This window comes from Epinephelus lanceolatus, chromosome 16, assembly GCF_041903045.1.
Source record: "Epinephelus lanceolatus isolate andai-2023 chromosome 16, ASM4190304v1, whole genome shotgun sequence".
NCBI classification, from domain to species: Eukaryota; Metazoa; Chordata; class Actinopteri; order Perciformes; family Serranidae; genus Epinephelus; species Epinephelus lanceolatus.
In genome coordinates, this window is record NC_135749.1 from 35,143,671 (window position 1) to 35,287,849 (window position 144,179).

A 144,179-nucleotide genomic window follows, 5' to 3' on the forward strand; every position below is an offset into this window, starting at 1 on the left:
TGTGGTTCAATTATGGCTGAAGACCTTTGCTGCAAGCCAAAGAAAAACATTTTTTTCCCACTTCCTCTTCTCCATTCACAAAGTGCTTCACAAAGTACAATGAAACAAACTATAAAACATGCAATCAATAAAAACAAAGGAATATATTTTCAAGAAATGCTCACAGCGACTTCTTCTTTTGTCTTCTCAGGAAACTCAGTGGCCGTGTTGTGAGTAAGCAGATTTTAGAATTAGTATACCAAACTCAGGTTGACCAAACTATGGTTGAGAGTGTTTTAACGTTTCACCTTCCTGTCTGGTTTGGTCACCTTAACTGTACATCTAAGAATAAACTCTCTAGGACTGTAACAAAGGGGAGTTTGTCTGCTTTTTACAATGTTGTCTTTTGTGTTTTAGTGAGCCGAAAACAATTTCCACCCACAGTGGACAAAAAAGATATATGTTCCATTCTAACAATTAAAACAAAGCAACGAGAAGAAAGTAAAACATGGAGCAAATACAGGCTATTGAGGCCCCAAAACAGAAACATAAAAGGGAACAAGCACTAGACAATTTAGGGTGGGACAAAAGCCATTTTGAAGAGATGGGTCTTTAGTTGTTGTTTTTTTTTTAAGTTTCCAAGGAGACCACAGACCAGATATCTAAAGGAAGAGAGTTCCATAGTGTTGGAGCCATGACTTCAAACCATGATCCCCTTTTGTTTTGAGTCTGGAGTGAAGGACAGCCAGTAGGTCCTGTTCAGAAGACCTAAGAGACCTACTGATGATATATGATGAAGGAGATCACTGATGTATTCAGGTGCCTGACCGTGGAGGGCTCTATATGTAAAAACAAGTGAATCCTGAACCTGATGAGAAGGCAGTGTAAAGAAAAGGGGGGAAGAAAATCTTACCTTGTACAGCCACTGTTTTGTCCATCACTGATAAGTAATAAAAAGACCATTGAAAGAAAAATAACACCAAGATTCCTTAAATTTGACCGTATAGCTGATGAAAGGGACCCAATGCTCTGTGCAACCTTTGAAGCTATACAATCTGGAGCAGTTATCAGAACCTTCATTTTGTCTGTGTTCAATTGTTAGTAGTTCTTTGACATCTGGTAGTTGTTGACATGTTTCACTCTGGACTAAAGTGTTGGAAGAATAAACAAATTTTGTTCGGTTTGGGTCCCATTTTGGCAACTGGTGATCCGCTCCTCCATAAACACAGAATAAGTCATTAAATATCAGAGACAGACATAAATATCAACAGACTCACTAAGCACAAAAACTGAATCAAGTTTGAATATTTGTTTTAAGTGCTGCATTATGTTATACAGGTGTCCCTGTATGTGTCCACCTGTCTGTAAGAGCGACATGGAGGCTGTTAGTCTCTGGAAACAAAGCTAGGGGGCAGCAGATGACCACAGTTTATACATCCAGTCAGCATTAACTCATGGAACATCATCTTAAACTTTTATTTTGAGCAATGATCATCTTACATGACCGAATCAGGTTAAAGCATTAAAGTCCCTCTTCATTTAAAAATGTGTTTTACTTCCTGTATTGATAACATCACTGTGAAGAATCCCGGTTGTTGATTTGTTTTGTTTGTGACAGGTGTGCAAAAACACTGAGAATGGGCTTTTTCACTGAGGTAGTAGACATCTTGGGATCCAGCTGTTAAACTTTGGCATCTTGATTTTTCAATTAGGAGGTAGAGGAAGTAACTTAAAGAATTCTTAAAGTAATAAAACTGTCTTTTGAAGAAAAACAGAATCAAATTTTTATCCTTTACCCATTCAGAACCCAATGATATTCCAAACACACACACACACCAAAAATGCATAGTTGATTTCTATTCTATCTACACTCATATATCATCAGAAAAAAATTTTTTGGATTGAGATACTTTGTCATGTGTTATTTTTTCAGTCCATTCCAGTGGACAAAGGATCTGAACGCAGGAACCACCTAATAGTAAAAATGACAATAAATAGTCTCAGCCTTTTTCTTAACAACAAAAAATAAAAACAAAACTAAACAGTATACTAAGTTGTTGTTTTTTTCATGAATGGTTTACTCATATCAGTGAATAGAGTGATGCTTTAAAACATACTACATTTACATTTTTGTATTGTATTCATCATCAGGACTCAAAATATCCTCAATTTCTGAAGTATCTCCAGAAAACAGCATGTTGAAAACTTCCTGAGATAAATATTCCATGAACATAATCAGTATGTTGCATTAGAAGCTGATTGTATCATGTGAAAATCAAGTTAGATCAGTGTTTCCCTGTTTGTACAGTATCCATTTTCCAGTGACATTCAGATTCTCGTCCACAGATATGGATAGATATTTTCCTGAGTTGAAGCTTTAATGTTTTCATGATTTTTTTGACATGTATGTAATGTAAGATCTCATGTTTAGTTTAACAACTGCTTTAACACAAATTACTGTATGCACTTAACAATATAATTAGACTGAAACATGCCTTGCGCTTCCTCCTTGCCTCACAGTCAACCATGCTTGTTAAAGCAGGGGGTGTGGCTCTGGCAGTCAACTTTAGGTGATGTGGTACCCTGTGATTGGCTTATAGACATAAAATAAATCTGTGTATTTGGGTGAGTCAGATGACAGCAATCATAGATCTAAACATCCCAGAAAAGTGTCCATTAGAATGGATGAGGGATCTGAACAAGTTAAAACATGTCTGCAGGAACTTTTTAAATCCTTTTATAGTTTATGTAGATTAAGCAAATAAATTTGTTATAGATGCTATTGACTATTTTACAAAAAAAAAAAAATACATGACTTAGGTGGGTTTGCCTTTGTCAAGGACATATGTAGCAAATGGCACCTTTAATTAGAGTTCTTTGAACACAGGCATATTTTGGAGGTGGCAGTCACTCATAAGGGCCAATTCTCTGCCCAACACATTGTTGGAGGGCCTGCTCTCTCTGGAGGCCCCTCAACCTCACAGGTCCCAGTGCAACCACTCTGCCTGCGCTGTCTATATTTACGCTCTTGGCTTCAGTGATTTGTAATGTTTCTTAAATGTGTGTGAAGATTCAAATGTCACATTCAGATTTTTAAATGCTGAATTTGTTATAATAATATTGCTATCAAACATGTGGGTGGTGTTTGACACATTTTGACGTGATATTTGTTGTGAATGTGTGTGAATGTGTGAATGTGACCAGGGTGTTTCTGTAGAGAAAAAGGAGCATTAGTGACACCACCACTTTCTTTTTTTTATTTGCCTTGATTTAATCAATCAATTAAATGCCGTGGCAGCTGCTATGCAAATGTGCAATATTATTTTATGTATGTGCAATATAACATTATATATATATATATATATATATATATGTATATAGTTTATAAAAGCTGTCTTTTTATATACTGATTTTCTTTTTTATTTATCTGTGTTTTTAATGGTACTGTGCTCGTAATTTCGTTCTGCTTTGCATCACTGATGTTTTTGCTGAATGACAGTAAAAGGAACTTGAATCTTGAATTGAATCTTGAACTTCACCCCTGCCTGCTCTAGGGTGTGAATGTGAGAAATTTAAGGTTAAAAAAAAAAAAAACTTGCAAAAAATCTACAATCACATAGAGATTTTCTTCACTCCAGTGAACTTGCTCTCATATTATTTCAGGAACCATTTTCACATCAGTTCGGTGCATAAAGGCCAATGATCCTCCTTTTTTTTCTGACGTCTTGACTTAACAACACAGTGACTCCATGGTTTCCGCCCAGTGTGTGTGTGTGTGTGTGTGTGTGTGTGTGTGTGGGTGGGTGGGTGTGTCAGTCAGCCAGTCTTTTGTCTTTCACACCCTGTTATTCTTTTCAGGTTTGTAACGAGCAGCAGGGCAGCTGAGGACAACAAGGCCACAAAGACTGCACAGGACAGGACTCCTCCCAAAGTCTCATTCTGGAAACTCAGCTTCCTTCTAAAATAGTCAGCCTAGTCACTAGAAGAAAATGTTCCCATTGCATGTTTACGCAAACCACATACGTCACATTTGTACTTTCATATGAACCACAATCTCAGGTGAAATAGGCTTCAGCAGCTGACTTTGTCAGCTTTGATAGATGGGATGGTGAGTGACGTGACACCTAGGTGAAATGCCTTCCAAGCTGCAGATCACTGTTTGAGACCAACAAACAACAAAACCGTTTTTTAGCGAGCGCTCTTGAGATGTTGTATTGATGACGAAGGGATGGATGGATGGATGGATATACAACCCAAAAACAAAATGCCTCAGGCCACAGCTGTCACCAGGACGAAGGCATAAAAAACAAATGCATTTATTGCATGAGCTCATTGTGAAAGTGTGAACAGCTAACCAACAGCAGCTATTTAGTGAATAGTGTGGTTGTGAAAAATAAAAAAAAAAGCACAATATTTAGCCATGACATGTGGTGGCGGAGGAAATGTTAAATCTCATTAAGTCACATGTGACAGCTGTACAAAAACAATCTCTGGAGCAAATCCAAATCTGGAGCAGGAAGAAACACTGAGAACCTTTAAGGCATCAATTAAAGGATTTACTGTATCAAACCACAAGCGGCTCTTTAAAGGCATGAAGTGTTCATGTGAAGGCTGTCACTGAATAAAAGTCACATGAAGCATCTGGGGGGTGGGAGGTTCTTTATTCAACCAGGAACATTAGTTTGGTGTGGTAATGATTTTAAAGTTATTGTTACAAGCAAATTTTTGTGGGTCCCTTCACACTGTAAACCACTGTATAAGACCTACAAACAGCAGAACCAGTTGTTTTTTATTAAGTCATTGCTGCGTTTCAAGTGAGTATTGTGTGACTACTTTAAATTCCAGCAATTTTTATGACAAAATGTGGAGAAGAAAACCCATTTTTATGGATGCACCATTTTTTTTTTCGATATAGAAATAATTCAATTCAGAACCACCTTTTAGAGCCAAAGTCAAAAAAATCCAGCCTTAAATTACGTTATAGAATCCATTCAGGTTAATAAAGGATACATGAGTAAGTGTCTAACTTCCTGACTGCAGAAATGAGACCCAGATAGATAGATAAACTTTATTCCAGACTCAAGTCCATATAAAATACATACAAAAACACAGACAATACAATAAAAACAACACAACAAGTAGGTTTAAAACACATACAGGCATCTATTCCAGTGCTTCCAGAAGTATGACAAATATTCTGTGTCACTTGTGCAGGCACCACTAGGGCCATAATGACTCCATTCTTTGACTGGCTAAGTTGACACATAAAACTGTAAATAAACTTTCTAAGAACAGCATGAAAAGTGGGCACATCACTGCTTACAAAAATATGGCTTGCACTTATCCATCTTGGATGCCTGAGTAAAATCCTAAATGCATCATTATATGCCACCTGGATTTTTTTCATTTTTGCAGCACTGTACCTGCACCACAGGTGTGCAGTATACACTGAAGTACAATATGACCTAAACAAAGCTATCTTGACATCATCAGTACACTTGTTAATTTTCATGCAAGCATGTTGGCTTGTGCATAGAGTTTGCAGCACTGACGCTGGATGTCATCATCGTCACATAAATCATCTGATTATGTGGCCAAGATATCTAAATTTGTTCACAACTCCAAGCACTTGGTCTGCTAGAACAAAGGAAGCAAAGTGTGACTTCTTATCCTCCTTGGTTTTCACAATTAAAATAACACTTGAATTAAACATATCATACTGCACACCGTAGCAGGAACAGATTCTAAGCAATTGCTGCATACCAACACTAGAGGGAGACATAATGACCAGATCGTCAGCATATACCAGGTGATTGATAAGCCTCTCTCCCACCATACATCCAGTTCTACACTGGTTTAGCTGTCTAGACAGATCATCCATATACAGATTGAAGAGTACAGGTGATAAGATTCCTCCTTGTCTCACACCATTGGTCACTAGGAAAGGTGCAGATGTACTTGTACCCCATCGAGCATGCATTGTTTGATGTGTATACCAGTACTGTAATATTCTTATCATATAAAAGGTGGAACCCCTCGCTCCTGAACTTTGGCAAATAGCTTTCCATGATTGACTCTGTTAAACGCTCTGGATGCATCCAAGAAACATTGTACTGTTTTTTCTTCTATACATACTAATAGGGATGCACCGAATATATTCGGCCAAATATTACCAAAAAAAAAAAAAAAAAAAAAAAAAAAAAAAACACATTCGGTATTCGGTGGAATAAGTGAAAAGCAAGGCCGAATAATCGCGGCGTGTTTTGATAACTCAAAACAGCGTGCCGTGATGGGCAGAGTGAAATGTCAGTAGTGTGGCGATCCGCCCGTAACCGCACTCGCATTTGCGACTAAATAGTTTTGAGCGAGCAAAATAGGCTTAAATCATTCAGCACGCTGTGCGAGTACAGATTTCAACCACCAGCAGAAACAAAGGCGAATCCCACCAGTTGTGGGTTGAACCGGGGTCACAGACAGACAGTAATGGATTCCTGTCAAATACGGCGGCCATCGGCTTACCGGCGACAGAAGTCGGCTCCAATAATGTCCTCTTCTTGGCGCAAACACAGGTATGTGACGCGTCAGGAGAAACGAGCCGTTCACGGCCCACAAACCTCACCGCACTTTAGGGACTGTTCTTTACTTGTCAGGGGAGGAGGGTGGCTGGTTGATTCTTATTTATTTTAATCCCCCCTATGTTAATCACTCATTGATGCTGTTTTTGAGGTATGAATAAGTCAATAAGTAATTTATTCCATTGAAATATCATTGATGTAGCCTGTAATAGAAAAGTGATTTATCTTTTTATAAATGACAAAAGGCACATCTGCCTCATTTTCACTGTGGTATCGTGATACTACTCAGAACCATGATACTATCACCGGTATTGTGTTGCGTGGCCTAAAGTTAATTTTTTAAAAAGACTATTAAAACAACTGCCAATTAACAATTTAAAAAATGACTTAAATTAATTTTAAAAATTTAAGTATTTAAAGAAATAGTATAAAAACCGACAACGCCACCTAGAGATTTATAGAGCTCTGGAACTCTTAAAAGGCTTACAGGTTCTTTGTAACCAGGGGTGAGCAGAGTTAAAAGAACAAGCCAAGGGTAAATATTGGCGGGTTTATTACAATAAAAGCAATGTTTTACAAAATAAAATAGATAATCCTAAAACAAGTCCATGCAATAACCCTCTGCCCCAGAGTCACTTGCACGTGGGAACGCTAGCAGCCGCCGCTCAGACGTCAACTCGTTCCCAGCCCAGATCGACTCCCGATGCTCCTCTTCCCGCGGCGCCTCCTCTGCTGCTCCGGTCGTCCTGTGAAAGATGAATAGACCAGAACCAGTATCGGACACACATACACAACAAACCCAGATTACACCCCTTGCCTGGCCCAGCAGCCGGCCTTCCAGTACCCGCCGCAACAAAGTTGAAAGGTACTCACGATCTTCCCGGGCGGCAGTCAAACTACCGACCCAGGCTGGAGTATCCTCGCCAAACGGGTACAGGCTGCTGTGCTTCAGGCTCTGGCGTCTCCGTGGTCCAGGCTGTGTCTCCGTCGGTCGCTGATGGCTGCGCGTGGCCGCTCCGTAACTCGTGTCCCCGTCTCCTGTCCCCGTCTTCTCCTGCTCTACCGAGTGCTTCTGCTTTTATTTCCTTTTCATCCAGCGTGCTGCACCTGTTGCTCATCTGCTGATTGCTTCTCTGGTTTTGGTCAGTGTCTGCTGCGTTCAGGGGCAATCGGACAAAAAACACTGCATGCAAAAATAAGAATCTCCCACTAAAAACACAAGCCAATAAATCTCTACTAAAAACCCAAACACAGCAACTTAAAACAAGTAAAACATGCAGCAAAATATATTAACGCATGCATAAAACCCCCTGTCAACACCGACCCCATCACAATTGTACAGTCTGATCCAATTTTGGTACCGTGACAACACTAATCTGGAGGGGGTTCATCTGCAAAAACTAATGAAAAACTAAACAACGGTATTCGGTATTCGGTACTCGGTATTCAGCCAAGCATTTAATATTATTTGGCCTCGGCTTTGGCCACAAATTTTCATTTCGGTGCATCCCTACATACTAACTATCTCTTTCAGTGCATAAATACAAAAATCTGTGCCGTGCTTACTTTTAAAACCGAACTGGTTGTCAGTGGTGATTATATATTGTTGGGGTCTATCATCAGTCAGCGCTTTGGAAAGTACACTTGCCAAAGCAATGGGTCTGTAATTTTCTGGGCTAGATATCTTTCCAGTTTTGTCTTTGACAACAGGTACTGATACTACAGCAAGCATAGAGTCTGGAAATATTCCATGCATTAATAATCCAGTAAAACATAAAGCAATCAACACTGAGACTCTACTGCTAGCATATTTTAGATGCTCTGCTGCTATTTGATCAAGGCCACATGCTTTATTCAGTGATAATTTCTCTATAGCATACAATACCTCATCCAGTCTAATAACCACACCATCATGGTGAGGAACATCTCCAACAATACATGCATCGCCTCTAACACAATTAAAATATCACAATAATGTTTCCTCCATAGCTCAGCAACATTCTCAGATCCAGTTATACCAGAGATGCTAGATGGTAGAGGCATCTTGTTGTTGTTAATAGCTTTAACTTCCTTCCAAAATTCAAATTCAAATTCAGAGAGATTCCTGAACTAAATTTTAATTCTCACTGTAACTTTTGACACATACATTGGTATGCAAAAGTTTAGGCACTCTTTGTCACCCAAAATGTTGTTTACTGTGTAAACTGAGCAAATAAAAGATGACCTGATTTCCAAAAGGCATTAAGTTAAAGATGAAACATTTCTTTAATATTTTAAGCACAACTTATTTTAAATTGCAACCTTTTACAGTTTCAAAATAACAAAAAAGGAAAAGGGCCTGAAGCAAAAGTTTGGGCATCCTGCATAGTCAGTGCTTAGTAGTGCCCCCTTTGGCAAGTATCACAGCTTCTAAACACTTTTTGTAACGAACTAAGGGCCCTATTTAGATGGTCTAATACGCAAAGCGCCAGGCGTGCGGCGCATGTGCATGTCCCAGTCACTTGCTAGTTAGACAGCGCGTTTTTAGACTGTGCGCCATGGCAGACAGTCTAAAAGGGCTGGACTTACTCTGTGAATTAGTCATGGGTGTGTTTTGGGCGTATCATTCAATAAGCCAATCAGAGTGTCACTTCTCATTCCCTTTAAAAGAGGTGCGATTGGAGCGCATGGTGGAGAGCTAGTTAGATGGCGGACCTACCAACTGGAAAGAGTGAGCGTTTTACAACTGAGGAGACGGATCTCCTCGTGCGGGAGGTGAAGGCCCGTCAGAACCAGATCTACGGGGACAGCAGACAGGCACCCAAGCTCCCTGAGGTAAAGCAGGCGTGGGATCACTAATACAAGAAAGATTTTACTAAATATCTGTGGAATATCATTCAAACCTGTTTTCATCATATAACAGAGCACAGCTGTCAGGACTGCCGCAGAGCTTCCCAAGGTGCTGATCCTGCAGCAAGGACCTGTTCAGCGTTTTCTCCCCCACCCATGTTTGTTAATTGTTTTCACATGTTTCCTAGAGCTGTGTTCTGCCTCTTATTTGCATGTGTGTCCTCTCTACACTCAGATAACAATATAATAATATAATATAATGTAGCCTAGTATATAATGTAGCCTAGTATAACATGTTAAATAAATGCAATGTGTGAGCTTTGGTTTTCAACCAAAAAAATGATTGATCGGTCAGATAATTTCACAATCTCATTTGTCATTATTACAGATTATGATGATCATTATTACTGCGATTAGATCATTCTGATTAATGACTGACCATTAAGATGTGTTTCTGATAAATATTTTAATGTGCACAATAATAACCTTTCACATTGTAATCATATTGTTATTTGTTATCTCTTGCATATATGTGGCTGCTCCGTGTGTCTGAGCAGAGTGCACACGCGTTGTGCACCCGCCTAGAGACGCATATTACTAACTTGTTTAACAGCTAAATACTGCGCCGACCAGGTTTTTGTTGGTCACTGGCACATTTGCTTTTTACGTCATCTAACTAGCAACGCGCCATGACTGCGCCTGACCACTCCTGACCACTCCTCATTTTTAGACCAACACACCCAGAGAAGCGCAAGTTCATTTGCTAGTTAGACGACGAGGGCGCAGGGCGTGAAAATGACAACTGCGCCTGCATCTAAATAGCAATGACACTTGCGACATGGATTATGCGCCCTCCGCCGTCCGCTTTAGACCATCTAAATAGGGCCCTAAGAGTCTTTCAGTTCTTGTTTGGGGGATTTTGTTTCTAAAAAGCATCAATTTGTTTAGATGTTCCTTTGCAAACATCGGAAGCTGAATTTTGTGGCAAGGACACAGGAAAGGTTTTCTTCTGATGACTCTTCCATGAAGGTCATATTTGTACAGGTGTCACTGCACAGTAGAACAGTGCACCATCACTCCAGAGTCTGATAAATCTTCCTGCAGGTCTTTTGCAGTCAAACGGGGCTTTGATATTGCCTTTTGGAGATCAGTTCATCTTCTACTTACTTAACCATTCACAGTAAAATATCTTTTGGCCAGGGGTGCCTAAACGTTTGCATGTCACTGTTCGGATTATCAGTAAGTTCATGAAACAGTATAATGTTTTACAACTGGCATCTCATTTTTAATTATTGCAGGAGTTCACTGAGAAGTAACTCCATTATGGAGACAGATGTTTGTAAATATTCCTGAGGGACTTAATGTTCAGTTATTCTGAGTCAATAATAATAATCCAATAAGAACTCAGTGAGATCCTGCAGGGACATTAAGTATGTTGATTGACTTGTGGAGTTTCTCCAGAGTTTGCAGAATTAATTTTCATTTTAGTGCAACTTAATGAATTTTTATCACTCGAGTTTAGCTAAATGTTCATATGAGCATCAGGGCAGCCAACCGTGAAATGAAATATCCAACTTTCTGTTGATGTGAAAATGCAATTTTGCAGGCACACATCGTGCAACTACAAAACACTGTAAGCTGGTGTTCCTCACAGATATGTTGTACAGCAGCACAACCCTGAATGATGTCTGGAAGTCGCTCCCAGACTCACGGTCAGAACATGTTTTCTTAATGATGACAGTCAGAGTGACTTCCTCTTCCCTCCAGCTGTTGCAGATCAACTGTTCATCTGCCAACAAATACAGACTGTGGTTTTATTGGGCAACACTGCCAGTATGTGGAACTGTGCACTGATAGGCAGATACACAAAAGGACATTGAAATGCACCTCTGACTGTGCTGCCAAACAAATAGCATCCTGGTGCTCGTGAGCTATCTGCATGTATTCTGATTAGGTAATGTGAATACATTTGGCACAAAACTGGACCCTGTCCATGCAAATGAGCCTTACTGCAAAAATCAGCACTAATAATCACATGCAATTGCAGTGAAATTATGAGTGTTGTCAGAAAATTGGTGGTAACTGAAGCAAACTATTAAAGAAAGAATATTAATATAATAAAAGAATATTAAATACTTAATAGAGTGTCCCTCTGTCACATTTAAATCCCTTGCCTGAAATTTTAAGGAACGCCTCTGCACCTCCCCAGAAGAATATGTACATGTGCATTGCACATTTCTGCAAACCAGATACATTACATTTGTACATTTCACATATGTCATATCAATGTTTCCGAAGTAATGTGCACTGCCTCCCACAACAGCAACTGCCTTATTATTATACTGCCAAATTTGCAGATGACACAACCATAGTGGTACTCTTATCAAACAATAATGAAACTGTTAGGATCCTGTGTGTATTCTCTCTGTTCCCCTCCCTGCTTGTTCTCTTTTTTGCTTTTTGTCTTCCCTGTTGGTGACTGGCTGGGTATGGCTGGCCTACTTCTCTAATGCATCTCCTCCTCCACCACCTGAACTGAATCACCGCTGATTGCACTCACCTCTGCTGCAGCTCAAATACCTGGTCTCATTCTCCACTCATTGCTAGTTTGTTGAATATCCTCCAGTTGTAACCAGCTCAGCCTTTTTTGCTGCGTTATTTGAAACCTTGTTCTTTGGATCTTGTAAGTTTAATTTTTTGCTAACCTGTGTCTCTGTTTTCTTGTCCTCAGTGCCCTGCCATACCCACTGTTCTGTTTTTGCCACGCTCTGCCAGCCACCTGTTTTCCTTCCTGGCAGGGCCGTGCCGCCCATAGGGCAGGTTAGGCAAATGCTATAGGTGCCAGCATGCCAGAGGGCGCCAGGGAGTGAGGTGTTTTTTTTGAAGGTGCTATTCAAAAAAATAGACAGAATACACTACAAAACAACAACAGTACATATAGCCATACGTCTTTAAATAATAATGAAATAATATTTATAATTTAAATTTCTGGATGCCTGTCATCCTTCTGCCTCTCTGGCAGGCAGCATCAATTTCGCCAGTTAATTTCGTCAGTTAATGTTGCTCCCATCTTAGAGAAAGTTGGAAAGAAAGAGTCAAAGTGTTTGGGGGAATGAAATCTGGCAATGTGTATTTGCTGAGAACTCTCAGCTCTCTCAGATGCCTGAAGTACAACCACATTCTCATTCCAAGGCGTCATGTATCACTGCTTTGTCAGTGGACTTTCACGTCTACATATTAGGCGCTAGGTATCCTTCTGCGTCTGCTGTTGACGTTCCGGGATGTTGCAACCAACGCTGGTACATCAGTAAAAGCGAAAAAAGCATGTGGCAAACAAAGGCAGCACATCTACAGATGCACATGGTTAGGTTTACGCAACAAAAGCACATGGTAAGGTTTGAAAAAAAAAAACCAAAACATCATGGTTTAGCTCTACATTCATACAGGACGCGAACAGTTGGCTCCTAGGTGAAAGTCTGAAGGTTGTTGGACCCATCCATCTCCCCTTCCAAACTCCTAGTAAGGACTTTCCAGCTCCTTACATTACATTGTTACTGGCAGCAATCAAACTGACGCTGTCCTGTGGTGTATCATACCACTGCGACAGGTGAACGAGAACAGGCTGAACGTTCTACAGGATTCCATTCTCTAACCCTGAACAACACAGCAACTGTGTGCATTGTCCCATACCTCCTAAATAATTAGTTGGCTCTATATATTAGCTGCGTAGTAATATCCGCACACCAATACACCCTGAACTAGTAGTTGCAACATCTGTCTATTCCATGAGAACATTCACACTCCCAGGCACCCTAAACTATTCACTCTGCACTCTGCATGAGATGCCTCAGGCTGCACTGTAACCTGTTATGCTGGTAATCTGATAAGGGCTGGGATCTATGCCAGAGGCTTTTCTATTTGCTCTTAATGAAGACTTTGCTTCAAATGAATAAAACCAAAAATAAAATCAGCCAACCGTGAAATGAAATATCCAACTTTCTGTTGATGTGAAAATGCAATTTTGCAGGCACACATCGTGCAACTACAAAACACTGTAAGCTGGTGTTCCTCACAGATATGTTGTACAGCAGCACAACCCTGAATGATGTCTGGAAGTTGCTCCCAGACTCACGGTAATGAAGACTTTGCTTCAAATGAATAAAACCAAAAATAAAATCTTGATTTGTGTGGGCAGATTAACCGAGCCGGTACGCTCTCTTATCAGGAACACATCCATACACTTAAACTTGGCAGGTGCCCAGAATGAAATAGTGTTTTGCTGAAGGGCTTCTTATTCCATGTTCTTAGTCCTGTGTAAATTAGCAGCATAGTGAAGGATGATGGCTGTAATTTTGGGCTATTCCTTTTATCGGAGGAAATCACATAAACAGCGGGAAATAAAGCTTTCAAATGAGCCTATAAATTCAATAACGAGAGACACTGGATGGCACAGTGAAAGATTTATTGGCTGATTAAGTTATAAATAAGCAGATTGCATTAGATGCATGGTTAAACTACTGAATGGGTGTACCTGGCAGGCCTGGGAATGGGGGGGCAGGTCCTCTGCTTGAAGCATTATGAGGCGAGAGGTATATGGGCTGACTTTGTCACTAAGAGGTGGACAGGATGGTGTGACTTCCAGGCCAAATAACTGCCAAGCTGCAGACCACTGTGTGAGACCAACAAACAACACCAGTTGTTAATTGGCATCACCATCCAGCTTTTCATTGACATTTGTGTCCTCAAACGTGGGTGTTTTTTAGCAACCTGTCACTGCATTTAAAGTAGCATTTCTACCTCAAAACTTGATTATTTCGTGATCTGTCACTGACCTTCCAGTGGTTTTTCTACCCCCAAATGTGGGTGTTTTTTTAGCTACCCATCACTGTGTTTCCAACATCATGTCTACCCCCAAATGTAGGTGACCTGTTCGAGATGTCCTGAGGGGTCGATGTGGTTCATAGCTCACAAGCATGTCAGACACATATTGAGGTGCTAGCCCATGTAGGGCCTTAAAACCCAGTATTAAAATTTTAAAATCAATTCTAAAATTTACCTGGAGCCAGTGTAATGACCTCAACACAGGTGTTATATGGTCGTATTTTCTTTTCCTCGTTAAAACTCTAGCAGCTGCATTCTGGAGTAGCTGCAGTCGATCAAGATGCTTTTTATGTATTCCAGTGAGCAGTGCGTTACAGTAGTCTAGCCGACTGGAGATAGAAGCATGGACCACTCTTTCAGTCATCCTGGGATAAAAAGCTCCTAATCTTATTAATATTTCTTAAATGATAAAAAACAATTTTGACTATACTGCTAATGTGGCTCTGGAAGGTGAGGTCAGAATCAATGATGATGCCAAGGTTTCTGACCTGTGTAACATTTTCCAGAGCCAATTCTGACAATTTAAAAGATATTTCCTGTCTGTGTGCTTTTGCCCCGATAACCATGATTTCGGTTTTATCATTGTTTAATTGTAGAAAATTACACAACATCCAGCTATTTATATCCTTGATACAGTCTGCAAACGTGTCTATAGGGCTCAGGTTATCGAGGGACAGGGAAATATACAGCTGTGTGTCATCAGCATAATTATGGTAGCAGACATTGTGTTTCCTGATAATTTGACCCAGGGGCAACATGTACAGATTAAACAATAATGGACCTAAAATTGACCCCTGGGGAACACCACATGAGAATATAAAACAGCAACCCGTCACTGTGTTTCCAGCTGCATTTCTACCTCCAAACAAGGTTATTTCTTAGTGACCCATCACTGCGTTTGCAGCAGCATATCTGCCCCCAAATGTGTTTTTTTAATATAAGATAGAACTTCAATTAAGATAAGATAGAACTTTAATAATCCTTTACATGAAATTATAAAAATGTCACGGCAGCTTAGTTACAACAACACATAACATTCAAACCACAAAGTTACAAGTTAAAAAAACCCATCAATGAATAAATAAGTTAAAAATTGATAAAAAAAAAAAAAGTCCCTTGTGTGATCTTGTCACCCAGCTGATGATTACGCATTGTACAGTTTAATAGCAGCTGGTAGGAATGATTTCCTGCTGCGCTCAGACTTGCACCTTGGTGCCAGCAGCCTGTTGCTGAAGGTGCTGCAGTTAATCACCTCCAGAGCATGGAGTGGGTGTGCTGGATTGGCCATTATTGACCTCAGTTTGGCGAGCATCCTCTTCTCCGCCACCTGCTGAACTGAATCAAGGACAGAGCCTGCCTTCTTGATAAGTTTGTTTACTCTGTTCACCTATGCTGAACGGGCACCTGCTCCCCAGCAGGCCACAGAAAAGAACAGAGCGCTGGCCACAAGGGTGTGGTAGATGCTGAAGCAGGGGTTTGCAGATGTTAAACGATTTGAGCCTCCTTAGAAAATAAAGCCGGCTCTGCCCTGTCTTGTACACCGCCTCCAGTTGGCACTTCCAGTTCAGCTTACTGTCCAGCTGCACTCCAAGATATTTGTGGTTGAAAACCCTCTCCACCTCAGTGCTCTGGATGGTGATTGGTGCCGGGTGAGTCCTCCTCCCCTTCCTAAAATCAACAACCATTTCTTTTGTTTTGGATGTATTTAGTTGTAGATGATTGTCCTCGCTCCAGACCACAAAGTCGTTGACTGTTCTCCTGTACTCCTGTACTCCTCCTCTATGTCCCCCTTTGGCGATCTGTCACTGTTTCCAGCTTCATCTGCCCCCAAACATGGGTGTTTTTCAGCTAGTCATCACTGCTTTTCCAGCTTTGTTTTTGCCCCCAAACACTGGTGTTTTAAGCCAAAACATGATCTTTTACCAAGTGGTTTTTGTACCTAAATATAACTACACATTAATTACAGGGTTGTTGAAACATAAAGTTTTGCCAACAGCTGCTTAGTGAGGTGATAATGGCATTCTAAACATACTAGTCCATGTAGCAGGAGCCTTCTAACATGTATCTACAAAGCTGATAACAATGACTAATAGAGTTATAATCTTCAAACTGGGTGTCAAACTACTTCAAAGAGATGCAAAATATTTTGCTATTTTTGCATGCTCTGCTGACTTAAATTAACAAATAAAACAGTTTGATCAAGTGGCCTCCAATCTTTATCATTAAAAAAAAGGGGTAGGCCCTGTGAGGAAAAAAAATTGGATGCTTCTCTTGTCCTTTCATTGTCAAGTTGAGAGACTGATTTGATCTCAAGCCCATTGATTTGAAGAAATACTTACCATGAAAATATCTTTTAAAATGTTTTGGATGGTTGCTTTGACATTGTTGTGGCTTAAAATGATGATTTCTTGCATTTCTTCACCAAGTCATAATTTGAAGTGCTTCAGAGTTTAAAATACACATTTCATTTTTCATTACAAACCTACTCTGTCTTGTCTTGGTTGTGCATTACTGTACACAGATTGCATTGGTTTGGGTCATGTATGATCATCATTCCTCCAGCAGAGGATGCTGCTGCTATTCACATTGGAGGTCCCTCTGTTGAAGATTCTGTAGTGCTTTTAATACACTAAAAGTCCACAGTAATGCTGCTGGGTATTTACCATTTGTTTTTATCATTTTTATTGTATGTCTGGGCTCAATCTTAGCAACTTTAAGGAGCTCAGAAATCAGAGCAAAACTGTGGAACCCTAATGGTAAAAAGAGACAGGTAAGGAGGTGAAGTGTCTGATATCTCCTGGACATACTGGCTAGGTTATGGTATTGTATGGGAACACATCAGGTTAACCCACGAGGAGCTGGAGGACATCTGGGTTATGCCACCAACAACCTGGAAAATGAAGCCAACCCGGATGTGCCCAAAACTGCAGTTCCTCTAATGGCCACTTGAGGGTCGATCCCCATAGACCCCCATGTTGAAATGCCCAATAAGAGTGGAAATAAACATGTTTACAGCCGGTTCTGGTCTCTATAACTAATGACTTATGACAAATGTACAGGGGGTGAATTTTTATACAACTCACTCGTTTATATTTTATCAAGGCTTTAAAAGGCCTGCTTTGAGTGACAAGGTGTAGCGTCACCACAGTCTGTAGGTCAGATCTGCCCCTCACTTCTCCACAGCTCCACCCTCTCATCCAAATATGGTCACTTCTGGCTCCAAAAATTCAAGATGGCGATGGCCAAAATGCCAAACTTGAGGCAAAACTTTAATTTTAGTTGTTGCTCATTTATTCGTACATCTTTCATGTTTGCAAGAAATGCTTAAAGTAATGACTGACAGCTTAATAAGTTTACTGTATACTATCTCTCAAGCCAACCAGCCAAAGCAGAAGGCCGAGACCAGGAGTCTGGTTCTGCATTCAATTTCCTCACCACTGTCGCTTTCCTTGCTAAAGAGTGTGGTCTTGACTAGCTCCATATGAACAGTGTCATGAGACAACTTATATTGTGAATTATTATATAAATAAAATTGACTTGACTCTTGAAAATAATATGTGATTACAGACAATATCTCAATATTTAGTTTATTTTAGATTAAGTCAACATTAGATACATTCACTCACTGGCCTCTGAATCACAATATTACAGATTTCTGCCATCACAGATGTCTGGATAGATTATAGACACCTCCGGGAGGGTTCAGTGTGATTTCTGACCAACAGTACAAAAAAACATCATACATCAAACAATATAATAAATGAGGATATTAGCTTATTTACAGCATCTAAAAACTTCACACAAATCTTTTGATTTTTATGACTTCATTCACAGGATAAGAACTGCTCTTAGTACCTTCAACAACATGAGCGAAGCACATGTGTCATCACAGCCACAACAACTGAAATGAGACTGATTTGGTTGATGAGGGAGGAGGAGGTGACAGTAGTTGCTGCTGTAGTTGCTGCCGCCGCCATGTTTGCTGCTGCCGCTGTGGTTGCTGCCATTGTGGTTGTTGCAGCAGCCAGGGTCGTGGCAGCCACAGTTGATGCAGCCTTGGTTGTTGTGGCAGCTGCAGTTGTTGCTGCAGCTGTGGTTGTTGGTGCGGCCGTGGTGGTTGTTGGTGCGGCTGTGGTTGTTGCTGCAGCTGTGGTTGTTGGTGCCACTGCAGTTGTTGCTGCAGCTGTGGTTGCTGCTGCCACTGTGGTTGGTGCTGCAGCCAGGGTCGTGGCAGCCACAGTTGATGCAGCCTTGGTTGTTGTGGCAGCTGTAGTTGGTGCTGCAGCTGTGGTTGTTGGTGCGGCCGTGGTTGTTGGTGCAGCAGTAGTTGTTGCTGCGGCTGTAGTTGTTGCTGCTGCTGCGGTTGTTGCTGCAGCTGGGGTTGTTGGTGCAGCCATGGTTGTTGGTGCAGCAGTAGTTGTTGCTGCGGCCGTAGTTGTTGCTGCTGCTGCGGTTGTTGCTGCAGCTGGGGTTGTTGGTGCAGCCATGGTTGTTGGTGCAGCAGTAGTTGTTGCTGCGGCCGTAGTTGTTGCTGCTGCTGCGGTTGTTGCTGCAGCTGGGGTTGTTGGTGCAGCCATGGTTGTTGGTGCAGCAGTAGTTGTTGCTGCGGCCGTAGTTGTTGCTGCTGCTGCGGTTGTTGCTGCAGCTGGGGTTGTTGGCACGGCTGTGGTTGTTGCTGCAGCCATAGTTGTTGCTGCAGTGGTCTGTGCGTTGCCAGTGGCTGTTTTAAGAGAAATTGTTGGATCAGTTATGCCCATAGTTCCACATTTCAAACTCATTAAACAACTTTATTAGGAATTAAACTTTCTCTCACCAACAAACAGAAGGAGGATGACACAAATCTTTGCAATCATGTTAATGCGGATGTAGTTTCTCCTCTCGGTTCTCTGAAACACAAAATTATGAGTAAATTAAGTGAGCAGGTAACAATTAAATTGCTTGCTGATATTTTCAGTTCATCTATCTATCATTAAAATAACAAAACAAAACAAAACAAAACAAAAAAAACGCCACAAGAAATAACATGCCTCTGGCTACTGCTGGCTCCGCCCTGCTAGATAACAGGTGAGGAATGATTACCAGCTCTGCCAATGTCACAAAGGCTGTTATTGTTTTCATTTTGTAATTAGGTGTGTGTGTGTGTGTGACATCAGAGCAAAATGTGGTACTGCTGACAACTATTGTAGTGGGAACTATAACACAAAGGCCATTTTTAGTGTTTTGCTAGTTTCTATGTCTGTCTGTGGACGAATTGTTTTAACACAATAGCATCACAACAGGGCAAGAAGCGCTCAAGAAACTGTACAGTTGCGTAGTTGAGATCAAAATGACGGCTGAGTCTGAAGATGGGTGTGTTCCAAGGAAGAGGGCCAGATGTAGAGAAGGTCTACTGAGCCCATGCCCACTTTATGCCCCTCGTCCACCTTTGTTTTAAGACTTGAATCAGTGCATCACAACCATGATACAATCCCAAGTTAATTATGAATTACATTTTTTTGATATGTAGACTTTACTCTATTATTGTTATATTCATATTCCTGCCACCTACCAGCACCTGACCCTACAGGCTGTGCACGGATACCCACCTATCTACAACTTTACATGACTTTGATGATCCTGAAGACAAACTGATAATTAATTGTTTACAAGATCATCTCTTATTTTCATAACCCTGAACACTTGTTGTTTTATGACATGTGTGTTCAAACAAGTTCCAGGCTTACATTTTAGAATATTAATAATGAGGCATTTTAATAATAAATCCATATTCAACCAGGGGGCCATACATAAAGTGCACCGTTAGGGTTAGTATATGATATAGTAAAACAATGCAGAATATTTTAAGTCCTTTTTATAAGTAGACTGTATAAAATATGTACTTTATTGACTGTTAAAAACTATATTGAGACAATAGGTTATTGGACCATAAAAAGTTGAAAAATCAGACTTGAGATATTAACAAATATAACAAAGAACTTGCTCATCAGTTAAACATTGACATAATTCAATACATAATTTTAAAAAATGATTGATTGATATTAGAGTAATATAAAAACAATGAAGAAGTACTTACAGGTTTATATTCTCTGTCTGAATGCCGTCCACTGCAGGGAATGAAGTTGTGATGTTCTCTGACTTCAGTTCTTCTTTTATAAGCAACATACATGAGATGACATCAGCATGAAGACAAAGCCATTGAAACGTGCAGGTATGAGTAATGGTAACTCTCGTCATGGTTAAAGGTGTGAGTAAGAACCTTTTGATTACAGTGATAAAATAAACACATCCACTATGTATGTCATAACATTTTTCTGACATGACATTTAACATATTAACTGAGTGACTGTGACTTTGGGTTTGTTAGCTTTGATTACTGCCAGGGGTGTAAATATCGACAATGTTGTACGTGTTTTGGACTTTGTGACATTTCTGATCTACTTCCTTATTGAAATCTGCATTTAATCACTTCATGTACAAGTCAGAAGTACATTGTAAAAATGTGGAACTAAAAGGAGATTGACCTTTTTAAACTTCTCATCATCAAAAAACGGCATCAAAATCGGTTGGAAGTTTAAAAAGTGAGTGAAGACATCAAAAATATATCAGTATAGTAACTTTAACATGTTCAACAGCATCAGAGCACCAGTTAATTTAATTTGTGAGCACATTTTGGTAGTGAATAAAAAAAATTGTTGAAAGATGAACATTAACAACTATAATATGACTCAGTCACTACAATGTGGGTTCATTTCTGTTCCAGGTTTGTAAAGGTACCAATACTAGATACCCTGTTACTTTATAAGAGAAATGTAACTTAATACATTTGAGTCCTTTCTTTTTAACTTTTCTGACTAATGTTTTAAACAGGGTATAAAGCTAAAAGATGTCTGGAAATAGGGCATGTTAAAAAATGACATTCCTGCATTGTGAAAAGATGTCAAGCAACAGAATGTTATATTCTACATATAAACTTTTTACCGAAAAGAATATATTTAGATGTTACCCCTTTGTGATCAGCAACATTTTCATCTGTAACTGTGATTTAATTGCATTTTCTTTTTCAATAATTATTGTACATTTATTTTTGAAATTTAATTACATGTTAATAGTGACTCCCCGAAACTGATTGGGTCAATATTTTCTGCAAAAAGTACATTACAGTACATGATTCACATTTGCAGAAGTATTATTATGGAAAAAGACCTCAGGAGTAAATTTCTAATTTTTTTTTTTTTGGAAAGCCACTGTAAGTGTACATGTATGTTTGTGTACATGTATGTGTGTGTGTGTGTGTGTGTGTGTGTGTGTGTGTGTACATTTACAAGGCAAATAATGTACATGTCTGACTCCCCTTCAATAATTAAATCAAATCTTTTCTGCGTCACTCAGAAAGTCCCACTGTCCCCCGCAGTGCACAAAATGTGTACTCTGAAAGTCTTGAAATGAACATACACTTTCTAAAAACTTAATAGGCTTTAGCTAAGACCCTTATAATTAAAACAACAACTTTATGAAGAACAGAAACTATATCTTTAAACATTTTAATCACTTATTGCCATAAAATGTGTTTGCTGCAGTTCTCCGCGTTTTAAAAAGACAGAGGATGTGGTCTTTTGGTCACACCCATAAAAAGTCCAGGATGTGCTTCTTACAATATATCAGGACTGCATGTACGGTATTTGAAATAAAGGCCTCAGTGTCACGTTACCTTCTGAGGGCAAATATAAATTGTTGGGTCTCAGAAGAATAAATTACACTAAAACTTGCACATAAAAGCTGTAAGAAATTACTTTTAAATAACTAAACAGAAAATCCTTTTTAACCCTATTCTTCTGTATGGCTTTTTTCACAGCTCAAATAATGTTCTTAACTTTTTTTCCCCCCTACTCTTATGAAAATTGCTAATAAACATGGTTTTAAACTGATGCGATGTTTTGAAACTCTTTAACAGAAAATTACAATGACAACATTATATAGTAAAAACAATACTCACTCTCTCTGCAGACCAACCTGTATTAAATCTTGGGGATTTTAGTTCATGTAATTAATCTGAATGCCTGCCTTACCTCGAGTAATATGTGGACTGTCGTGGGGAATATCCTCGATGCTTATAAAGCTGTGTGCAGACCTCCCCTCGGGAAATCTGACCACAATGTAATTCATAACCTGCCCAAATACAAAGCTTTGGTGAAAAGAGTGAAATCACTCACCAAGCAAATACAGGTGTGGTCTGACAGGTGTACAGAGCTCGCAGGGACCTTTTCCAGGAGACAGATTGGAATTTCTTCTTTCAGTGCTGTCAGGATGCTGAAAAAACTCACAGACACTATATTGCATCACACATCTTATTCTTCCGATAGTTTTAGACATAGTTGGCTAACATTGTTTCCCAAATATTAAATCCAGGCCATCAACACAGCTGCAAACCTGTCTTAATGAAAAGAAAGTTGCCTTGTGTACTGGTAATATGGAATTACTGTGTGAGGAAAAAGAAACAACAAGGGAAATCTTCAAAGCAAAAACTGATTTTAAGATAAAGTGGAGGGCAAATTTGTAACTGGTAATAACAGCCAAGCATGAGAGGGAAGAAAACATTAATGGGCAGATCTTAGAGTGATAGTTCTGTAGGTAACAAAACTTTGTCCTGCCATCCACTGAGCATTTTCACCGGCTCGGTGGCTGTTGTTCAAACTACAGATTGTACTTCTTTATTATTATACGCCTGCCGCCACCACAGATGCAAAGAAGCTGATCAAGAGAGAAGCAGATGGAGAGAGAGCCATCCCTGAGGAAATTCTCAGACAGGTGCAAGCATGCCAAATGATGTCTGGCCTATTGCAATAACCTCCATACTGTGTAAAACCATGGAATATGTCTGGCCAGCTAATGCTGTGCTGACACTGCTTTAACACAGTTATGAAACAACTTGCGCATCCTAAAGGGTATGCCAGGTTTCTATTTGTGGATTTTAGCTCAGCTTTTCACTTGATGAAGATACTTATTCTCCTGAAAAGGTTAACGTGTAAAATCTTTTAATGGCCTTGTCTCTTGTTTGTTTTACAAACTGTGCGTCCACTTTCTGTGTTGCTGTTTCATGTGTTTGGTGAGCCAAAGACAAATTTCTATTCTATTCTAATATTAAAGGCGCTGTATGTAAGAATGTGGCCAAAACGGTTACTGCACTCAAATTCAAAATACTGCCGCGAGTCGTGTCCGCCCCCCCTCCCCTACAGATTCGAGGTTGCTGGACAGCAGCACGCTGGAGACTGATTTGTTTGCCCACGGGCAGCTGCTGTGGCAGGGCCGCGTCGCCGCGTCCTTGATCTTCGGTTTTCCAGCGGACCATTCGAGCAAGTCCGGCTTCTCTGCTGCTAACGCTGCTGCCGGGATACAGCTGAGGAGGAGCTGGCTGCTAATGCTATGTACCGGGACACTGCTAACGCTGCTGCTGGGATACAGCTGAGGAGGAGCCGGCTGCTAATGCTATGTACCGGGACACTGCTAATGCTGCTAGCCGTGCTGCTGTAGCTCAGTTGTAACTGTAAGTGATGCTGAGACTCTACTGACTGCGTGACTGGTAGACGGCGGTGGGTGGCGCAACAGGCCAAAACACAAATTCAAAACATAAACATAATTTGCGGACTGTAAAAATGTTTTTGAAATGCGAATATTCTGGCTGTACTATTGTTGTCAGTGAGATCAGTATGTTATATATAACATTATTCCTTAGTCTCTGTGACATATTAGGAGGATTTTACTACTATTTGCTTTAGATTTCTTACATATAGCTCCATTAATTCTAATTCTATTTGGAGACCTGACCTTTAACTTTGGGGAACTTGAAATATACCATTGCTTTTTCACCTGCTTTAGTTCCCTAAACATATGTGTTGAAGTTTGGAACATTTTAAAAGGCACTATTGTTATTGTTACTATGTTACTATTGTTTATTTTTTATCTTTGTACCTCTTGTCTGCTCTTTTGCTATTTTTAATGATGATTTTGTTGTTTTTAATTTTAAATCATTTTGTAATTAATTGTACCTTTTCCATCTCTTTTTCTATTTAGTCTTGTATTGTAAAACTGTATACTTTATTATGTTGTTGTTTTTTAAATTATTATTATTGTTATTATTCTAATTGCTCTGTAAAGCACTTGTCTTGCTTTTAAGTTTTGGGAACTGGTGCAAAATTTGATTTTTAAAGTTTTTTTCACAATTGGTAACATACAGTTCTTTTTACCAACATGCAACTGAGCACAAAAGATCAGATCCAAAATACAACCAAAGCACTTCATACACATCGCAGGATCAACTGTTGTACCACATTTGTCTTCCAACAAGAAAACAGTCACTCGTGACTTAAAAAACACGAACAATGGGTAGCATTACAACACGTATCACTGTCGTCTTTGAAATAGCTTTTTTTCTTGCAAATAAAGGTTGTATTATAAAAAGGTTATTGTTTTCTGACCATGTCCTTAATCTCCTCAAAACTTAGTTCCCTAAACTTAGCTGAGCTTTATGTAATATTAGAACAGTCAATATGGTTCATGTTGCAAGGCACTGACAAACTGAGAATTTGTTATGGTTAAATGTTAGTACCATGGAGATCCAGTAAGATGATTTGTTATAATAATATTCAGGGAGGGATGCTGACTCACTGGAGTCTGTTCATCACAACTCACAGAATAATGGGAGACTGAATAGGAGACAGTGTTTACAGAACATCCATCCATTCTTCCATTATCTATGCCAGTTTATCCTGTTCAGGGTTTGGTTATTGGTCAGATTGGAGTCTATTCAAGCATGAAATGGGAAAGCCACACACTGCGCCTCCCATGTATTATTGTTTTAGGGCGTTTTCATATTAGGTACGATTGATTCGTACCGTGCCCAAGAACAATTACCTACCCCACCCCCCAATCCACCACTGCTCAGCTTTCACATACTAATATTGTTCCATACGCTTGCTTCATCATCTACACAACATTTGTTTACATTGTCAGAAAAGAGCACCAATTGCAAGATCCCAAGCCCATACAATAGTGTTGACCTTTGCATTATGCCTACTACTGTTTATATTTTGGAGACGATGTCAAGAATGACCCTCTTGCCCGCCCTCTTACTTTATCACCCATTGTCAGGTAGTTCAGAGGGTGAGATCAGCATATGCAGATTTTGGAGGAGTCCAGCAGAGCTGAGAAAAGCCTTTGCAACTCCTTTAATAGAAGTCCACTTCTGGGTTTTGGTACAGTTGGTTGTCACACCAAATGCAAGCCATACTCAAATATACCAGGCAGCTCAGGAGGCAGAATGGGTTGTCCTCTACTTGGAGGATCTGTGGTTCAATCCCCAATGCCTGTCCTTAGCAAGATACTCAACATCAAATTTTATGTGAATGTTTAACTGATAGTGCACCCAAAAATGAAAATTCAGCCATTATCTACTCACCCATATGCCGAGGGAGGCTCTGGTGAAGTTTTAGAGTCCTCAAATCCCTTGCGGAGATCCCATGGGGGAGTGGGTAGCAACACAGCCCCACCTAATGCAGGCTTACGGCGCCCCAGATTCAAACGCCCAAAAACACATAATTGAAACCACAAAATATCTCCATACTGCTTGTCTGTATTGATCCAAGTGTCCTGAAGCCCCAACATAAAAAGCTGTTTGGAAAAACATCATTTGAACTCTGTTTTTAGCCTCACTGTAGCCTGTAGCTCTAACTGCCTCTCTGTACACCGCGCTCATGTGTGTGTGCTTGTGCGAGACCGTGAGACATGGGCACCGCGTTCATGTGTGTTCACGTGTTTTCGCTGGTCTCGCACGCAAGCGTGCACACGTGAGCGCAGTGCACAGAAAGGCATTGCAAAAGTTAGGAGGCAGAATCACTGTTCACAAATATTACTCAATACTCATGCACCAGTAATAAAGGCCTATGTCTGTTTCAATGCATATGATCCCTACTCAGATGCCTTCTGTGGTCTGTGCACTAGACAACACTTGTTGATTGAACACAGCAGCAAAATACCAGTAGCAAGCTCTATTGTATGATATATGGCAGTGGTAGAGGGAAGTAACGCACTGTTTTTTATGTGCCATATGTTAGTCTAACAGAGTGGCATTCTGCCAGTGGTATTCTGGCAAACAGTGGTAGATGCCTGTAAAAAAGGATGCAAGTTACTTCCAAAATGTAATAAATGACATATTACTGGTTACCTTCATTTTAAGGTAATAAGTCACTTTACAATATTACTCTCTGTGTTGAGTAATAAATAACTTATTTCACTACTTTTGCATTGCTTTCACCAAAATGACCTCAGAAAAACTAATGTTGATTTTAAATGGATGTGGGTCATGTTGTTTCACAGCAGGTGATCGTAGAAGCTCTAGTTTATTACAGTTCATTTCAAATCCAGTGCTGCAGGTCTGACCCATTCATGCATTCATATACAGTGGTTACCACTTTGTATTAAAATGAAAAAAATAAATAAATAGAATGATTTAATAGCCTAGACCGAATAATAAAACGACGATAATGAATAGTCTTGGACACAGGGAGAGTCAGGCAGAGGATCAAAGTCTGATCAATTATGAGATATAGATCAATATTTGATATGATATGAAACATAATAAACAAATATTGAGGTTTGCACAACGAATGGATTGGTGTGTGAGTCCGTCACTATGACGATCGCAAATTGATACACTGGAGCTGGAAGACCCACCTGCTGCTTCACGGTGTGCTGGTCAGTTACAACAGCACCGGACAGCGTTTTTCATAAGAACAAGACAGTGTGATGGTGTTGCTCTGCAGTTGTAGGGGATGTGAATGGAAACACATCCAACATATACTAACATCACCCAGATGTGCTGATCACCAGGACAAGGAAAAAAACAAACCGGACCAGCTCCTTATCGCCACTGCTTTCTGACAGCCTTAGGATGCAAAAGTAGAACAGGAGACGTTGTACGTCATTATATTAATGGAAACACACTGAACATGATAACGAACAGTACAGCATGACACAGCTGTGCCAGTCACTGGCACACTTCTATAATGTAGTCTGTAGTGACATGACAACGCACAACAACCTTTAGGGGATGTTCTTTTCTGGTGGCACACAGGGGGAAGTGGAGCTGTTTGGATCAGAGTGGATGAATGAAAAATGAAAACAATGAGCAGTTTATTTCAGGTGGTAACACATTACGTGACACTGTAAATGTATTAGTAGCCTACCTGAAATTCTGTTGGTAACATTATATTACTTTGTTACTGCTAAAACATGTTAATATATTACTGTAATGCATTACTCCCAACACTGGAGGTATATTATAATCAGCAGTGCAATATGTCAAGAGGGATCAGTATTGGCTGGTGTGAACATGACATACCATCAACCAATTTTTCAATCTTGGCATCACTCACATTTGTAGACCATGCAGTGAGTGTTTACGTGTGATAATTTGATTGTTTCATAGTTTGATATTTTTAAGAATTGTAAAGAATTTAGAAAAAAGAATTGTAGCTCCACTGAAAATGTTGGATTTCTGCAAACATTTGATCTATATATATCTATATATATTCGCTCATAAACCCAACATGTTTTGTTGTTATAAGCTATTAACACTCCTTAAAATGATTTGTTAGTCAGAAATCTTTTTCTTTTTTATGGCATAGGCCTTATGTGTATTCTTAATATTTATTTTCATTTCATGCAATAGAAACCAAGTCAACATGGTCTTCCATGACACTAGCAGTAAAATAAAATACAAGAGTCATGCTGCATCACGAATAAAAATGAAAGTATACTCAGGGGATTTCCATGGTATGCTTTAATACTTTTAATAGCTTAATATAAACCTGTGCAATAACAGCCATGGTGTTTGCATCCAGTGGAGTTAATAGCAGAGACTCAGTCAAATAAAAATCCCCAAACTATGGCCTCACAATAGTTGAGTCAACATCTCTTTGATTACATTACTAATTACTACACAGCTATTCATGTTGTGGCCACTGCATGGCTGGATAATAGCTGTGAGGAAAACACATATGTAAGCTGGTTTGAATTTGAAGAATATTGTTTGATTCAGTGTAAGTCATGAGTGTGTGATTGAAATATATTTCCTAAAATTCTAAACATAAAAAAAACATAATTTTACTCACAGGTGGAGCATGTTCAGATTAACAATCTCAAAAACATCTAAAGGTACAGATATGATAAATAAGTGGAATAAATTACATCTAGTGGTCCGTCAGTCTTTGTATTAACTCTTTGGTGGTATTTAGTTCGTTGTTCAAGTCCCTTGTCTGGAATTCTTAATGCCAATGAAGTACTGTAACTGTTACGACGAAAAGGAAACTTGTTTTGTTGATGACTGCAGAGCAGGCAGGAGTTGTTGGCTCTGGTCCTGCTGCCGGTGGTGGTGCTGCTGTAGCTGCTGCTACTGTGTCATCCACAACTGGTGCTACTGTTGTAGTTACTGCTGGGACTGCTGAGGTTCCTCCTGGGGCAATCATAGGTGTTGCCCCATGGACAACTGTCGGGGCAGTTGTGATAGTTGTTGCTGGAGCAGGTGTAGTTGTTGATGGGACATCTGGGGTTTTTATTGGTATAGTGTTGGTTCCTGATGGGGCTACAGTGCTTGTCTTTGGAGCAGCGGTTCTTGTTGCAGTTGTGGTTGATGCTGCTGAAACTGTGGGCATTGTTGGAGCAGCTGTGGGCAATATGGCTGTTGATAGGGCAGCAGTGGCTGTTACTGATGCAGCTGTGGGTGTTTTAGCCACAGCTGTCATTGGTGCGACACTTGCTGCCACAGTTCTAGGTGCAGCACTTGCTGGTGCAGCAGTTGTTATTACCACAATTGTTGGTGTGAATGGTGTAGGTGCAACAGTTGTCTGTGCAGCAGTTGCCATAGTTGTAGGTGCAGACATGGTTGCAGCAGCTGTTGTTTTAGCCACAGATGTCATTGGTGTAACAGCTGTAGGTTCAACAGTATTAGTCCCAGCAGTTGTTTTTGCCATAGACACAGGTGCAGCAGTTGTCAGTGTGGTACTTGTAGCTGCAGCAGTAGTTGTGGTTGCTACAGTTGTAGGTAAAGTAGTTTTTGGTGCAGCAGTCGTTCCCACTTTTGTTTGTGCAACAGTGGCAGGTGCAGTTGGTGTAGCTGTGTTTGTGGGTGTGGCAGTTGTTGCAGAAGTTGTTGTTGTAGCCAAAGCTGTTGACGAGACAATTGAAAGTGCAAAAGTTATAGGTGTAGAAGTTGTAGCTGTAGCAGTTGTTGTTGTTGTTGCCACAGCTGGTTGTTCAAAAGTTGTTTGTGCAGTACTTCTAGTTGCAGCAGTTGCTGTTGCTAGAGTTGGAGGTGCAGCAGTTGTTGCTGCGGGTGTTGTTGTAGCCACAGATGTTGTAGTTGTGTCAGTTGGTGTAGGTGTGACAATTGTTGGTGCAGCAGTTGTGGTTGTGGCAGATGTAGCTTCAGCAGTTGTGAGTGTGATAATTGTAGGGGCAGCAGTTTTAGGTATGGCAGTCAAAGGCGCACCAGTTGTTGGTGCGGCAGTTGTAGGGGCAGCAGTTGTTGCCACAGTTATAGATGGGGCAGTTGTTGCAGTAGCTGTTGTTGTAGCCACGCTTGACGTTGATATCACAGTTGTAGGTACAGCAGTAGACGGTGCAGCAGTTGTTGGTGCTATAGTTGTAGTTGCAGCAGTTGCTCTTGCAACAGTTGTAGGTTCAGCAGTTGTTGCTGCAATTGTTGTTGAGGTGGTTCTGGAAGGTGTGGGTGTGGCAGTTGTAGTTGTAGTTGCAGCAGTTGTCCGTATAGCAGTTAAGGGTGTAGCAGTAGTTGCCACAGCTGTGGGTTCAACACTTGTTGTAACTACATCAGTCATTGATGTGACAGTAATAGGTGTGGCAGCTGTAAGTGCAGCTGTCCTGGGTGCCACAGTTGTTGATGGAGTAGTTGTAGGGGCAACAGTTTTAAGAGCAACAGTTATTGCCACAGTTGTTTCTGCAACATTTGTTGGTGCAGCACTTGTAGTTGCAGCAGATGCTGTTGCCATAGTTGTAGGTTTGGCAGTAATTGCTGCAGTTGTTGTTGTAGCCACAGAAGTTGTAGTTGTGACAGTTGTAGGTATGACGGTTGTTGGAGCAGCAGTTGTGGGTGTGGTAGTTGGAGCAGTTCTAGGTGCAGTATTTCTTGGTCTAGTAGTTGTAGGGGCAGCAGGTGTTGTTGTGGGAGTTGTAGGTGTAGCAGTTGTTGTTGCCATAGCTGAAGGTGCAGCAGTTAGAGGTGTTCCTGTTACAGGTGCTGCAGTTGTTAGTGCAATAGTTGTAGGCGCAGCAGTTGTTGGTGCAGTAATTGTTGGGGCAGCGGCTGTACTTGCAGTAGTTGCAATTATTGTAGGTATCACAGTTGTGGGTGTGATAGTTGTTGGTGCTTCATTTGTAGGGGCAGTGGTTGTCAGTGAAATAGTAGTAGGTGTGGCAGTTGTGAATAAGGTAGTTGTGGCTGGTGTGGCAGTTGTAGGTGTGGCAGTTGTGTGTGCAACAATTGTAGGTGCAGCACTTGTAGGTGCAGCAGTCTTAGTTGCGATGTTTGCAGGCACTAAAGTTGTTACTGTGGTACTTGTTGGGGCAGCAGTTGTTGGTATGGCAGTTGTAGGTGCAGAAGTTATGAGTGTGGTAGTTGTAGGTACAGCAGTTGTGGGTGCAATGGTTGCAGGCACAGCAGTTACTGGTGTGGTAGTGATTGGGACAGCAGTTGTTGATGTGGCAGTTGGTGGTGTAGCAGTTGTGAGTGTGGCAGTTGTAGGTGTAGCAGTTGTGGTCATGATAATTGTAACAGTTGTGGGTGCGATAGGTGTAGGTGCACCAGTGGTTGGTGCTGCAGTTGTTGTGGCAGGAGTTGTAAATAAAATATTTGCAAGGGAGGCAGTTGTGGGTGCAACAGTTGTAGGTGCGGCAGTTGTACTTGTAGCTGTTGTAGGTGCGCTATTTGTTAGGGCAGCACCTGTTGTCGCGGCAGTTGTAAGTGGAGTAGTTGTGGGTGTGATTATTGTAGCTGTGGTAGTTGTGAGTGCAGCAGTTGTAGTAGTTGTAAGTGTAGCAGTTGTAGATGCATCAGTGGTGGTCCAGATTGTTTTAGGTGCAGCAGTTGTTGGTGTGGTAGTTGTGGGTGCGGTACTTGTGGGTGTGGTGGTTGTAGGTGCAGCAGTTGTAGGTGCAGCAGGTGTGGGTCTAGCAGTTGTGGTGGCTGTAGGTGCAGCAGTTGTGGTGGCTGTAGGTGCAGCACTTGTGTTTGTGGTAATTGTAGGTGCAGCAGTTGTGGATGGGATTGTTGTAGGAGCAGCAGTTGAAGGAGCAGCAGTTGCTTGTGCAGTAGTTATAGGTGCAGCAGTTGTTGGTGTGGTACTTGTTTGGGCAGCAATTGCTGCAATTGTTGTTGTGGTAGTTGTACGTGCATCAAGTGTGGGTGTGGTACCTGTAGGTGCAATTGTTGTAGGTGCAGTAGTTTTAGGTGCTGTAGTTGTGGTTGTCATCGTTGTGGATGCAGCAGTTGTGATTGCGATTGTTGTAGGTGCAGCAGTTGTAGATGCAGAAGTTGTTGAGGCAGGTGTGGCTGTGGTAGTTGTAGGTGCAGCAGTTGTGGGTGTGATTGTTGTACGTGTACCAGTTGTAGGTGCAGCAGTTGTTGGTGTGGTAGTTGTTGGGACAGCATTTGTTGGTGCAGCAGTTGTAGGTGCGTCGGTTGTGGTAGTCGTAGGTGCAACAGTTGTAGGCGCAGCAGTTGAAGTTGCATCAGGTAGGGGTGTCGTAGTTGAAGGTACAGCAGTCGGAGGTGCATCAGTTGTGGTTATGGTAGTTGTAGGTGCAGCACTTGTAGAAGGGGCAGTTGTGGTTGGGGTAGTTTTAGGTGCAGTAGTTGTGGTCCCAATTGTTGTAAGTGGAGCAGTTCTAGCTGCGGCAGTCGTAGGTGTTAAAGTCCTGGTTGTGGTAGTTGGCGATGCAGCAGTTGTGGGTGCGTCAGTTGTGGTTGTGGTAGTTGTAGGTGCGACAGTTGTGGTTGTGGTAGCTGTCAATGCAGCAGTTGTAGGTGCAGCAGTTGAAGTCGCAGCAGGTGTGGGTGTGGTAGTTGAAGGTGCAGCAGTTGTAAGTGCTGCTGTTGTGGTTGTAGTCGATGAAGGCGCAGCAGCTGTGGATGTAATTGTTGTAGGTGCTGCAGTTGTCGGTGCAACAGTTGTGATTGTGGTAGTTGTAGGTGAAGCAGTTGCGGTCGTGATTGTTTGAGGTGTAGCAGTTGTAATTGCAGCAGTCATATGTGCAGCTGTTGTGGTTGTGGTAGTTGTAGGTGCAGCAGTTGTAGGTGTGTCAGTTGTGGTTGTGGTAGTTCTAGGTGCAGTAATTGTATGTGCAGCAGTTGTTGGTGCAGCAGTTGTGGGTGCGGCAGTTGTGGTTATTGTAGTTGTAGGTGCAACAGTTGTGGTTGTGGCAGAAGTAGTTGTAGCAGTTGTTGGTGTGGCACTCGTGGTTGTGGTAGTGGTAGGTGCAGCAGTTGAAGTCGCAGCAAGTGTGGCTGTGGTAGTTGAAGGTGCAGCAGTTGTAAGTGCTGCTGTTGTGGTTGTGGTCCATGAAGGTGCAGCAGTTGTGAATGCGATTGTTGTATGTGCTATAGTTGTAGGTGCAGCAGTTGTACGTACAGGTGCGTCAATTGTGGTTGTGCTAGTTTTTGGTCCAGCAGTTGTAGGTGCAACAGTTGTGATTGTGGCAGTTGTGGTTATGGCAGTTGTAAGTACTGTAGTTGTGGTTGTGGTTGATGAAGGTGCAGCAGTTGTGGATGCGGTTGTTGTAGGTTCTGCAGTTGTAGGTGCAGTAGTTGTGGTTGTAATTGTCTGAGGTGTAGCAGTTGTAGTTGCAGCAGTTGTAGGTGCAGCTGTTGTGGTTATGGTAGTTGTTGGTCCAGCAGTTGTAGGTGCGACAGTTGTGGTTGTGGCAGTTCTGGTTGTAGCAGTCGTCGGTGTGGTAATCGTGGTTATGGTAGTTGCAGGTGCAGCAGTTGCGGTTGTGGTAGATGTATGTGCGGCAGTTGTGGATGTGATTGTTGTTGGTGCTGCAGTTGTCGGTGCAATAGTTGTGGTTGTGGTAGTTATAGGAGCAGCAGTTGTGGTCGTGATTGTTTGAGGTGTAGCAGTTGCAGTTGTAGTTGCAGCAGTCGTAGGTGTGGCTGTTGTGGTTATGGTAGTTGTAGGTGCAGCAGTTGTTGGTGCAGCATTTGTGAGTGCGGCAGTGGTGGTTATGGTAGTTGTAGGTGCAGCAGTTGTAGGTGCGACAGTTGTGGCTGTGGCAGTCGTGGTTGTGGTAGTTGTAGGTGCAGCAGTTGTGGTGGTGATTGTTTGAGATGTAGCAGTTGTAGTTGCGGCTGTTGTGGTTAGGGTAGTTGTAGGTGCAGCAGTTGTAGGTGTGTCAGTTGTGGTTGTGGAAGTTGTTGGAGCAGCAGTTGTAGGTGCAACAGTTGTGGTTGTGGGTGTTGTAGTTGTAATAGTCGTAGGTGCAGCAGATGTGGTTGCGGCAATTGTGGTAATGGAAGTTGTAGGTGCAGCAGTTGTAGGTGCGAAAGTTGTGGTTGTGGCAGAAGTAGTTGTAGCAGTTGTCGGTGTGGCAGTCGTGGTTGTGGTAGTTGTAGGTGCAGCAGTTGTAGGTGCAGCAGTTGTTGGTGCAGCAGTTGTGGTTATGGTAGTTGTAGATGCAGCAATTGTGATCGGGATTGTTGAAGGTGAAGCAGTTGTAGTTGCAGCAGTTGAAAGTGCAGCAGTTGCGGTTATTGTAGTTGTACTTGTCGGTGCAATAGTTGTGGTTGTGGTAGTTATAGGAGCAGCAGTTGTGGTCGTGATTGTTTGAGGTGTAGCAGTTGCAGTTGCAGTTGCAGCAGTCGTAGGTGTGGCTGTTGTGGTTATGGTAGTTGTAGGTGCAGCAGTTGTTGGTGCAACATTTGTGAGTGCGGCAGTGGTGGTTGTGGCAGTAGTAGTTGCACCAGTTGTCGGTGTGGCAGTCATGGTTGTGGTAGTTGTTGGTGCAGCAGTTGTTGGTGCAGCAGTTGTAGGTGCAGCAGTTGTGGTTACGGTAGTTGTAGATGCAGCAGTTGTTAGTGTGATAGTTGTTTGGGCAGCACTTGTTGGTGCGTCAGTTGTGGTCGTGGTCGCTGTAGGTGCAGCAGTTGTGGTGGTGATTGTTTGAGGTGTAGCAGTTGAAGTTGCGGCTGTTGTGGTTAGGGTAGTTGTAGGTGCAGCAGTTGTAGGTGTGTCAGTTGTGGTTGTGGAAGTTGTAGGTGCAGCAGTTGTAGGTGCGAAAGTTGTTGTTGGGGCAGAAGTAGTTGTAGCAGTTGTCGGTGTGGCAGTCGTGGTTGTGGTAGTTGTAGGTGCAGCAGTTGTAGGTGCAGCAGTTGTTGGTGCAGCAGTTGTGGGTGCGGCAGTTGTGGTTATGGTAGTTGTAGATGCAGCAGTTGTGGTCAGGATTGGTGAAGGTGGAGCAGTTGTAGTTGCAGCAGTCGTAGTTGTAGCAGGTGTGGTTGTGGTAGTTGAAGCTGCAGCAGTTGAAAGTGCAGCAGTTGTGGTTATTGTAGTTGTTGGTGCAGCAGTTGTAGGTGCAGCAGTTGTGGGTGCAGAAGTTGTTAGTGTGATAGTTGTTTGGGCAGCACTCTTTGGTGCCTCAGTTGTGGTCGTGGTAGTTGTAGGTGCAGCAGGTGTGGTTGTTGTAGTTGAAGCTGCAGCAGTTGAAAGTGCAGCAGTTGTAGGTTTGGCAGTTGTGGTTATGGTAGTTGTAGGTGCAGTAGTTGTAGGTGCGGAAGTTGTTAGTGTGATAGTTGTTTGGGCAGCACTTGTTGGTGCGTCAGTTGTGGTCGTGGTCGTTGTAGGTGCAGCAGTTGTGGTGATGATTGTTTGAGGTGTAGCAGTTGTAGTTGCAGCTGTTGTGGTTAGGGTAGTTGTAGGTGCAGCAGTTGTAGGTGTGTCAGTTGTGGTCGTGGTAGTTGTTGGCGCAGCAGTTTTAGGTGCAACAGTTGTGGTTGTGACAGTTGTAGTTGTAGCAGTTGTAGGTGCAGCAGATGTGGGTGCGGCAGTTGTGGTAATGGAAGTTGTAGGTGCAGCAGTTGTAGGTGCGACAGTTGTGGTTGTGGCAAAAGTAGTCGTAGCAGTTGTCGGTGTGTCAGTCATGGTTGTGGTAGTTGTTGGTGCAGCAGTTGTTGGTGCAGCAGTTGTAGGTGCAGCAGTTGTGGTTACGGTAGTTGTAGATGCAGCAGTTGTTAGTGTGATAGTTGTTTGGGCAGCACTTGTTGGTGCGTCAGTTGTGGTCGTGGTCGCTGTAGGTGCAGCAGTTGTGGTGGTGATTGTTTGAGGTGTAGCATTTGAAGTTGCGGCTGTTGTGGTTAGGGTAGTTGTAGGTGCAGCAGTTGTAGGTGTGTCAGTTGTGGTTGTGGAAGTTGTTGGAGCAGCAGTTGTAGGTGCAACAGTTGTGGTTGTGGCAGTTGTAGTTGTAATAGTCGTACGTGCAGCAGATGTGGGTGCGGCAATTGTGGTAATAGAAGTTGTAGGTGCAGCAGTTGTAGGTGCGAAAGTTGTTGTTGGGGCAGAAGTAGTTGTAGCAGTTGTCGGTGTGGCAGTCGTGGTTGTGGTAGTTGTAGGTGCAGCAGTTGTAGGTGCAGCAGTTGTGGGTGCGGCAGTTGTGGTTATGGTAGTTGTAGATGCAGCAGTTGTGGTCGGGATTGGTGAAGGTGAAGCAGTTGTAGTTGCAGCAGTCGTAGTTGTAGCAGGTGTGGTTGTGGTAGTTGAAGCTGCAGCAGTTGAAAGTGCAGCAGTTGTGGTTATTGTAGTTGTTGGTGCAGCAGTTGTAGGTGCAGCAGTTGTGGGTGCAGAAGTTGTTAGTGTGATAGTTGTTTGGGCAGCACTCTTTGGTGCCTCAGTTGTGGTCGTGGTAGTTGTAGGTGCAGCAGGTGTGGTTGTTGTAGTTGAAGCTGCAGCAGTTGAAAGTGCAGCAGTTGTAGGTTTGGCAGTTGTGGTTATGGTAGTTGTAGGTGCAGTAGTTGTAGGTGCGGAAGTTGTTAGTGTGATAGTTGTTTGGGCAGCACTTGTTGGTGCGTCAGTTGTGGTCGTGGTCGTTGTAGGTGCAGCAGTTGTGGTGATGATTGTTTGAGGTGTAGCAGTTGTAGTTGCGGCTGTTGTGGTTAGGGTAGTTGTAGGTGCAGCAGTTGTGTGTGTGTCAGTTGTGGTCGTGGTAGTTGTTGGCGCAGCAGTTTTAGGTGCAACAGTCATGGTTGTGGTAGTTATAGGTGCAGCAGTTGTAGGTGCAGCAGTTGTGAGTGCGGCAGTTGTGGTTATGGTAGTTGTACATGCAGCAGTTGTGGTCGGGATTGATGAAGGTGAAGCAGTTGTAGTTGCAGCAGTCGTAGTTGTAGCAGGTGTGGTTGTGGTAGTTGAAGCTGCAGCAGTTGAAAGTGCAGCAGTTGTGGTTATGGTAGATGTAGGTGCAGCACTTGTAGGTGCGGCAGTTGTGGTTGGGCTAGTTGTAGGTGCAGCAATTGTGCTTGCAGCAGTTGTGGTTGTGGAAGTTGTTGATGCAGCAGTTGTAGGTGTGACAGTTGTTGTTGTGTTAGTTGTAGGTGCAGCAGTTATGGTCGTCATTGTTTTAGGTGAAGCAGTTGTAGTTGCAGTAGTTGTCAGTGGCGCAGGCATGATTGTGGTAGTTGTAGGTGTAGCAGTTGTAGTTGCAGCAGTTGTAGGTGTGGCAGTTGTAGTTCTCGTTGCAACAGTTGCAGGTGCGGCAGTTCTGGTTGTGGTAGTTGTAGGTACAGCAGTTGTAGGTACAGCAGTTGTGGTTGGGGTAGTTGTATGTGCAACAGTTGTAGCTGCGGCTGTTGTAATTATGGTAGATGTAGGTTCAGCAGTTGTAGGTGTGTCAGTTGTGGTTGTGGGAGTTATTGGTGCAACAGTTGTAGGTGCAACAGTTGTGGTTGTGGCAGAAGTAGTTGTAGGAGTCGTGGTTGTGGTAGTTGTAGGTGCAGCAGTTGTAGGTGCAGCAGTTGTTGGTGCAGCAGTTGTGGGTGCCGCAGTTGTGGTTATGGTAGTTGTAGGTGCAGCAGTTGTAGGTGCAGAAGTTGTTAGCGTGATAGTTCTTTGGGCAGCACTCTTTGGTGCGTCAGTTGTGGTCGTGGTAGTTGTAGCTGCAGCAGGTGTGGTTGTGGTAGTTGAAGCTGCAGCAGTTGAAAGTGCAGCAGTTGTAGTTGCAGCAGTTGTTGGTGTGGCAGTCGTGCTTGCGGTAGTTGTAGGTGCGGCAGTTGTGGATGTGGAAGTTGTTGGAGCAGCAGTTGTAAGTGCGACTGTTGTTGTGGTAGTTATAGGTGCAGCAGTTATGGTTGTCATTATTCTAGGTGAAGCAGTTGTAGTTGCAGCAGTTGTCAGTGTGGCAGACATGATTGTGATAGTTGTAGGTGAAGTAGTTGTAGGTGCAGCAGTTGCGGTTATGGTAGTTGCAGGTACAGCAGTTGTAGGTGCAGCAATTGTGGTTGTGGTAGTTGTAGTTGCAGCAGTTGTAGGTGTGGCAGTTGTGGTAATGGTAGTTGTAGGTGTGGCAGTTGTGGTTGCAGTAGTTGTAGGTACAGCAGTTGTAGGTGTGGCAGTTGTAGTTCTCATTGCAGCAGTTGTAGGTGCGGCAGTTGTGGTTATAGTAGTTGTAGGTACAGCAGTTGTAGGTGCGATTGTTGTTGTTGTGGTAGTTGTAGGTGCAGCAGTCGTGGTCCCCATAGTTGTAGGTGCAGCAGTTGTGGTTGGGATAGTCGTAGGTGCAGCAGTTGTGGCCACAATTGTTGTATGTGCAGCAGTTTTAGTTGCAGCAGTAGTAGGTGCGGCAGTTGTGGTTGTGGTAGTTGTAGGTGTAGGCGCAGCAGTTGTGGCCACGATTGTTGTACGTGCAGCAGTTGTAGTTGCAGCAGTTGTCGGTGTGGCAATCATGATTTTGGTAGTTGTAGGTGCAGCAGTTGTAGCTGTGGCAGTTATGGTTGTGGTAGTTGTAGGTGCAACAGTTGTAGGTGTGCCAGTTGTGATTGTGGTAGTTGTTGGTGTACCAGTTGTAAGTGTGATTGTTGTGGTTGTGGTAGTTGTAAGTGCAGCAGTTGTGGTCGCCATGGTTGTAGGTGTAGGAGTTGCAGCAGTTGTCGGTGTGGCAATCGTGATTGTGGTAGTTGTAGGTGCAGCAGTTGTAGGTGTGGCAGTTGTGGTTGTGGTAGTTGTAGGTGCAGCAGTTGTAGGTGTGGCAGTCGTGGTTGTGGTAGTTGTAGGTGCAGCAGTTGTTGGTGCAGCAGTTGTGGGTGCAGAAGTTGTTCGTGTGATAGTTGTTTGGGCAGCACTCTTTGGTGCGTCAGTTGTGGCCGCGATTGTTGTACGTGCAGAAGTTATAGTTGCAGCAGAAGTAGGTGCGTCAGTTCTGGTTGTGGTAGTTGTAGGTGCAGCAGGTGTGGTTGTGGTAGTTGAAGCTGCAGCAGTTGAAAGTGCAGCAGTTGTGGTTGTGGTTGCAGCAGTTGTAGGTGCGACAGTTGTTGTTGTGGTAGTTGCAGGTGCAGCAGTTATGGTCGTCATTGTTGTAGGTGAAGCAGTTGTAGTTGCAGCAGTTATCAGTATGGCAGGTGTGATTGTGGTAGTTGTCGGTGCAGCAGTTTTTGGTGCAGCAGTTGTAGTTGCAGCAGTTGAAGGTGCGGCAGTTGTGGATATGGTAGTTGTAGGTACAGCAGTTGTAGGTGCAACAGTTGTGGTTGTGGTAGTTGTAGTTTTCATTGCAGCAGTTGTAGGTGTGGCAGTTGTGTTTATGGTCATTGTAGATACAGCAGTTGTAGGTATGGCAGTTGTAGTTCTCGTTGCAGCAGTTGTAGGTGCGGCAGTTGTGGTTATAGTAGTTGCAGGTACAGCAGTTGTAGGTGCAGCAGTCATAATCCCCATAGTTGTAGGTGTAGCAGTTGTAGGTGCAGCAGTTGTGGCCGCGAGTGTTGTACGTGCAGCAGTTATAGTTGCAGCAGTAGTAGGTGCGGCAGTTGTGGTTGTGGTAGTTGTAAGTGCAGCAGTTGTGGTTGTCTTTGTTGTAAATGAAGCAGTTGTAGTTGCAGCAGTTGTTGGTCTGGCAATTGTGATTGTGGTAGTTGTAGGTGCAACAGCTGTAGGTGTGGCAGTTGTGGTTGTGCTAGCTGTAGGTGTGTCAATTGTGGTTGTGGTTGTTGTTGGTGTCGCAGTTGTAGGTGCAATTGTTGTGGCAGTTGTAAGTACAGCAGTTGTGGTCACAATAATTGTAGTTGTAGAAGCTGCACTAGTTGTCGGTGTGGCAGTCATGATTGTGGTAGTTGTAGTTGCAGTAGATGTAGGTGCAGAAATTCTGGTTGTGGTAGTTGTAGGTGTATCACTTGTGGTTTTGGTAGTTGTTGGTGCAGCAGTCATGGTCATGATCGTTGTAGGTGTAGCAGTTGAAGATGCAGCAGTTGTCAGTGTGGCAGGTGCAGTAGTCCTTGTTGTAGATGCAGCAGTTGTAGGTGCAGTAGTTGTTGGTGTGGCAATCGTGATTGTGGTAGTTTTAGGTGCAGCAGTTGTAGGTGTGGCAGTCGTGGTTGTGATAGTTGTCTGTGCAGCAGATGTATGTGCAGACGTTCTTGTTGTTGGTGCAGCAGTTATGGTCATGATCATTGTAGGTGTAGCAGTTGTCGGTGTGGCAGTTGCAGCAGTGGTTGTTGTAGATTCAGCAGTTGTACGTGCAGTAGTTGTTGGTGCAGCAGTTGTAGGTGCAGTAGTTGTCAGTGTAGGAGTTGTAGGTATGACAGTTGTGTTTGTGGTAGCTGTAGATGCAGCAGTCGTTGATGCATCATTTGAATGTGTGGTAGTTGTAAGTGCAGCCATTGTGGGTGTGGTACTTGTAGGTGCAGCAGTAGTAGGTGCTGCAGTTGTGGTTATGGTAGTTGTAGGTGCAGCAGTTGTGGCCGCGATTGTTGTAGGTGCAGCAGTAGTAGGTGCTGCATTCGTGGTCGTAGTAGTTGTATGTGCAGCAGTTGTAGGTGTGGCAGTTGTGGTTGTGGCGGTTGTAGCTGCAGCAGTTGTTGTGGCAGCAGTTGTTAATGAAATCATTGTAAGTGAGGCAGTTCTGGGTACAACAGTTGAAGGTGCAGCAGTTGTAGTTGTTGCAGTTGTAGGTGCAAAGGTTGCAGGGGCAGCACTTGTTGGTGTGGCAGTTATGGGTGTTGCAGTTGTTGCTATAGTTGTAGCTGCTGCTGTTGTAAATGCAGCAGTTGTTGCCAGAGTTGTAGATGGAACAGCGGTTGGTCCAGCATTCACAGGTGCAATAGTTGTTGTTGGAGACACAGTGCTTGATTCCACAGTCGTAGCTGTTTTGCATTTAAAATGATGCATCAGTGTCACATTTGTTGCTTTTTCATCCCATTTTTTAGATATATATTGTTTGGGAAATAATTATTTTAACTCACCAACAAACAAAAGTAGAATGACGTAGTCCTTCATCATCATCATCATCATCATCATCAAAACCGTCTCTGTTATTTGAAACAAGAAAAGATTACATGAAGTTCTAACTGAAAATATTTTAGTATTTTAGTTTAACTCTATTCTTGCTTTTGTCCATTCATTTTTATTTTTTTTGCAGCCATTAATGTATAGACCTGTTTAGGGTCAACGTCACAATGATGTCATTTTATTAGTTGGAGGCAAAACACGACTCTCCACCACAGGACTGTCAGCTACATAGTAGTCTTAAAATGCCATCTTGTTGTGTTATTGGGAGCCAGAATAGAAGGAGTCATGGCTCGAAACTTATTTTTTTTAATTTTCAGCCACCACTGCCCATCAACAAAATCAAAGACACCTATGGTTAAATGCGATAAGACCCAAGGACTGGACAGAGGCGATCATCCAAAATGCTCACATGGGCAGCGCACACTTCATATCAGGTTAGGGAAAAAGTATTTCCTGCTGTAGGCGGAATAACGTTGTATAATAATGTGTATTAAGGGTTATCATGTCCACCTAATCAAAAACTGGGGAGCTATTCAGAGGAGTATTGGATTTCTCGCTAACACTAAATTTTTAGCGCTGGATAACTGAAGAGTACACTCAAACAGCGCTTACCAACAGTCTAATTTGTGCCAGACTGTGCTCTGACACTCAGAATAAGTATTTCTGAATGCACCACTCGTATCATCCTTCTTCTTTGTCTAAAAGCCAACAGAACATGCTAGCTAGTGTTAGCTAATGTCTGTGAAGAAGTGTTTTGCCTTCCTGTTGGAATGTTTAGCAGGATATGTGAATGACATCAGCTGACAGGAAGTTCACATTGATCCTAACTGTTGCATAGCAATGTCCAGTGGAATGTCTATATTACTTTATTTTCCTTGAAAAGAGATCCACGCTTGGGTAACTATATAAAACTGTTAAAGAAGACACAAGCCTGACTGCTTCTGTTCACTGGTCAAAAAAAATAGGACTACAATGTTTCTTATATGATTTGTCATGAATGTTTTGTCTTCCCAACAAAAAGTTTTTGTCCTCCCACATTCATAGGCTATCTTTCATAAACATTTTCTACTTTAGCTTTGAGACGAGCCTAAACAGTGTTGGGGAGTGGTCAACTACATGTAATTAAACCTGTATTTTAATGACAAATTTTGAGTAGCCTGCTGGTAGCTCAACTTCATATTTGCAAAGTGATTGAAGTGGTTAAAAGTTATTTTATTTAAAAAATTTTGTAGTTGGGTGTTGGTGGCTTAGTGGTAGAGCAGGCCCCCCATGTCCAAGGCTGTTGCTGCAGCGGCCCGGGTTCGAATCCAGCCTCTGGCCCTTTGCTGCATGTCACTCCCTCTCTCTCTTTCCCCCTTTCACGCTTACCTGTCCTGTCCATTAAAGGCAAAATGGCCCAAAAAATATCTTAAAAAAAAAAAAAATTTTTGTAGTTGACTACTGAAACTACAGCCAGTTTTGGTCAATGTCAAAAAGAGAAGAGTTATACAAATGGGTGAATTGAACAGGCCTGCTGTGTAGCCTGGTAAGATCATCCTGATGACATGAGCTCAACATTAGCCCAGTTTCCACCAAGCACTTTCGGTATAGTACCTTTGGAACCAAAAGTAACCCTAGTGTTTCCACCACAAACACTACCCTTAAATGTGGGCGGGGCTGTTGTCACTCACTGCTCCATCCAGCACTCACTGTATTTCCTCCCTACTGGTATCACAGCTCGAAGTGTACACCTTGTTTATCGTCCACAGAACGAGGCTGCACGCCGACATTTTCAGAACAAAATAGAACAGGCTGCAGTGAGAGTCTCTCTCCATGGGATATTTAAAAATAGTAGGCTTGTGCATTTAGTCCTTTCAAGGTAAGCTCGGGGGTTTAGTGTTGCCGGAGCCCACAGAAACAATGCTCCACAATGCTTTCTTTTTTTCTTAGAGTGAGGATTGGGATATATGCCATTCACATAACTTGGTCAAAATTTATACATATACATATATATATATATATATATATGTATATGTATATATATATAAAATTACACATTACAAGTTAACGTTCTACCTTAAAAGTTGCTGGCAGTGGGCCAGTAAATTGAGTTTTTTTCTGCATGTAGGCAGCAAAACATCCTTAATTCTTCTATTGTTGTTAAATTCCTAAACTTTCCCATTTATAATCTGTGAACAAGTTGCCACTTTTTGGAATAAACTAATTTAAGTGCTTGCATTTCTTGTTGTTGTAGGTGTTTTTGTTTGTTTGTTTGTTTGTTTGTTTGTTTTGTTGTTGTTGTTGTTTTATGACCTGTGAACAAGTTGGCACTTTTTGTAATAAACTTGATCGAGTTTTTTTACAACATAGTCTGAACCACTTTTTCTAAGTAAGTAGTTAAACTACATTCCTCCCGAGCTTAGCTTTACTGTGGTTCAGCTTCTCCCAGTGAAGCCAATGGTGGCATGTAAAGCTATGCCTCGCCAACACTGGCTTTTAGACAAATAATGCTTTGTCATTATATTATTAAAGCAAACTACTAAAATTAGTTCAAAGAAAAGTCATCAGGAATTTGGATTACTTTAGGTGCAAAAACATTATAGCCCTATTTTTGACTGTGGACACACAATCATCTCTTTTCTTTTTTTCTGGAAAGGATCCATAGAATGCATCTTAAATGAAATAAAATAACTATGTACTTTAAGAATAAATGACAAACACTTACGTTAAGACTTACAGATTTGGTTTCGGCTTGAATCGCATCCACTGTAGTGATGAAGGTAAATGACTGACTCCACCTGCTCTGCGTCCTCTGCTGTTTGCCTAATGCTGTCCTCCTGTGAGAATACAGCAGCTTTTATCATAGCACAAAGCAGGTAATGACATAAGTGTCTTTTATAAAGACATAAATGAAGTATATGAATATGTTTTTCAGTTTGGGTTGAAGGAGTGGCCAACCACATAATGTTTTGTTCAGCCGCCTTTTATTCGGGCAATACTTTCACTGTTAAAGAAACTTGTTGAGTAACGTTTTTGTAGATGTGACAATGGATTTAATATTTTTCTGAGCGATATTTATCATATAAAACTTGTACACCCTCCCAAATTGTTTGTATTATGTCACATAATGATATCTTACATATGAAGTCATATACTTATTGGAAGGAACTGAATAATTCTTGTCTGAGGGACCTGGGTTTTAAGGGGTGATTACCTTTACAGTCTATTTTGTTTTGCCTGAATTACACCAGAACTTACGTAGTTTTGGCTGTGTGTTCTTAAATAGGACAATACACACAGAACAATTAATAGCCGTAAATACACTGCAAGGTATTTCATTTAATGTTCATGAGTCTCTTTTTGTCTCTTTGCAGCTGTTTTGCAGCTCTTTGTACTCATTTTAAGTCTCTTCCTGGTCATTTTGTCTCTCTTTGTTGTTATTTAATGTTTCTTTGTGGTCATTTTAGGACTCTTACAGGTCTGCATGTGTCTCTTTGAGTGACATTTTGCAGGTGAAGGCCAGAGGGGGCTCGTGGGCCTGTGCCTGGTAGGCCCTTTCAGTAATCCATCCAACAACTGTCATTATTATTACTGGTTTAAGTATTATGGTGTGGTTTGTACAAGAGGTGTTGCTGTATTCCAGCAGGAGCCATAGCTCAACTGATGTGGGTACAAACAATCAGAAACACAGTAGGATATCTGCATGTAGTTACTTTAATACAAAGTTAAAAAAAAAAAAAAGGAATGTAATATGAGCGTTACGCTATATAACTGTCAGTTGTGACAGTCTTTATAAAGTGTTAGAAAAATGATGATTTTTATGAATGGTTATCTTCTTGCAATGTCGTGCAGATGCCTGTCAGTACGTTAGCTAGCCAGCACACATTCCAAACATCGGAACGGGACCTCAGACCCCAGCTGTGTGTGTGTGTGTGTGTGTGTGTGTGAGAGGGAGAGAGAGAGAGAGAGAGAGAGAGAGAGAGAGAGAGAAGGAGAGAGAGTTTTAATGTCAAAAATGCTGCATTCAAAATCTTACATAAGTAAAAGTACAGAAGTACTTAATGTACTAAAAATAAAAGAACTCATTCTCATGTAGACTGGCCCTTTAAAAAAAACTATAGTCCTATATTGTATTGCAACACATTCTCACTCCAAGCTTGTCGCATATTGTCATTTATTCATGGACTTCTCAGGTCAACGTATGGCGCTCGAGGTACCCTGGGTGTGTTGGTTGTTGATGTTCTGGGGCGCCGTGTCAACTTCAGCCTGTTAAATGCAGTGTCTGTTTTCAAAATACACCTCTGTTTTCACAGGAAATGTACAGTTTGCATTCAGTCTGTCTCTTTCAAAATAAACACACAATGTTGATGAAACACTACAAATTGATGTTGTTTTCCACCAACAACAAAAGCACATGGTAAGGTTTAGGAAAAGAGAACGGGGTTTAGCTTTACCATCTTACAGGAAGAGAACACTGGCCTCCCAGGTGAAGTCAGTGGTTAGCCATTAAACAATAACACCGACCAGCTGCGTATCATGTCCAAATGACAGGACAGCTTTTTTCGTCAGTGTCTGACACCGGAAGTCAATGACCAAGCACCAGTACTCAACAATATAGCCATGGCGGAAGGCATTATGTTTTTTCAGGTTGTTCGTCCACCCCATCCTTGTGAACGCCATATCTCAGAACGCCTTGAGGGAATTTCTTCAAATTTGGCACAAACGTCTGCTTGGATTGAAGAACTGACTGATTAGATTTTGGTGGTCAAAGGTTTAAGGTTAAGTTCACTCTGACACTCACAAAACATGTTTTTGACCATAACTCAAGAATTCATATGCTAATTATGACAAAATTTTCACAAATGTCAAAAAGAATAAAATAATGAAGTGATCACATTGTATATCCAAAAGGTCAACTTCACTGTGACATCATAATGCTCTGGAAAAACCCTTTTCTGGCCGTTATTTAATGCCATAACTCAGAAACAGAGGTGGAGACATTCGGTCAGATACTAAATTGATGGCACTAATCTTGGGTGCCCATCTTGAAACTGTGCTGATTGTTTAGATCTTCTTTGCTGTTGGGGGAAAGATGTATGTGTGAAGCTGTAAAATGGAATGCAACTTGAGGGGTTCAGAGAGGCATATAACTGCGAGTCTGTAACCTTAGCTAAGTCTCGCCCCCGGACACAGACTGGCCAATCATAACATAGCATCGTGGCAGCTCAGACCAGGGTCTGATAACAACACAGCTGTGCTCCATTGACTCTAATGCAATCGTTTCAGATCTCCTTCATTTTCAGGCTGGTTTTGTGGATTTGGAGCTAAATGTTGTGCCTGTAGCATGCTGTGTATTCATGATACTTATTATTTTTTTTAAATTAGCATTAGATATCATAGCTGGCCCATTGTGTCATATTTTAAATCTTACCTTATCATCAAATTAAATGCCCATGGATTGGAAATCTGCTTTTGTTGCCCCTCTACTAAAAGGGGGTGACCCAACCATTTTAAATAACTATAGGCCTATCTCGAAACTTTCTGTTCTGGCAAACATGCAGGAATCCCTGGTCAGCGAACAAGTAAAAGATTATATCGATACCAACTCTATTCTGTCACCATCTCAGTCCGGTTTTCATAAAAATCATAGCACAACCACTGCCACCTTGAAGTTTATGAATGATGTTATTGAAGCTCGATAGCAAGCAATGCTGTTTTTATTTGTTCATCAATCTCTCAAAAGCTTTTGATGCTGTTGACCACTCCAACTTAATTGAGCATCTTATTTCTATTGGTTTTTCAAATCAAGCAGTTGGGTTGGTTTGAAGATAATCTTACAGACAGAACCTAGGCTGTTCACATGGAGGGTTCTCAGTCAAATTTTTTGCAAGTGTATAAATGGGTTCAACAAGGTTCAATCCAGGGCCCTTTGTTGTTTATCATATATATATATATAAACAATATCGGAAAAATATTAAAGATGCAACTTTTCCTTTTTATGCTGATGACACTGTCATCTACTGCTCTGCTCCCACCCCAACAAAAGCTTTTGAAAAGATTCAGCATGCTTTTGACACAGTACAGGAACAATTTGATCACCTGCAACTTGTTCTAAACGCAAACAAAACAAAACACATGTTCTTTACTACCTGTTGGACAGTGTGTATCAGAGATTCATTACGAACTGTGCTTCTCTCACTCATCACTGTGTTGTCTTCATTAAAGTAAACTGGTCATCGTTGTCTGCTTGTCGCCTCAGTCAGTGGTATATCTTAATTTACAAAGCAATTTTGGGCAGACTTCCTTCTTATCCTATTCCTTCTTAATTTCTCTATTAACCTGGCAACAAGGAAGTCACAATCTCCGCTCAATGGACATTTTGAAACTGGTTGTTCCAAAGATAAGGACTGAATTAGGAATGAAATCTATTAGGTTTTCAGCTCCTGATGTTTGGAACAGGCTTCAGTCTGAACTACATTTACACACACTGATTTCTTTGACTGATTTTAAAGAGAGAGTGAAATCCTTGGAGTCTATCCTTGCAGCTACTGAGGATATGGCCTACTGAATGTATACACATGCTGCTTTTGCATTGTAATGATTATAATACTAAAAAAAAAAAAAAGCCACACAGCTGGTTCATTATCAGTGAAGTTTCCCTTTATATTCATTGTCCTCTGTCAGGATCACCAGTGATGTGATGGTTCACTTTTACACTGTGTTCTGTAGCCTATAGTTAAAGGGAAATTTCAGTTTATTTCAACCTGTCTCCCGTTGTCCTAAATTTGTTTCAAGTGACCAGTGACATAAAAATTATAGTTAGCATGTTAGCCATTAGCCCAGATACAGCCGGGGCGCATGGTAGCTTCAGACCTGTTAAAACGAGACAGGTTGAAATAAACCGAAATTTTCCTTTAAGCTTTACTGTAGCTTCTAACTGTCTTTCTCTTTTTAACCTGTTGTTGCTGCTCAGTCAGTTTGACATCCTGGATATATCCTTAAAACACATTTTGTAGACCCCTCTGTCTGCTTCTCTCTGGAATCACTATTTAATTTTTCCAAAAATATGCTAATATTTCTTCAGGGAGTGCAGTTTGTTACAGTGTGGGCTTACTCTGACAGCTTATTGGACCATCACAAAGGGGCGGGGCTTATTGAAACATCAGTTCTGAGTAAAGGGTTTTTTTATTAATTCATCTTCTAACCGCTTCATCCTCTTGAGGGTGGCAGGGGGGCTGGAGCCTATCCCAGCTGACAAAGGCCGCGAGCACTGACACATAGAGACAGACAACCATTCACACCTACGGACAATTTAGAGTTATCAATTAACCTAGTCCCCAATCTGCATGTCATTGGAGGAGAGAACTGGAGAGAACCTGCAACCTGCAGAACATGCAAACTCCACACAGAAGGACTCCCACACCCGGGATTGAACCGGCAACCCTCTTGCTGTGAGGCGACAGTGCTAACCACCACACCACCGTGCCGCCTGGGGTTTTTTTATTTTTGAATGTAAATTTATTTTATAGACAACTAAAGCATACACAATATGGCACTATTTTTTTGTGATTGTTGTTGATGTTGTTGTGATAAATATATTTAGTGCTGAAGACCATTATCTTTGTGTGAATTGATAATTTTGTAGAAATCTGCATTGCACATTTGCATGAGTGTATGGGTATTGACAAACATGTAAGTAAGCTGAATATGTGCTACTGTGTCCAACTTGATTTTTATCAATGATTATGTGATGGGTGCCCTTTCTTTTCACTTGAGCACCTAACTCCCAATATATCTGTGCACAGTGCTGAGAATGTCAACATGTGCACCACATTTCATGGCAATTAATCCAATAGTTGAAGACATACTTCATAATGACAACAAAAATGTCAACGTCATGGTCAAACCAGAGGAAAAGTTAGAGGTAAACCAAAGTCATTATGAAACATCGTCAGTCATTCTGCGCTTGAAACTACATCAAATTATAATCACGGACACAATTAGTAATGGTGCTAAGAAAGGTGAGGCAAAAATAAAGTTTCTTTTTCAAATTTATTTATCATGTAACAGAGTCAAGAGCAGCAGTTCAAGAAAATTGCCAAACTGTTCATAACTGTAGCATGATATCAATAAATAAACTTTTGTAGTAAACTTTTAAATAAACTTTTGTAGCTTACTTTTCCTATAATGATTAATTCAATTATTTTAATGTGTGTTGGTGTGCAAAAAATACATTGTGGTTCTTTGCATTTCACACTTCAATACTTTAAATACTTTATATGACATATTAACATGCATATCCAAATACAGACAACAGAGCATGATCATTGATCATGTGGTTGTTTCTACCTACTGTATGGCTCATGTGGCTCTGTGTCAATGTTAACATTAGTTACTAAAAGTTGTATGTATTGTCTCATGACAAGAGAATAAATATCAGGTTTGCCAGCATGACATAACATCTGTCATCATAAAATGAGTTCTCCGTGTGTAAGGAACACAAGTCAGTTACAGCATAGTATAATTTCAGATATATAATATGAAGTCACAGGTACATGATAAATAATGACAATAAATTAAGTGAAATCCTTCAGTCTCTCCATTATAAATACATAGTATAAATACTGTCTAAATATGGTATTTTGTCCTTTGTTCAAATCAGGTTATTAATTCCAGATTAGTGCTGTAACAACTGCAATGACGAAAAGAAAACTTGTTTTGTTAACAACTGCAGAGGAGGCAGCAGTTGTTGGCTCTGGTGCTGCTGCTGGTGGCGCTGTAGTTGCTCCTGCTGCCGTTGCTGCAGCAGCTGTGGTTGTTGCTGGGGCAGCTGTGGTTGTTCCCGTGGCAGCTGTGGTTGTTGCTGCAGCAGCTGTGGTTGTTGCTGGGGCAGCTGTGGTTGGTGCTGGGGCAGCTGTGGTTGTTGCAGCAGCAGCTGTGGTTGGTGCTGGGGCAGCTGTGGTTGTTGCAGCAGCAGCTGTGGTTGGTGCTGGGGCAGCTGTGGTTGGTGCTGGGACAGCTGTGGTTGTTGCTGCAACAGCTGTGGTTGTTGCAGCAGCAGCTGTGGTTGTTGCTGCAACAGCTGTGGTTGTTGCTGGTGCAGCTGTGGTTGTTGCAGCAGCAGCTGTGGTTGGTGCTGGGGCAGCTGTGGTTGTTCCTGTGGCAGCTGTGGTTGGTGCTGGGGCAGCTGTGGTTGTTGCTGCAACAGCTGTGGTTGTTGCTGGTGCAGCTGTGGTTGTTCCTGTGGCAGCTGTGGTTGTTTGTGTGTTGCCTGAGGCTGTTGAGCAATGTCATTAAAGGTCAGTATAAGATTTCAAAACATTTTTTTCAGGATTTTTATCTTAAATGTATAACTTACCAGCACACAGAAGAAGAATGACACAGATCTTCATGAACATCATGGAAGGTGCTTTGCTGTTCATTAAATATGAAAATATATTTTTGTTAAAATCTGTTAAATTACAACAAGTGTACAGTGTTCATTTTTAGACATGTATTAACTAAAATCTGTATTTTAACTACAACTAACTAATATTTGAAGGCATTATTGTTAATTGCTGAATTACCTAAATTCACTGTCACTTAATGGCATGTGTTGTTTTTATAACATATCCACTGCATCTCTGTGACAATAATAGTTTGTTAAACTTAAATGCAAACTACTACAATGATTGATTTTTTCAGAGTAACAGATGTTGGTATCTACAGTTTAGTATTGTCATTGTGTTACAGTAAACATTTACACTGTTTCTGGAATAAAACTGGCTTTGTTGTGCATCCATTCAACTTTTGAGTTAAAACCATCAGTCAAATACCAACATACAACAAAGCAATTACAATATCATTGGAGAAATACAGGAAACACAACTTGTATTGATTGAAAAAGAGTTGACTGTAAAAGCACTTACAGATTATTTCTGTTGTTGAGTTGTCTTCACTGAAGTAGCGATGCTCTCTTGATTCCACCTGCTCAGTATCCTTTGCTCTTTGCTGTTTGATGTCGTCCACTGAACAGACCACAGCTTTTATATCCACACAAGGCAGGTGAGATGACATCAGGTTGTAAAGAAAGACGTAAATTATTTGTATGAGTAATGTTTTTGTGTGAGTAATTTGTTTCTCTTCAGTGTAGGGTGTGGCCCCCCTTTAACAGCTTTATCATTTGTCCTTTGTGGTTCTTACGTTTACGGGGTAAGGAAACCTGTTGAGTGACGTTCTTTTAAGATATGACATTAGATTTAGAATTTCTTAGAGCGGAAACTGATGACGTTATTCTTAACCTTTTTCGTCATGGGTTGTTTTTTCAATTGTTTTGTTTTTATTTGTGGGTGTCAAAGATTCTATTTAGGGCATTAACAACAAAGAGTTGCACCATTTACAGTTACGTTGACTCTAGTTACATACTTTAACAAATAATTTGTCTCTTCTGGAGCAGGGCTGGGGTTGTGTTGAACTGATTTGTTATATTTTGTATGGAGTTAGATTTGTCTCATTAATACCTGTAAATGCAAAGAGGGTGATCTACAAATATTTCTTGAGCTGCACACGTTTCATAATTATGTGTGTGAACAGATCGACAATCTGTGTGTAAATGTGTAAGCTGTAAATATAAAACACATTCCACAAATACAAAATATATCTGTGAATACATTAAATTAATCTGCAAATAAATGAAAAGCATTTGTGAATATCTTCCTAACATTTACAACTTTCGAACAGGCATTTGTGAACTCAGTTTTTATTTGTGAATCGAAAAAACATTTGTGGATCTCAGTTCTACGCGTGTGGATTTGCTTTTACACACACGGATTTTTCCAGAGAACTGCCCATTGTTCCGAAGTCCATTCCGAAATCATCATGATGCCTTGTGGTTAAGGTCTGGTTAGGTTAAGGCACAAAAACCACTTGGTTAGGGTCAGGAAAAGATCATGGTGTGGGTTAAAATGAAAAAGAAAGTGGCAAACACATAAGCTGTGAGCCTGCTTCGCCTCAAGCCTTTCCCAGCTTACCCAGAGCCAGTCGCGCAAGGTAGAAATACGCCCGCCGGGAGCCGTTCAGCACCGCGGACCGTCGGGCTAATGGGATGTCGGACCAATGGGCTGTCGGACCAATGACATGGACCCACTTTCCGCCGGTCCGAACGAAAATGCACTTGTATCACTCGGCCATCTTTGGATAGCATGTGATCACCCAGCTGATGATGTCATTTCCGCATGTGAAAGTAAGAGCATGCAGTCTTTCTATGAGCTGTTTTTTGTTGTTGTTGTGCATTCATTGTTTTCTGTTAATGTCATACAGTGAGTATTAGCGTGTGTTTATTTGTTCTAGGTATCTGGCACACACTTTTGTATACATTTCTGTTTGAGTGTGAAAGGCGTGGTGGCTTGGCTGCTTCTTCACTTGGCAGTTATCAGCCAGCTCATCCTTTATATTTTTCATTTATTCTTTCGAGTAGGATTAAAGTCACAAAGCACTTCACATCTTATTATTAGTGTACTCTTACTAATGTAGTTGTAATGTCTGTGCTGACCGCACCATGTTTAGTTAGGTTACATTGTTTCAGTGAGGTTACGTTAACTGTTGTAAGATATGACAATTGGCAACACCCTGGTTAAGGTCTTTGATAGAACAGCTGTTGGTCTTGGTAGCTCTGAAACAGCATCTGCTGCCATGGCAACAGTAAACATTTATGTTGCGGGCTGGGGGGACGAAAGCAGGGTGCAGCATTTTATACATATGGTAATGGTAATCATGTTGTTGTTACAAAAAATCTATAATGTTGAAAAAACAATTATATACATTATCAGTAAACATAGTTGTTGGTTTTTTTTAAGATTAGTTTTTTCAGGGCTTTTTACCTTTAATGGACAGAGACAGGGTGAAATGGAGACAGAGAGAGAGTGAGGGATGACATGCAGAAAGGGTTGCAAGCCGGAGTGTAACCTGCAGCCGCGATTAATCGCCTTTGTATATGGGGCACCGGCACTATCCACTACGCTACAGATGCCCCTCAACACAGTTTTTTGATATAGTTTCTCTCGATGGCATTGCTCTGCCCTCTAGCACTACCATAAGAAACCTTGGAGTAATATTTGACCAAGATTTGTCTTTTAATTCATATTTAAAACAAACCTCACGGACTGCGTTTTTTCGTCTGCGTAATATTGTTACGTCTAGGCTGGATTACTGTAACTTTCTATTATCAGGTAGCTCTAATTAGTCTTTAAAAACTCTCCAGCTAATTCAGAATGCAGCGGCACGTGTACTAACAGGAACTAAGAAACGAGATCATATTTCTTCTGTTTTAGCTTCTCTGCACTGGCTCCCTGTAAAATCCAGAACTGAATTTAAAATCCTTCTGCTAACGTACAAAGCTTTAAATGGTCAGGCTCCGTCATATCTTAGAGAGCTCATAGTGCCATATTATCCCACCAGAACACTGCGCACTGAGATTGCAGGGTTACTCGTGGTCGCAAAAATCTCCAAAGGTAGATCAGGAGCCAGAGCCTTCAGCTATCAGGCTCCTCCCCTGTGGAATTACCTTCCAGTTGCGGTCCGGGAGGCAGACACCGTCTCCACATTTAAGACTAGACTTAAGACTTTCCTTTTTGAAAAAGCTTATAGTTAGGGCTGGCTCAGGCTTGCCTTGTACCAGCCCCTAGTTTGGCTGACTTAGGCCTAATCTGCCAGGGGACCTCCTATAATACACCGAGCACCTTCTCTCTCTCTCTCTCTCTCTCTCTCTTTCCCTCTCTCTCTCTCTCTCTTTCCTTTGCTAACACTCATGTCCTGTTACTGCATTTCGCTAACTCAGCTTCTTCTTCTTTTTCTTCAACACAGTTCAAACACATTCAATAGAAAAAGCTACATTCAGTATAAAAAAAATTGCAACTTTGTAGAAACATTCGTTATCAGGCATTCCTTTATTATCTATCTATCTATAAACAGAAATAACAGAGTAAAGAATAAAAACAATAAATGCATCAACAAAAAAAATGACATAAGACATAAGAGATGCCACAGAGCTGAGTCACATGGATGTTATTTAGTGAGACTGAAGGAGAAGCGCACACACGGACACCTATGCGGGGCAGAACAGCCGGGTCTGCTTTGGTGTTGTTGTTGCTAAGCAACCAGAGTCACTAACTGATGAGCTGTCAGTCATGCAACCAGGTACAATTTATTGTTGAGAGCAACATTTTTAATTTGAAAAACACCTCAAAGTCCATATAGGAGCTGCTCTCGACATTTCAACCAAATCACAACTTCTTTATCAGCAGATGGAGTTTGTGTTTGTAATGGAAGTGTTGAAAATCAGTTCTCTACTTTTTTAGTAGCACTTACTCATCCATGTTCATTTAAAGGTCCAGTGTGTAGGATTTAGGGAGATATACTGGCAGACATGGAATAAGTGTGTTTTCTTCTGTGTATATCATCCATCCATTTTCATCCGCTTTTTCAGGGCTGGGTCATGTGTGCAGCAGGCTGAGCAAAGCACCCCAGACATCTCTCTCCCCAGCAATGCTTTCCAGATCCTCCTGGAGGACCCCAAGGCATTCCCAGGCCAGATGAGATATGTAATCCCTCCAGCGTGTTCTGGGTCTACCCTGGGGCCTCCTACCAGTGGGATGTGCCTGGAACACCTACAGTGGGAGGCACCCAGGAGGCATCCTGATCAGATGCCTGAACCACCTCAACTGACCCCTGTCAACGCAAAGCAGCAGTGGCTCTATTCCAAGCTCCCTCCAGATGTCCGAGCTCCTGACCAAGACTGAGCCCAGCCACCCTTCTGAGGAAACTCATTCATTGTATCCACAATCTCATTCTTTCGGTCACTACCCAGAACTCATGACCATAGATGAGGGTTGGGACGTAGATGGACCAGTAAATCAAAAGCTTCGCCTTCTGGCTCAGCTCCCGGCCTGCATCACTGCAGAAGCCGCACCAAACCGCCGATCCATCTCACACTCCATTCTACCCTCACTCATGAACAAGACCCTGAGATACTTGAACTCCCTCGCTTAAGGCAGTAACTCTCCCCCTTCTCTGAATAGAATCTGTAAAGTAACTTCAGTTATCAAACAAACATAGTAGAGTAAAAAGTACAATATTTGCCTCTGAGATGTACTGGAGTCGAAGTACTAAGTAGTGTAAAATGGAAATATTCAATTAAAGTACCTAACAACTGTACTTAAATACAGCACTTCAGTAAATGTACTAAGTTACTGTCCACCACTGCAAAGCAGCTGCGCCTCAACTGGATTTAAAAAACAGCTTGAGGGGGTGCAGGGAAAGTCTATGATGTGCGGAGAGGAGAGGGGAGCAGAACGCACTTAGTCTAAATGTTGCAACTGAAGTCTGTAGTTTGGAGGGTAGATTGGTTTGTTTATTAATTTATTAAACCTCTGTGCAGGCACTAGCCATGGCCGAAGGCATTGTGTTTTTGGGTATGCATCCCATCCTTGAGAACATGATATCTCAGAACGCCTTGAGGGAATTTCTTCAAATTTGGCACAAACGTTCACTTGGACTCAAGCATGGACCGCGGGACGCATCTGAACGCGGGGGGGGGCATAATTTCAAGTCACGCGGAGGGGGTGGGGGGCATATGCATTGAAACAGACAATATAACTGATGTAGTATTAAATAACGTTGCGGAGCACTTTTTTTTATTCCGACGCCACACAGTCACATCTACAGTACACACATGAACACGAACACATGCTTGCTCAGATTAATCCCTCTGATCCCACTCTAACATTCACACACAACAGGCCAAGCCTATTTACACATAAACGCACGGATGAAACTATAGCAAACAACAAAGTACATCCAGTCCACAACCACAACCAAAACTCATCTTGCTGCCTTGAATCTAAATCAACATCATATTCATTATCATCACAAGTCAGCACTCATATCAGACTGATGTGCAGAGCCGCACACACACACACACCCAACAACAAAACAAGCACAGCTGCGCAGTTACTGAAAAGTAACCAGAACGCTGAATTTCTGACCATTACCACCCGCAACCGCAATGTGTATGTCCACTCCCGCCCGCTCTCGCAAAACTCTGAGAATTTATGCCCACACAATAATAGAGATGCATTGATTTTGTGTCTTCTCCCGTCCCGCAGGAGAAAACATGTCATTTTATAGGCTGTTAATAAAGAGATTCATGGGGTTGGTTGTTTCGTTTCCCTGGTCTGCATGTCTTTTGACGCACTGGTCAGGAATAGCGCTCCTATTTCATTGTTTTCATTTAGTTTTTAATGAAATAAAGGCTGTTTCATATTCTATTTTCCTCCTCTGTATTTATTTAGGCTATTTTTCTACCTTTATATAATCAGTGATTGAGGTTAAGGCAGGCCTGGCGCCAGGATGAAGTTACTGAGGGGGCGGTTAAAAATTACGAGGGGGCAAATCTTTATTATGCAACATAGATTCACACAGTGAGTTATAAAGAGCACGCAGACGTGCGTAGTAGTCGCATGTAATGACAGCTCGTCACTGGCAAAACACAATAAACTGCACGTCTTCTTTCATGTTTGTCTCATGACAGATGGAGCTGACAGACAGACAGATAGACAGACAGACAGATAGACAGGTGGAGCAAGCGGCAAATTGGTATGAAAGCTGGTTCAGGGCATAGTCGTCCATTTATGAATAAATATGGAGTGGAAACGCTCATGCATGTGCACCAAGTTCCTGTGTTGACATCCTGTCGCTAGGCTACATCTTCTTCTTCTTCTTTTTCTTCTTCTTCTACTGTTTAATGGGGACCCGCGGGACCCAATCCCAATGTAGCCCTCTATGTCAGAGTACAAAAAGTTACCCAGGCCATGGCCCCCCTGGCCCCCCTGGTTCCGCGGTCTATGGACTCAAGGATGAACTGATTACATGTCGGTGGTCAAAGGTTTAAGGTTAAGTTCACTCTGACACTCACAAAACATGTCTTTGGCCATAACTCAAGAATTAATATGATAATTATGACAAAATTTTCACAAATGTCAAAAAGAATAAAATAATGAAGTGATCACATTGTATATCCAAAAGGTCAACTTCACTGTGACATCATAATGCTCTGGAAAAACCCTTTTCTGGCCGTTATTTCATGCCATAACTCCGAAACAGAGGTGGAGACATTTGGTCAGATACCAAATTGATGGCACTAATCTTGGGTGCCCACCTTGAAACTGTGCTGATTGTTTAGATCTTCTTTGCTGTTGGGGGAAAGATGTGTGTGTGAAGCTGTTAAATGGAATGCAACTTGAGAGGTTCAGAGAGGCATATAACTGCGAGTCTGCAATTCTAGTTTATTAAGGTAAGGGCCTTTTTCAATTGACCCTTAGCTACGTCCCGCCCCCGGACACAGACTGGCCAATCATAACATAGCATCGTGCCAGCTCAGACCAGGGTCCGACAACAACACAGCTATGCTCCATTGACTCTAGCCGCTGAGGATACTGAATATATACACATGCTGCTTTTGCTTTTTAATGATTATAACAGTAAAAAAAGAAGCCCTACCCTGCTGTACAGGAACCAGTGAAGCTTTAGCTTCTAACTATCTTTGTCTTTTTAACCTGTTGTTGCTGCTCAGTCAGTTTGACATCCTGGATATATCCTTCAAACACATTTTGCAGACCCCTCTGTCTGCTTCTCTCTGGAATCACTATTTCATTTTTCCAAAAAGATGATAATATTTCTTCAGGGAGTGCAGTTAGTTACAGTGTGGGCTCCATGCTTACTCAAACAGCTTGTTGAACCATCACAAAGGGGCGGGGCTTATTGAAACGTCAGTTCTGTGTGAAGGTTTTTTTGTTGTTGTTTTTTTAAATGTAAATTTGTTTTATGAACAACTAAAGCATACACAATATGGCACTATTTTTTTTGTGGTTGTTGTTGACATTGTGATAAATATATTTAGTGCTGAAGACCATTATCTTTGTGTGAATTGATAATTTTGTAGAAATCTGCATTACACATTTGCATGAGTGTATGGGTACTGACAAATATGTAAGTAAGCTGAATATGTGCTACTGTGTCCAACTTGATTTTTATCAATAATTATGTGATGGTGCCCTTTCTTTTCACTTGAGCACCTAACTCCCAATATATCTGTGCACAGTGCTGAGAATGTCAACATGTGCACCACATTTCATGGCAATTAATCCAATAGTTGAAGATATACTTCAAAATGACAACAAAAATGTCAACGTCATGGTCAAACCAGAGGAAAAGTTAGAGGTAAACCAAAGTCATTATAAAACATCGTCAGTCATTCTGCGCTTGAAACTATATCAAATTATAATCACAGACACAATTAGTAATGCTGTTAAGAAAGGTGAGGCAAAAATAAAGTTGTTGGGTTTTTTTTCAAATTTATTTATCATGTAACAGAGTCAAGAGTAGCAGTTCAAGAAAATTGCCAAACTGTTCATAACTGTAGCATGATATCAATAAATAAACTTCATTTGTAGCTTGCTTTTCCTATAATGATTAATTCAATTATTTTAATGTATGTTAGTGTGCAAAAAATACATTGTGGTTCTTTGCATTTCACACTTCAATACTTTAAATACTTTATATGGCATATTAACATGCATATCCAAATACAGACAACAGAGCAGTCACCACAGCATGCAGCACAGTGTTTCCATCAAGTGGAATCTTTACAGTGTTATGCAAACCAATACATACAATAAACCTGAATTCTGTATATTCAGTATTTCTGATTATATATGATGTAAGAGTTGATCGTGTGGTTGTATCTACCTACTGTATGGCTCATGTGGTTCTGTGTCAATGTTAACATTAGTTACTAAAAGTTGTATGTATTGTCTCATGACAAGAGAATAAATATCAGGTTTGCCAGCATGACATAACATCTGTCATCATAAAATGAGTTTTCCGTGTGTAAGGAACACAAGTCAGTTACAACATAGTATAATTTCAGATAAATAATATGAAGTCACAGGTACATGATAAATAATGACAATAAATTAAGTGAAATCCTTCAGTTTCTCCATTATAATTACATAGTATAAATACTGTCTAAATATGGTATTTTGTCCTTTGTTCAAATCAGGTTATTAATTCCAGATTAGTGCTGTAACAACTGCAATGACGAAAAGGAAACTTGTTTTGTTAACAACTGCAGAGGAGGCAGCAGTTGTTGGCTCTGGTGCTGCTGCTGGTGGCGCTGTAGTTGCTCCTGCTGCCGTTGCTGCAGCAGCTGTGGTTGTTCCTGCTGCCGTTGCTGCAGCAACTGTGGTTGCTCCTGCTGCCGTTGCTGCAGCACCTGTGGTTGTTCCTGCTGCTGTTGCTGCAGCAACTGTGGTTGCTCCTGCTGCCGTTGCTGCAGCACCTGTGGTTGCTCCTGCTGCCGTTGCTACAACAGCTGTGGTTGGTGCTGGGGCAGCTGTAGTTGTTCCTGCAGCAGCTGTGGTTGTTGCTGGTGCAGCTGTGGTTGTTGCTGGTCCAGCTGTGGTTGTTCCCACGGCAGCTGTAGTTGTTGCGGCAGCTGTGGTTGTTGCAGCAGCAGCTGTGGTTGTTGCTGGTGCAGCTGTGGTTGTTGCTGGTGCAGCTGTGGTTGTTACAGCAGCTGTGGTTGTTGCTGCGGCAGCTGTGGTTGTTGCTGGTGCAGCTGTGGTTGTTGCAGCAGCTGTGGTTGTTGCTGCGACAGCTGTGGTTGTTGTTGGTGCAGCCGTGGTTGTTGCTGGTGCAGCTGTGGTTGTTGCTGGTGCAGCTGTGGTTGTTGCAGCAGCAGCCGTGGTTGTTGCTGGGGCAGCTGTGGTTGTTCCTGTGACAGCTGTGGTTGTTGCTGGTGCAGCTGTGGTTGTTTGTGTGTTGCCTGAGGCTGTTGAGCAATGTCATTAAAGGTCAGTTTAAGATTTCAAAACATTTTTTTCAGGATTTTTATCTTAAATGTATAACTTACCAGCACACAGAAGAAGAATGACACAGATCTTCATGAACATCATGGAAGGTGCTTTGCTGTTCATTAAATATGAAAATATATTTTTGTTAAAATCTGTTAAATTACAACAAGTGTACAGTGTTCATTTTTAGACATGTATTAACTAAAATCTGTATTTTAACTGCAACTAACTAATATTTATAGGCATTATTGTTAATTGCTGAATTACCTAAATTCACTGTCACTTATGGCATGTGTTGTTTTTATAACATATCCACTGCATCTCTGTGACAATAATAGTTTGTTAGCCTTAAATGCAAACTACTACAATGATTGATTTTTAATAGATGTTGGTATCTACAGTTTAGTATTGTCATTGTGTTACAGTAAACATTTACACTGTTTCTGGAATAAAACTGGCTTTGTTGTGCATCCATTCAACTTTTGAGTTAAAACCATCAGTCAAATACCAACATACAACAAAGCAATTACAATATCATTGGAGAAATACAGGAAACACAACTTGTATTGATTGAAAAAGAGTTGACTGTAAAAGCACTTACAGATTATTTCTGTTGTTGAGTTGTCTTCACTGAAGTAGCGATGCTCTCTTGATTCCACCTGCTCAGTATCCTTTGCTCTTTGCTGTTTGATGTCGTCCACTGAACAGACCACAGCTTTTATATCCACACAAGGCAGGTGAGATGACATCAGGTTGTAAAGAAAGACGTAAATTATTTGTATGAGTAATGTTTTTGTGTGAGTAATTTGTTTCTCTTCAGTGTAGGGTGTGGCCCCCCTTTAACAGCTTTATCATTTGTCCTTTGTGGTTCTTACGTTTACGGGGTAAGGAAACCTGTTGAGTGACGTTCTTTTAAGATATGACATTAGATTTAGAATTTCTTAGAGCGGAAACTGATGACGTTATTCTTAACCTTTTTCGTCATGGGTTGTTTTTTCAATTGTTTTGTTTTTATTTGTGGGTGTCAAAGATTCTATTTAGGGCATTAACAACAAAGAGTTGCACCATTTACAGTTAAGTTGACTCTAGTTACATACTTTAACAAATAATTTGTCTCTTCTGGAGCAGGGCTGGGGTTGTGTTGAACTGATTTGTTATATTTTGTATGGAGTTAGATTTGTCTCATTAATACCTGTAAATGCAAAGAGGGTGATCTACAAATATTTCTTGATCTGCACACGTTTCATAATTATGTGTGTGAACAGACTGACAATCTGTGTGTAAATGTGTAAGCTGTAAATATAAAACACATTCCACAAATACAAAAAATATCTGTGAATACATTAAATTAATTTGCAAATAAATGAAAAGCATTTGTGAATATCTTCCTAACATTTACAACTTTCGAACAGGCATTTGTGAACTCAGTTTTTATTTGTGAATCGAAAAAACATTTGTGGATCTCAGTTCTACGCGTGTGGATTTGCTTTTTACACACACGGATTTTTGAGACAAACTTTCCGCCGGTCCGAACAAAAATGCACTCGTATCACACTCGGCCATCTTCAGATAGCACATGATCACCCAGCTGATGACGTCATTTCCACATGTGAAAGTAAGAGCACGCAGTCAGAGCAATAGATAAGAACAGAGTTGCGACACTCCCATAGGACTCCATTGTAAAACATGGCAGACAGAACTTCCGGGTTATGGAGCCCTCTATAGTTCCAAACATTCCTCCCTTGGAGTTGGACCCTGTTTATTTCAATGGCCGCATGACGAGAAACTCCTGAGGTAAGGTGATGAAATATCGACCAATTTTAAGTCATTACGTGTGTGTTATTATATCGGAGGCAGATGTTGCGCTAGACTTTTTCGTCACCGGTCATTTGACTGACAGGGTCATAAAAATCCGGTCATAATCTATTTTTACTGGTCAATTTAATTTTCGTTTTAAAATGATAATAAAGATATTCAAAGACATTTAGTTTTCATTCATTCGTTTTTAATAAATCCAATAAGCAAGTTATAAAGTGTGCATTAATAAGGACATGAACGAAAAGATGAACAGACATCCACACACCCGTGCCATTAGGCTTCGCCATAGACACACCGGACGGCACTAACGCATCACTAACGTGTCCAGTGTGTCCAGGGCGTTATGTAGTTATGTCTGTAGGCTCGGTGACACAAAATTAAAATTGTAATGAAGTGATTAGGGTATTGAAAAATGTGTTCAATTATGCACTGTTTTGTTTTTTTTAATTATAAACACGGTATTTTCTCCTCACGTTCTACAGTGCATGCTGTTGTTATTTTATTATGAAAATTGGCCGGATTCTCTCGTCTTTTCTGTGTCCGAGTTCCTGTTTGGTACGATCCGCTCTATCCAGCTTGACAGAAGCGCTCACGGCTCCCGTGAAAAATAGACCAGACGCCAAACTGCTGCCTCTACTCCGCGGGCGCTCCACTCTGCTCAGCGGCCTGTGTGGACAGTCAGATAGGTTAACATGGGCGCCAACTGAAAACTGCCTCCGCTGCTGGGCACTGCGCATCGGTTCCACGTCTGGTGTTTCCAGAGCGTTATGTCAACAACGCTACATGAAGCAGATGAATGACTTTTTCTCTGCAGTGTGAAAACGGCAGCAATCTTAAACCACTGACTGTGCACTCTGCCGCCAGGTGGGCAGGGGTGGTAATTGCAACCGGTCAAACCGACGGCCTTCAGATTTTACGGTCATTGTTGTAAAAAAACGGTCAATGACCGAGAATATCCAGTTAACACGACCTCTGATCGGAGGTCCTTTATTATGTAGATATCGATTTTTTTTGTATGTTCACAATGTAATTATGGCTTTTTTGAGTCAGGAATTATGATCGGTTTTCAGCCATTGCCTGCTAGTTTGTTAGCTCGACGTCGCCAGCTGTGGAGGTTTAGCACCGTTTAGCACCTGACATTTGTGGTGTTCCTGTTTGATTAATGAATCACAGACAAATCACATATAGTTGATTACTAACGGGTTTTATTTAGATTTTATCATCCGAACCTGGCGGTGTTAGCTAAGGGTAACGTCAATAGGATGTGTTAGCTTTTATTAGTTTTCTCAACTGTTCCATAAGAAGATAATGTAGGACAGGCGCACATACTTCTGCCTGAACCTCAGCTCATCTTTTAATGTTACATTCATAAACTTAATCGAACAAGACCAAAACATTGCACAGTGGTTTAAACACTACGGGGAGTATATCACAACACCTGTTACCACTGAATTAATGATATTATTTACCTCTGATTTAAATGGAACGTTGAGTTTAATTATTTTAAATTGTGTCTTTTAGGTGATTCTGAAAGAGCCCTGTGAAGTTTCTGCTGTCAAAAGACTCCACAAGTGAGGTAGCTAGAAATTACATGAGCAGCAAATTATTTTGTGGCTGTTCCTTTTCTTAGTTGTGTATGTGTGTCAGGTTTTCTTCTTGCAGGGTTTGCTGTTCCTAAAGCTATGCCTTTTCCAGCTCCAGGGATGGGAACAAAGTGACCACCCTTTGCTGAGTCACTTGTTTTAAATTGTACTTCTTTCTTAATCCCAAATTTATTCTCTTTTGTTGTGCAAGAGCCCTCTCTGCTCTCTTTCTTAGGAGTGTCTCCATCCTAAGTTGCTTCCTTAGGTCCTCCACACTCGCCTTGCCATGACTGGCCCCTAGCACACTGGTCTCTGGATCACCTTCCCCTGTCAAAGTGGCTTCTTCAGCGGCAGCCCCTGACTGACTGGCCCCTGGAAGTCCACTGACCTCTCCTTCATCCTCTATCTGCATACTGCCTCCTGGTACTTCCCTATCATTTTCAGATTCTGCCTCAATTTCTCCCTCATTCTCTGTAATAATAACAACAAGGTGTTGTTGCAGTTAATATGCATTTATGCTGCCTTTACATTAGCACCTACTTTCATCTCCTGTTTAAGGGTACACTACACTCCAATTAAACAAAACTGTATCTTTATGTAAAACAAATCATCTGCCACACTCCTTGACTAACAACATGTACATAAAGTTTATTTTTTTAGCAATAGATGAAGATGCCTGTAGATTATCCATGACATTGCCCAGTTCACTCTGCAATGGATTATTCCACAAGTCATCAGATTTTTAAATATGGACAGGAAATAGGATCCAGCCAATCTGGCCATAACATTATGTGCAAATGGAGATACTGTATGGAGTGTTCATGTTTATGTTGTTTTAAGTGTGGAATGACACCTTTTCTTGTTCTCACAGACACACAATTGCTCTTATTGTCACATTCATCATTTAAATACATAAAATGTTTAACTGAAAACCATCATTTATCATCATTGTCCAATGTCAGGGAGTATTCATAAATAGCCTACATTAATCTCATGTAGCTACATAAGAGATGCATTGCACCAGATTACAGTTTAGTTGCTAATTTATCTGCACTCCATGAAGCTAACACAAAGCTTTCCCTCCAAAACAAAGAAAACACAGAAAAACTTGTCTAATTACACTTTTAGTTGTCATCCAGCCACTCAATACACGTAACTGACATTGATGTATACATTTACCGTTCAAAAGCGAGCTCACAGCTGTCTGTCCCATAGAAGAACATGACAGCAGAGGCTGTGTTTGGAACTATTGAGGCTTACATGAACCACATGACCGCTCTGGCGGCAACATCAAAGGCTGTCGCCACTCTGTTCTTATCTATCGCTCTGCACGCACTCTTTCTATGAGCTCACTGAAAAAAATGATTTTGTGGTGTAGTATTAGGTTAACTGTCACATTTTTATTTTCTAATTGTAAGTATCAGTGAGAACTGGAATTATTCAAGTAAAACTATATATGTCATTCATGTAATAAATAAACTGTGTGGGAAGAGTAAGTTTTATTATGTATTTTCACATAATATTCAAAGGTTTCATAGTCATTCGCATGAACTTAGAAATACCAAGTAAGTTTTAATAGTGTTGTGCGTGTTTTGAATCCGCGCATGCGCATTGTGACGTGCACTTTCGTTGTCCGCCAAAATACACAGTGAAGGTGAAGAAGAAGAAGAAGAGGACGACGGTGGTAAAATTAAATGGAGGCAGGAGCCATAGATATATATACGTAGATGCCGCATTCAACGGTGCTCCTCATTGGAGCGATACGTCAAGGCGGCCGCCATCTTGCCCAGGTGGAGCCGCGCTGCCTAATGCATGTATGTCTATTGAGACAGGAGATTATTTATGATTAAAATCATCATTACTTGCTTAATTCTCAACCGATTTGGTTTGGTTTGTTACAATTGTCAGACATGTAGTTATGATACAGGATACTTGGTTAAATAAAAAATGCAGTTGTTCATACCAAAATATTTGATCTTATGTAGATAAAGTAACAGTAATAGTTCTACAACACATTTAAACTGAACTTTCCCCATGTAATAAATATTCTTTTTTCTTACTAGATGTACAATGCCCACCATGATGTCATTTAATTATTAATTTTGACTATAAATGTTTATTCACATTTCACACAATGTGCAAAAAATAGTGTATCAGCAGGGTTGTGCCGAGCTGCAGTGCAGATTCTGATTGACAAATGTTGGTTTTTGTACAAGTGAAAATAAATGCCTAAAGCTGCATGTTTACACAAAATTTTGCTTTAATCTCATATGTGTAACACCACAGTGCTCATGGGAGCCTGGACACAGAACTGTTTACATTATTAGGTCATATTTACAAAAAATACAGTGTACAGTAGCTAGTATTATTTTTAGGAGTCTGCCCAGTCCTGTCGAAGTCCTCAGGTCTGAAGTGACAGCTGCAAATGACTGAAGAGTCACTCGGGACAAAGTCCTTTCTCCTCACTGCTGCTACCCATGCCCGTCTCCTCCTATCTGTGTTTTTTGGGAAACTACACACAAAATAAGTGTGTCAGAAAAACGCAGTTCCACATAATTTGTAGTTACAATTCAGGCCACAAGTTAACTACTAACGTTATACTGCGTTATGTCACGTTGGTGCCATGAAACAAGCTAGTTGACAATTTGGAATAACACATACACCGACACAGCTGTTTGACAAAGCATCATAATTTTATAAGTAATATTATATAAATGTTAACCTTTTTTCTTTAAGTTGTGTGACATAGCGTTAGCTTAATTTGGCATTTGGACCAGATCAGGACAGTTACTTTACTTGATTAGCTTAAAAGAAGGATCACTTTTTGAGATATATATCTCATTAAACATGTTCGTAACAGTAAAATATTGTAAAACAACTTCTTACCTGTGGAATGTTATTCCCTTCTGCTTGGTTTTAACACTTCTTTCGTTCATACACCCAAATGCAGACCAAAAATGTGGCATTTTTGCTGAGTCTGACATGGGTCTGAACCGGTCAGAGCACCTAGGCAAGATGGCAGCAGTATTGACGCATCCCACAAGCCAGGGTGCGGCATCTATGTATATATATCTATGGGCAGGAGCGGCTAAATCATCTTGAAGGTAAGTCATTCAGGGTTTTTCCTGCATAGAAGCGGTGAAAAGAGGAGAAAAAACATTTCAAATATCCGCAGCGTTTCTAGGTCGGCTTGGAGAGGCCGAGAGCTTCACAGCAGCCTCCGCCAGACCTCACCGCTTTCCCGCAGTCCACTGACAAACTTGAGCATCTGGCTCAGCTATAAGCTAGAAAGCTAACGTTATACTAGCAAGATTCAGAGTCAGTAACACAGCGTATGGTCAGACAAACAGTGACCATAATTATAATTTGACAGTATATTTAAATTGAGAGGGGCAGGACCTTTCTTACAGCATGTTGTGTGTTAACGTTACGCTAACGTTACTCTCACCATCTTGTGGTGTTCTTACAGCATGTTGTGTTACTCTCACCATCTTGTAGTGTTCTTACAGCATGTTGTGTGTTACTCTCGCCATCTTGTAGTGTTCTTACAGCATGTTGTGTGTTAACGTTACGCTAACGTTACTCTCACCATCTTGTGGTGTTCTTACAGCATGTTGTGTTACCCTCGCCATCTTGTGGTGTTCTTACAGCATGTCGTGTGTTACTCTCGCCATCTTGTAGTGTTCTTACAGCATGTTGTGTGTCACTCTCGCCATCTTGTGGTGTTCTTACAGCATGTTGTGTGTTACTCTCGCCATCTTGTGGTGTTCTTACAGCATGTTGTGTGTTACTCTCGCCATCATGTACCCTGCGTTCCAATACCCATACTACCATACTATTTAGTATGCCAGAAAAAGAATTAGTGTGTCCCAATACATAGTATGTCAGATGCAGTATGCCAAAAGTACCAGGATGTTCTACTACATCCGGTCACATTTCGCAGTATGCATGTCAGCATGCTTCTTTGGCCATTCTGACCCACAATCCTTTGCGGAGCGGAAGTTAGGTCACACTGAGCTGCGTGTACAACCAACGCCCACACTTCCTTTCATACATGGTTTATTTAATTTGAGATACTAAGACACTACATATTAGGACTGCAATGATCTGATTATATACTGTCACATATCATACAGTTTTGCAAGAACACGGTTACAACATTCAACTTTATTGTGATTATAGTATAATCAATGTTAGGGTTCAACTATGACTACAATATAGAAGATTCTACCAGTACAGGCAGTGGTGTAAGTGTGGTATAAATAATGAATGCATATGACTAAATATGAATACACTATGGGCCAGGTATGAGCAGTATAGACTAGTAAATATATGAATAGTAAAAGTCAAACACATATTAAGTAATGTAGTAAGAATGTGCAGGTATGTTACACAACAAATAAAAGTAATGTGAATGTAAGGCTGCCTCACGTGCAGACAGAATATAGTGCCAGCAGCTGCACAGCTGTAAATATATTTAACAACAAACATCTGCCAGCAACAGAGAGCTGTGTGTGAAGGGGTTAATATGCCCACTGGTGACTAGTTCAATAGACAGGTCACTAATAATAGGCTTGGGACTGTTTATTAGAAACAACTTTGCTGCATCTCCGAAGTACAACAACATAAAATATTCAAATGTGGCGCTACGGATGGCGGCGGAAGTGAGCAAGAGGGTCGGAGTTCAGGGAGCGATGTGATGGCGGATGTAGTGTGTCCCAATAGTATGCATACTGCATGCACACTGCATACTACACTACATACTTTTTAAGGGCAGCTGCAGTACATACTAAAAGTATATAGTAGAAGTATGCGATTTGGAACGCAGGGGTAGTGTTCTTACAGCATGTTGTGTGTTACTCTCGCCATCTTGTAGTGTTCTTACAGCATGTTGTGTTACTCTTGCCATCTTATAGTGTTCTTACAGCATGTTGTGTGTTACTCTCGCCAGCTTGTAGTGTTCTTACAGTATGTTGTGTGTTACTCCCACCAGCTTGTGGTGTTCAGAGGATGAAGCACTGAAGTAAAGTAGGAAAAGCCCGACCCGGTGAAGATGTCGGACTGCAAAATTATGTTTATTTACTCTATTGGCTCGGGTCTGGTCGGATTCGGGCTGTTGATTGTTGTTGTCTCTCGCGCATGGCTTTTGTCCACTTCGGCGCCCCGTACTTGTTTACAACGGGGAGAGGAATTTCCGGTTACAAACTTTGGAAACGGACGGTAAAAAAACAACAGCGTTAGCTTTCTCCTGTAGACTCTGGTGAAGTTATAAAAAAAGCTAAAGTGAATGGTTGAAACAATACTTGGTCAGAAGGGTATGAAGCCCTTTATATTAGCAGTTAAACGCAGTTTTTGAAACGATGTTAGCCATAAAGTTTCTGTATCAGGACGTAGTTCCAAGTGTGTGGATTTGTGTTTTGTGGATATTTCGCCGGTTTACAACTGTGGGAGGTTCGTACAGTTTACAGTCGTATACAGTTTAAAGTATAAATTGGCTAATTAAATACAGAATACAAAAATACATTGGTCTGACAGCGGTACAGTGTATTTTGGTTATATGATTCTGTAGTTTTAAAGTATTATTTCTTGTAGTATTCTGTAGTTTAAATGTATTATTTTTTCTTTGTGTTTTTGTCCTTAAGCCCAAAGCAACAACTTTCTGCAGTTGACACAGTGCCCTCTCAAGCAGCAACTACAGCAAGCTGTGTCACAAGCAAAGCCTTCTGGCTATTCAGGTAAAGAAAAATATTGTGTAGTGCTTTGCACTTCATAAGTTGTAAGAGGTTTACCATCATCACAGAACATACATACTATTCCAAATTAAAATGAAGCACAATATATTTTGGATTGTGAAGTTATGTGTTGTGCCGCATAAAATGTACAAAATTTGAAAGGACAATCTGATGTTATATCTGTTCTAGTGATATGAATATAGCCCAAAAAATGCTGTTTCTACATTATCCCTGGCATTAAAGTAACTTTAAGCATGATGCATTAATGATTATATTTCTTTGTATTTTACAGTCTCCACCGGGAAAGTTCTCCTGCTACACTATTTGATTTGAACGGCTAATGTAAGGTAAATCCAAAACCCTAGGTACCTCTCATTCTTAGTTTTAAGTTGACGTTTATACTGATATGAAAATCTAGTTCAGATGAGGTTTGATTTATTTCTGTCTGTATTTTACAGATTCAAAAAAGATGAAATGGTCGTGTAAAACATGTAGATTCGAGGCTGACACACAGACAGAACTGTTGAAACACTACAGACTAAGACATGGAATGGTTAGCCGTGGCCAGACAGTGCCTTGCCTTTATAAGGAATGCCCTTGTTCATTTAAAACGTTCAATGCCCTTAATATTCATTTATCCAGGCAGCACCCCGAGGCAGTGACATCAAAAGAGATTCTATCTTTTAGTTGTGTCCTGTGCAGTTCCGCTTGTTTTGATTCAGAGAAGCAATATTTTGAACATCTTGGAAGCCATTTGAGGAGATTTGAAGTAGTTGCCTGTGTATTCAAAAACTGCACCTTCAGCTCAAACATATATTCCACCTTTGCCTCGCACAGACATAGGAAACACTCTCCACATGGCCTTGAAGACTTTAAAGATGAAGTCTTAAAAAAATACTCAGATCCAGTTGTTGCTCAGCATGAGCCATTATTTGACACTGAGGAGGAGGATCCTCAACCTTTGATTGAGGAAGACAAGGATCTATCTCGGATCATAAAGGAGAAGTTTGGCAGCCTTTTTCTTAAGCTAGAGACCACCTTTAATGTGTCAAACAAGTGCATTGATGAAATTGTGGATGAGCTTCAATTCATATCATGCACAGCATCAGTTCCTGTTATCAGAGAGTTGATCGAGTCTACTCTAAGGACCCATAGCTGTGAGTTGGCCACAGCTGTAATGTCTGATTTGGTTAAAATTCTCAGCGAGGCACACCCAATAAGCTCAGCTTTGGCAAGCGATGGCCCTTTTTCAACATCCTACAAGAGAAGAGAATTCATGAAGGAACATTTTTCAGTTGTTGAACCAAAAGAGTATATACTCGATGAAAAAGAGGGCAAAACATTCCAGTATGTGCCAATATTGCAATCTCTATCACAGGTTCTGAACAACAAACGCAATCAAGAAAAACTATTGGATACTGATAGAAATTCAGCAAGAGCCTTACAGTACCAATCTTTTCATGATGGATCCCACTTCCAGAAGAATGATTTTTTCTCTGAAGAGGACAGGCTTAGTCTTATCCTGTACATTGATGACTTTGAGGTGTGCAATCCTTTGGGAACTTCAAGGAAAAAGCACAAAGTCACAGCTGTGTATTGGATCTTGGGAAACATTCCAGCACAGTCTCAATCAGCATTAACATCCATTAATTTAGCAGTTTTGTGTAAGGCAGTGGACACCAAGACATTTGGATACCAGAAAGTGTTAACAATGGCTCTAACACTTTCTGGTATCCAAGACATTTGGATACCAGAAAGTGTTAGAGCCATTGCTAACGGATCTGAGGACTTTAGAAAGAGATGGCTTATTTGTTCCAGGTCTGGGAAAAGTTGTCAAAGGAACTGTTACGTGTGTGGTAGCAGACAACCTAGGAGCTCACTCAGTTGCTGGCTTTGTTGAAAGCTTTTCTGGTTCTTATGCTTGCCGTTTTTGTCTTGCCGAGCGGTCTGAGTGTCGGTCAAGAGAGGTGAGATCCGGTTCTTTTCAACAGAGAACTGAGGAGCAACATGCGGTACATGTTCAGACTGTTTTGTCCAGTCTGAATAATTCCCCGTGCTATGGTGTGAAAAAACAATGTGCACTGTCTGAAAAGCTTGAGCACTTTCATGTTACATCTAGATACCCTCCAGATGTCTTACATGACCTTCTTGAAGGCATCATTCCATTGGAATTGGCGTTGTTTTTTGATGTCTTCATCAAGAAGAAGTATTTTTCTCTCATTGAACTAAATGATGTCGTCCATCAGTTCCCTTACAAGTGGACTGATAAGACAAATCACCCTCATCTTGTCCCCGGCAACTTTTCAAACCGTAAATCGGTGGGAGGCAATGCTCGTGAAAATTGGTGCCTGCTACGTCTGCTGCCTCTGATGATAGGTTTGAAAGTAGCTGAAGATGAGCCTGCGTGGCAGATGCTAATGATTTTGAAAAGCAGACTGTCTGTTCTGAACAGACAGTGAAAAATCATGCTTTCTATTTTAGTGTGGAAAATAAATTCACAAAATTGACATTTCACTCTGCTAACTGGCAACCCAAGCAAAATCGGTTGGCGACCCACTTTGGATCCCGACCCATAGTTTGGGAAAGGCTGAGGCAAAGTTTCAAATGCATACAGTTACTCTGAACTGGATTAACCTACAGCAGTTAAGAGTAAAGCCCTCAGAAGACCAACCAATGCAGATCCAGGATATCATAGTTTTGTATGAATGTTGATGTTGCTTCTTTTGACAACATGTATAGATTAGTGAATTCATATGGTACTTCCTACACAAGTATCTTCTGTCTGTTAAAACAGCGACACGTTGAAGCGAGACGGGAGGCTATTATTCGCGCCCTGATTGAATTCCTGGGGGAGTCTTCAGGGGAACTCATCAAGGACTACAAGGTAAATTCAAACATTTTCAGATCACAAAGTTCACTTGAGTACATTATATTGCTTATTCACTTCCCCTTTAAATACAACTTGCTTGAACCATCAAATAATTGAAAGAAAATTAAATTTTTTGAAAATGGAGCCTTTATTGGCCCCTTTGAACAATTTATTTATTTTTTTTAATATTTTCCATGATGAATGATAAAATAAAATAAAAAGACTATATTGCTTGACAGGGCTCGACAGTGCGAGCGTTTCACTCGCATTTGCGACTAAAAATAGGTGTGTGCGAACTGTAAAAAATATTTAGGGGCACGTGTGCATAAAAAAATCAGCCGAAGCAGCCTATATTTTTGTCAATAAAAAAATAACTAATCTATCTAACCGCAAATGTTGGAGGAACTCCAGCTGCCTTCCCTCTTCCCTCTTCCCTGTGTGACACGGTTAAGAACCACACCGCCCGTGGAAGTGCCGCGAATACCCTCGAAGCGCCAAGAAGTGAAGCCAGTTTCCTTTCGGCGCCCATGTTAACCGATTGTGTCATCCACACCGGCCGCGCCGCGCAGCTCTGCCGCCAGCTCTGCAGCGATCATTTCAGCGTCTGGTCTATTTTCCACGCGAGCCGCGAACGAATGTGTCAAGCTGGGTAGTTACCCATGATGGAAAAACAGCCCCAAATGTGACGGAGACAACAGCTGGGAGCAGAACCGCTTGTCGACCAGCGTGGAGAAATGCGCGTCTGATGTGAACGGAAGTGCTTTGGCTCGCGGGAGAATTTCGGTGCGCTGCGCTTCGCAGGCAGGGCAGGCCCTGGCGTTATGGGCGATTTTCCAAGCCATTGTCAGCACAGTGAATATAAGTCCCACTGTCGGCAGCGTGGAAATAAGTCAAAGTGTGGAGGAGACGGGAAAAGCGGCGGACCTCTGGGGAGGCCTGCTCCGTTCTCCCTGCAGTTAGGGACCGTTCGCCACGGTACCACTGCTGGGCAGGGTGGAAATAAGTCCTGCAGAGTTTCAGAGGACCTGGAGAATGTTTTAGGATAGTAATAACATTATATAAGATAATCATATTGCAAAGATTATATATATAAGATAACATTAAAGACAAAATTAAATTGCAATACTTTTTCAAAACTTGATGATTTTACCTTTCTGTACATTTTGTATACAAATTCATTAAATAATTTTGCTTGTAAATGTCTATTTGCATTACGTTTATTACGGAAAACACATTATTTGATCAATTTACATTGTGCCCTAAAGTTCTTTGTGCGCTCCTTACTCTTTCAACTTAGAAGCACATGTGCTCCTTGGGAAAAAAGTTAGCGTCAAGCCCTGCTTGATGAAATTTTGTTTAATGCTTGAAAAGCAAAAAAATGAAAATTGACAGAATTAAGATAAGTATTGGATACCTAAGGCTGATCATTGCCTTTTTATAACAACTAAATAAAAGAAGCAAAATGCATCCTTTCACTTAGTAGTCTTTATTGTAAGTGCATTCTGGTGGTTCTTTCAGTTGGAGATGACAAAAAAGATATTTTCATAGATGTAATTAAACTATATGGCCTATTACAAAGTGCATGAGTGGGAATGCATTCCTAGAAGTCTCTAAATTAACTCAGTATCTCATAATAAATAAATCTAAAATGTCAATGAATTAAATCATATTCCTGACATGAAAAACGGAGTGAAATTCCTCGCTTCTCTTTTCTCCTCTCTCCTCCCTTTTCCTGGGCTCTTTTCTCTCTCCTCCCCTCTCCTTTCTCCTCTTCTTTCCTCTCCCCTCCTCTTTCTTCCACTCTCCTCTCCTTGATTCTCTCTTCTCTGCTCTGCTCTCCCATTTTCTCTCTTCTCCTCTGTCCTCTCATCTATCCTCTGCTCTCCTCTCCTTGTTTCTCTCTTCTCTGCTCTCCTTTCCCATTTTCTCTCTTCTCTGTCCTCATCTCTTGTAGAAGCAAAAAAGTCAAGGTCCTGAGGCGGGCCAGTTAGCTCGCGACCTCGCTCTTTTCCTCTCAAACGGACTTTCTTTATCTTCCATTAGATATCAAAAACTCAAATACTCAGAGGTAAAAAAAAATCACTGGAGACACGTAGAATCAGATGCAACTGAGTTTAAAGTGCTCGCAGGCAACAAACACATCACAACCCAAATGAGCCAAGCTCCGGAGCAAGGCTGGAATTTCTTTGTTTGCGCTCGCTCTTTTATCGTAGAATTTCTGCTGAGTCATTTCTTTCCCTTAATCCTTCCCACTTGGCTCTGATCGTAACGATATCCCACCTCTGCTGAGTCACTTTTTCTCCACCATAATGGTGTCATATTTCTGCTGACTCAGCACTTTTTAGTCCTTCCCCCTCTAGGGTCATTCTCAGGACAAGCTGTAATTCCCGTAATTTTCCACTAGTGTTTTCTGAACCCATCCTCATGCTATTTTTAGAAATGATTCACAGTGAGTCCTAGGTACTTCTCCACCACAATGCTTAAGTGCTCAATAAGTGTGTGTGTGTGTCATAAGAATACATGAAATATTAAACCAGTGTGTAATTTGTCAGTTGCACAGATTATATTGCTTCAACACATATCTTTTAAAGGTCAGCTAAAAGGTACAGTATATGTCTTCAGTAAATCAGTACATTACACTACACTCTCCTCTGCTCTCCTCTCCTTGTTTCTCTCTTCTCCTCTACTCTCTTCTCCTCTCCCATTTTCTCTCTTCTCCTCTGTCCTCTCATCTCTGCATGCTACATGCATCTGTATTATTCAGTGTTTCCAATAATGAGAGACAGGAAATAAAGTTCAGGAATCACTAGAGTTCTGCATAAGGTCCATAAGGCCTGATTTACTGCAGGTTGTTTGTGCGTGTAATAACGAGTGCAAACTTCAGCTGTTATCGGTACTGTGGAACAAGAATATTTTCAGAATCAGAAAAATTTATTTCAAACTGAGTTACACAAGACACCAAATTCCGCAGCAGACAGTACACAGTACTACAGCAGTTTGAAAAGGGGTTGGAATAAGCAAAGCTTATATGTTTCCAGACCCTAACAACACAAATGCATACACAAAAGAGACAAATAACAACAACAACATCATCATCATCATCATCATCATCATCATATAGGATGCACTCTCTAGTTCCCTGCTACCCCCTTTCCTCCTCAGTTGGCAGTCTCCTCATTTTTGTATGATTCAAAGACTCAATTTCTAAACTTAGTGAAATGATTTCAAATGTTTAGGATTGATAGGTATTGAAATATTGATATTTTTGACACTAGTCTATAACTTGAATAAAAAATAATGTTGTACTATGCACCTGAACATGGATTCACATATATTTTACAGGATATCAACAGAGAGGCAGCTCAAGAGGACCAGGCTGAGCAAGTCCTGAGGATCTGTGTCTTCCACACAAGTGAAGAAGATGAAGGTGCATCCGACGCTGATGTGTCAATTGTTGTTGAAGGGACTGTGGTACTTGACAACTGTGGAAGTGTTGCAAAGGCCTGTCTCCTGCTCATGGGCATCATTTATGCCATGAACCTGAGTTACCCACCAAAAGTGAAGTACACTTTTGAAGTTTTTCAAAAGCTTCTTCTTGAGCTTGATGTCCTTAAGCTGTCCCCGAAAATCCTGTCTCTGCGAACCAAGCTTATAGCTTGAGTGCACATGTTTGACCCAAGAGTTGTCCTTTCAAAGAGGGCACTAAAAGAAAAAAACGGTACAGTTGTTTATGTGGCTATTTGTCTATTTTCTTCTTTTTCTCTCGTTTTAATGATGTAATTTTTATTCCAACTTGTTGCACTGTATTAAACATGCAGCCATGTAGAGTGGCTAGGTTTTGGGTACAAAAGAAAAGAAGTTAGATTAGCATTTTCAAGTTAAACCAGAGGTTCTCAACTGGTGGGTTGTGGGACCATTTTCAATGGATCATGGATGTGAGTGTGGGTATGAAAAGAGCAAGGGTTGAAATATTGCACTTTTTAGTGTCAAGATGCTCTGCTTTTTGTAGGATATTACTCATGATGCAGATTTTGACTTTTCTAAAAAAAAAAATGTTTTATTGGAAACACCTTTTAAGGTTTAGTTGTGAACATGGTTTTTTACTTAAGAAAAATAAAGGTGTTGTTAAATTAAACAGTTGCCTCATTTTTTTAAAGTCATTGTTTCAATAAACAAACACATTAAGAATAAATTTAGGCAATTTAAACTGCAGAAAAATAATGTAAAATGTTGTGTAAATGTTACTTAAATATTGTCCATAAATAAAAGTTAGAAAGGGTATTTTAAAATTACCTTGAAAAGCCATTGGTTTTAGGTGAGATTTTTCAGTTTGGTGCAGTCAAGAGTCTAAGTAAAACTTACAAAGAAGGAGAGAGTAAAATTCAATGACCATATTAATAATCATCAGTAAATTACCTGAGGTTTGCTAGTAAAAGAAACTTACATCCGCAAGTAAAGTTTACTTGATATTCACCCTTGTAGAATTTACTTACAATTTCTAAGTGCAAAAACTTTCCTAGGTAAAGTAAATAACACTCCAAATTTTTTTCAGTGCTGTTTTTTGTTGTTGTTTTTTTAATAATAATCACTGATAAATAACGTGCATTCATTGTTTTCTGTTAATGTCATACAGTGAGTATTAGCGTGTGTTTATTTGTTCTAGGTATCTGGCACACACTTTTGTATACATTTCTGTTTGAGTGTGAAAGGCGTGGTGGCTTGGCTGCTTCTTCACTTGGCAGTTATCAGCCAGCTCATCCTTTATATTTTTCATTTATTCTTTCGAGTAGGATTAAAGTCACAAAGCACTTCACATCTTATTATTAGTGTACTCTTACTAATGTAGTTGTAATGTCTGTGCTGACCGCACCATGTTTAGTTAGGTTACATTGTTTCAGTGAGGTTACGTTAACTGTTGTAAGATATGACAATTGGCAACACCCTGGTTAAGGTCTTTGATAGAACAGCTGTTGGTGTTGGTAGCTCTTTTTGTTTAGAAATGTAATATTGTAGTTGTATTGTTCATTGTTAATATGTAGATTACGCTAAGCTAACGTTAGCTACTGAAACAGCATCTGCTGCCATGGCAACAGTAAACATTTATGTTGCGGGCTGGGGGGACGAAAGCAGGGTGCAGCATTTTGTGTGGAATCATCTTCCAGTTGCGGTCCGGGAGGCAGACACCATCTCCACATTTAAGACTAGACTTAAGACTTTCCTTTTTGATGAAGCTTATAGTTAGGGCTGGCTCAGGCTTGCCTTGTACCAGCCACTAGTTTTGCTGACTTAGGCCTAATCTGCCAGGGGACCTCCTATAATACACCGAGCACCTTCTCTCCTTCTCTCTCTCTCTCTCTCTCTCTCTCTTTCCTTTGCTAACACTCATGTCCTGTTACTGCATTTCGCTAACTCAGCTTCTTCTTTTTCTTCAACACAGTTCAAACACATTCAATAGAAAAAGCAACATTCAGTATAAAAAAATGCAACTTTGTAGAAACATTCACTATCAGGCATTCCTTTATTATCTTCATGAAAAAATGTAATTCTGTGGCTATTATGTTGTTTCAAACGTATTTGCTGCTACAAATGAGTAGAATATAAACAGAAATAACACAATAAAGAATAAAAACAATAAATGCACCAACAAAAAAATGACATAAGACAAAAGAGATGCCACAGAGCTGAGTCACATGATGTTATTCATTGAGACTGAAGGAGAAGCACCAGTGACTCTGAACATGGAGAACCACCAAGGCCACACCCGTAGTTACACTCAATGACACCTATGCGGGGCAGAACAGCCGGGTCTGCTTTGGTGTTGTTGTTGCTAAGCAACCAGAGTCACTAAAAGATGAGCTGTCAGTCATGCAACCAGGTACAATTTATTGTCGAGAGCAACATTTTTAATTTGAAAAACACCTCAAAGTCCATATAGGAGCTGCTCTCGACATTTCAACCAAATCACAACTTCTTTATCAGCAGATGGAGTTTGTGTTTGTAATGGAAGTGTTGAAAATCAGTTCTCTACTTTTTTAGTAGCACTTACTCATCCATGTTCATTTAAAGGTCCAGCATGTAGCATTTAGAGAGATATACTGGCAGACATGGAATAAGTGTGTTTTCTTCTGTGTATATCATCCATCCATTTTCATCCGCTTATCCGGGGCTGGGTCATGTGTGCAGCAGGCTGAGCAAAGCACTCCAGACATCTTGCTCCCCAGCAATGCTTTCCAGATCCTCCTGGAGGACCCCAAGGCATTCCCAGGCCAGATGAGATATGTAATCCCTCCAGCGTGTTCTGGGTCTACCCTGTGGACTCCTACCAGTGGGACGTGCCTGGAACACCTACAGCGGGAGGCACCCAGGAGGCATCCTGATCAGATGCCTGAACCACCTCAACTGACCCCTGTCAACGCGAAGCAGCAGCGGCTCTATTCCGAGCTCCCTCCAGATGTCCGAGCTTCTCACCCTATCTCTAAGGCTGAGCCCAGCCCTTCTGAGGAAACTCATTTCAGCCGGTAGTATCCACTATCACATTCTTTGGGTCACTACCCAGAACTCATGACCATAGATGAGGGTTGGGATGAGATAAATCAGAAAACTGAAAGCTTCACCTTCTGGCTCAGCTCCCTCTTCACCACGACGGAGCGGCGCCGGCCTGCATCACTGCAGAAGCCGCACCAAACCGCCGATCCATCTCACGCTCCATTCTATCCTCACTCATGAACAAGACCCTGAGATACTTGAACTCCCTCGCTTAAGGCAGTAACTCTCCCCCTTCTCTGAATAGAATCTGTAAAGTAACTTCAGTAATCAAACAAACATAGTAGAGTAAAAAGTACAATATTTGCCTCTGAGATGTACTGGAGTCGAAGTACTAAGTAGTGTAAAATGGAAATATTCAATTAAAGTACCTAACAACTGTACTTAAATACAGCACTTCAGTAAATGTACTAAGTTACTGTCCACCACTGCAAAGCAGCTGCACCTCAGCTGGATTTAAAAAAACAGCTTGAGGGGGTGCAGGGAAAGTCTATGATGTGTGGAGAGGAGAGGGGAGCAGAACGCACTTAGTCTAAATGTTGCAACTGAAGTCTGTAGTTTGGAGGCTAGATTGGTTTGTTTATTAATTTATTAAACCTCTGTGCAGGCACTAGCCATGGCCGAAGGCATTGTGTTTTCAGGTTTGCATCCCATCCTTGTGAACGTGATATCTCAGAACGCCTTGAGGGAATTTCTTCAAATTTGGCACAAACGTTCACTTGGACTCAAGGATGAACTGATTACATTTTGGTGGTCAAAGGTTTAAGGTTAAGTTCACTCTGACACTCACAAAACTCAAGAATTCATATGCTAATTATGACAAAATTTACACAAATGTCAAAAAAGAATAAAATGATGAAGTGATCACATTGTATATCCAAAAGGTCAACTTTACTGTGACATCAGTGAACCCTTTTCTGGCCGTTATTTAATGCCATAACTCAGAAACAGAGGTGGAGACATTCAGTCAGATACTAAATTGATGGCACTAATCTTGGGTGCCCACCTTGAAACTGTGCTGATTGTTTAGATCTTCTTTGTTGTTGGGGGAAAGATGTGTGTGTGAAGCTGTAAAATGGAATGCAACTTGAGGGGTTCAGAGAGGCATATAACTGCGAGTCTGTAATTCTAGTTTGTTAAGGTAACGGCCTTTTTCAATTGACCCTTAGCTATGTCCTGCCCCCGGACACAGACTGGCCAATCATAAAGTAGCATCGTGCCAGCTCAGACCAGGGTCCGACAACAACACAGCTATGCTCCATTGACTCTAGCCGCTGAGGATACTGAATATGCTGCTTTTGCTTTTTAATCATTAGAACAGTAAAAAAAGCCCTACCCTGCTGTACAGGAACCAGTGAAGGGAAGCAGGGAAACTTTGCTGATATTTAACCAGCTGTGTGTCATCCCATTGTGCGCAGATGAACCTTGTTTAACTTCCCCTAGAGATCCCTGCCCATCCAGCGGTGGAGGTCCGGGTGCTGGCAGCAGCACAGGGGCGAAGCCAGACACTGTTCATCTGCACACACTGTGATGCCACACAGCTGGTTCATTATCAGTTAAGTTTCCTTTCATATTCATTGTCTTTAACCTGTTGTTGTTGCTCAGTCAGTTTGACATCCTGGATATATCCTTCAAACACATTTTGCAGACCCCTCTGTCTGCTTCTCTCTGGAATCACTATTTCATTTTTCCAAAAAGATGATAATATTTCTTCAGGGAGTGCAGTTAGTAACAGTGTGGGCTCCATGCTTACTCAAACAGCTTGTTGAACCATCACAAAGGGGCGGGGCTTATTGAAACATCAGTTCTGTGTGAAGGTTTTTGTTGTTGTTTTTTTAAATGTAAATTTATTTTATGAACAACTAAAGCATACACAATATGGCACTATTTTTTTGTGGTTGTTGTTGACATTGTTGTGATAAATATATTTAGTGCTGAAGACCATTATCTTTGTGTGAATTGATAATTTTGTAGAAATCTGCATTACACATTTGCATGAGTGTATGGGTATTGACAAATATGTAAGTAAGCTGAATATGTGCTACTGTGTCCAACTTGATTTTTATCAATGATTATGTGATGGTGCCCTTTCTTTTCACTTGAGCACCTAACTCCCAATATATCTGTGCACAGTGCTGAGAATGTCAACATGTGCACCACATTTCATGGCAATTAATCCAATAGTTGAAGACATACTTCATAATGACAACAAAAATGTCAACGTCATGGTCAAACCAGAGGAAAAGTTAGAGTTAAACCAAAGTCATTATGAAACATCGTCAGTCATTCTGCGCTTGAAACTACATCAAGTTATAATCACGGACACAATTAGTAATGGTGCTAAGAAAGGTGAGGCAAAAATAAAGTTGTTTTTTTTTTTCAAATTTATTTATCATGTAACAGAGTCAAGAGCAGCAGTTCAAGAAAATTGCCAAACTGTTCATAACTGTAGCATGATATCAATAAATAAACTTCATTTGTAGCTTGCTTTTCCTATAATGATTAATTCAATTATTTGAATGTATGTTAGTGTGCAAAAAATACATTGTGGTTCTTTGCATTTCACACTTCAATACTTTAAATACTTTATATGGCATATTAACATGCATATCCAAATACAGACAACAGAGCAGTCACCACAGCATGCAGCACAGTGTTTCCATCAAGTGGAATCCTTACAGTGTTATGCAAACCAATACATACAAAAAAAAACCTGAATTCTGGATATTCAGTATTTCTGATTATATATGATGTTGGAGCTGATCATGTGGTTGTTTCTACCTACTGTATGGCTCATGTGGCTCTGTGTCAATGTTAACATTAGTTACTAAAAGTTGTATGTATTGTCTCATGACAAGAGAATAAATATCAGGTTTGCCAGCATGACATAACATCTGTCATCATAAAATGAGTTCTCCGTGTGTAAGGAACACAAGTCAGTTACAGCATAGTATAATTTCAGATAAATAATATGAAGTCACAGGTACATGATAAATAATGACAATAAATTAAGTGAAATCCTTCAGTCTCTCCATTATAAATACATAGTATGAATACTGTCTAAATATGGTATTTTGTCCTTTGTTCAAATCAGGTTATTAATTCCAGATTAGTGCTGTAACAACTGCAATGACGAAGAGGAAACTTGTTTTGTTAACAACTGCAGAGGAGGCAGCAGTTGTTGGCTCTGGTGCTGCTGCTGGTGGCGCTGTAGTTGCTCCTGCTGCGGTTGCTGCAGCAACTGTGGTTGCTCCTGCTGCCGTTGCTGCAGCAGCTGTGGTTGCTCCTGCAGCAGCTGTGGTTGTTGCTGGGGCAGCTGTGGTTGTTCCTGCAGCAGCTGTGGTTGTTGCTGGGGCAGCTGTGGTTGTTGCTGGGGCAGCTGTGGTTGTTCCTGCAGCAGCTGTGGTTGTTCCTGCTGCGGTTGCTGCAACAACTGTGGTTGCTCCTGCTGCCGTTGCTGCAGCAGCTGTGGTTGTTCCTGCAGCAGCTGTTGTTGTTGCTGCGGCAGCTGTGGTTGTTCCTGCAGCAGCTGTGGTTGTTGCTGCGGCAGCTGCGGTTGTTGCGGCAGCTGTGGTTGTTGCTGGGGCAGCTGTGGTTGTTGCTGGGGCAGCTGTGGTTGTTGCTGCGGCAGCTGCGGTTGTTGCGGCAGCTGTGGTTGTTGCTGGGCCAGCTGTGGTTGTTGCTGGGGCAGCTGTGGTTGTTGCGGCAGCTGTGGTTGTTGCGGCAGCTGTGGTTGTTGCAGCAGCAGCCGTGGTTGTTGCTGGGGCAGCTGTGGTTGTTGCTGGGGCAGCTGTGGTTGTTGCAGCAGCAGCTGTGGTTGTTGCTGGGGCAGCTGTGGTTGTTGCTGGGGCAGCTGTGGTTGTTGCAGCAGCAGCTGTGGTTGTTGCTGCAGCAGCTGTGGTTGTTGCTGGGGCAGCTGTGGTTGTTGCAGCAGCAGCTGTGGTTGTTGCTGGGGCAGCTGTGGTTGTTGCTGGTGCAGCTGTGGTTGTTCCTGGGGCAGCTGTAGTTGTTCCTGCGGCAGCTGTGGTTGTTGCTGCAGCAGCTGTGGTTGTTGCTGGGGCACCTGTGGTTGTTGCAGCAGCAGCTGTGGTTGTTGCTGGGGCAGCTGTGGTTGTTGCAGCAGCAGCTGTGGTTGTTGCAGCAGCTGTGGTTGTTACTGGGGCAGCTGTGGTTGTTGCTGCGGCAGCTGTGGTTGTTGCTGGTGCAGCTGTGGTTGTTGCAGCAGCAGCTGTGGTTGTTGCTGGGGCAGCTGTGGTTGTTGCAGCAGCAGCTGTGGTTGTTGCTGGGGCAGCTGTGGTTGTTGCAGCAGCAGCTGTGGTTGCAGCAGCAGCTGTGGTTGTTGCAGCAGCTGTGGTTGTTGCTGCGGCAGCTGTGGTTGTTGCTGGTGCAGCTGTGGTTGTTCCTGGGGCAGCTGTGGTTGTTCCTGGGGCAGCTGTAGTTGTTCCTGCGGCAGCTGTGGTTGTTCCTGCGGCAGCTGTAGTTGTTCCTGTGGTAGCTGTGGTTGTTCCTGCGGCAGCTGTGGTTGTTGCTGCAGCAGCTGTGGTTGTTGCTGGGGCAGCTGTGGTTGTTGCAGCAGCAGCTGTGGTTGTTGCAGCAGCTGTGGTTGTTCCTGGGGCAGCTGTGGTTGTTGCTGGGGCAGCTGTGGTTGTTGCTGGTGCACCTGTGGTTGTTCCTGGGGCAGCTGTAGTTGTTCCTGCGGCAGCTGTGGTTGTTGCTGCAGCAGCTGTGGTTGTTGCTGGGGCAGCTGTGGTTGTTGCAGCAGCAGCTGTGGTTGTTGCAGCAGCTGTGGTTGTTGCTGCGGCAGCTGTGGTTGTTGCTGGTGCAGCTGTGGTTGTTCCTGGGGCAGCTGTGGTTGTTCCTGCGACAGCTATAGTTGTTCCTGCGGCAGCTGTAGTTGTTCCTGCAGCAGCTGTGGTTGTTGCTACGGCAGCTGTGGTTGTTTGTGTGTTGCCTGAGGCTGTCGAGCAATGTCATTAAAGGATCAGTATGGCTCACTATAACATTTCAGAATATTTTTTTCAGGATTTTTATCTTAAATGTATAACTTACCAGCACACAGAAGAAGAATGACACAGATCTTCATGAACATCATGGAAGGTGCTTTGCTGTTCATTAAATATGAAAATATATTTTTGTTAAAATCTGTTAAATTACAACAAGTGTACAGTGTTCATTTTTAGACATGTATTAACTAAAATCTGTATTTTAACTGCAACTAACTAATATTTAAAGGCATTATTGTTAATTGCTGAATTACCTAAATGTATTGTCACTTATGGCATGTGTTGTTTTATAACATATCCACTGCATCTCTGTGACAATAATAGTTTGTTAAACTTAAATGCAAACTACTACAATGATTGATTTTTTCAGAGTAATAGATGTTGGTATCTACAGTTTAGTATTGTCATTGTGTTACAGTAAACATTTACACTGTTTCTGGAATAAAACTGGCTTTGTTGTGCATCCATTCAACTTCTGAGTTAAAACCATCAGTCAAACACCAACATACAACAAAGCAATTACAATATCATTGGAGAAATACAGGAAACACAACTTGTATTGATTGAAAAAGAGTTGACTGTAAAAGCACTTACAGATTATTTCAGTTGTTGAGTTGTCTTCACTGAAGTAGCGATGCTCTCTTGATTCCACCTGCTCAGTATCCTTTGCTCTTTGCTGTTTGATGTCGTCCACTGAACAGACCACAGCTTTTATATCCACACAAGGCAGGTGAGATGACATCAGGTTGTAAAGAAAGACGTAAATTATTTTTATTAGTAATGTTTTTGTGTGAGTAATTTGTTTCTCTTCAGTGTAGGGTGTGGCCCCCCTTTAACAGCTTTATCATTTGTCCTTTTTGGTTCTTACGTTTACGGGGTAAGGAAACCTGTTGAGTGACATTCTTTTAAGATATGACATTAGATTTAGAATTTCATAGAGCGGAAACTGATGACGTTATTCTTAACCTTTTTCGTCATGGGTTGTTTTTTCAATTGTTTTGTTTTTATTTGTGGGTGTCAAAGATTCTATTTAGGGCATTGACAACAATAAGTTGCACCATTTACAGTTAAGTTGACTCTAGTTACATACTTTAACAAATAATTTGTCTCTTCTGGAGCAGGGCTGGGGTTGTGTTGAACTGATTTGTTACATTTTTCTGTGTTTTTGACACCTCTTCAAAGTATTAGTGTGTCCATTGTTGTTCATGGTGCCGTGCTGAGGCAGGAGACGTCAGGCTTAACAGGAGGAAAAGATATCTTGCCTTACAGGGCTGTTTTTACAAATCCCAACTCAAGTTGGGATATCTTTTTCTATCTTTTTCTGTAGCTTTAAACTGACCTGTTGACATTTGACATCCACAGCACTTTCACTTCTCTGTTAGTTAATAAGAAAAAAAATGAAAATAATAATTGGGCCTTGAGTTGCAATTATTTGGTCAAACTATTATTTATGATTAGATTAAGAATAAACTTTAATGAAAATATGCTGCCAACTAAACCGTTAAAATGGTTTCCAGAAACATGCACACCACCAGTGGAATGACTGTAAAACAAACTGAAGTCACAGACACCCATTTATCTGATCATCTCTTATGCATCTTCTGTATTTTAGACCAAACACATCCGTGGTTTGCAGAAACGCACAGTGGCAACATTTTTTCTGGTGACTGGGTCGGCTAATAGAGCTAGGGTTACAATAATTACAATATTGTAAACCTTTTTTTTCTCTAATTTTAGCAAGGTGCTTTTAGTTCCCTAAACACAACAATAAAAATGGTAATCATGCTGTTGTTACAAAAAATCTACAATCTCGAAAAAACAATTATATACATTATCAGTAAACACAGCTGTTGGGCTTTTTTTAAGATTATTTTTTTCAGGGCTTTTTACCTTTAATGGACAGAGACAGGGTGAAATGGAGACAGAGAGAGAGTGAGGGATGACATGCAGAAAGGGTTGCAAGCCGGAGTCGAACCTGCGGCCGCAATTAATCGCCTTTGTATATGGGGCACCGGCACTATCCACTACACTACAGACACCCCTCAACACAGTTTTTTGATATAGTTTCTCTGGATGGTATTGCTCTGGCTTCTAGCACTACCATAAGAAACCTTGGAGTAATATTTGACCAAGATTTGTCTGTCTGTAACTCCCTATTATCAGGTAGCTCTAATAAGTCTTTAAAAACTCTCCAGCTAATTCAGAATGCAGCGGCACGTGTACTAACAGGAACTAAGAAACAAGACCATATTTCTCCTGTTTTAGCTTCTCTGCACTGGCTCCCTGTAAAATCCAGAATTGAATTTAAAATTCTTCTGCTAACGTACAAAGCTCTAAATGGTCAGGCTCTGTCATATCTTAGAGAGCTCATAGTGCCATATTATCCCACCAGAACACTGCGCTCTGAGAACGCAGGGTTACTCGTGGTCCCTAAAGTCTCCAAAAGTAGATCAGGAGCCAGAGCCTTCAGCTATCAGACTCCTCTCCTGTGGAATCATCTTCCAGTTGTGGTCCGGGAGGCAGACACCGTCTCCACATTTAAGACTAGACTTAAAGGACAACTTCGGTATTTTTCAACCTGGGCCCTATTTCCCCATGTGTATGTGTGCGGATGATTCATAGGTACAACTCGTTCTAAAACTGGTTCAGTATTGAGGGAGGCGGATGCAGCCGGGAGCTGCGAAACGAGCTAAAATGGTAACAGGGGCAAATGCGTCCCGTATAAGTGTGCGCATTAAAAGTGCTTTTTTTTGCCACCCACGCACACTTTGCACACTTTGTTACATTACTTACACACACACACACATATATATATATATATATATATATGTATAATCTGTTTGACCATTTCATGTATAATGTCGCATTGTTGTGGCTGCACAGGTCTGTACACCTTCTTCATTATGTGCAACAAGCTAAAGATTTAAGTTGCACAAATATACAATTATCAACACACACAGTTTTCATTGGTCAAAAATGTATTTCTGCTAATATGATTATGAACAAAGCAGTCTGTTTTATACCGGTATTAAGTTAGTTTGATATTGGACATTCACATTCGTTTGACATTCAAAAGACAACAACAAACAACAATAATAAAATAAGGAATGATAATAATAAATACTAGTACTGTTAAAACAAATGATGATAAAGTTTGGCATAATGAAAGTACATCATGGTAGAGCAGTTTTATTGGATGTCGTTGTACTGTGTGAGGTGACAGGTGTTCCAAGTGACTCAGCCTACACACATGACAGAATGTGCTGGTGGAAATGCTGTATCTAGATATTGATATTCAATGAACTACTCACTTGATTGACACATGATGTTAGCGTTGTGACACTTAGGAGAAGTGATGATGGTTGTCATCACCATAACAGGTTGGATTATTTCAAAAACAATATAAAGGATCTTCAAAGTGAAGAGTTTAAGTTTTTAAGTGTGGCATGCAGTGTTGGGGAAGTTACTTTTAAAAAGTAGTGTTTGCTCATTACTCATTACTTCTTAAAAAAGTAATCCCTTACTTTATTTAGTTACTCTCTGTGAAAAGTAACTTTTTACGTTACTCAATACTTTTACGTTACTTTTATGGTGCTTGACTTTGGGTAGAACCCCATCTCATTTCCTAAATGTGAAAAAATCCGAGTTTCCCACTGGTATTTACCACTTTGGTGATAAAATAAAGATTAAAGAGTGAGAGTTAATTTGTGTTAACTAGGCTACATGAATTTGTTACATGACAGATTACTACTACTAATAGCCTATTTGCCAGACCTGCTGCATCACTGAATGAGGAAAATATTAATATTCACAGACACTATCTTTGAACAAATAGTGTCATATTCATGAATAAATCATTTTCTGTTCTGTTATTACGTGTGTAACTGTGAGACTGTGTTTGTGTAACAGACTCATACATTGCAGTAAGCTACAGACCTGCACGAATAAATTAATTCATTTTCTCTTCTGGTAGGTACTTTATTAACCCCTCGGGGGGAAATTTCAATGTCACAGCAGCAATTTAAAATACACAAAATAGGAGCTGCTGCAACAGGCTGCCGTTCACACAGCTCCAGGAAGGTAGGCAGGTTATGATTGTTCTGTTTTCTGTTAACACAATGCTGCATTTTATTGATGTTTTGGGGGTCGTTTTGATTTCCTTTGAGGTTCCGGGGTCGTATGTTGCCCATGTCTGAGGTCTGACTAGCGAGGTTAACGTTACATTAAACAACACTTACCCAGCCATACAGGTGCAGTTCGCTGTCAGTATATAGTTGGTCGACTTGTTCAGAATCGCCCAGGTCTTGTACATGAGTTAACGTTACTGTTTTGTGTCCTTGTTGCTGGCTCAGCAGTACTTTGGTCCGTAGAGCACAAAAACCATCAGATAAATCCCGCTATTCAATATCTTGGACATGACCGCAAAGTACAAAATTATACACATCAAGGGATTTATATGCATTGAGTTTTTCATGCGTATAAATGCTGGGTTTCCCCACAAGATATAAAAAAATGTCTGGCCACTCTGGCTTAGGCCATTTCGTTGGGTCGGTGACTAGGCTGACCAAACGTCCTCTTTTGCCCGGACTTGTCCACTTTTCACGTCCCGTCCGGGGCGTTTTTATAAACTGATGATAATGTCCGGTTTTCCGTGTGTTTGTGTGTGTGTGTGTGTGTGTGTTAGAGTGCGGCACGGGCAGCATATTTCTGTCCGAACCCGAACCGAGCCCGACATTATTTAATGACCAAAGCACTGAGTTTGTGTCACACAGTGGTTACGGGCTATTTAACAGGCCGGGCGTGCTCAGCGGAGAGGGAGACCTCCGTGTTTGAGACGGGAGCGGGAGGCGGGAGGCGGGAGGTCCGACGCTTCTAGCGAGAGGAGAGGGAGAAATAAAACAAAATAAGATAAAATAGGAAAAACCTGTCTCCCTCTTTTATTTTATTTTCAGCATTTAATCAAGGCGGAGGCGGGCGGCTGGAGCTCCGAGACTTCCAGAGAGGAGAGAGATAGAAACAAACAGCCAATGTGTGTCTGTGTGTGTTATGTTCGGGTGTTGTCACGTAAATAACAGTGCCCAAGCAATAAACAGGACAGACAATAGGATTTTATTTATTTTTACACTACATTTTCACTAAAAGCTGACCGAATCCGACCCGAGCCCGAATACAATTCATAGCTACATTTTTGACCAAACCTGGACCGACCCGTCGGGTACCGTCGGGCTGGGATCGCGACACTCTAGTGTGTGTATGTGTCCCCTATTGGGGCCTATCTGAATTTCTGTCTTTGAGAGATATTATTTTGTAATATAACTGAATTTTCTATCCATACATATAAATTTTATATATATAAAAATTATAAGGCATCTTTGAGTAAACTGCGAGTATCATTTAAGTAGGCTATGTCGTGGCCGGCCGAGTGTCCTCTTTTTTGGAAATCAAAATATGGTCACCCTATCGGTGACCCACTGACCCGACATTAAGTACGGGTCAGGAAACCTCACTCCGTTGCTAATTGTTAGCTTATTACAATAAGCTAACCTGTCTTCGGTTGACAAACCGTTAAAATAATCCGAGGAGGCGTGTGTATCTTCCATATTCCTCATACGATTCTTGATTTTGGTGCTCCTGTCTGTACTGTTGACATGGCAACTGTCACAGTTCCTGCCTAGTGCGCAGCTGAGGCAGACAGGCAGTGTCACCGTCAAATCTGTCCCCAGGAAAAGTAACGTGCCCAACTGACAAAGTAACTACGTTCCGTTACCATATTTTCAGTAGTAACACGTTACACTACTTTTTACCCAATAAAAGTAGTTATGTTACTTGTAACGCGTTACACACAACACTGGTGGCATGTCATGTCATTGCTTACCTGTGGCAGTGAATTAATTATTATGTGCAAAAGGAGGCGTCTGCGAGCTCTGGCTCGCCTGCACCTCGCATTTTGCATGATGCATGTTGCATGTTGAGCAGAGGTACTGCACATGCGCAGTACCTCTGCTCTGCCAGCGGATGGAGCGTTTTCCCACCAATCTTTTAGTATGTCCGAATGGACCCAACTTGTTTAGTAGGACTAGTATCTAGTGGTAGTACGTAGTAGTAGTATGCAGTAGCCTATGCCAGTGGGCCTTTCGGACGAAGCCCTAGTCTGCCAGGGGACCTCCTATAATACACCGAGCACCTTCCCTCTCTCTCTCTCTCTCTCTCTTTCCCTCTCTCTCTCTTTCTCTCTTTCCTTTGCTAACACTCATGTCCTGTTACTGCATTTCACTAACTCAGCTTCTTCTTCTTCTTCTTCTTTTTCTTCTTCTTCTTCTTCTTCAACACAGTTCAAACACATTCAATAGAAAAAACAACATTCACTATAAAAATAAAATGCAACTTTGTAGAAACATTCATTATCAGGCATTCCTTTATTAGCTTCATGAAAAAATGTAATTCTGTAGCTATTATGTTGTTTCAAACATATTTGCTGCTACAAATGAGTAGAATATAAACAGAAATAACAGAGTAAAGAATAAAAACAATAAATGCATCAATGACAAAAAATGACATAAGACATAAGAGATGCCACAGAGCTGAGTCACATGATGTTATTTAGTGAGACTGAAGGAGAAGCACCAGTGACTCTGAACATGGAGAACCACCAAGGCCACACCCGTAGTTACACACAGTGACACCTATGCGGGGCAGAACAGCCGGGTCTGCTTTGGTGTTGTTGTTGCTAAGCAACCAGAGTCACTAACTGATGAGCTGTCAGTCATGCAACCAGGTACAATTTATTGTTGAGAGCAACATTTTTAATTTGAAAAACACCTCAAAGTCCATATAGGAGCTGCTCTCGACATTTCAACCAAATCACAACTTCTTTATCAGCAGATGGAGTTTGTGTTTGTAATGGAAGTGTTGAAAATCAGTTCTCTACTTTTTTAGTAGCACTTACTCATCCATGTTCATTTAAAGGTCCAGTGTGTAGGATTTAGGGAGATATACTGGCAGACATGGAATAAGTGTGTTTTCTTCTGTGTATATCATCCATCCATTTTCATCCGCTTTTGAGTGCAGCAGGCTGAGCAAAGCACCCCAGACATCTCTCTCCCCAGCAATGCTTTCCAGATCCTCCTGGGGGACCCCAAGGCATTCCCAGGCCAGATGAGATATGTAATCCCTCTAGCGTGTTCTGGGTCTACCCTGGGGCCTCCTACCAGTGGGACGTGCCTGGAACACCTACAGTGGGAGGCACCCAGGAGGCATCCTGATCAGATGCCTGAACCACCTCAACTGACCCCTGTCGACGCGAAGCAGCAGCGGCTCTATTCCAAGCTCCCTCCAGATGTCCGAGCTCCTGACCAAGACTGAGCCCAGCCACCCTTCTGAGGAAACTCATTCATTGTATCCACAATCTCATTCTTCCGGTCACTACCCAGAACTCATGACCATAGATGAGGGTTGGGACGTAGATGGACCAGTAAATCAAAAGCTTTGCCTTCTGGCTCAGCTCCCGGCCTGCATCACTGCAGAAGCCGCACCAAACCGCCGATCCATCTCACACTCCATTCTACCCTCACTCATGAACAAGACCCTGAGATACTTGAACTCCCTCGCTTAAGGCAGTAACTCTCCCCCTTCTCTGAATAGAATCTGTAAAGTAACTTCAGTTATCAAACAAACATAGTAGAGTAAAAAGTACAATATTTGCCTCTGAGATGTACTGGAGTCGAAGTACTAAGTAGTGTAAAATGGAAATATTCAATTAAAGTACCTAACAACTGTACTTAAATACAGCACTTCAGTAAATGTACTAAGTTACTGTCCACCACTGCAAAGCAGCTGCACCTCAGCTGGATTTAAAAAAACAGCTTGAGGGGGTGCAGGGAAAGTCTATGATGTGCGGAGAGGAGAGGGGAGCAGAACGCACTTAGTCTAAATGTTGCAACTGAAGTCTGTAGTTTGGAGGCTAGATTGGTTTGTTTATTAATTTATTAAACCTCTGTGCAGGCACTAGCCATGGCCGAAGGCATTGTTTTCGGGTTTGCATCCCATCCTTGTGAACATGATATCCCAGAACGCCTTGAGGGAATTTCTTCAAATTTGGCACAAACGTTCACTTGGACTCAAGGATGAACTGATTACATTTTGGTGGTCAAAGGTTTAAGGTTAAGTTCACTCTGACACTCACAAAACATGTTTTTGGCCATAACTCAAGAATTCATATGCTAATTATGACAAAATTTACACAAATGTCAAAAAGAATAAAATAATGAAGTGATCACATTGTATATCCAAAAGGTCAACTTCACTGTGACATCATAATGCTCTGGAAAAACCCTTTTCTGGCCGTTATTTAACGCCATAACTCAGAAACAGAGGTGGAGACATTCGGTCAGATACTGAATTGATGGCACTAATCTTGGGTGCCCACCTTGAAACTGTGCTGATTGTTTAGATCTTCTTTGCTGTTGGGGGAAAGATGTGTGTGTGAAGCTGTTAAATGGAATGCAACTTGAGAGGTTCAGAGAGGCATATAACTGCGAGTCTGTAATTCTAATTTAATAAGGCAACGGCCTTTTTCAATTGACCCTTAGCTACGTCCCGCCCCCGGACACAGACTGGCCAATCATAACATAGCATCGTGCCAGCTCAGACCAGGGTCCGACAACAACACAGCTATGCTCCATTGACTCTAGCCGCTGAGGATACTGAATATGCTGCTTTTGCTTTTTAATGATTATAACAGTGAAAAAAAGCCCAACCCTGCTGTACAGGAACCAGTGAAGGGAAGCAGGGAAACTTTGCTGATATTTAACCAGCTGTGTGTCATCCCATTGTGCGCAGATGAACCTTGTTTAACTTCCCCTAGAGATCCCTGCCCATCCAGCAGTGGAGGTCCGGGTGCTGGCAGCAGCACAGGGGCGAAGCCAGACACTGTTCATCTGCACACACTGTGATGCCACACAGCTGGTTCATTATCAGTTAAGTTTCCTTTCATATTCATTGTCTTTAACCTGTTGTTGTTGCTCAGTCAGTTTGACATCCTGGATATATCCTTCAAACACATTTTGCAGACCCCTCTGTCTGCTTCTCTCTGGAATCACTATTTCATTTTTCCAAAAAGATGATAATATTTCTTCAGGGAGTGCAGTTAGTTACAGTGTGGGCTCCATGCTTACTCAAACAGCTTGTTGAACCATCACAAAGGGGCGGGGCTTACTGAAAGGTCAGTTCTGTGTGAAGGTTTTTGTTATTGTTTTTTCAATGTAAATTTATGTTATGAACAACTAAAGCATACACAATATGGCACTATTTTTTTGTGGTTGTTGTTGACATTGTTGTGATAAATATATTTAGTGCTGAAGACCATTATCTTTGTGTGAATTGATAATTTTGTAGAAATCTGCATTACACATTTGCATGAGTGTATGGGTATTGACAAATATGTAAGTAAGCTGAATATGTGCTACTGTGTCCAACTTGATTTTTATCAATGATTATGTGATGGTGCCCTTTCTTTTCACTTGAGCACCTAACTCCCAATATATCTGTGCACAGTGCTGAGAATGTCAACATGTGCACCACATTTCATGGCAATTAATCCAATAGTTGAAGACATACTTCAAAATGACAACAAAAATGTCAACGTCATGGTCAAACCAGAGGAAAAGTTAGAGTTAAACCAAAGTCATTATGAAACATCGTCAGTCATTCTGCGCTTGAAACTATATCAAATTATAATCACGGACACAATTAGTAATGCTGTTAGAAAAGGTGAGGCAAAAATAAAGTTGTTGTTTTTTTTTCAAATTTATTTATCATGTAACAGAGTCAAGAGCAGCAGTTCAAGAAAATTGCCAAACTGTTCATAACTGTAGCATGATATCAATAAATAAATTTCATTTGTAGCTTGCTTTTCCTATAATGATTAATTCAATTATTTGAATGTATGTTAGTGTGCAAAAAATACATTGTGGTTCTTTGCATTTCACACTTCAATACTTTAAATACTTTATATGGCATATTAACATGCATATCCAAATACAGACAACAGAGCAGTCACCACAGCATGCAGCACAGTGTTTCCATCAAGTGGAATCCTTACAGTGTTATGCAAACCAATACATACAAAAAAAAACCCTGAATTCTGTATATTCAGTATTTCTGATTATATATGATGTAAGAGTTGATCGTGTGGTTGTATCTACCTACTGTATGGCTCATGTGGCTCTGTGTCAATGTTAACATTAGTTACTAAAAGTTGTATGTATTGTCTCATGACAAGAGAATAAATATCAGGTTTGCCAGCATGACATAACATCTGTCATCATAAAATGAGTTCTCCGTGTGTAAGGAACACAAGTCAGTTACAGCATAGTATAATTTCAGATAAATAATATGAAGTCACAGGTACATGATAAATAATGACAATAAATTAAGTGAAATCCTTCAGTCTCTCCATTATAAATACATAGTATGAATACGGTCTAAATATGGTACTTTGTCCTTTGTTCAAATCAGGTTATTAATTCCAGATTAGTGCTGTAACAACTGCAATGACGAAGAGGAAACTTGTTTTGTTAACAACTGCAGAGGAGGCAGCAGTTGTTGGCTCTGGTGCTGCTGCTGGTGGCGCTGTAGTTGCTCCTGCTGCGGTTGCTGCAACAACTGTGGTTGCTCCAGCTGCCGTTGCTGCAGCAGAAGTGGTTGTTCCTGCTGCTGTTGCTGCAGCACCTGTGGTTGCTCCTGCTGCTGTTGCTGCAGCAGCTGTGGTTGTTGCAGCAGCTGTGGTTGCTCCTGCGGCAGCTGTGGTTGCTCCTGCAGCAGCTGTGGTTGTTGCAGCAGCTGTGGTTGTTGCAGCAGCTGTGGTTGCTCCTGCAGCAGCTGTGGTTGTTGCAGCAGCACCTGTGGTTGTTGCAGCAGCAGCTGTGGTTGTTCCTGCAGCAGCTGTGGTTGTTCCTGCAGCAGCTGTGGTTGTTGCTGGGGCAGCCGTGGTTGTTCCTGCAGCAGCTGTGGTTGGTGCTGGGGCAGCTGTGGTTGTTGCAGCAGCAGCTGTGGTTGTTGCTGGGGCAGCTGTGGTTGTTCCTGGGACAGCTGTGGTTGTTCCTGCGACAACTGTGGTTGTTGCTGGGGCAGCTGTGGTTGTTGCTGCGGCAGCTGTGGTTGTTGCAGCAGCTGTGGTTGTTGCTGGGGCAGCCGTGGTTGTTCCTGTGGCAGCGGTGGTTGTTCCTGCAGCAGCTGTGGTTGGTGCTGGGGCAGCTGTGGTTGTTCCTGCAGCAGCTGTGGTTGTTGCTGGGGCAGCCGTGGTTGTTCCTGCAGCAGCTGTGGTTGTTGCTGGGGCAGCTGTGGTTGTTCCTGCGGCAGCTGTGGTTGTTCCTGCAGCAGTTGTGGTTGTTGCTGGGGCAGCCATGGTTGTTCCTGCGGCAGCTGTGGTTGTTGCTGGGGCAGCTGTGGTTGTTCCTGCGGCAGCTGTGGTTGTTCCTGCAGCAGCTGTGGTTGGTGCTGGGGCAGCTGTGGTTGTTCCTGCAGCAGCTGTGGTTGTTGCAGCAGCAGCTGTGGTTGTTGCTGGGGCAGCTGTGGTTGTTCCTGCAGCAGCTGTAGTTGTTGCTGGGGCACCTGTGGTTGTTCCTGCAGCAGCTGTGGTTGTTGCTGGTGCAGCTGTGGTTGTTCCTGCGGCAGCTGTGGTTGTTGCTGGTGCAGCCGTGGTTGTTGCTGCGGCAGCTGTGGTTGTTCCTGCGGCAGCTGTGGTTGTTGCTGCGGCAGCTGTGGTTGTTCCTGCGGCAGCTGTGGTTGTTGCTGGGGCTGCTGTGGTTGTTCCTGCAGCAGCTGTGGTTGGTGCTGGGGCGGCTGTGGTTGTTGCAGCAGCAGCTGTGGTTGGTGCTGGGGCAGCTGTGGTTGTTCCTGCAGCAGCTGTAGTTGTTGCTGGGGCACCTGTGGTTGTTCCTGCGGCAGCTGTGGTTGTTCCTGCAGCAGCTGTGGTTGGTGCTGGGGCAGCTGTGGTTGTTGCGGGGGCAGCTGTGGTTGTTCCTGCGACAGCTGTGGTTGTTCCTGCGACAGCTGTGGTTGTTGCTGGGGCAGCTGTGCTTGTTGCTGGGGCAGCTGTGTTTGTTGCTGCGGCAGCTGTTGTTGCTGCAGCAGCTGTAGTTGTTGCTGGGGCACCTGTGGTTGTTCCTGCGGCAGCTGTGGTTGTTGCTGGTGCAGCTGTGGTTATTCCTGCAGCAGCTGTGGTTGTTCCAGCAGCTGTAGTTCTTGCTGGGGCACCTGTGGTTGTTCCTGCAGCAGCTGTGGTTGTTCCTGCAGCAGCTGTGGTTGTTGCTGGTGCAGCTGTGGTTGTTCCTGCGGCAGCTGTGGTTGTTGCTGGGGCAGCCGTGGTTGTTCCTGGGGCAGCTGTCGTTGTTGCTGCAGCAGCTGTCGTTGTTCCTGCAGTAGCTGTGGTTGTTGCTGGGGCACCTGTGGTTGTTCCTGCAGCAGCTGTGGTTGTTCCTGCAGCAGCTGTGGTTGTTCCTGCAGCAGCTGTGGTTGTTGCTGGTGCAGCTGTGGTTGTTCCTGCGGCAGCTGTGGTTGTTGCTGGGGCAGCCGTGGTTGTTCCTGGGGCAGCTGTCGTTGTTGCTGCAGCAGCTGTCGTTGTTCCTGCAGTAGCTGTGGTTGTTGCTGGGGCACCTGTGGTTGTTCCTGCAGCAGCTGTGGTTGTTGCTGGGGCAGCTGTGGTTGTTGCTGGGGCACCTGTGGTTGTTCCTGCAGCAGCTGTGGTTGTTGCTGGGGCAGCCGTGGTTGTTCCTGCAGCAGCTGTGGTTGTTGCTGCGGCAGCTGTGGTTGTTCCTGCGGCAGCTGTGGTTGTTGCTGGGGCAGCTGTGGTTGGTGCAACAGCAGCTGTGGTTGTTGCAGCAGCAGCTGTGGTTGTTGCAGCAGCTGTGGTTGTTGCTGGGGCAGCTGTGGTTGTTCCTGCAGCAGCTATAGTTGTTGCTTGGGCACCTGTGGTTGTTCCTGCAGCAGCTGTGGTTGTTGCTGGTGCAGCTGTCGTTGTTGCTGCAGCAGCTGTCGTTGTTGCTGCAGCAGCTGTGGTTGTTGCTGGGGCAGCTGTGGTTGTTCCTGCGGCAGCTGTGGTTGTTGCTGGTGCAGCTGTGGTTGTTCCTGCAGCAGCTGTGGTTGTTGCTGGTGCAGCTGTCGTTGTTGCTGCAGCAGCTGTTGTTGTTCCTGCAGCAGCTGTGGTTGTTGCTGCGGCAGCTGTGGTTGTTCCTGTGGCAGCTGTGGTTGTTGCTGGGGCAGCTGTGGTTGTTGCAACAGCAGCTGTGGTTGTTGCTGGGGCAGCTGTGGTTTGTGCAGCAGCAGCTGTGGTTGTTGCAGCAGCTGTGGTTGTTGCTGGGGCAGCTGTGGTTGTTCCTGCAGCAGCTATAGTTGTTGCTTGGGCACCTGTGGTTGTTCCTGCAGCAGCTGTGGTTGGTGCTGGTGCAGCTGAGGTTGTTGCTGCGGCAGCTGTGGTTGTTCCTGCAGCAGCTGTGGTTGTTGCTGGGGCAGCCGTGGTGGTTCCTGCGGCAGCTGTGGTTGTTCCTGCGGCAGCTGTGGTTGTTGCTGGGGCAGCTGTGGTTGTTCCTGCAGCAGCTGTGGTTGTTGCTGGGGCAGCTGTGGTTGTTCCTGCGGCAGCTGTGGTTGTTGCTGGGGCAGCTGTGGTTGTTCCTGCGGCAGCTGTGGTTGTTCCTGCAGCAGCTGTGGTTGTTGCTGGTGCAGCTGTGGTTGTTCCTGCAGCAGCTGTGGTTGCTGGTGCAGCTGTGGTTGTTGCTGGTGCAGCTGTGGTTGTTCCTGCGGCAGCTGTGGTTGTTCCTGCAGCAGCTGTGGTTGTTGCTGGGGCACCTGTGGTTGTTCCTGCGGCAGCTGTGGTTGTTGCTGGTGCAGCTGTGGTTGTTCCCACGGCGGCTGTGGTTGCTGCTGGTGCAGCTGTGGTTGGTGCTGGTGCAGCTGTGGTTGTTGCGGCAGCTGTGGTTGTTGCTGGGGCAGCCGTGGTTGTTCCTGCAGCAGCTGTGGTTGTTGCTGGGGCAGCTGTGGTTGTTCCTGCGGCAGCTGTGGTTGTTACTGCAGCAGCTGTGGTTGGTGCTGGGGCAGCTGTGGTTGTTCCTGCAGCAGCAGCTGTGGTTGTTGCTGGGCCAGCTGTGGTTGTTCCTGCGGCAGCTGTGGTTGTTCCTGCAGCAGCTGTGGTTGGTGCTGGGGCAGCTGTGGTTGTTCCTGCAGCAGCTGTGGTTGTTGCAGCAGCAGCTGTGGTTGGTGTTGGGGCAGCTGTGGTTGTTCCTGCAGCAGCTGTAGTTGTTGCTGCAGCAGCTGTGGTTGTTCCTGCAGCAGCTGTGGTTGTTGCTGGGGCAGCTGTGGTTGTTCCTGCGGCAGCTGTGGTTGCTGGTGCAGCTGTGGTTGTTGCTGGTGCAGCTGTGGTTGTTCCTGCAGCAGCTGTGGTTGCTGGTGCAGCTGTGGTTGTTGCTGGTGCAGCTGTGGTTGTTCCTGCAGCAGCTGTGGTTGTTGCTGGGGCACCTGTGGTTGTTCCTGCGGCAGCTGTGGTTGTTGCTGGTGCAGCTGTGGTTGTTCCCACGGCGGCTGTGGTTGCTGCTGGTGCAGCTGTGGTTGTTGCTGGTGCAGCTGTGGTTGTTGCGGCAGCTGTGGTTGTTGCTGGGGCAGCCGTGGTTGTTCCTGCAGCAGCTGTGGTTGTTGCTGGGGCAGCTGTGGTTGTTCCTGCGGCAGCTGTGGTTGTTACTGCAGCAGCTGTGGTTGGTGCTGGGGCAGCTGTGGTTGTTCCTGCAGCAGCAGCTGTGGTTGTTGCTGCAACAGCTGTGGTTGTTGCTGGGCCAGCTGTGGTTGTTCCTGCGGCAGCTGTGGTTGTTCCTGCAGCAGCTGTGGTTGTTCCTGCAGCAGCTGTGGTTGGTGCTGGGGCAGCTGTGGTTGTTTCTGCAGCAGCTGTGGTTGTTGCAGCAGCAGCTGTGGTTGGTGCTGGGGCAGCTGTGGTTGTTCCTGCAGCAGCTGTAGTTGTTGCTGCAGCAGCTGTGGTTGTTCCTGCAGCAGCTGTGGTTGTTGCTGGGGCAGCTGTGGTTGGTGTTGGGGCAGCTGTGGTTGGTGTTGGGGCAGCTGTGGTTGTTCCTGCAGCAGCTGTAGTTGTTGCTGCAGCAGCTGTGGTTGTTCCCACGGCGGCTGTGGTTGTTGTTGGTGCAGCTGTGGTTGTTGCAGCAGCAACCGTGGTTGTTCCTGCAGCACCTGTGGTTGTTGCAGCAGCTGTGGTTGTTCCTGCGGCAGCTGTGGTTGTTGCTGCGGCAGCTGTGGTTGTTGCTGGGGCAGCTGTGGTTGTTCCTGCAGCAGCTGTGGTTGTTGCAGCAGCTGTGGTTGTTCCTGCAGCAGCTGTGGTTGTTCCTGCGGCAGCTGTGGTTGTTGCTGGTGCAGCTGTGGTTGTTTGTGTGTTGCCTGAGGCTGTTGAGCAATGTCATTAAAGGTCAGTATAAGATTTCAAAACATTTTTTTCAGGATTTTTATCTTAAATGTATAACTTACCAGCACACAGAAGAAGAATTACACAGATCTTCATGAACATCATGGAAGGTGCTTTGCTGTTTATTAAATATGAAAATATATTTTTGTTAAAATCTGTTAAATTACAACAAGTGTACAGTGTTCATTTTTAGACTTGTATTAACTAAAATCTGTATTTTAACTACAACTAATTCATATTCAAAGGCATTATTGTTAATTGCTGAATTACCTAAATTTACTATCATTTATGGCATGTGTTGTTTTATAACATATCCACTGCATCTCTGGGATTATAATAGTTTGTTAGCCTTAAATGCAAACTACTACAATGATTGATTTTTTCAGAGTAATAGATGTTGGTATCTACAGTTTAGTATTGTCATTGTGTTACAGTAAACATTTACACTGTTTCTGGAATAAAACTGGCTTTGTTGTGCATCCATTCAACTTTTGAGTTAAAACCATCAGTCAAATACCAACATACAACAAAGCAATTACAATATCATTGGAGAAATACAGGAAACACAACTTGTATTGATTGAAAAAGAGTTGACTGTAAAAGCACTTACAGATTATTTCAGTTGTTGAGTTGTCTTCACTGAAGTAGCGATGCTCTCTTGATTCCACCTGCTCAGTATCCTTTGCTCTTTGCTGTTTGATGTCGTCCACTGAACAGACCACAGCTTTTATATCCACACAAGGCAGGTGAGATGACATCAGGTTGTAAAGAAAGACTTATATTATTTTTATGAGTAATGTTTTTGTGTGAGTAAGTTGTTTCTCTTCAGTGTAGGGTGTGGCCCCCCTTTAACAGCTTTATCATTTGTCCTTTTTGGTTCTTACGTTTACGGGGTAAGGAAACCTGTTGAGTGACATTCTTTTAAGATATGACATTAGATTTAGAATTTCATAGAGCGGAAACTGATGACGTTATTCTTAACCTTTTTCGTCATGGGTTGTTTTTTCAATTGTTTTGTTTTTATTTGTGGGTGTCAAAGATTCTATTTAGGGCATTGACAACAATAAGTTGCACCATTTACAGTTAAGTTGACTCTAGTTACATACTTTAACAAATAATTTGTCTCTTCTGGAGCAGGGCTGGGGTTGTGTTGAACTGATTTGTTATATTTTTCTGTGTTTTTGACACCTCTTCAAAGTATTAGTGTGTCCATTGTTGTTCATGGTGCCGTGCTGAGGCAGGAGACGTCAGGCTTAACAGGAGGAAAAGATATCTTGCCTTACAGGGCTGTTTTTACAAATCCCAACTCAAGGTCCACCTCCTAGCTTTTTCTGTAGCTTTAAACTGACCTGTTGACATCTGACATCCACAGTACTTTCACTTCTCTGTTAGTTAATAAGAAACAAAAAAGGAAAATAATAAGTGGGCCTTGAGTTGCAATTATTTGGTCAAACTACTATTCACAAGATTAAGAATGAACTTTGATGATAATATGCTGCAAATTAAATCGTTAAAATGGTTTCCAGAAACATGCACACCACCAGTGGAATGACTGTAAAACAAACTGAAGTCACAGACACCCATTTATCTGATCATCCTTCAAGTTCCATTTGCAGATATCTGAATGACTTTTTGTGTGACCGGATCTTCTTGTGAGCTGAATTTCTGTATTTTAAACAAACACGTCAAAATTTTTGTCTGATTTCCCTCACTCTATCTCTAAGACTGAGTCCAGCCACCCCATGGAGGAAACTCAGTTTCATTTGCAATTTCATTCTTTTGGTCACTACCCAGAGCTCATGACCATAGGTGAGGGTTTGGACGTAGATGGACCAGTAAATTCAAAGCTTCGCCTTCTGTCTCAGCTCCCTCTTCACCACGATGGAGCAGTGCAGCGCCTGCATCACTGCAGAAGCCGCACCAAACCGCCGATCCATCTCACACTCCATTCTACCCTCACTCGTAAACAAGACCCGAGATACTTCAACTCTCTCGCTTGAGGCAGGAACTCTCCCCCAACCCGGAGAGGGCAATCCACCAGTTTATGGCAGAGAACCATGGCCTCGGATTTGGAGGTGCTGACTCTCATCCTGACTGCTAAGACACGGCTGCAAACCGCCCCAGTGCATGCTGGTGGTCAGGGTGTGATGAAGCCAACAGAAATACATAATCTGGGAACAGGTATAATCACCTGAAAATAAGAATCGTTGTTTCTCTGTCACCTTAGAATGAGCCATATATATCTACATAGAGAGCACATCCTCGTCTACAGAGATCGTCATGTTGCACCATGTTTGTACAGTAGCCCAGAACAGACAAATGAAACTTGTTTTAGATAGGGACAACTGCATTTCCGCGTTGGCCCCCACTGCTTTATTAAGTGTTTTTTCAGGGTCTGTTTGTTTTGGAGAGGAAGAGACCTCTGCAGATAATTTGGCTGCTGGTAAAAACCTCCTGAACGTCTGGATCTTAAATTATCAGAGAAAAGGTGAACACACATTGGCAGGTGCTAGTTTAGCAGCCTGTCTCACCAACCCATTCTCACTCAGACCTCGTCACATATCAATGTTTGGTCATGGACTTTCAATGTCCACATACGACGTGAAAGGTACCCTGGGTGCATTGGTTGTTGACGTTCTGAGACGCCATGTTACATGCATTGTCCTCTTACAAAACACACTTACGTCTTCACAGGAAATTTACCTTTTTACATAAAGTCTCTTTCAAAGTAAACACACTACGTCAGTACAACAATGCAAATCGAAGTTTTTTTTTTCTTCAGCAATTAACACACATTGTTGGGTTTAGCCAACAGAAGATGGGTGGGTTCAGGAAAAAAGAACAGGGTTTTGCTTTAGAATCTTACGGGATGCAAACATTGCTCTCTCGAGTGAAATTCTGTGTTGGTTGGCCCCATCCAGATAATTCAGCTCCCGCAAAAAACCTCCTGAATGTCTTGATCAGATAAAAGGTGAGCACAATTTAACTTAGAAGAGAAAAAAGATGAACACACAATAGTATGTGGTGGGTGAGCTGCCTGTCATGCCAAACAGGGTAGGAGAAACACCGATTTGTAATGTCAAACTGCTTAATTTACCGTTTTTAGCAGCTTTGATCACATGATCCATTTAGAGTGGAGAGGATGAGACCTCTGTGGATAATTTGGCTTCTGGTAAAAACCTCTTGAACAATGAACACTGATATACTTCTAACCAGGAGAAGTTTCAGCTGGTGGCAATCTGCAATTCTCACCGCTGGATTAATCTCCTGAAATCTTACATACTTAACCTTTGACCTGCAACATTTATGCCAAAATGGATTAGAGGTACTCAAGTGGAAACAAATGGAAATTTAAACGTGGACAATTTCAAAACAACTTTTCAAGTTAATGTGACATGATCAAAAGCACCAGAACAGCTATTAGATCAACCTAAATTTTTTTTTGTCAGTGGCTGTTTTCCAAGGTCAAGATCATTTTTAAATCAAAGCAGCAACGCTGGAAAGCATTGCTGGGGTGAGGGATGTCTGGGGTGCTTTGCTTGCCTGCTGCCCCAGCGACCCGGCCCCAGATAAGCGGATGAAAATGGATGGATGGATGGATGGATGGATGGACTTCTTATGCCACCTCGTTTTGAGAAAAGGTTGCTCCTGGACTGTTAACACTTGATCCCCTGCAGTCTGTATCCAGAAGTTCGAAGAGGTCTGCCTTTGATGTAGTTAAACTCATAAGTCTGTAAATTCTTGAGGTTTGCAGATGTGGGAGTGTTACAATCTCTTGGGATTTTTTATTAGGAAATCAACCAGATTCTGTGTTTATTTTTTTAATATGTGGTTGAATGTTTTTCAGCTACTTTTAGTCAAGTGCTGCACTTGAGTAGCACACTTTTTAAAGGCATTTTTGCTTCATTTGATATGTAGGAGATGTTCTACATTTCAGCAGGGAACTTACTTTTTATTATCTGGAGACCTTTATTTCTCTCCTTTTGTTTTTCATTCTTTAAATATTTATTTTATTTTGTTCCTTTGTATTTTTCTTTCTTCTTTCTTCATGTTCTCATTCTTCCTCTCCATCCTTCTTCTCCTCATTATGTCCACACACATATTTCCTAGGGTTACTGTGAAACTGTGCCTACTTACAGCAACAAAAAAGTTTATCTTGGGTGTGTCCGTACAATGGACAACCAAGAAAGGATGGTGGAGGCGACACCTGCACACCAATGTAACTGGGCTGGGCAGCCACATAACAGGTTCACATACTGAGAACAGTGCAAAAAAAATTGCAACTTATTTAGAACATCCTTGCATAAAAAGAGGGGTGCTCAAAGTAATAAAAAGTGAATAAAAACAGCAGCAAACATTTCAGTCCTTGACTATCATCAGTGCTACTGACACGTGTGCTTCACAGAGCAGATATAGACCCAGCTGATTACTACCTGTCATTTTGTGCTGTTATTTTGTTCACTGTTATATGTGAGTTGTTTTTGTGCACTGTCACAAATGTAAAGCTGTTGTGGACCTCAGGAGGAATAGCTGCTGCAATGCAGGAGCTAATGGGGATCCTAATTAACTAAACTAGCCTTAACCAGGTGTGATGAATCAGTCAGCTGGTATCACTGATTAGATGAGATCAGTTCTGAGGGGCAGAGGCCTGACTACCAAATCACTATGACCTGTCCAATGAGTATTGTACTAATCACAACATCCTCAATGTATGATTACAGAACATAAACAAATGTGTAAAAAACACAACTGTACACAGAACAGTTTACTTATTACTGAATGGGCCTACAGACACTGGCCCAGGGGCCTAAACTGTGTTAGGGGGCCACGTGGCCTTCACTTGCAAAATTTAAGATGTCAAATTAACACACAGAGATCACAAAGAGACACAAAAAGATGCATAACAACCACAAAGAGACACAAAACAACTACAAAGAGATAAAATGAAACTACAAGGTGACACAAAACAATCATTTGAAGGCCCTCTGTCTTCCTGGAGAAACACAGAGGAAGGAGAAAGCTCAGCTGGTACTGTCACTCTTTGTATTAACACCTTACTTCTCTCCCCTCCATCAGAAACTGTTGGGTGGGAGAGAAACTGAGGAGAACAGTTTATCTCCCATCCAACAGTTTCTGCCCTCCTTCTTATCCAGCAGTCGCTGACTGCTGTTGGGACTCAGCTGGGTCCTGTCCAGGTCTGGCTGAGCTGGCAGTGTAAGTACTCCTGACTGATAACTCCTTAGCTGGTGCCTGCTCCACCCTGTTCCCTGCCCCCCTTTGCTGGAGGTTAGGTGGGCAGAAACACCACAGGATATATTGGGTCTTATCTAAGAGCCTATCTTTAACATCCAACCAGACTCTGATAAATTATAGGGGGAAAAAAACTTCATGGTGGCTGCATCGTGGTTTTTGTTACTGACAATTTTTGTTAACGCTGGAATTTTCCCAGGAACCGAGAAACCCTCCCAGGGACTTACCTTGCATTTTACAACCCATCAAATGACAAGCCGATGCTGAAAAAAACGAAGTGAATCTGACCAAGTTAAACTTTCCACATTTGCACCTTTAATGTCACCTCTAAACGAAAAGCCAGAGATTGTAAGGTGGAGCCAGGAGCGGCTAGGGGCCTGAATCTTTTCATGCCAATTCTGCGCCCCGAGAGGAGCGAACGCTGTGAAAAAAAAATGGTCCTGGCATTGGCGGACTTTAAACAGTTGCTCACTAACAACACTATTTTTATTACACACTATTAGTATTATTGACACATTATTAAGTAATTATCAGAGTGTGTCCACTTCCAATAGTGTTAGGCCCAGGGTATGGTATGGTGAGGGATGAAGGGATGGGGGTCAAAAAATGAGCGATGTCCGTCTGGTATAGGCTTAAGGTGGGACGGCAGGACAGAACCAGATAGAGCTCCCTGGTGATTCCTGTAATCTGTGGAGAGACAGAGAGAAAAGGGAGAGATAACAGCAAAAAGAAAAAAACAACGAAAAGGGGGTTTTGGGGAGAGGGATGTGAGATCTGCGTCAAAAGGGGAGGGAAGCGGATAAGGTGTGCTTAAATACTTTGGGTGCAGAAATGGATGAGATCGAGGCAAGGTTTCTGTTCCCCAACTTAGTTATGAAACTTCATTTTAAGCACATGGAAGAGTCCAAGAAACTACCAACAGAGCTTTGGACACATGTCAATTAACTGCATTAAATGAGTGTAAAAATAAACTCTAACAACATTGATTCATACCATCATACTGAAGACAAGTGTCAACTGGTCAGTAGGTTATTTTCACTGGGCATTCTGTGCTGATCTACAGCAGCACTGTCAGTTCACTGTTTAAACATCACAAGCTCACTGTAAAACAGAAATACTGAGATGATCTCATCATCACTGAAAGCATTCAGAGAGCTCAGACCTTCTCCGACACTGCACATTCTCTAAATTTGTCATTTTAATGGTGGAGATGTGGATCAGTCAAGTATTTGAGGAAATCACACAGTATAAGACCATGGTCTAGATCCCTGTACATCACTTACAGTACAAACACACAAAAGAAACTTAAAATATATGCACAAAGATACTTGGGTGTGCAAGTAGAATAATCATTTCTCAGCAGTTCACTCTAATTACTGTAATCATAATTATATCTTAATTGATACCTTTTAAAAGTAATAGATTAATTGGATGTAATTTCTGGTCACTTGTTGGCTAATTAGGACATATCTTTCTTCTTCTTTCCTCTAAATTAAGTCATTAAGACTTTATTGTCAATCTTTTTTTATGTTGTTGTGAGGTGACTCACAGCCTCTCCTACGATAAAACATTAATATCCACTCATTATATAGGTCACTGTTATAAGGATGTCATTTTCAGTCAATGAATGTAACAGAGCACGGCAGCCGTCAGTTGAAATGTTGGCCAACAGTAAAGACCAAGTGTCAACATTCCGCTCGAATGTCTCATCACATGTGGGCACATGTGGGCATGTTGTGATGTAGAAATCACAAAGGTTACATTCAGTGATGTGTTGTTTTGTGTGGTGCGTTTGTTGCATTCTTCAGGAGGAGGAAACGCAGCAGCGTCAGAGCGTGAAATTCTTTTGTCCAGCTGTTTGTCTGATGCTAATTCTGTCTGCAGACAAGACACAAAAACACCAAACTATGGGTGTGTCTATTTGTGTGTGTGACGTTTCAGTCCTAGACTGTCATCAGCACTGATGATAGTCTAGGACTAAAACGTTTGCTTGCTGCCTCTTTTGCACTTTTTTTTTGTTGAGCACTTTTTTGGTTTTTGCACTTACGTATTAATTAAAGTTTTGGACTTTTTCATATTGATCTCAGCCTGTGGACTCTTTATGTGGCTTTTTCCAGCCCATTTCTTTGGTGTGCGGGTTACTCCTTTGTGGTTCCCCTCACCTGTGTGTGTGTGTGTGTGTGTGTGTAGTCACTGAATCTGAGTCTTTAGAGATCATATGCATAACAAAAAACACACCTGACAAAGTAACTTAACACATTTGGCGAAATTGAATGCTCAGATAACTGTTTGTCAAACAAATGTTAGGAGTTTAAAATAATTAAATAAATTAACAAAATAAAAATATTATATAATTACACACTATTACTACTATACAGTTTTAGATAAAAAGAAAAATACAGATATAAATTATCATATAATGTATATTATATTATATATATATATATATATATATATATATATATATATTATATTTATAGTGTATAAACATACTAAGAGAGAAGTATATATGCTACATTTCTAGGATTGTGCTACGTATATACATTTATGCATAATAAATAGTAGAAAGAGAGACTGAATATGTAGAGACTAGTCCTTGTTCTTTGTATTTAGCCTAAGGTTGCTTTATTTTGTTTGTTTGTTTCCCTCCTTTCCTTTCTTTCCTTTTCTTTTTGTTAGTTTGTTGTTGGTTGGACTGTTCATTGTTTTTTCATTGTTATGTCTTATAAACTGAGTCTTGCACAGTTCTGTGTTCCATCTGTTTTATGAATGTTTACGGACCCCCTCAAAAAAGAGCTAATGCATCTACAGGGGTTTATCCTGATACAATAATTTTCTATTAATGGTAAATTTAATTCATAATTTGTAATTTATGCATTTAATTTTGTTTGTTTGTTTGTTTATAATAGAATATCAATTAAAATCAAATATGAAGAGGCATGTCCTGTGTGCAGTAATATCTGGTACTGATTTTGAACCACTGGGTCACCTTACAATCTATTCACTAACAAAGACCACGCCAACGTAGATTGCATATAAACAGTTTATTGGTTATGATGGATAAAGGAGAGCTTGGATGATGAAGTAGCGGTCTAGAAGAGGGATGCAGGTAAGGAGGGAAGGGGTTACAGTTTGGGGGATGGTGGGATGAGGGTGAAGGGATGCCAGATGAAGGGAGGTGGATGAGGGTAAGGGGTGCGGGATGTGGGGTGAAGAACGAGGGTAGAGGGATGTGGGATGGAGGGATGCAGGGAGAAGATGAGGGTAAAGGGATGAGGGGTCGTTGGATGAGGGATGTATAGGATGGGAGGAAGTGGTGGAGAGGATGCAGGGTTTAGGTGTAGATGGATGGATTGGTTTGGCGAAGTCGGCTGGTGGCTGTAAGACCAGATGGAACCAGGCAGCATTGAGACTTTGAGTGGGGGAACCGTATCTCGCAGGCTCCTGGAGCCCCCGAGAGAACTTTAGATGGAATGGTGCATATGAGCATTTCTGATGTCTTTCAGGTCGTGACGGATGTATGTAAGGTAAGCCGGGGAGGACCAGCGAGTGAGAATTTTTATAATGTAGTCGGGGATCCCCTGCTTGGATGCGCTTGAGGCAGCCTGATGCAGAAAGAATGCCCAGAGTAAAGCTTGGGAGATATTCCTGATCTGGATAGAATGTGGCAGAAATGGTGATGGAACCAGAAGCAGGAGGCGGCTTTACCCGCCTCAGCGATGAATAGAGGGATGAATGTGGGGATGCTCGACTGGCTAGTCTCGAGTTAATGTAGTTACGTATTGGTTCATATGGACTCAGGTATGAGTCTAGTCAGAAGAGGTAGATGAGTTGAGGCGGGCCGGACTGGTTTGTTTTGCTGCATTTAAGGTGGAAGACCAGGACAAGGTGGCATGTCGCGATGGTTGTAAGTTAAGGGAGGAAGTGGTGAACTCCGAGCAGCGTAGGAAGCCAAAGAAGGCCAGCAGGAACACTGATTCTAGGACCTTGTCTATGGGAGGAGTCAGATAGTCCGATGGAGTGTTGTGATGCAGTTGGCAAGGAGGTCTGATGTGAGGGTCAAACATTTTGGTGTCGGGTGAGGTTCGGCCTTGCCTAAACCTTTGAGTAGCATACAGATGTGAGAGTGAGACAGTGCTGGGCATGGTGCTCCAGTGGACAGTTTAACTAAGAAGTTAATACCACTGATGTAGACCTGTATGGTGGAAGACTTGATATTGAGGATGGAATGAGCGAAAGACAAAACTAGAAAGAGTCAAGACGTCGAGAGTGGGGAATGGCAGATTATAGGAGGCACTGAAGGCCTTGAGGCATTTCCATCCAGTCATGTAAGACGAGAATGTTCGAGGGGCGACACTGTTGAGAATGGCATTTTGGGACGTGATTGCTAGATGTTCCAGCTGGGGATTCAGTTGAAGATGGTGGCTGAATACGGTGGGACAGGGGTCGGAGGAGGGTCGGAGGCTGGCGCAAATTGTCTGAATTTCTGTAATGAGAAGCGAGAAAGTGAGTCAGCAATTGAATTCTTGTGAACTGGGATGTGCAAAGCTCGGATGATGAACTGGTTCTGGGCAGAAATCAGGATGAGTCTCCACATGAACTGCATGATGTCAAGGCATTGGGACCGTCCTCTGTTAAGGATATCAACAACGGCGCTGTTGTCTGAGTGGATGACAATGATCTTTCTAGACCATGTGTGCCTCCAAAGGATAGCGGGTACGATGACCGGGTACATTTCATGGATGGCTAAGGAGGGAGTGAGGGATAGCCTGGTTCCAGACCATAGACCCCGCCCACTCAACTGAGGAGGCTTGCATCTCTGGTCTGGCATACTGCAATGAATTTGCGATTTATCTCGTCCAAACGATGGACGGACCAATTAACGCCGGGGGTGGGGGCAGGTCTAGCGATTAGCCAATCAGCGCCACGCTGATGTCAAGCTGTACGCCGGTGGGTATTTGGTGAGGATAGCAACAATGGTGACCGCTACAGATCCTACAGACCACATTAACGATGCTATTGAGGTATTTCGCCACTACTCGCGTTAATGGAGGATCAAATTAAGGAAGCCGCTAAACTGGATTTAACAGTGATGCAGCTGGGCGTGCACGACGACGGAGACATTTTAAACGGGCAATACTCGCTTGTTTTTCGGCACCCCCGAGGCATGGATACTAATGACGTCAGATTCTGGGTGAGTCGTTGATCTACTACTGATTGGTTAGGGAAAAATCAAATTCCCTCCCCCTTGTAAATCGCCTTCAATGGAGGCGATGTCAGACTGAAGGTTCTGAGAGCTTCAGTCTGACACTCAGGCTAAGTGAGGGACGCAAATTCAGGCGGCCATTCAGCCGAGAAACACCTGCCGTCAAAGTAGTCGCCGGCTGTTGGGAGTGGAGGGCCGGCGTGAGTGTTGGCTGGACGGGTGACGTCTCGGATAGATAGATAGATAGATAGATAGATAGATAGATAGATAGATAGAAACACATGGAAATCCCAATACATATATTTATATGAAAAACATTAACCACTAAAATCTAATATGTCTTATATGGAGAGGCACGTCCTCTGTGTCCATTGCAGTATTAATTTTATTAATTTATGATATTGAGTTTCACTTACGGGGTCACATTAAATTGAAGCCACAAAAAAAAGATAAGAAAAGAAAAGCAAAATATTTCTTTAAAATTGTTACTTCTTAAATAATAGAAGCACTGAAATCCGAAATGAAGAGGTGTGTCGATTCTGGTGCTAATATCTCGTATTTGAATCACTGGGTCACCTTACATTGAATCTATTGGGGGAAAATAGCCATTAAATAAAGAAACAATATTCAGTAAATACCATAGGTAACTGACTGTTATCTAAATAATCACATTTATCTCTTCATAACCTGTCTCAAAATTAACTTCTCTTTTATTTATCTTAAACAAAGCTATTGCTCAACATACACATCTTCTTCAGCAACACCATCCACATGTCAACTGACTTGGTATTTTATAGTTTGGTCACCTGTTGTCCTACCTGACCGGTCACAGTATTTGGCAAAATAAGGCTTTTAGTGACACCCAGTGGCAGCGCAGAGAACTACAAAAGCATCACTGTACTTACCTCTTCCACAACCAAGTATTTCAGCTTGATATGCTGCATAAATACACATATTTATGTGTGGCCAAAAGTATGTGGACACCTCTATCAAAGTGTACTTTTGATCTGGGCTGCAATTATATTTTAGACTTATTGTTCCAACTTTGTATCCAATGTTTGTGTTTGGCTCTTAGGTGTTTTAACATGACAGACAACTTCAAAAAGGTCTGCACTGCGATATTTGCTCATATCAAAAAACCTCTTGATATCCACAACTTAAAAGTAGTTGTGTTTCTCTTTTCCTTTTGGGCATGCATCTTTACACAAGCCATGCAATCTTGAAATTGAAATGCAAAATCCAAATGAGCTGTTTACATGGTCAAAGAACGTTCCTAAACTCCAAATAATATCAGCATATCCCAGGTCTTAAATAGTAAATGTTACAATCACAAAGAGGCCTAAGTCGTCACAAGACAAAAAGACTTGTCCTGCATCCACATATGAGGGCATGACATTTTGGGTTTGCTGTACATCATGATTCAATTTGCATATTGGCAAGAGGCCTGTACTACGAAGCCAGTTCAACATACCCAGGGTATCTTTTTCTTATCCGGCCTACAGTAAATAATCCTAACAACCCCAATCATGCTAGGCAGTCATAGAACGCTGGTTATCAACTTGGGAAGCTAACCAGGTTTTCCCAGTCTAGTTAGAGGCATGTCACACAAAGGGGTGGTGTTTGCAGCATACCACCAATTGCAACCATGGAAAAGTGCAGCGTAGTTGCCAAACGTTGGAAAGACGGCCGGCAAAACAAATCACAGACTGTGTGGATACATAAATCAATACAACCCTAATTCTACTTACATCTTAGAAATATTGCACTTTTCATTTCACTACATTATCTGACAGCTGTAGATACTTCTAGCTTAAAATGCTGCACACAAAAATTTAAGAGTTCATAAGATTATGTTATGTTATAAATGAAACTAGCTGAAAAATTATTCTAGTGACAAAAAATTAACTAATTTGATAAATGTTTAGGCAACAAGGCAATTCAAAGAGCTTTAGATAAAACATCAAAAGCAACAGCAGCAGCAATTTTAAATCATTTTTCATTGATAAAAAGATTTCATGGTTCTATTTAGGAAGAGGATTATTTTTGTTTTGTTATAAATTACACTACCCAACAGTTTATAAAGTATAGCCTATAGTGGAAAAGGATTTGTCCATTAAGCAATTAGTCAAATGACAGAAAAATAATTGGATGTTTTCTACGGTGGCCCTGAAAGGTCACAGCACTGCAACTTAAGAAAACACATGCAAAAAGACAAAACACAAGCAAATTTAGAAAACATTTTCATCAATTTGACAACACGTGCGCAGCATTTAGAAAACGCGCTGCAAAGACCACAACACACTGAAAAAAGCGATGCAAAGACCACAGCACAACACATTAGAAAAATGCGCTGCAAAGACCACAACACATTAGAAAAAAGCAATGCAAAGACCACAACACATTAGAAAAACGCGATGCAAAGACCACAACACAACACATTAGAAAAAAGCGATGCAAAGACCACAACACATTAGAAAAACGTGATGCAAAGACCACAACACAACACATTAGAAAAAAGCAATGCAAAGACCACAACACAACACATTAGAAAAACGCGATGCAAAGACCACAACACAACACATTAGAAAAAAGCGATGCAAAGACCACAACACATTACAAAAACGCGCTGCAAATAGACTGCAACACAACGGAAGTGTTTCCAGGGGACACTTAAATGTGATGCACACGTCCGGACAGGCTTGTTGTTGACGCGGATTTCGAGTCACAGCTCAGCAATAGTATCCAGCTGCAGCCCCGGAGCAAGAAGCCCCTGACGTGACACAAGCCTCTGGCTTGCCGGAAGTGCCCCTGGCATGACGGAAGTAACTTTTCTCTTTTTTTTTTTTTTTTTTTTTTTTTAAGTAAAATTGCTTATGTTTGTAAAAAACATAGCGTCTATGAATTGATGAATTGTCCAATTTATTTTACCTTTATTTAATCATACAAGTCAACTTTGTTTTTTGTTTACATGAATTTATGTATAAAGTATTTTGCAAGTATAATGATATTGTTTAATAGAAACTCAGTTTTTGCGTCCTCCAAGACAAGACCAAATTGAATATTTTCATAACTTAGGGGTGACAAAGACAAGTTATTTTCCAAGAACCACTGATAAAGATCTTTCCAAAACCTATCAGAGATGTTACATGAGAAGAAAAGGTGTTCCTGAGTTTCAATGTTATTTTCACAGAATGTACATTCATTAACATCAACATTAAATCTAAGGCGCAATAGTTCTTTACATGGATAAATCTCATTCATTGTCTTAAAGTGCACTTTTTTAGCTTTCGGTGGAATAGAAAATTTCAAATAGTTACATCTAATTCTCTTAGCGGTGGATGCAGCAGTAGTGTATCTTCCTAATATGGATCTTCTTTTTAAGGGCGATGGGAAACATCCTTTGGAAAGTAAAGATCTTAGAAATTGATTTTTGCTATATTTATCAGCTGAAAAAAGACAGTCTTGAATGAATAAAGGGTACATTCGAGGTATTGTTGATTCATAAAATAAATATCCTTTGATTGTAGCTATAAGAGCTTGAGGTATTGCTTTAATCACATCACTAAATAATTCTCTGGTACAGTTTAAGTTGTACTTGTTCCTGAATTCTGTAAATTCCAATATATTGCCTCTGTCATCCAATAAATGTAGGATAGACCAGATTCCCTGGTCTGACCATTCTTTGAAGTAAAAGGACTTCTTTTTTATCAAAATATATCTATTATTCCATATTGGAGTATTGTGGGGGGAGAAATTATGTTTGAATATTAATTTCCAATAATGGAGGACCTGTTGGTGAAATTTGGAAAGTTTGACTGGCAGTTTACTTATTTCAAAATCACACTTCAATAAAAATTCCACACCCCCAAAATCCAGAAACAACTTCGTAGGAAGATTAAACCAAAAATTTTCATACTGTTTGATAAAACTCTGCAACCACTTCAGCTTTAGTGAGCCATTCATGGGATCGAAATCAATTGCATTCAAACCTCCTTCTTCCAAAGATTTAATGACATCATTCTTCCTAATATAATGATGTCTATTTTTCCAAATAAAATTAAAATTGTTTTGATTAATAATCTTAATTATATGATCAGGGACGTTCAAAGAGTACGCTGGGTAAATCAATCTCGATAGACCTTCCATTTTTGAAAGCAAAATTTTTCCGAAAATAGATAGGTCCCTTTGTAACCATGTATTCAAAATTGTTTTACTTTTTTTCAGAATGTTCTCAAAGTTAGCCCTCTCTCTATCTTTCAAATCCTTAGACACTGTAATTCCTAAATATTTGACTTCTTTTTTGATTGGAATGCCTTCAATAGATGTTAGAGGTTGGTCATGAATCGCCATCAATTCACATTTATTTAAATTCAACTTAAGACCAGAAGCTTCTGAGAAGGAGGAAATAATTTTTAGAGCTTTCGGTATTTGAGCAGCATTTTTTAGAAATAAAGTTGTATCGTCCGCTAGTTGGCTTACAACTAAGGGACAACCCATAACATTTAGCTGCTTGACATCCTCACTATTTTTTAACATAATAGCTAAAATCTCCGCCGCCATAATAAAGAGTAGAGGAGAGGCAGGGCAACCTTGACGGATACCCCTTCTCACCTCAAATCTACTGCAGGTGCCAAATGGTAATGATACTGAACTATTTATGTCATTATAAAGCATATTGATGATCTCTCTGAAGCCATCACCAAAACCGAAGTGATGCAAAGTGTCCAAAATAAAAGGGTGTTCCACTCTATCGAATGCCTTGCAAAAATCTAAAAATAAAATGAAACCATCATCCTCAATTCTGTCACTATAATCAAGTACATCCAACACTAGCCTGATATTGTTATGGATGGAGCGTTCTTTAAGGAAGCCAGATTGTGTTTCACTGATAATTTGTGCCATACCTTCTTTTAATCTGTCAGCAATAACATGGGCAAACAATTTATAATCGGCATTAAGTAGTGTAATAGGTCTCAGATTCTCCAAGTATTTTTTATCCTTGCCAGGTTTGGGGATAAGGGTTATTAATCCTTGCTTCATTGTGGGCATGAGGGACTTGTTCGTGAAGCATTCACAAATAGCAAAAAATAACAGTTCTTTTATTTCATTCCAAAAAAATTTATAAAAATTTGACGATAACCCATCTTGTCCAGGTGCTTTCCCTAAACTAAGTTTTTTGATTGCATTATCCAATTCATACATTTCAATTTCAGCATCACATAGTTCCTTGAAATCAGTGCTGATTTTGGGGATGTGATGTTTAATACTTTGGAAAAGGGTATCAGATTTCTCTTTAGAATGAGACGAGGAATATAAATCTTTGTAAAATCTATGGACTTCATTAGACAGCTGTTTAGAGTCCGTGCATTCGACATCATTTATCATAAGCACATTAATTGCATTTCTTTCTTGTCTTTTTTTTTCTAAACCACAGAAGTACGCAGTATTTTTCTCCCCCTCTTCTAACCATTTGGCCCTGGATCTTACATATGCCCCTCGTGCTTTCCTCAAGTACATTTCATCTAGTTTCGATTGGAGGTTTATGAATATATTTTTGTCTGACTCTGACATAGGTGTCTTTTTACAGCAGTTATCAATATCTTGTACTAGCTTAAATTCCTGTTCCCTGAGAGCTTTGCTTCTTTTTTTCCCAAATTTGATTGAGATTTGTCTGACCCTGTACTTAAAAAACTCCCACCTATTACAATAGCTACCTATTGTTGAGTCAAATTTTATCTCTAATATCAAATCTTTAATTAAATTACAATATTCATCACATTTCAGAAGGTCACCATTAAATTTCCAGTGTGTTTTTCTTTTGTTATTGTGTAGTGAAGGTTGTAGCACAAGAGATAAAAGGCAATGATCAGTTAGGGGTGCACTTGACATTGATACATCTGAAACAAAATCTACTAGTTCAAGTGTTGATAACCATAAGTCAATTCGAGATCTGGCATTGCCATTCGGTTTTATCCATGAAAATTGACTGATATTCATATTCCTACTTCTCCATATGTCAATAAGTGCATGAGTATTACAGAAGTCAAGTAGAGTTGTATTATAATGATTATTACTGAATTTAGATGGACATCTATCAAGCCAGTCATCAGGAGCTAAATTAAAATCTCCTCCGAACAAGATCAGGTTTGTGCTGTAAACGTTTCTGTATTCAGTGACAATATCTCCAGCAGCCTTCTTCTTCTTCTTCTTCTTTTTGTTTTACGGCAGTTGGCATCCCGCAATAGGTGCATTACCGCCCCCTTCTGCTCTGGAGTGTGGACCAGACAATAGGCCCACCCCACAACACACATACACCCACACACACACACACACACACACCCACACACACACACACACATTTAGTCCTACCCTATATAGCTACACCATTCCTAACCTACCTTATACCCTATAAAAAAGCCCTGTGTCCCTTAAAAACTTCACTACTACCCTGACTCGCGCTCTCTCACTCATTTCCATTACTCCTTTTAAATTAAACTCTTGGACCCCTAACTTCCTCAGACTATTCCTCATCACCTTTCTCTGAGCCCCATATGCCCTACACCTCAAAAGTACATGATCCACTGACTCCTCCTCTTCCTGACACCTCTCACACAGTCCTGTCTGATGCTTCCCTACCAGTTTAAGTGACTTATTAAGTGAACAGTGCCCTAGCCTTAACCTCATTATCACCACTTCCTCTCTCCTGTGCCCTATACCTGCCCTAGTGACCCTGATGCTGTTTTGTATGTGAAATAAATGCCTCCCTTTGCCCTCTCTGTTCCACCTCTCTTGCCACATTTGATTGGTTTTCCCCCAAATAACACTCTTAACCTCCACCTTACTGATACTTACTTCCATTTCTATTCTTCCTTTCCTTAACGCCCTCTTAGCTAACTCATCTGCCCTCTCATTCCCTCTCACCCCTACATGTGCTGGTACCCACATAAATTTAACCAGACCCCCTCTATTCACTATTTTAGTGAGTGACTGCAAAACTCCATATAAAATGTCTTGACGGCTATTAGAATGAAATGATTTCAAGCTTGCTAAAACTGATAAAGAATCTGAGCAAATCAGTACCTTGGTGTGTCTAGCCTCTTCCACCCATCTTAACGCCACCAGCACTGCCAGCATCTCCACCGTGTAGACCCCTAACATATTTGACGACTTTCTATTTATCCCAATTCCCTTTGCTGGCACAGCCACCCCAAATTCTGTCACTCCTGTCTCAGGTTCTTTAGCTCCATCAGTATACACCATTGTATAATCACTATACATTCCCATTACTTGACATTTAAAAGCACTTACCAAGTCTATTTGACCTTTTTCTTTTCTTTTAAGCTCTAACAGACACAAATCTATATCAGGCAACACAAGCAACCATGGTGGTATCGCTGGATACACTACTGTGGGGCTTATCCTCACTCCTAAGACTCCCAGTTCACTTGCCACATCATTCCCTACCCGCCCAAAATTTTCCCTCTGACTTTTCCCATTCTCCCAGCACTCCCGCAGGACTTCTTTAGTCGGGTGAGAATCACTGTGTCCCTGCAAATGTGCCCAGTAATTTACCATCAGCTGCTTCCTTCTCAGCCCCAGTGGCATCTCTCCCATCTCTACCTGTAGAGCAGGTACTGGCGTTGTTTTCAAAGCCCCACTGCACACTCTCAATGCCTGTGCCTGAACCACATCCAACTTCTTAAGATAAGACCTGGCAGCTGATCCATAGGCAATACTGCCGTAATCAAACACCGATCTTATCAGAGCCACATATATTCTTTTTAGTGCTGAGCAACTAGCTCCCCAATCCCTACCTGTCAGACATCTCAATACATTTATCACTTTTTTACATTTTTCTTCTATTCTGCCAATATGACTTGCCCATGTTAACCATGAGTCAAATACTACTCCCAAAAATTTAAATGTTCCAACTCTTTCTAAGTCATTCTCATACATCCTTAGTTTCATTCCTTCCTCTATTCTTTTCCTGCTGAAAAGAACTGTCTGGGTTTTCTCCACTGAGAACCGACACCCCCAGTCCCAACCCCACTCTACCACCTCATCAATAGCCCCTTGCACTTTGCCAGTTACATGCGCGATATTCCTTCCTCTTTTCCACAGGGCCCCATCATCCGCAAAGAGTGACCTACCTATATCTTCTGGCACTTTTGAGAACACATCATTTATTATAATAGTAAAGAGTAACGGACTAATCACACTACCTTGGGGAGTCCCATTCTCAACTGCATATTGACTTGATAAATCTGATCCAACTCTTACCTGTATTTTCCTTCCAAACAGAAAATCTTTAATCCAATTAAAAACCTTCCCTCTTACACCCATCTTGCACAGCTTTATTAACAATCCCTCTTTCCACATCATGTCGTAGGCTTTTTCGATGTCAAAGAACACTGCAACTACTGACTCTTTATTTGCCTGTGCCTTTCTTATCTCAGTTTCTAACCTAATCACTTCATCCATTGTATTTCTTCCTTTTCTAAAACCACTTTGATAATGTGCCAGCATTTCTCTCTTCTCAAGATTATACGATAACCTCTCTGTTATCATCCTTTCCATTATTTTGCACAGATTTGATGTTAGCGCTATTGGTCTATAGCTAGTGGGTTGTGAAGGATCCTTACCATGCTTTCTTATAGGAATCACTACTGCCTCTTTCCATGCACTTGGTAACCTTCCCTCTTTCCATACTTTGTTATAAAGTTGCAGCAACTTTAATAATGCTCCTTCCCCTAAGCGTTTTAGCATCACATAACATATCATATCTTTCCCAGGAGATGTTGGTTTTGATTTATTTATGGCCCTCATCAATTCTGCCAATGTAAATGGTTCATCTATTGTTTCACCTGTTTCTTCCCTCCTGTCTAACACACCTGGATACTGAATCACTGTTCTCTCTCTTCTCCTCATCCCCTCTTCTGACAGGTTATCTGTACTATGTATCTTTGCAAATGCCTTTGCCATGATTTCTGCCTTATCTCTGTTGGAGACTGCTGTTTCCTCCCCAGACGTCAAGACTGGATAATCCCATATCCTTCTGTCTCCCCCCATCTTCTTAATCATTCCCCATACCTCTCCCACAGGTGTTGTTCTTCCTATTTTATCACAAAACTTTCTCCAACTTGCCCTCTTAGCCTGGCGTACTGTTCTTCTCACTACTGCCTGTGCCTTCTTATACTGGATTAAATGTTGCATGTTATGAGTTCTTTTAAGTTGTTTAAATGCTCTGTTTCTATTTCTAACAGCCTGACGACATTCCTCTGTCCACCATGGTACCAGCTTCCTATTCATCCTATTTTTACTCCTGGGAATAGCGCCCTCTGCTGCTCTAACAATTCCTGAAGTTACCTGATTATTTATTTCCTCAATATCTCCAGAAATGTCAATTCCATTCATTGTTTCCTCACTTAACTCCTGGAACGAATCCCATTTTGCCTTTGCAAAAACCCACTTTGAGATTTGTGCATTAGCATTTACATCCACTCTCTCTCCTACCAAACATGATACTGGGTAGTGATCACTACCTACAGTTGAATCTGTCCAGACCTCCTAGTTACTAACTCCAGCAATGGAGCTAGACACTAAAGTAATGTCCAATGCTGACTCAGTACCTGCAGTTATGTTCACCCTGGTTCCTCTCCCATCATTCATACATACCAAATTCCTTTCATCCATCAATTCTTCAGCTACTTTCCCATTTGAGTCTGTTTGTGAGCCCCCCCACATTGTACTGTGGGCATTAAAATCTGCACACCATATTACCTTTTGTCTGTCTTGTCCTGGTATCCCCAGTAGTCGATCCAACTCCAACCTTTTACATGGGTTATAATAGTTAACTATAACCACCTTCTCCCCTCTCTCCCACACTTCCACCACAATGTATTCTTGATCATCCCCCTTTCCTAGTACCCTATATGGAATATCTTGCTTGATGAATGTAGCACACCCTCCACCTCCCCCCTGATTTCTGTCTCTCCTTATAACTGTGTACCCATGTACCACAAAGTCTAAGTTTGATTTTAACCAGGTTTCTTGAACACATACTATATCTGGTCTTACAGCCATTTCCTTGATGAATTGCTTGAATTCCTGGCCATTGGCCAGTAAACTCCTAGCATTCCATTGTAAAAGAATTACCATCAGTAATATCAACCCACCCATGATGCATCCTGGCTCGACTGATTAGTAAGGTTCTCCCTCACTTCTTCCCACGTCAGTCCCACTAATCCTAAGTGACTTACTGCTGCTTTGACAATGAGCTGAATTTTAACATTTTTTGATTTTATTTCGGTTGTACTGTTGACCACTCCTGCAATGAATGTCACCAAGTCCCTTTTGTCCACATACAGTACAGGCCAAAAGTTTGGACACACCTTCTCATTCAATGCGTTTTCTTTATTTTCATGACTATTTACATTGTAGATTCTCACTGAAGGCATCAAAACTATGAATGAACACATGTGGAGTTATGTACTTAACAAAAAAAGGTGAAATAACTGAAAACATGTTTTATATTCTAGTTTCTTCAAAATAGCCACCCTTTGCTCTGATTACTGCTTTGCACACTCTTGGCATTCTCTTGATGAGCTTCAAGAGGTAGTCACCTGAAATGGTTTCCACTTCACAGGTGTGCCTTATCAGGGTTAATTAGTGGAATTTCTTGCTTTATCAATGGGGTTGGGACCATCAGTTGTGTTGTGCGGAAGTCAGGTTAATACACAGCCGACAGCCCTATTGGACAACTGTTAAAATTCATATTATGGCAAGAACCAATCAGCTAACTAAAGAAAAACCAGTGGCCATCATTACTTTAAGAAATGAAGGTCAGTCAGTCCGGAAAATTGCAAAAACTTTAAATGTGTCCCCAAGTGGAGTCGCAAAAACCATCAAGCGCTACAACCAAACTGGCACACATGAGGACCGACCCAGGAAAGGAAGACCAAGAGTCACCTCTGCTTCTGAGGATAAGTTCATCCGAGTCACCAGCCTCAGAAATCGCAAGTTAACAGCAGCTCAGATCAGAGACCAGATGAATGCCACACAGAGTTCTAGCAGCAGACCCATCTCTAGAACAACTGTTAAGAGGAGACTGCGCCAATCAGGCCTTCATGGTCAAATAGCTGCTAGGAAACCACTGCTAAGGAGAGGCAACAAGCAGAAGAGATTTGTTTGGGCCAAGAAACACAAGGAATGGACATTAGACCAGTGGAAATCTGTGCTTTGGTCTGATGAGTCCAAATTTGAGATCTTTGGTTCCAGCCGCCATGTCTTTGTGAGACGCAGAAAAGGTGAACGGATGGATTCCACATGCCTGGTTCCCACTGTGAAGCATGGAGGAGGAGGTGTGATGGTGTGGGGGTGTTTTGCTGGTGACACTGTTGGGGATTTATTCAAAATTGAAGGCACACTGAACCAGCATGGCTACCACAGCATCCTGCAGCGACATGCCATCCCATCCGGTTTGCGTTTAGTTGGACGATCATTTATTTTTCAACAGGACAATGACCCCAAACACACCTCCAGGCTGTGTAAGGGCTATTTGACCAAGAAGGAGAGTGATGGAGTGCTGCGGCAGATGACCTGGCCTCCACAGTCACCGGACCTGAACCCAATCAAGATGGTTTGGGGTGAGCTGGACCGCAGAGTGAAGGCAAAGGGGCCAACAAGTGCTAAACACCTCTGGGAACTCCTTCAAGACTGTTGGAAAACCATTTCAGGTGACTACCTCTTGAAGCTCATGGAGAGAATGCCAAGAGTGTGCAAAGCAGTAATCAGAGCAAAGGGTGGCTATTTTGAAGAAACTAGAATATAAAACATGTTTTCAGTTATTTCACCTTTTTTTGTTAAGTACATAACTCCACATGTGTTCATTCATAGTTTTGATGCCTTCAGTGAGAATCTACAATGTAAATAGTCATGAAAATAAAGAAAACGCATTGAATGAGAAGGTGTGTCCAAACTTTTGGCCTGTACTGTACATCCTGTCAGTTGTCCTTTGTTGTGACTCTTGAACTTCCACTGCTCTCTGCTCGTTTACATCTCTGTTCTGTGCTCTTGACACTCTCACAGCTTCTGCATAGGTGATTCTTCTTTCCACCCTTACTTTTTGGATATTCGTTTCCCTTCTCATAACTTCACACCCGCCATATGCCACACTATGAGCTCCTCCACAGCTACAGCATTTGGGCTGCACCCCTGTTCCGCATTTCCCATACTCATGGTCGCCCCCACACCTTGCACATCTCCTTTTCTCTTTACAATTCATGGCAGTGTGTCCAAACCTTTGACAATTAAAGCATCTTAATGGTTTTGGCACATACACTCTCACTGGGAAACTCACAAACCCCAGGAGCACTCTCTTGGGCACATTCTCTCCTTCAAACTCAATCATCACTGTCTCACTATCTTTTTTCACTCCCTCTTTTGTTGTTTTGAACCTTTGTGCTTCCTTCACCTTTCCACCTTTAAGACTCCTCTTAAGCTCCTCCATCCCCACACTCATAGGCACCCCTGTTATCACTCCTTTACATCCTCCACCATTTTGTGCTCTCACCCTCCCAGTGCTCACCACCTTGTTTTTTCCTATCTCTTTTAATTTTAGTGCTTTCTCAGTTTGTTCATCACTATTACACCTCACCAACAAATTCCCATCATTCAGAACCTTTGCGTATTGTATTTCCCCAATCTTACAGGCCAGAGTTGTTGTTAGCAAGAATGGATTTATTTTCTTCAGTTTTCTTGTCCCTTTTCATTAAGCCTTATTATTACAATAAGCTTCTCTTGTCTAATCCTTTGCACTTGTTCACGCCCTCCTTCCTCACTCTCATAATAACTCTCATTGCCATCCCTTCTTGATCTCTTTTTCCCTTTTGCTCGTCTGCCTCGGTTTATATCCTTGTATCCTCTCCTATTCCCCTCATTATCTTCCTCTCTCCCTTCATCAAATTCCATGTCTGCCCAACTGCCTATCTCTGATCCATTCACAGAGCAGTCGTGCTCAACCGCCTCAGATAAGTCATCATCTGCTCGATTTGAATTTCGCGCATATTGTCGATCATTTCCTCGTTCACTGCCAGCTGACGTCTCCGCCATTCTCCTTCCCCTCGTCCGCTCTCTTCTCCGTCGTTTTCCTCTTTCCAGCAGCCTTCAGTCCGTACAGGAAGTCACAGACACACTTACATCCTGTCTGGAATGATGTCAGTTCATTAAAAAAGTGATCAGACCCATATATCAGTTTGTTCTCACCATCAGTCACACAACATGTTTTCTGTTCACAGAATAAACCTTCAGATCAGTCAAATACAATCTTAATCTCTAAAATACAACAAAAATGAGTAGTTTATCTAAAACATCATCTTGTTGAGTCGACGTCTAAACCAATCAGCTGTTAGATCAGGTGAGAGCCAGGCGGTGCAGTCGGTGGAGAGCAACTGCAGCACCTGGCTCTAAAAACTGCGGCCGCCTCGCTCTCGCGGTTTTATCGCCGTCCACTTTTGTAATACGTCAGAGCAAGTCGGGATGAAGTCGGACACAAAACTAACCGGCATGCATTGTGCGCCGATCGCCGGTGATCGAATCTGTGCATGACTGGCTCATCTCGAACGAACCTAACAACACGCCTGACCGGACATGTGCATCACATTTAAGTGTCCCCTGGAAACACTTCCGTTGTGTTGCGGTCTATTTGCAGCGCGTTTTTGTAATGTGTTGTGTTGTGGTCTTTGCATCGCTTTTTTCTAATGTGTTGTGTTGTGGTCTTTGCATCGCTTTTTTTCAGTGTGTTGTGTTGTGGTCTTTGCATCGCTTATTCTAATGTGTTGTGGTCTTTGTAGCGCATTTTTCTAATGTGTTATGTTGTGGTCTTTGCATCGCTTTTTCTAAATGCTGCGCACGTGTTGTCAAATTGATGAAAATGTTTTCTCAATTTCCTTGTGTTTTGTCTTTTTGCATGTGTTTTCTTAAGTTGCAGTGCTGTGACCTTTCAGGGCCACCGTACTTTTCAGTTATTTCTCATGTAAAATATTTTTTATAGATCCAGCTTTACAAATGTGAGGATTTGCTGCTTTTTTTGAAAATAACTGTAATGTATTTTTGATAATGCTGAGGTTTGGATTGTTGGTTGGTCAAAACAAATATTGTGAAAGTGTCACTCTGGGCTCTGGGTCACTGCGACAGCATTTCTTATTAACTATTTTTAAAAACCAACTGATAAATCAATTGGTTAATGGAGACAATAATCAAAAGGGCTCCACCTCAACCAATTTCAATAATCCTGTTTTTACTTTATTGCATTTTTAGACTTAATGCAGCAATTTTAAATGTTATACTCAAGCATTAGGTCTGACACTGTCTCACAGTGCTGGATGATAACTTTAGTTTTGGCCAAATCAAAGTGAAATTAGTTTTATTGATGGTATTTATCACTAATAATATTCAAATAGATTCATCTTACTAAAGATTTACAAATCATTTGGTTATTATTATTATTATCATCAAATACCTAACATAGCCTAGTTTAAAAAATGTTATGTGTGTGATGATAAACTGTTGAAATAATATATTATAGATTTACTAATAATTATTAGATATTATTAACTTCTAACTCTTAACTAAAGTTTACTTAATGGTTATTATTAAGGGTTATCATGTCACTTATTGTACATGGTCACCAGATGGCGGTGCAGGAGAGGCGGAGACATCAAGATAACAAGGCTTCAGGCGTCAGCCTTTCCCCAAGTAACAATCACACAATTAAAAAAAATACAAAATGTGGAATTTTGTGGCTTACAACATTTAAAAATTGTGTAATTGATTATATTTAATTAGATGTATGAGGTTATGTAAATTAATGATATTTATTTCCATGTAACATATGCTGGTTTACGTGGTCACAGCAGGCATTTTGGTTTTAATATGAATTGATCTAGATAAAGTTTTCTCACATTGAACTCACATTTTCTGAAATTAGGTGAATATACATTTCCAACGCATGTCCAAATAAATCTTCTCACTAAAGTAAGATTTGCAGAGATTCAGCCCAAAGTTATTTAGAAAAAACTGCTAACTGTCGTATACTTATTTCTAAAATTAAGTGACACTCACTGATCTCATCACATTAGCAAAACTTTTTTTCCATATTAAGATTTGGGGGTTGGTGTCTTCATTCAAAGAAACTTTGACATATGGAAATAAGGAATTTGTGATGCAAACACCAACCCTACAATTAAAGGCCAAGCTGCTCAAAAACCTACACAATCATCACATTCACTCCTGACCTTTATCTCTGTATATCTTCATATGAAAAAAATGTGACAAATTTAAACAGTTGATAAAAATCTGGGACATTCTTGGTTTACGGTCATTTTTTTCTGTGTGTGGTAAGAATATCTTAGAAGACTTTTCTTTATTTCAGGGTAACATTTTAAGGAGGTGGAAGATATGCACATAAAGATGAATACTTTCTTTATTATAGCCTAACTAACGTTTTCTCTCTAAATACTCTAATCCTTAAACTAAGCCCCCCAAAAATGAAGAAAAAAATCATTAATATGTAATTGTTCAGTATTAATGAGTGGAAGAAGAGAAGCATGCCTTCACCAAAGTCCTCAATGAAATTGAGTTGGGGGTTTATTAATGGTGTTACTTTTGATAACTCAAAAAGAATAAAAGAAATTGGTTTGTTTTTGCATACTTTTTTACATATTAACATGAAAATGTGTATTTTACTCTTCACTTTACACATTTTCCTTTGCTGCAGTACTTTTATTGTTCTTGTGCATAGTTTCTTACTTAATGCGATGGCCTGAACTTTGCCAACTACCATCATATATTACCTTAGGTAAAAGTAACTAAAGGTGGCTGTTGGAAATTTCCGCCTCTGACAACTTTGTATTTGAAAGCCTGAAGAATTTATTTTTATAATAAATACAGATTTTGATATTTATGTTGCTCTAAGGTGGAGGGCAGATATCAGTGTCACACACCACAAGATGTCAAGCCCACATGAGCTTACATGACACTACAAAACAGTATGAACAAAAGTAATAACATCATGGTACAAACCATATCTTTAAAAGGTCAAACATTAAGTGCCCTCATATGAAGTTGCTAAGCATTTGACACAAACTGAGTTAACTGAAACACTTTGTCTCTAAACAGAAACTCAAATCTACATTTATCAGATATAGAAAACAAATCAGGACACTCTGACGCAGTGACGCAGGGCTCCAAGCAGTACATGGAGTGCTTAATAAGGTTGAGCTATGTAAGTATCTTGGCTGTAAAACAATTATTTAATTTTCATGCCTGTCCTACTTTAGACTACGGTGCAAGGATTTTGGGTTATTGCAAACAAATAAAATGTGATGTGGCTCAAAACAGAGCAATGCACCCTTACCTGTGAGTGCATGAAATGGCTCCTAAACTTGCAGTAATTGTGGAGACATGGGTTGGGTGCCTTGTGAAGTGCGGGATAAGGGTGATATGTTGTGTCTGTTGAACAGATTAAACAACATGCCTGGTAGCAGACTGACTAAACAAATTTTCTATTGGAATTTTGCAAATAATTAATAATTACACCCGGATGAGGGAGCTTGTCAAAATATTTGTTAGCGGTGGTCTTAAGTATATCTATAGAAATAAGTCTTAGAGTTACCACCTAAAAATTATAAACTGAAATGGTCAAAAGAAATTTTGTGTAACCAAAACTGAAGATGAATAGTTTGATTAATGACAGCTTCAAAAGCCCTATCTGATAGAGTCTGAGTCTGATAGAGCTTTAAATCCTGTTTCAAAGGTAAAATGGTTGTCTAGAGTATGTCCTAAATATTTATAGTGCTCAGTATATAACAGAGGGGTTGAACCAAGATGAAATTTAAACCTTGTATGTCTCCTTTTTTCCTATATATATATATATATATATATATATATATATATATATATATATATATATATATATATATATATATACACACACATATATACACACACACACATATATATATATATATATATATATATATACACACACATATATACACACACACACATATATATATATATATATATATATATATATATATATATATATATATATACACATATATACACACACATATATATACACACACACATATATATATATATATATATATATATATATATATATATATATATATATATATATATATATATATATATATATATATATATATATATATATATATATATATATATATTAATTTAATAATTTAGCCAAGTGTGCAGAGGTACGGCTACCTGGGTACCAAGTGGGTATGGGCCCAAATGGGTATCTTATCTTGGGCTCACTTGGGTAAAACCACCCATGTGGGCAACTGGCATGGCACCATTATGGAACCCTTGGACAGTTCCATATAGGGCACATTTTCTGCTCATTTATTCCCCACATGGGCCCCACATACAAATGTTGGATGGGTATACCCGTGTCCTACCCCCCACTAGAACTTTCAAAATCAAAACTCCACCCCTGCATTCTGGTTAGTTGTTTCAGTTTATCCCCCAATTCAGTTTCCAACGTAGTGGTATATTAAATGTTTCTGACATAGGTTTGTGGGATTATTATTATTCAGACGGTGTCCACAAATTTTAACAGTCCAATCTGTATGTTGTTTTCATGCTTGCGTTTTTCCAAGGAGGATGATCATGCTCACCACCACTTGATTTACACATTTAGATTTAAATAATTAAAATCTGCATGTCAAATTCTGCCTTTATAATACACTTTTAACTGTATTTAAGTGATATACAACCTACAAGCAAATTGTTAAAATTGGGGTTTGGGGGCTCTGGGGTCCTGAAGCCGGAGCCCACTTTACCCAGCTGGCTCCCTAGTCTCGATGCTGACAGAGACAACAGCTGACGAGTTTCTTTGTCTTTCAATTATATCACGTTTTATTTCCATTGCGTTAATCTGCTGAGTAATAATTAGGTCATTAAAATGTCACAGCAAATTAGAGACATATTTATGAGGGTTTCATTATGACAAACAATAGATAATGTACATACAGTACTGTTACACCTGACTGCCTGCATTCTTTCTCATATAAACTGGTATGACCTTTGAGGAGACCCACACCCTGCACACAACACAGTCAACAAGGAAAAGCTACTTTAGGAGTACTGCAGTTTATTTCTATTACATGATACGTTTTTTGCTTCTTGAAGGCAACTGGCCAAATGTAAATGACAGCCAACCACATGCAGATCCTTTGAAGAACTTCACTGGAGACTGACAGGAGAATTAGTACATCAAGTTTTGGTGGCAGTCCAATCAGCACTAGGTAGCTAGGTTGGCATGTGTGATGCATTTAAATAAAAAAATTATCATTGATGCTGCAATTAAAAGCTCTGACTTCCAACAGCACCTGAATGCAGCAGAATACCTAAAATGCCTGTACAGGTTGTTGCATAAGGATGTCAGTTCATGTGAGAGCAGGACAAATACTTACTTGTGAGCTATTTTTATTGCATCAATAAATCAGCTTCATTTGACACCTGGTCACATGTTTCCCAGCTGTTTCCTTAGAGACGAACGTCCTCATATGACTTCTCAGCGTGACAACAATAAACAGATTGTAAATGTAAAATATTCTTTGAACATGGCATTATATCTCAAAAAAAACAGAACACACAAATAATGTTCCACTTCAATATTTTGATACTAGAAAATGTTGCAATATGTTTCAAACAAATAGAGGACCATAACCAGCGAATCACAATGTTAAACTGCACCTGCCGAGCACTTTCCAAGCTTGTTTAAGTGTCTTGTCACAGGTTGTGGCCTCAGGGCAGGCAGGAGTAGTGCGAGGCTCAGCTCATTCCCTACTTCAGTGGTTACGTTTACATGCACACTAATATTCGACTGGTCATGTAAACAGCATATTCCATTTAGATATTCCAAATTTGTCCTTTCCAAATTAAGCATTTTTCAATTAAGAAATGTGGAATATTCCACTATTATTTCGGTTTCAGTACCATTCTTTGGGTATGTATACAGTGCATTCAGAATATGCATCCCAAACTGATTAATGGTATAACTCCTTTCTAGTCATCTGACCACTCAAAGTGATTTTTACACTATGAATCACGTTCACCCATTGACATAGACATTCATACACTGGTGGCCAAGGCTACCATAAAAGGTGCCACCTGCTACTCAGTTTTTTTGGGTTGTTTTTTTTTTTAACACACACATCAATTGAAGAGCCATCGGGAGCAATTTGGGGTTCAGTATCTTGCTCAAGGATACTTTGACATGTAGGCTGGAGGATATATATATATATATATATGCGTGTGTGTGTGTGTGTGTGTGTGTGTGTGTGTGTACTCACAAAAAGTTAGGGATATTTGACTTTCGGGTGAAATTTATGGAAAATGTAAAAAGTTCATGCTACAGTGACATTATATCATATCATTTAAGTAGAAGCATGCAATGTTAATTTCTTCATCTCAAACAATTTATTGAAACAAAAGCAACAAACAACAGTGGTGGGTATACCACAACAAAAAATGTCAATGTCTCAGTAACTTGTCATGGGTCCTTGAGCATCAATTACAGCTTGACAAAAATGTCTCATGCTGTTCACAAGTCAACTTATTGTCTGCTGAGGCACGGCATTCCACTCTTTTTTGAAGGGCTGCCCTCAGGTCATTGAGGTTCTGGGGTGCGGGGTTACAACCCTCTACACAACGACTCAGCTGATCCCATAGGTTTTCTATGGGATTCAGGTCTGGAGAAAGTGCAGGCCACTGCATTTGAGGTACCCCAGCCTCCAGCAGCCGTTCCCTGATGATGCGACCTCGATGAGCTGGGGCATTGTCGTCCATGAAGATGAAATCAGACCTGTGTTGCTCATGCAGAGGCACAATGACTCGATTAATGATGTTATTTAGGAAGTATCGGCTTGTCACAGTACCACTCACAAGGTGTAGGGCAGTACTGTATTGACTAGACACACCAGCCCAGACTGTAACACCACCACATCCAAAGGCTCGTCTGGTGACAACAGTGGCTGATGCATAGCGTTCTCCTTGATGTCTCCAATAGCGTTGGCAGCCATCATTTCTGCTCAATGTGAATTGACTTGCATCAGAGAACAGCACTGAGGCCCACTGGTTCCTCGTCCAGGGCAAATGCTCCCTGACCCATGCAAGACAATGATGCCTGTGCCTGGTGGTGTGGTCAGGTACCCTTGCAGGTTGTCTCGCACGCAGACCATGCTGATGTAAGCCATTTCAAATGGTCTGAGGTGGCACTCGGGTGCCTCTCACCTCCATTAAATGTGCCTGGAGTTGGGTGGCATTCACCATCCAGTTCCGCAGGGCACTGTTCACAATGAAGTGGTCATCAGCATGGGATGTGGCCAAAGGACATCCACTTCTATGCCTTTCTGTGACTCTTCCAGTCAATCTGTGTCTCTGTTGCAATCTGCTGATGACAGTCTGTGACACTCTCAGAATGGACAAACTATTCTCTAGATAGGGCCATTCATGTTTAGGCATCAGGCAACGTAGTTTGCAGCAGCCCCTCCATGACGAGACCATTGAAAAGTTGTTTTTTTTTCTTTCATGAAACCGTTTTATTTATTTGTCAGTTTCAATCACCTTTTGAAAAATGTATTTGTTTTGGAGAGGAAGAGACCTCTGCAGAAAATTCCGCTCCTAATAAAAACCTCCTAAATGTCTGGATCTTAAGTTATCAAAGATAAAAGGTGCAACCCAGACTCACTCTGAAGTCGTCAAAATTCAGCGCTTGGTCAGTGACTTCCGGCCTAAGACACAGACAAGAAAAGCCTTCCTTTCACGTCAGCATGATAAGCAGCCGCTCAATGTTATTGTTTAATGGCGCCTGGAAGCATCAGGGGGTTACATAGCGGGACAGCAACAAAAGTTAAGGCGGCAGATGTCCACCTGGGAGGGTGGGGGGTGTGGTGGATGGGTCCAAAAACCACCAACTTTTACCTGGAAAGCCAGCGATCGCTTCCCGTATTAATGTAAAGTCAAACCCTGTTCTTTTTTCCTAAACCCAATCACATGTGTTTGTTGTTGAAGGAAAAAAAGACATCAATTCACGGTACTGTACCAACATAGTGTGTTTATTTTGAAAGAGACTGTATGCAAACTGTACATTGTGAAAACAGAAGTGTATTTTGAAAACAGACAATGCATGTAACAGGCTGAAGTTGACACAGTGTACCAGAACAACAATCAACGCACCCAGGGTATCCTGCATGTCATATCTCAACCAAGTTTTAAGAGTACAGCTCCAATGCCTCAACATTACATCCTCTTTGGGTACTGAGCACATGACCAAGATGAAGACTTGACCTGCGGTTCCTAAACTGAGCCCTATGATAAATAATTCACACATTTACAACATACAAAGTGAGAAATACAAACATCAGTTGCAGTGCAAATACATCACTTTTACTCAAATAAAATCTGTATGATTTGGACAAAAAGTTTTATTAAGAAGAGTTAGTGCACTCAGCACCTCCTGCACAGATCTTTCACATTTAAACAGTAGAGATTAAAGTTGATCGGTGACTGAAAACAGCATTGTTGTTTAAAGAGTGGTGTTTACTCTGTTGTTCTGAACATAGTGTAGCTGAATGGCTGGCTTTAAGAAGTAGGTCAATCTCATGATTGGCTCTGCGTGTGAATGCACCACATCATTATGAGGCTGTTTTTTTAGGTTAATTGGATGTGGGATAAAAAATAAAACTTGCAAGCATGAATAGGCCACATTACAAGAAACATTTCTCAGTTATATGCATGCACTCCCAAAGAGGCAGCAGAAATATGACTTAGTAGTTTGGTAGATTAACACACATCATGTACACCGCAAGAATTCAGAGAGGGTTTATCCAGTTCCTACACAATAAAGGCCATAAACTTATTGGAAACAAAATTACCTTTCACTTGTTTTGCACTTTTATTTCAGGGTCAACCAAGGCTATTTAATACATTTGATTACAGATTTTGAATCAAAGAAAAATTCAGCCCCGAAATGCATTTATTGAAATTCTGAAGACCTACGATAGCATCATATTTAATAAAGTGCAACAAGAATACTGCTGGCTTATACCCGACAACAGTGTAGTGGTGCTTAGTGCAAAAAACACATGTATTTGCACAATGCAGCGGCGTTCATGGTCGCACAGTCCTCGGCCTCTATTTCCAGTTTGAAAAGTGGTCCCTCCCCTTCCGCTACGTAGCCAAGATGGCGATCATTTAGGGTGAGAAGTGTCCATAGTTCTTGACTGTTTTGAGTGCACCATATGGGTACTCATAGTGCACTGCATTTTTCCATACTTCTCAGTGTGACTGTGAACGCACTTATGCACTCAAAATATTGTAGTGTACACGATTTGAGACACACCATAAATCTCTATGCCAATTATGTGGCAGTGCTGATTCCTCAGATTCCAGCTGGTTGGGAAGAGGCCTCACAACCAGTTCCCAACGATGAATTATAAAAAATATTCACTTGGACTAACAAACCTCACAAGAGCCTTCACAATGAATGCCTCCTCAATAATAAACAAATGCCTCTTAGTAGTAAACATATCTTTATATATGGGGTCAGGGGTTATATTGGGTTTCAATGGAAATAAACCAATAAACAAAAAAGCCAGTGGACATACGATTATCAAGGTAAGCAAAACTCTTGTGTGAAAACACAAAGATCTGCCCTGATGCTGGTAACCCAGGGGAAAGGTGTTCTTTAATATGTGCTACACCCAGGTTGCAAAATGCACAAACTCAACAGCAAAGGACAGCAAACAAGTCTCAAAGTTTCTGACTGACAATTCTTGCTAACATGAGGTCTGCACTCTGCATTAGGTCTGGGAAGGATCCAGGTGTGCAATTCCCCACCTCTCTTAAGCCTTAAGAAAGGGCATGGTCACACCCTGATTGGTCTAGAGGGGAAGTGCACCAAGCTGCTCTCAATTCTCCACGCCCTGCACAACAGGTGAATTGAATAATCTTCCAATCATGTCAGGGGAATTGTGACATTCAGCTAAAATGAACTGGGAAAAGGGAAATGACAGCAAGTACCAAAGAATAACAAGTACCAAATAATAAGGAACTGCTATATATATACATATATATACATATTTACATATAAAACATCAATATATGGATGGGTTGTGGGATGGATATATAGGCCTAGAAAACATACATGTCTCTAAACCATATATGTTAACATTCTACAGTATATTGCTATTAACGCGAAATGGCTAATCAGCCAATCACATGGCAGCAACTCGATGCATTTAGGTATGTAGACATGGTCAAGACAAGTTCAAACCGAGCATCAGAATGGGAAAGTAAGGTCATTTAAGCAACTTTGAACGTGGCATGGTTGTTGGTGCCAGACAGGCTGGTCTGAGTATTTCAGAAACTGCTGATCTACTGGGATTTTCACACACAACCATCTCTAGTGTTTACAGAGGATGGTCTGAAAAAGAGAAAATATCCAGTGAGCAGCAGTTCTCTGGGTGAAAATGCCTTGTTGATGCCAGAGATCAGTGGAGAATGGCCAGACTGGTTCAAGATGATAGAAAGGCAGCAGTAACTCAAATAACCACTCATTACAACCGAGGTCTGCAGAAGACCATCTCTGAACCAACAACACGTCGAACCTTGAAGCAGATGGGCTACAGCAGCAGAAGACCACACCAGGTGCCACTTCTGTCAGCTAAGAACAGGAAACTGAGGCTACAATTCACACAGGCTCACCGAAACTGGACAATAGAAGATTGGAAAAACGTTGCCTGGTCTGAGGAGTCTTGATTTCTGCTGGGACATTCAGATGGTAGGGTCAGAATTTGGCGTTAACAACATGAAAGCATGGATCCATCCTGCCTTGTATCAACAGTTCAGGCTGCTGGTGGTGGTGTAATGGTGTGGGGGATATTTTCTTGGCACACTTTGGGCCCCTTAGTACCAACTGAGCATGGTTTAAACACCACAGCCTACCTGAGTATTGTTGCTGACCGTGTCCATCCCTTTATGACCACAGTGTACCCATCTTCTGATGGCTACTTCCAGCAGGATAAAGCACCATGTCACAAAGCTCAAATCATCTCAAACTGGTTTCTTGAACATGACAATGAGTTCACTGTACTCCAATGGCCTCCACAGTCACCAGATCTCAATCCAATAGAGCACCTTTGGGATGTGGTGGAACAGGAGATTTGCATCATGGATGTGCAGCCAACAAATCTGCAGCAACTGTGTGATGCTATCATATAAATGTGGACCAAAATCTCTGAGGAATGTTTCCAGCACCTTGTTGAATCTATGCCACCAATAATTAAGGCACTTATAAAGGCAAGAGGGGGGCCAACCTGGTACTGGCAAGGTGTACCTAATGAAGTGGCCAGTGAGTGTATACACTGCATCAATTTTTAAAAATAGATGTATAACAGGCCTACACGTTTTTATTTAGTCTGTACATATATGTTTTAACCTCAACTATATTTTATATTTTATATTTCTATTCCTTTTATTTTCTTATATATGGAAATTGAATATATGTACATATATTACATTTCTGTACGGGAATCCATTTGAAAACTACCTGGTTTTTAACTATTCTGGTTTGAATTTCTCTCAAACAGGTAGCATTACTGGCAATCACCGTATTCACCACAGCAGTCTCAACTGTCAGAAGTCTCTATCTACCTCCGGACTCTCTCTGTTCCTGTGTCTGTATGCACTGCAGCATCACACGTGTCAGGCAAATGACCTGTGTTCCCTTCTGAGAATACAGACAATGAATGATAGGTTGTGTTGCACTGGCTGTCCACCTTCTTTTTCAGTCCTCGCATGTACGAGCACATGATGAACAAGGGTGGCACAAAGTCTGAGGTGACTTGCCTTTGTTGTTTGGCAAATTCAGCATTTTTATGATTTATTGTTCCGAAGCACATGGACATGCCTTGAGGCCCTGTTAACTGACACGTGCAATTTTGGTTGGTATGTCTACGATTTTGAGGCTTAGTGCTTGCACATGGAGAGAGGTGTGGTATTTGAGTTTAGATTGTAATCACCTGTGTTAATTAAATTGAGAACGTGTTTGCTGAATGAACACAGAGTGCAATGAATGATTAATGTGCACACTTTTGTGTGAGGTTTATGCAGAAATAGTTTTGAATATTTAAACGTGTGGAGGCAGGTGAATAGTGTTTATAGTTTTGGGAAATAGGTCTGTCTTTTGGTAGATGGCATCATGGTATGGGATATGCAGGGCCCAGTTACAGTACGAAAACAGTCAAAAAAAACTGTAACCTTTCTGAGGCATGCTGCCTCCACAACTATTATGTAACCATGTTTGTTTGTTCATGATGCTGTCACAGATTTATTGCCAACAATTAGCATTAATGACCTTTGCTTTAAATGGCATGCTTTTGTTGCTCCTGTGTGCACATACTTTCGAACATGTTATATAAGACTAAAAGCAAGATGTGACTGGAAATGAGACTCAGAATAATTGTAAACTTACTACTGAGTCATTCTTTTTAACAAAACCAGGAAAAAAAATCATAGTGGCAAAAGTAGGTGTTAAGAACATTTTGTGGACTGAACATCTCTCCACCACATCTTTAATTATAGTGTGGGTTGGGCATTTAAATAGCATGTAGATCATTATGTTGGAAAAAAAACACTTTATTTATGTCAGTATTTTCCTAATAGCTGCAAGTTAAGTGGCACATTATCTGGGCTCAAAGTAAGGCAAAAGGGGAAATGGGGTTGTATTACTTAATTAATCATAGGTGTGTTTTGGGTGTAACATCATCTCGAATAGCCAGACCTATCTCCACAGCCCTGTGTCAGCACCAGAAAGGTCTGGAATCACAGATTATCTTTCTGCCATAGTTGAAAAATCACTCTGGTTTGTTTTTGTTTCTTTAAACCAATCAGAGTCATCTTAGGTGGTGCTAAGCATAGGATGCAGCGACAGTGCTCTTGCAAAATAGTGTTGGGGGTGAAGTTGTTTTGGTGGAACATTTCCCATGTGGGGAAGCGAGCACTGTCATTAAAATGGCCTTGCAGAAGAAAAGGCCACAAAAACATTTAAAGTCGTATGTCACTGTGTGATTCAACTTGTAGTGATAAAAAGACAAACATAATTTGATAATTGGTGCTCCAGAGGTGAAGCATAACTATACTTAAGCTCTGGAAGAACTCAATGAAGTTATGCTGCTCCCTGTGAGTAAATGTTGCTCTGCTTACATCTTAGAGGAAGTAATTAATATTTTTCTCATTAATGATGTATTATTTCCTATCATGGGCAGACTATGAGACAATTGGCCCCTGGGCACAGATGTGCAAAAGGCCCCATCACCTCTCCTACAGAGGAGCAAGATGCAGACTTTGTGGCGGTTTTGCACCTCTTTGTAGTTGCCGCGCATCTTTTGGTGGTTTTATGTCTCTGTAAAGTGATTTTGTGTCTTTTTTGTGGTCATTTTGTTTCCTTTTTGGTTGTTCTGTGATGCTTCAAAGTTATTTTATGTCTCTTTGCAGTTCCTTTGCATCCCTTTGTGGTCCTTTTGTGTTCCTTTGTGGTCATTTTGAGTGTCCTCCTGGTTGGTATGTGTTACTTTGACATTTTGCAAGTGACAGCCAGGGGGCTTCCTGACAGTTTGGGCCCCTGGGCCTGTGCCTGGTGGACTCCTTCAGTAATCCATTCATGGTCCCTGTGAGTGTAACAAGCAGAGTGTGTGTGGCTTGTGAACCAGCCTACAGTAAATAGCCGCATCTTACTTCAGCAATATTACATGAGAGGATGTGCTTTAACGTCATTTGTGGCACAACAGCGGCACAGTCACCGTCGTGCCACAGTGTGGAAGCATCACTAAAGTGCCACAAATGACATTAAAGCACACCCTCACATGTAATGTTGCAATTATACAACTATTACCAACAAAATAAAATATATATTCAAAATGTATTCATGCTGAGGGGTAAGTAGCTCTGGAAATAAAAAACAGTTTTGCAACTGTTGTCTCTGTTTTTTTGGAAATGCAAGGGGTCTGACTAATGACGGTAAAACAATCAGTCACCTCAGTAGACTCCTATATGTAATGAAACCGATATCACTACTCCAGCAAATAGGTCAAACCATAGTAACAACCTGTCTGCCAGCCAACATGACCTTAATACTTTCTAGAGATCATGGGGTTTCCCAAATTAAATAAATACCCCAGATGTACACACAAAACTGCTTTGTTGCACTATTAGAAAAGAATCCTATTGTTGAACTACAAGAAAAGTAAGATAACATTTTGCATGCATTTTTGTAACTAGTTCCAACTCTGGCCTTAAGCCCAGTTCAGACCAAAGATTTGTGACGAGACGAGTTGAAACATGCAGCTACTTGCAATGTGCCATTCTACAACGTTCTAAAAACCTGCCGCTTCACATCAATGCATCTAGATGAGATGGTGTATCATCTCTTTGCAACAACTCTCTGTACCTACTTTCCAGCTTTTCAGGCTTATTTTTTGGCTAAATATAATTTTTAGCTTCTTAAAATATGAATGAGGATAGTGATAGTGAGATACTGGCTACAGCTGCAACTGTAGTAGTGATGATACAGTAAAAACATAAAACAAGAATCAGATGGACTGTATTCATAATCAGTATGCCACAATAATATAAATAACCAGTGCCAATTAATCAGTCAGTGAGAGTGTGATCGTGTGTGTTCACCAAGTGGAGAGAGCTGAGAGATTTGAAAGGTTTTAAAACTGATCCCAAGTTGGCCCTTTTCCTAATCAACAGGTATGTAAATTTTGTTTTTATTTAGAGAATATACCGCAACTTGTTAGACGTTGTTTCCCTTCAATATATGACGACATGGAAGTTATAAGCAAACTAAATGTAACATTAGCTCTCCAAAACAAATGCATGCGGTAATTGCCGGTTGCAGTTGAGATTTTACGAATGAAGCTGAATGCCAGCTGTAATCGGAATTTTACAAGAGTACCTTGCTGCAGTCAAGATGGCCGACAAGGCGCCGCCATACATCCAATCCATGCCGGAAGTCACAACCGGAAGTTGGTTAATCGCCGCTCGATCCCAGAAATATGACCGAGCTAAAACAAAAATAAAAGCTTAAAAAACACGTACGTTTACACATAACATAATTTTATGCATTTTGTGCAGTTACATGTTTATCGTAACGGTATAAGTGACTAGTTAATTGTCTCGCCACGACTTTATAGGCTACTGTAAAACTCAGAAGTTAGTTAAAAGCCCACAATAATATCACTACGTTATAATGCTAACGTTTCATGGATTTAACTTTAATATCAACGTTATGAATACAAATGTAAATATTACGTTTGTGTGGTGGTGGCCACACACACATACACACACACACACATTCACAATAGGACTGAAGAATAACTAAAGTTAAATAAACTGAATTCTCAGATTAAATAAACTGAGAATTAATAAAAAATGAGAATTTACACAACCAAATAAACAGCACTTTCAGATTAGGCTGCAGTTGCAACATGCACACATGGTCACAACAAATATGATCCTTCCTTTAATGGGCAGGAATCTGAATACAGGAAACTGATAAAAGCCTTCAGTGACTGAAGTCACAAGAACTGTCTCCTACTGAACACCTCAAAGACCAAGGAAATGATTATAGATTTCTGCGGGTCCAAGCCCCCTCTTCAGCCAGTGAACACCTGTGGGATGGACATCAAGGTGGTGCCAAGTCATAAGTATCTAGGTGTACACCTGGATAATAATTTGGACTGGTCCCTACACATAGACGCTCTCTACAAAAAGGGGCAGAGCCGCCTCTTTTTCTTAAGGAAGCTCAGATCTCTTGACATCTGTAGTAAGATGCTGCAGATGTTTTATCAGTCTGTGGTGGCAAGTGTGTTGTTTTATGCTGCAGTCTGCTGGGGAAGAAGGAAAATTGTTGTAGATTCATGGTGTATTAATCTGCCTCTGCTACAAATATCATTCAAACACTGTGCAGACACAGCTCCCCACACCCCATTTGTTCAAAGGCACAGAAGAGCAGCTTAGAGAAATGACTTCAATCCTGCTGGTTGTATTTTCATCCACCAGGGATCTTCAGGGATGAGCGTGGACATCATGGGCAACACAATGGCGCCAGACATTTGTTACTGCAACAGAACAGGCATTTCCTGGGTCTAGAGATGTGTTCATTATCCAGTTTAGCTATTAAATGAATGCAATAATTATATTTTCCTATTGTCAGTCTTCTGTTAATTCTATTTTATTTCTGGAATCCAATAAAACACAATATTGCACTATCATACTGGCAATAATAACTTCACTTGGAGTTCTCTTTTTTGTAAACAACGTCTTTACTGAGTTCAATCACAAATCAAAAACAAGGGAAAAGCATAAAACAGAACAGGCAAACAAATACATGAACATACAACAATGTCGCCTTTTTCAATTATAGAAGGGTGCATCTGGAAGAAAAGAATATATCAGAATCAGAATCAGAATCAGAAATACTTTACTGATCCCCGGGGGGAAATTGTTAGTGTTACAGTTGCTCCTATTCAACAAAGACTGTAGTATAATATATAACATATAGAAATATAAAATGTACAACAATATATACAATACAATAGAATATATGCAACAATATATACAACAGTGGCACACATACTAGTGTAAAAAAAAACAAAGTGTCGTTGCCATGGTGACATGATTGAAGGATGGATGAGGATGAGGAGGGATGTACACAGTCATAATAATGGCATGTGAAAACTCCTTTGGCAAATAACACGGCCTGAGTCCAACAGCCAACAGTTCTATGTCCGGGCAACAGATATGTTCCTTGATGGTAATAATAATGTGACCAGGATCACACGAACTATATATATATATATATATATATATATATATATATACCGTTATATATCTTACCGTTATATATATATATATATATATTTATACACACACATACATATATATGTAAGAAATAAATATGCGCGCGTGTGTGTATAGGGTAATACACACACCAAAAACGCTGAAAAAATTGCCATACGACTTTGCCAAATCCATTAGCGTACTTTCTTTGGCTAAGCTAACGTTAGCCCAGACCATCGAGTCAAGCGGAAAAACAGCCTTCACGAGACATGACACTCTAATTCTTCGATGCATCGCATTTGTAAATAGCACGAATTACATCTTAGAAACCATACCACACTCGTTGGATGATAATTAAAAGACTATTTTTCTTACCGTTCTCTCGTTCTCTGAACACAACCCGCTAATCAGTATGGCCGCCGAATAAGCAAAAAATTACACGAAGAAGAAACTTCCGCTTGGGACTTTCCAACTTTCCGGTATAGACTAGATATATGGCGGCGCCCTAGTCGGCCATCTTGACTGCAGTTGGGTCCCTCTCGAATTTTACGACACCAGGCTGTGGGTGTCATACCGCTTTGACCAAAGGGGGCGCTATAATCAACGAAAATGTAAAGTTCCGCATGCCAAACCTTTTGATTTTGACTGACTTCTTAAAATAAGTTTAAACTAACTGACTGAAACGTTAGTGAAACAAACATACATTTTTTATGCTAACAAGTGTTATCCACTAACCCCATGAAGCATTTTTTAACGGTGTAGATCAGTCTTGGTATGACTAAGATATCTGCTGAAAAAAAAAAAATCAATTTACAGATTTAGCTACATACGCAAACTTCACATGTATTTTTAAACTAGTTTAGCGCTGTGTCACCAGCACAGCTGGCATACAGGATGCCAGAGAATGCCAAACATCTCCAGTAACTGAGGAGCATTGTAAAGTCTAAAAGTCAAAATGAACTGAAAACGAATTCCAAAATCCACATCTTTCTATCTAACAAAATATTCTGCTTCAGTCTTTATTTGATGGCATTTTGCCATTAAAAACATATATATATATAGGCTATTTTTTTTTTTTGTCACTCCAGCTTGCTGCACTCCAAGGAGGGACGCACCTGCATTGATAAACAGCACCATAAATTATACTAATTGAAGAAAGCTAATTTATCTAACTCATTTAATCCAAGAATCACTTAGCCTAGATAAGTTTGCTGGAGAATTTCTGACAATCCAGTGGTTGAGTTCTGCTTCTTCTGAAATTGTTTTATTTAATTATTCTATAAAATGTTGCTGTAATGGCTGCAAGGTACAGCCTGAGCATTTGTTAGATCATTTGTTTATAAGATATCCTAACAACCAATTTTAGATAGCTTTTGGCTAATCAGCTTTTCAGGTCATTTCAAATAAAGCAAAAAAGTTTCATATTTATTAGTTTAACATATGTTGACTTATTATATTGTATTAGGCCATATATTTTTAGGATTGTGTCAAGTTTTTCTACAGATTTTAGCCCCAGTACATAAACACATATAGAGCATATACAACATTGCCATGGTAATGGTGGAGTAATAATTTAAGTGATGAGCAAGGTGTGCTGTTACGCTGATTTGAGCACATTCTTAATGTCCCATTGACCAATCAGATGTCTTGGTCTGAACTACTTGTTGTATAATAAGTGAATGATGTGCCCTTTGAATAGCATGAGAATACTGCGTCATTCTGAATTCAGACCATGGCTTTTGTTGGTCAATTGCCCAGACCCTTTCTGCTACTTCAGAATAGCAATGCATTAACAATGTGCCTGACCACACCTCATTTGAAAACCTACACACCCATGGTACTTGTTCCTTACACAACATGGGTGCTGTCCATGAAAATGACAGTTGGGTCAGTCTGAAATAAGTGGTAACGACTGTGCTGGGTGTATTATAGGGTCCTTAGACATGGCTGTGTAGAGCGTTGTTAAAAGAAGCTATTCTTTGAATTTCTTATTCTTTATTAAAATAACTTCATTAGATAAAACTTACACAAAGGTGAGGTGAAGATTTTGGGCGAATGAGATAGAACGGGTGCATTTGCCCCTCATAAAAACATGAAAGTGCCTAAATGAAAGACATTTACACCATCAATTGGTGCAGAAAAGGCACAAATTGCTGCTTAAAACTCCACCAGAATGCAGTGAATGAAGTGGTGGTTGCTAAGAAATTTCCATTTTATATATGTCCTCCCCAATGTTGGCCCTGTAAGTTGAAAACTGTAAGTTAGACAATTGCATTCAGAGGAAACAGGTCTATTAATCTGTGGATAATTGAAATGTTTGGTATTAGCTGTTAGGTTTATGTTTTTCTTCTTTGTTTCAATAATAACTATTTTAACAGAAAAAGATAAATAAAATGATTGAAACTTCTATTTAGTCGATGATCCCACAGTGTTGAATGAAAGGGAATAATACTGTGAGAACTTGGATTTTGAATTTGTTTTTTCACTCTAGAAAAGTGTCAGTGACCCTTGATCATCATGGAATCACAATAGTGCAGCTGGACTCCAAATATTGAGTTAAGTGTTTTTTTTTTTTCTTTGGGGCTTCTGCAGTCTACTCAGTGGTTAGATTGAAGAGGTTTAAACTGTTATTTGTCAGTCTATAGTATGCTTCAGTTGATATTCCAACAGTGCTAACCCTAGACCAGGTGTCAGCTACCTTTACTATCAAAAGAGCCATTTTTGACCAAAAATAATAATTAGGAAAAAAATCTCCGTGGAGCCGCAAAATATATTTAAGGCTTTTAATGAAGGTAAAACAGCCCATTAAGTCAAAATTAGCCCATATTCAAAATGAGCATTCATTTATGTTGTAACACAAGGTGCCTACCCTGCAGGGCACTATTTATAATTGTTTGTTACTGAAACGTTGCAGAACTGGCAGTGAAAGCAAACAAATCTGTCCATGTGCTACTAAATTCTCTGTTTTATTCCAAGACTTTTACATTTTTGGCTGTGGCATCCATAGCTAACCAGCTAGGGAAACTCAAGACGAGCCACTGCTATGAAGGTTCAGCAAAATTTGAAGGAAAAGGTGCCAGGCAGTAGGTGTATTACGCACATTTTAGTTGTTGAAATTTTAAAATGTTTTTTTTTTATTTGGTATAGAGGCTTCACATTTTTACAAGAATGTTTGTAAGAATTTCTTTAGGCATACAACACTGACATTTAAAAATTCATTCATTCATTCATTTATTTTCTGTAACAAAAAAAACATATAAGAAAATGAATAATGGTTATTTTTTTTAACATTTGGGAGGTTTGAACCCAGGGTGGGGGAGCCTTCTGTGTGGAGTTTGCATGTTCGCTCTGTGTCAGCGTGGGTTTTCTCCAGGTACTCCAGCTTCCTCCCACAGTCCAAAGACATGCAGGTTAGGTTAATTGGTGCCTCTAAATTACCCGTAGGTGTGAATGTGAGCATGAATGGTTGTCTGTCTCTATGTGTCAGCACTGTGATAGTCTGGCGATCTGTCCAGGGTGCACCTCACCTTGAGCCTAATGTCAGCTGGGATAGGCTCCAGCCCCCCCGCAACTCTCTACAGAATAAGTGGTTAAAGCCACAGGGAGCCAATGGAGAGTGGTTAAAGAGCCACATGAAGAGTTGCAGGTTGCCTACCCCTGTCCTAGACCATTGATAATCAACTTCTAGCCTACAGGCCAAAATCTAGCCCCTGAGCGGTGCTGAGCGGCCACCCAAACAATTTTCTCCCACAATGTTTTTTTTGTTTTTTTTAAACATACATCATCACGCTGTCATTAAACCGCCATGCAGCAACTGCCCTGCCCTCAAAACAGCATAGCATTCTTAAGAGCTGCTGCTGCCAACACAGTCCAGGGCTGTGACAGTCAGGTGCTTCAGTAAACATCACTGGCCAAAGTGCAAGCTAGCCTGCCATTTAAATAATGCTTTACTGTAGCAAGACAATGGAAATGACTGAAATTACCAAACATTTCTACACATTTGGACAATTCATTAGTCATCTGAAGCTTGGTGGAAATGTTATTGCATGCCCAGTATGTTTTTTCTTGTGGCTGTCCTTATAAGTTGCTAACACTGTGTTGTACAACTCTGGATTCAGACACCAACATTATCAGCTCCTCAACCTTGTTGTCTTTCTGCTTCTTTGATGCCCACCTCCTTCTATTTGATCATTCAAAGCCAGAGAGCTACTGCCACAAGTTCAACATGGTGAACTCTGCATGGTAGAGCAAAACCTGTGGGCGTTTGCCTGGCCGGCAACTGCTTCATCAGAACTGTTTTCCCTCTGCCACCTTCCCCTCATTGAAATAACTAGAGGCTGAGGGTTACTACACAGCGGTGTAAAGCAGCTTAAGGTGCCGGAGTGCATAAAAAAAGCATCAAAATAGAGCTTGCTTATCATAAGTAAGTGCCAGTAGAGGTTCCCCGGATCCCCTGACAGACGTCTGGGCTATGCCTCGAATGTCCCCCTAGTTACACCCCTGTGGACATGTGCAGGGCTGCTGACTGGCCCCTGACCCCCTGTCATTCTGCAAAAGTGGCCTCCAGGCCAAACAAGTTGAGTACCCCTGCCCTAGACTAACCTTCTGAAGAAGAGCTTTGCTAAAGCAAGGCATCAGCTGTTCATTCCTGCTTGTTATAGACATGATAGTGCACTTGTACAACGATTTGTTCTCCATGTACAAAACAAACCCTTCAAACATCTATTTATAAAGAGGACTTTCTACAACCTAAAAGCATCACGGACCACTCAAAGTTATAAAGTTGTGTTGCACTGGACTACATTATTTTGAGAGCCGCTCTGTTAAAAGAAACTTTTTGTTTTGGCTTGAAAAAGTGTCCAGGCTGCCTTAAATTTTGAATTTGAAAAGACATGTTGAATTAATACAAAATTACCTCAAATTGTCTTCTCAAATTCAGTCAACTTAAAATGTTTAGGCAGCCCTGACACTAGCATTTTTGAGTTAAAACAAACAATGTCTTTTTCTATTTTTTTGTCCTATCTATTTACATGAGGGGCTAAGAAACATCGTTAAAGAGCGTTGGTGTGTTGGGCTGATCAGGTGAAAGTGCAAGAGAAGAAACT

At 41.3% G+C, this 144,179-nt stretch overlaps 4 protein-coding genes and 4 long non-coding RNA genes across 8 annotated transcripts; 1 reads left to right on the forward strand and 7 right to left on the reverse strand.

Moving 5' to 3' along the window:
* Positions 1 to 7,090: 7,090 nt before the first annotated feature.
* Positions 7,091 to 7,821, reverse strand: LOC117264160 (uncharacterized). Its single transcript, XR_004502247.2, has 2 exons — positions 7,428 to 7,821; positions 7,091 to 7,300 (listed from the first exon to the last, which is right to left on the reverse strand). It is a non-coding gene; the product is annotated as an uncharacterized LOC117264160 (long non-coding RNA).
* A 25,163-nt stretch (positions 7,822 to 32,984) lies between these two features.
* Positions 32,985 to 37,672, reverse strand: LOC144467434 (uncharacterized). The gene is made up of 5 exons (XM_078176015.1): positions 37,358 to 37,672; positions 36,643 to 36,812; positions 35,803 to 36,087; positions 33,717 to 35,303; positions 32,985 to 33,681 (listed from the first exon to the last, which is right to left on the reverse strand). The coding sequence occupies exons 1-5, from the start codon at positions 37,670 to 37,672 to the stop codon at positions 32,985 to 32,987; spliced, it is 3,054 nt and encodes a 1,017-aa protein (XP_078032141.1).
* Positions 37,673 to 37,676: 4 nt separating this feature from the next.
* Positions 37,677 to 38,884, reverse strand: LOC144467435 (uncharacterized). The gene is made up of 2 exons (XM_078176016.1): positions 38,036 to 38,884; positions 37,677 to 37,937 (listed from the first exon to the last, which is right to left on the reverse strand). Exons 1-2 carry the CDS (start codon positions 38,882 to 38,884, stop codon positions 37,677 to 37,679), a joined length of 1,110 nt encoding a protein of 369 aa, XP_078032142.1.
* Positions 38,885 to 39,079: 195 nt separating this feature from the next.
* On the reverse strand, positions 39,080 to 39,736 carry LOC144467436 (uncharacterized; the record flags this gene model as incomplete). Its single annotated transcript, XM_078176017.1, has 1 exon — positions 39,080 to 39,736. A coding segment is annotated over exon 1 (657 nt), but the record flags the coding sequence as incomplete, so codon positions are not given.
* A 9,086-nt stretch (positions 39,737 to 48,822) lies between these two features.
* LOC144467322 (uncharacterized) lies at positions 48,823 to 50,773 on the reverse strand. Its single transcript, XR_013493588.1, has 3 exons — positions 50,698 to 50,773; positions 50,148 to 50,203; positions 48,823 to 50,066 (listed from the first exon to the last, which is right to left on the reverse strand). It is a non-coding gene; the product is annotated as an uncharacterized LOC144467322 (long non-coding RNA).
* Positions 50,774 to 58,365: 7,592 nt separating this feature from the next.
* On the reverse strand, positions 58,366 to 63,489 carry LOC144467437 (uncharacterized). The gene is made up of 3 exons (XM_078176018.1): positions 63,358 to 63,489; positions 59,736 to 59,791; positions 58,366 to 59,654 (listed from the first exon to the last, which is right to left on the reverse strand). The coding sequence occupies exons 1-3, from the start codon at positions 63,487 to 63,489 to the stop codon at positions 58,943 to 58,945; spliced, it is 900 nt and encodes a 299-aa protein (XP_078032144.1). The 3' UTR covers positions 58,366 to 58,942.
* A 2,575-nt stretch (positions 63,490 to 66,064) lies between these two features.
* On the forward strand, positions 66,065 to 75,761 carry LOC144467369 (uncharacterized). Its single transcript, XR_013493612.1, has 5 exons — positions 66,065 to 66,181; positions 68,720 to 68,812; positions 69,102 to 69,156; positions 71,604 to 71,693; positions 75,021 to 75,761. It is a non-coding gene; the product is annotated as an uncharacterized LOC144467369 (long non-coding RNA).
* A 7,287-nt stretch (positions 75,762 to 83,048) lies between these two features.
* Positions 83,049 to 83,906, reverse strand: LOC144467415 (uncharacterized). The gene is made up of 3 exons (XR_013493633.1): positions 83,819 to 83,906; positions 83,271 to 83,326; positions 83,049 to 83,178 (listed from the first exon to the last, which is right to left on the reverse strand). It is a non-coding gene; the product is annotated as an uncharacterized LOC144467415 (long non-coding RNA).
* Between the last annotated feature and the right edge of the window lie 60,273 nt (positions 83,907 to 144,179).

Bases quoted from the DNA above. Each gene is read 5' to 3' on its own strand.
- LOC144467437 (XM_078176018.1), bottom strand. From the start codon at position 63,489: ATGCAGATAGAGGATGAAGGAGAGGTCAGTGGACTTCCAGGGGCCAGT. The intron at 59,792-63,357 runs GCGAGTGTGGAG...TTTAATGAACAG, and splicing joins TAGGGGCCAGTCATGGCAAG to CAAAGCACCTTCCATGATGT. The intron at 59,655-59,735 runs GTAAGTTATACA...ATTGCTCAACAG, and splicing joins CATTCTTCTTCTGTGTGCTG to CCTCAGGCAACACACAAACA.
- LOC144467434 (XM_078176015.1), bottom strand. From the start codon at position 37,672: ATGACAACCATAACTGCTGCACCTATAACTACCACAACAACAGTCGCA. The intron at 36,813-37,357 runs GCACCCACAACT...ACCTACAACTAG, and splicing joins CTACCATAACCACAACTGCG to CCCAACCACAACTGCCGCAC. The intron at 35,304-35,802 runs GTACGACTATTA...TGTTGCACCTAA, and splicing joins CGCACCCACATCTGCTGCAC to AACTGCTGCGCCAACAACTA.
- LOC144467435 (XM_078176016.1), bottom strand. From the start codon at position 38,884: ATGACGACCATAACTGCTGCACCTGCAACTACCACAACAACAACTGTC. The intron at 37,938-38,035 runs GCACCTACAACT...TGCTGCAATGAG, and splicing joins CTATGGGGACCACGACTGCT to AACTACAACTGCCACACCTA.